The sequence below is a fragment of the Marmota flaviventris genome, chromosome 8, assembly GCF_047511675.1.
Source record: "Marmota flaviventris isolate mMarFla1 chromosome 8, mMarFla1.hap1, whole genome shotgun sequence".
NCBI lineage: Eukaryota > Metazoa > Chordata > Mammalia > Rodentia > Sciuridae > Marmota > Marmota flaviventris.
The window spans coordinates 59,338,964-59,461,653 of NC_092505.1; the positions used below are offsets into that span (position 1 = coordinate 59,338,964).

The 122,690-nt window shown below is 42.0% G+C and overlaps 1 protein-coding gene and 1 non-coding gene across 3 annotated transcripts; both read right to left on the reverse strand.

Annotated features, from left to right (window-relative positions):
* Window positions 1–662: 662 nt before the first annotated feature.
* On the reverse strand, window positions 663–106,572 carry Arhgap31 (Rho GTPase activating protein 31). 2 transcript variants are annotated; one of them, XM_071615310.1, is made up of 12 exons: window positions 105,825–106,572; window positions 38,173–38,275; window positions 35,560–35,704; window positions 24,723–24,805; window positions 23,622–23,729; window positions 22,837–22,979; window positions 19,507–19,705; window positions 18,035–18,159; window positions 16,503–16,562; window positions 13,602–14,177; window positions 7,353–7,630; window positions 663–4,304 (listed from the first exon to the last, which is right to left on the reverse strand). In XM_071615310.1, the coding sequence occupies exons 1-12, from the start codon at window positions 105,922–105,924 to the stop codon at window positions 1,890–1,892; spliced, it is 4,335 nt and encodes a 1,444-aa protein (XP_071471411.1). In that variant the 5' UTR covers window positions 105,925–106,572; the 3' UTR covers window positions 663–1,889. The 2 variants fall into 2 exon arrangements, with proteins under 2 accessions (XP_071471411.1, XP_027791929.2); XM_027936128.2 differs by having other exon boundaries at window positions 16,503–16,565; window positions 105,825–106,571.
* On the reverse strand, window positions 85,132–85,236 carry LOC114093405 (U6 spliceosomal RNA). Its single transcript, XR_003582888.1, has one exon. It is a non-coding gene; the product is annotated as a U6 spliceosomal RNA (small nuclear RNA).
* Window positions 106,573–122,690: the final 16,118 nt, after the last annotated feature.

Below are 122,690 nucleotides of genomic sequence, written 5' to 3' on the forward strand. Positions count from 1 at the left end.
CACCACCATGTTTCTTCACCTTGCTTGCCTAGAGTAAAATGCTATGTTCTAGGACTTTTCTTATAAGTTGATATCTCACTAACTATTGGTCCCAAGTCTTGCTCACCCAGTGAGAAAGCAAAAGCACTCACTGAAGCCCCCTTTGATGGCTCTCTTTTCTCACTCATCTCAGCATTCTCTGAAAGCAGAGCTTATCAGCTGACTTAAAGTTACCCTTGCCACAGACCTGGCTTAAAAGGCACAGGAAAGATTTCAAAACTCTCAGATTTGTCAGGGAGAGAAGGGGGAGAAGGAGAGGGAGAGGGAGAGGGAGAGGGTGAGGGAGGGAGGGAGGGAGGGAGGGAGAGAGAGAGAGAGAAAAGAGAGCGATTAATGGCAAGGCATCAGCTTCCAGTTTCTCATTGGAGAAGGTGAATTCAACTCAGCCCCAGCCCAGACCAACTGTAGCCTTGGCTATGGGTTCTGCCCAGAGGCACTGCTAGCCTTCAGAGAAATGTCTGCAATAACTGAACTTCTGGATAGAATTCAGTGAGGCTTGAATCTGAGAAAGGGTGCCCTGTGAAGCCTTTTTTTGGAGGGGAGAACCAAAATTCTGCCAGCATGTATATTAGTTCTCCTTCCTCCATCTGAAATGGAAAGAACCATGAAAAATTCCAAACAACTGAAAGAAAATCAGATTGGTTTATTGCTTCTGCTTGCATCCAGATAGAAGGAAGAGCAAGTTTGAGGGCCTTAGGTAGATGGTGGATGAAGAGAATTATGGAAGGGAGACACATGCCTCAAATCTGGAACAATATAGGAAGAGGGAAAAAGAAGGGACCCACTGTCTAAAATGAAATACATTTTCAAGGAGGGGAGTGAGTGGTAGTGATGTCCACTCTGCTAGGATCCCTCCTTGCCTCCCTTCCTGTACTGCTGGACCCAGCCCAGTGTGGAAGAAGAGTAAGGCTGAGCAGGAAGTGCTTCCTGCCCACCAACTTAAATACATTAAGTTCACAGTGTAGGCTTTGTGTGGGGCTTTTCTCTATGATGACATTGGGTGCTTACACCCTGATATTGTTAAGGAAGATGATACCTTCACTTCACAACTGCATACATGAAAATTTTGATTCATTTCACTAAGAAAATCCTCAGCTCAGTCCTCACTTGGCCAGCTACTGGATTTATAAATCAGAGTTCAGAACAGTGGCAAGTAGGGTCCCAAATGAAATGCACCAGAAAGTCTGTAGTTTGTGCCAGTCTCAGGGTTTGCTCCTGACTTATAGATTCTGATTTTCTATGCTGGTATATGGAGTCATCTTGGACAGATCTGCAGGGATTCCAGGGAAAGAGCATGGGTGAGTTTACCCACTTGGATATCTAAATGCACATTAGTTTGCATTTCCAAATCTGCTTCTATTTTGGATAGTTCACTTTTTCAAAGCTTATTAGAAAACTGGTTTAAGAACACATGCTTTAAAGAGCAGTAAAAAGCATGAAATAAAGAGGAGGCCTTCAAATCTCAATAGCATTTTCCAACACCTGCAAAGGATTTTTCTTTTTTGCAAAAGACAATTACTATAGCCAGCTCTCAACAGTAATAGGTAATGGTAGTAATGTAGCTTACATATGAGACCCCAAATTTCATTGGAAGCAAGAATTCCCTCATTCCTTACCTAAGCTTTCCCACTTGATCGTACAGACTTATCTAAATTTCACCTTTTGGTCCTTTCCTTGACACTCTTCTGGCAAAGGATTAATTAGTGAATAGTCAAAAGGCTGAAAAAAGAGAAGTTAGAGGCCAAAATAAGTCCAAAGTTAGATAATCTGTGCTGGAAAATGGCAAGTTGGCTCTGTAATAATTTCCAGATGAATCATGATGTTTTTTCAGACACCAGCAACTGAACTGATCATTCTATTTGCCTCCCACTTCTTCCATCCAGAATTACTGATCTCCGCTGGGGCTGGTAAAAACAGCTGGTCGAGGTCTCTAGTCTTTGGCCATTCTTAGGGATGGTCATTTTATTCCTAAGTGTAACCCCTTCTGGCGTGACCCATGTGTTTTCTGCCAACTCCCCACAAAGAAGGCCAGGGGAAACTGTCTGAGTGGGACTTCTGATAGGAGACAGCAGGACCTTGGAATCTGTAACTGTGGATGAGGGAGGCAGGTGGTCCATGATGGGGAAAGGAGGACTGAATAAGATTAGGCTCTGAGGTCTTCCTGGCCTTGACCTGTGGAAAGGCTTAGAACCCCCAGATGGTCGCTCTATTTTTGAAGAAAGAAGGTTGTCCCCAGATGGCTCTGTCTCTGATGTGCGCTTTCTGCATTGCACTACTGCGTCCTGGGTGGAGAGGAGATTAGATAAGTCTGATTCTGGAGAAAGGGTGGGTCCCTCACAAATGCAGGATGCAGTGGTATCCATCCGTGAGGATGCTATGGCTCCTGTATCTTGCTTTGGTTTCTCTTCCCTTGGGCTTTCCAGGGAGGAGGGAGAATCACCTTTGGCAGATTTCTGAGAGGTCCCACTAGTTGAGCTGGATTCCTCTTGGCTCCTCTCCAGAGGCTGAGCTACACTCTCCCCTGTGCTCTGAGATGGCAGGGGCTGTGGGATCTGTGTATACTGAATCTTGGGTGGGATGACTGGCACTGCCCTGGCTTGACACATTTTGACCATGAAGGAGGTTCTCACAGCTGACACACTCACGGGAGCCGAGTTACGGCGGCCTGTCAGGGCATGAGCAACAAGGTCCAGGTCCTGGGTATCCTGGGAGTAATCTTTCCAGGAGTCTGCTTTACAGTGAGATGAGGTCATCCAGGTGAACTTGGGGTCTCCTGATTCACAGAGCTGCATTCCAGGTGAACTAAATGAAGCCCCATTCTCAAGCCGGAAGAGGTCAGTAATGGGAATGGCAGAGTCCAAGTTGAGGGAAGAAGGCCGGTTTTTCCCTTTTGAGGGGCTACACTCAGTGCTCTTTAGCTGTAACTTTGGGAGGTCTTCTCCAGGTGAGGTGCTATCCTGAACCTTAGGTGAACTCTCCTTGCTATTTTCTAGCCCAGGAACACCAGCTTGCTTAATCTGGTTGCTCTGCCCAAGAAGCGGTCCCAGCTCCTTTCCCTCTACTGGGGTGACTGGGCTGATTGCTGCTGGCTTAGACTGAACACTACCTGGTCCCTTCTGGCTGGGAAGAACCTCTTCCCCTTTCAGGTCAGAGAACTCTCTGAAGCTCTTCAGGGCTTTCTCATCCCATCTAGTAATCTCTCTCCTGGGTGCCTGAGGATCAAAATTTCTCTCTGTTTCAAGATTAGCACAGCTGCTGGATGGGGTGACCTCAAGAGTCCACGGACTCATAATGGTAGTTTTGCTATCCAGAGAGTGGCTCTGGCGAAGGCTGGGCCTGTGAGAAAGCCTCTTCTCCAATCGGTGGCTCTGCGGGCCCTGCATCTGGGCCTCCTGCACTTCTTTCAGTGTGGGAGAGTGAAGAGGGCTTGTCACCCACTGGGGCTCCTCCCAGGGCTCCACCATCTCCAGGACGTGCTGAGCAATGTCTGTCACAGTGTCATCTTCATCACAGTCTGAAGGCTCCTGTACTGACTGGGCTACATCCCCCTCTCCATGTGGGGAGATCTCAACCTCCTTTGTTGGGCTTGGAAAACCAAGGACTTCCCCCTCCGGAGCAGCGTTCTTTGAAGTTTGTTTTTCACTTTGTCTTGGAGTGGCCTCCTCTCCCTGACAGAGACTAGAGATCCCAGGGCTATCTTTGGACCCCGGCTGCTCTATATAAGGATTTGTCCTCAAATTCCTGGATGGATCTTCTCTCTCAGCACCGCCCTTTGACAGCAGGATTCCAGGCGCCTCCTCCAGAGGAGTTGGAGGGGGAGGAGCAGGAGGAAGCGGAGGAGAGAGATTCCCGGGGCGTCCAGCCTCAGTCCTTGCCGGTGGAGATGGCTCCTCAAAAGGAATTATTTCTAGAGGAGCCAGAGTAGCACGGTCTGGACGCAGCCCAGACTCGGAGCTGTGGACTCTGGTTGACTCTGGCTTATCTCTATTGGCTGCCGTGGCAGCATCCATTGTACTCTGATTGGTTGAGACTTTAGTCCCCTCCTCCTGGGGGGCGGAGACTGGAGAGGGGGCGGAGGCACGAGAGACACTCCCTGGAGGCTCTGGGGAAGCAAAGGGCCCTGGACTTGACTCAAAACTGGGCAGAATTAGGCTTATCTTCTGAACAGATGGTGGCAATGACGCAAGTTCCTCCTCAGATTCAATGATTTTAAGCTCCTGTTGAATCTCGGGCCATATCAGGGCATTAGCCAGATCATCTTCATCCTGAAAAACATCAAGAAACTTATTATTTCCTTAGAATTAAGGACTCTGAGCATTGTCATCTGCCTTGTTTTCGGTGATAGTGAAGGACGGGACAGTTCCCTGCCTGAGCTACCCAGCACATAAGAGATGCATAATCAGTAATAACTGCGGATGCTTGATTGCTTACCGTGTGCCATAAAATACTTTTATCTTCTTGTTTAATTTTCCCAGAACCATAGGAGATAAACACTACTATATTCCCATTACATAAATGAGGAGGCCTATGTTCAAATAGATTAAGCAATTTCCCTAAATCACAGAGTAGCAGACTAGGGTTGAAATCCAGCACTGCCTACACCAGAACAGAAGTGTTTAATCCCTGTGTACCGTTGCTTTAAAGGAAACAAAACAAAATAAAAACCTTAAACCTGGTCTCATTTAACCTTAGATTTACTAGAAGATAGAATGAAATTTTTCCAATAAAGTGAAAATATTAATTCTTACCCTGACACCTGCTTTCCAAATACGTAATTCTTTTGCTTATTACTGAAGAAATACATATTACACACGAAAAGACTTTTAAATACATATTAAAACAAAGAAGAATACAAAAATAGCAAAATGTCATATTCCTACTATTCACAGACACCCACTGTTAACATGATCCGGGTATTTCCTGTGGTTGTTGGACTGCCTCCTGTGCCATCTTGTTTACTGTCCTTGTTTCCCCCTTAAGTCCAGCTTCCCTTTGTCCTTCTCAACTCCCTTTCCCTACATAAAACCCAAAGCTGCAGAAAGAAAAAGGATAGAGGGAGGGCCAGGAAAACAAACTTCAGTGTCTTTAGTTTCTTGTCTCGGGGCCTAATTGTGTCCCGGGGAGAAGGAGCATCTCCATCCGGTGGGGGTGCAGGCCTTTCTGAGAAATCTGTTCTCTGCCACCCCGCATACCTTCTCACCTGGCTCCAATCACATGCTGTTTTAGAGTCCAGTTCCTTTTATGTTTGTTTTATTTCCAATGGACTGTGAGCTCCTTGAGGTCAGGGATTGTGTTTATTGGTGTTTGATTCCTCAAGGTCAAATGGTCCTTATATACTGTGAGTGGCTGCTCAATAAAGATTGTGTTGCATTGAAATTGATTCATTGTTTTGAGTTATTTCTTTCAGATAACTCTTATTTGGGCAAAAGTAATCTGACTCTACTGTTCTATATGATTTGTGCATAGTTCTATTTTCCCTACTAAACTGCATCTCTTCAGAGCAGGGCAGGCCTTTTTCTTATCTCTTTACTTTCCTCAACACCTACATTAATTAATCTCTTACTAAGGAATCAATAAGTTTAGACTCCCCTGTACTCCACTTTCTGCTATTTCAGTACAAGGACCACAATGGAAATTTTTCCCCAGAGCAAAAACCTAGGTGATGTCTTGTCTCTTCTTCCTCCTCACTCCATATCCAATCCTTTACCAATTCCTGGTCATTCTACCTCCCAAGTAGCTTTGGACTCCTTCCACTTCTATCCCCAGATACCACCCCTCACCCCCATCACCAACACACACACACACAATCTAGCCACCTTCTAACCTTGCTTGGTTTGCCACATACATACTAGCTTCATAACTGACTTCCCTGCCTTCTCTCTTGCCTGTCTCCTCCTCACAGAATAGACTAACCCATTAAGAACAAAATTCGGAACATATCATATACTTTTCCATTGCCCTTACGCTGATCCCCAAGCCCTTCCACACAGTACTGCCCAATGTGGCTCCTGCTTCCACTTGAGCTTTACTTTCTCCAGCTATCCTGGCCTTGTTCCAATTCCATGAATGTTTCAGGCTCTCCCACCCTAGATCCACCACATATCTTGCTCTTTCTGCCTGGAAGTCTCTCCCTTCCTATTGCACTCTCTACCGTTTTCTTCTAGGTGAGGTTCTCGACCTACATATCTACTCTTCAGGGAAGCTCTCCTTCACCCTGGTGACATTCCCCCTATGACTAGCTTAGGTCTTTGTATCATATGCCCCACTTCACTTCAAACTTCCACTTCACCCTGGAAATTACCTTTCTCCACTAGGCTGTCAGCCCTAAGAAGGCAGTGACCGTTTGGTTCATGAAGTTATTCCAGTGCTCAGCAGAGCACCTGTCACAAATTGGGTGTTTAATGCATCTTTACTTGTTCCCTTGAGTTTACCCTAGTTCTTCCAGTACTAACTTTATCTGCTTCTTAAAGCAACTCACACTTGGGACCTCCTAATAAGAATTCAATCCGCATTCACCCTTCCCCTTCAACCTCTTATAGGAACCCTCACTTAGGCTTCCTGAAGCCACCACAGCACCCAGCTCTGCCCCGACTTCCAGCACATAGTCCTCTTATGCATGTCCTAGAAGCAAGTTAAAAGGCAATGAGCTTCCTTTTCTCCTTTGGCACACTGCTTTGCTCACAGAGATGCCTCCCAGATGCAGGACTCTTCCCTGGGCATTTCAGGAAGCCTTGCTCCTTCTTATGTAAGGACATCTTACAAAAACCTGCTTGGAAAATTTCACCTCTACCAAGTGAACAAGGTTCTGTCAATTCTGACATCATATTTTTACTTCTCCAGAAGCCACAGGAGGAAGGGATTGATCCTGGAAATCTCTTCAGATTTTAGAAAAAGCCTAGAGAACAGCCCATGCAGGCTGTCTGGGAGATGAGGGCTGGATCATGTAAATTATCATTCTATTTGGGTCTGGGATATGACAAGCAGGTTTTGTGCTGCTTCTGGGATTGAATGCTATTATATTTCAGTGACAGGTCACTGGTTTATGTTAATCCCAGGTCAGAGATATTTAGAATTGAGTCTGTTCTAGGAAACCTGAGCTGGATGGTTCCTTTCCATTACTCCAGAATCTCTGAAAAGTCCACTGCGAAAAAATTCCAAGCCTGATTAGAAGTGGGTCTCTTAAAGTTCCTTTGGCAAAAAAAAAAAAAAAAAAAAAAAGATTTTTTTAAAAATCTCCTTTAAATTGTACCAAGAGTCCTCAGCAAAAAGAGGACTCTACATAGAGTAGTGAGGAGGCAGTGCGCCCACTTTACCATCTCATGGAGAAACATGGCTTCTGTTCTGATCCCGGGGCACTCCTGCAGAGCATTGGTCTCCACATCCTCAGCCTCTCGCCTTTCAACGGCCTTCTCTGGATTCATCCTCTTCTCTAATTCCCTTATATGTTGAGAGCCCAGGGAGATTTCTGAGGTCTTCTTCTCCTCCGTTTGGGTACCTGGCTCCAGGGAAAGGCTTTGGTTGCATTCCACTGTCCCCAGGCCTTCAGGTCCTGGTGGGGTATCTTCCAGAGCTGCCTTCTTAGTGATAGAAGCTGCAATGAGGATGTGAGTGATTAGTTCAAGAACTTCAAGAGAGGCTCCTCCAAGCACAGCCACCGCCCTGCTTCCTGGCCTGCTTCACAAGATGGGGTAAGGGCAGGGAGAATCCACCCAGCTCACTGCCACGTACATTCTTTTTTCTCCTGACAATGTCCTGGCCTCAGGTCCCAGAGACACAGACTGTTAGGGATGGGAAGGACCCAAAAGATCATCTAGTCCAGCAGTTCTCAATCAGGAGCCATTTTATCCCCCTCCCCGCCTCTCCTTGCTGCCTTCTACGGACACTGACAACATCTGGAGACATTTTGGGTTGTTACAATGTCGGGAGAGGTGAAGCCAAAGATGCTGTTAAATAAATATCCTCTGATGTATAGCCCCCTACAACAAAGACCACCCAGAGCAAATGTCAGTGGTGCTGAAGTTGAGGAACACTGCTCGAGCCTATTCTTCTATTGCACAAATAAATACTCAAGCCCTGAGAAGTCAAGCTGGGTGCCCAAGACCACAAAAATCTGCTGTTCACTCCAAGCAGCATAGAGATCTAATAGCTCTGGTTGACAGCTATAGTAATTCGAGTTATGAAGCTCTGATCTCCTAAGACAAGGAGAAGGGAGACAGACCTCAAATTTGGCCCCTGTTGCCTTGTATGAAAGAAGGACCAATTTCACTGCAGAAGACTGTTTTTATTCCAATGATGTAGAATAAATACTAAGCAATGCACCTAGGGTGGCACTTAGCACACGGTAAGTCCTTAATAAGTGTTATTATTTACAGTAAAATTAAAGAAACCTGGTTTTAAATTCTAATTTCTCAATAAATTTTACAATCTTGGTCCAAGGGCTTTGTGATACACTCTGCTGGGCCAATGTGAGGGTTTAATAGATAATGCAGTGCAGTGTTTGACATGCAGTATCTGTAGAAAAGTTGGTCAGTTAAGAGCAAACTCTACTCATGATCATTTGTTAATATGGTGACTTAACTCCAAAGTGTGGCACCATTTTGCCATCTTTGCAGCTAAGCCAGACCTAGTGACAGCATCCATATGTGTACTAACAGTGCTTTCAATTGACCTTAGTGATGTTTTCTTTTGTGCATCATTTAGAGGCTTATTTCTTGAAATTTAGTCTAATCTCTAAGTATGTAAAACATTCAGAGTTCAAATATTAAAACTATATAAAATTTTTTTCTTTCATTCCTGTTCCTTCCATCCTGTTCCACATTCCCACTATCCCTTCTGTATGGCCATTTTTATTCCTTTTTGTTTTTTTTCTGCCATATTTATTTTTTTACATTTGCACAGATATTTGTATCCATAAATATTTTCATTTCCCACCCTTATTACATAAAATATGGTATGTACTATTTTTCCTTTGCATTTTTGCATGTAATGAATTATCTTGAAGTCCATGCCATATTAGTATACAGGGAGATTGACTGTTAGGATGTGATGTATAGCCCCTATACATCAAGGGGAGCCCTAGTTTGGGCTCCCCTTGGCCAGTGGTAGCTTACTTGGAAGGTGGTGCCAGGAAAAAGGAGTGAAGAGATGAGACAGGGATGGAGAAAAAGTCAATAAAGATGATGTCATTGAGCTGGTTACCATTATGAGCAGTTGGGACTGAATTCCTGATACCCCTGTGAGGAGCTGTTTATCCCTCCAAAGGGTGCAAGCATTGGTAATTTATCTACTGATTTCTGGCTTGTATCAGTTGAGAGCTGCCCCAGTTGATTCTCCATACTCTAGACAGTCCCAATCAAGGGCTGAGATCCTGCCTTCAGAAAAAGTCCCAAGGCAGAAAACTAGAAACACAAGGAAAACACTTGAGGGGGACACTTTTGGTGTCCAGGACCTGTCCCCCACAGATGCACAGAACATTGAAGAAATATGTTACAGGGTCCACAAACCTAGGGCCTCTCCAGAACTCAATGCAACCAGTTATTCAATCGATCTCCTCATGATGGGCATCTAGCTCATTTCAAGTCTTTTGAGAGCATGACAAATTATGCCATCACCCATACATTACTTTGTACTTGTGCAGCTATTTATTTAGGATAAACTCTTGAAAGTAAGTCTTTGGGGTAAAAGGGTAAATGCATCAGTAATTTTTTAAAAGATATTTTTAGCATTCTACTGAGGTCTATTAATTGGAAGAGTTTGTCAATATCTCTTTTTGTAAAGCTCAGTGTCTTCTGTTCATTGACTCTGACCATTTTTATGGATTTGTGTGTGAGGTGTGGAGAAAGGGCCTGTGCTAAATGTGAACTTGTTCATATCACTCTCTTCCCTGCTGACAACCCACTGACAACCCTGGGCCTCTATTAGGACATACAATGACCTCTTTACTCTGGCCCAACCACATGCCCACCCTTTTCCTATCACTGCCCCTGAGAGGCCTTGTAATCCTGTGCTCTGGTCCTCCCTGGGATTGGAACTTAAGCAATCCTTCAAGACACAGATCTAACACACCTCTTGTGAGGATTCCCAGGCAATCTCTTTTTTCTTCCACCTCCTCCAGCACTGGGTGTTTTTACCTCTGTGGTACCCAGGCATCAGGCACCATTATCTTTGCAAGTGTTCTTGGCTTTCATCCCAGGGTAAGTTTCTCAAAAAAGAGGCAGGATTTATGCCTAGAAATTGCCTACTAAGGACCTATGAGTCCAACAAATTGTTGTTGACTGACAAATTTGGCAGATATTTCAAAGTTACAAAAGACTCTTCATAGCTCAAAAGGGTTCCCAGCAGGGGACAAATTATGCACCAAATAGCAACAAGAGAGGCAGAGACTATGAACTGCTCCTTCCTCAATATCCATTCTCTTTTTTATTTAGAACTAGAACCTTCCCCACCGCCCACATGTCAGCTAGACACATGGCTATGCAGCCAGTAACAACATTCCCCAGCTTCTCCTGACTATGTTGAGTAAGTTTGGGCAGATGGGGTTGAGAGGAAGTGATGTGTGGAACTTCTGGGTTACACCCTTGAGGGGAAGTTGCTAGGCTTCCTCTTCTCCTCCCCATCCCATGCTGGGAATGTGGATGTTGCGGTGATAGTCCCATCCTGACCAATGCAGACAAGGACAACATTCTTGGGCACTGGTGGAGAGCCTGGGACTCCCGCCCCCATGATCTCCAGGAACACAGCCACCCACCTCTGGAACTGTGCATATGATAGAAACAAATTGCTTATCTTTTTGGAGCCATTGTTTCAGGTTTTCTATGTCTGGCTTCTACGTTAGCCTATCTTAACTGATAGAACCATGGGTTTATGATAGAAGCTTTCCCCTGGTTGAAAGAATACAGCAAAACCAATGTTCATAGGTAGAATCATATTTCAGATGCACCAAAATATAACTATATAAAAGATTCTATTATAAGTTCTTCAGTAAAGGAATGAGGCAACTCCTAATAGCTCTTAGGAAAATTCCGGACTTTTGTTTATCATGATTTCTTAAAGCCATATGGTTACTCTGACCTTCCACTAATGAGCATTTCTAGAAGAAGATGTAGAGAGTTTGTTGTACCTTTTAAGCCAGTCCATAGCTTCACATTTACTTCAGAAGGACAAGTTTGTTGTGGCTCCTGCCCCCAGCTGAGAATGAGGTTAACAGGACATAGCCTTGAATCATGTAAAAGTCAGATAATCAATTATTATGAAGACACTAATTAGTCCTTGAGTTTTTTCACTTGGAGTAATTAATTACTTAATTATCAACACTTTAGCTAAAGTGCAATACTTATTATATCTCTTACCTTTTGGTTTATCATTAGAATTTCACTTATTTTGGCTCAGAATAGGAGAGGTAGCTTGACAAGAAAGACTAAAATGACCTGGAAAATCATCTTTAATTTTTCTTTTCCTTTTTACCCACTGTTACTAATCAAAAGAAAGAAAAAATATTTTACTAATGAAGTTGAAATTTTTCATTGGGAATAATCATGGAAGAAGATGGAAATTTAAATTGACCTAACTCCATCACAGAGACGAGTGAGAGGATTTGTTGTCCCTGAACCTTCTAGCATCTTCCTGCAGACCTACCTGGCTGCCTCCTATAGGGTCGCTCATTCCCAACTGCCACTGGTCACAGGCAGGGAAGCAGGCTGGAGTCTACATTACTATCTCCTCCAGACCAAATCTAATGCTGATTTGATATTCTTATTTTCAGAAAGAGAGGGGGAAAAAAGATAGCAGACTGTGTCCAAAAGACCCATTGGACCCCAGTACCCTCTTTTTTGAAGACAATAACCAATTTCACAAAAGTTTTTGGAAACCCTGTCTTCCTCCCTTTCCCCCCTCATCCTGCTTGACCCACACCAGCCCATAGACCATTTTCCAGACAAGATATCACTTGATGCCTCTGAGTCTTTGCTCATCTGTGCCCCATCCTGAAGTGCAAGGGAGGAAAAGATGATTAATACTTATTGAGCATCTTCTATGAACTGCACCATGGACAGGTATTTTATGGACATACTCTCATTCAGAGCTTGCCACAACGCTTGAGATTGGAGCCACCCTGCTTTGCAGATGTACAACAGGTTCAGAGATATCAACCAACTGCCATTGTCACACTGCCCAAATGCAGTAAAGCTGGGATCTGAATCAGCCCAGTTAGGGTCCAAATCCTACACAATCCCACAGTATTCAGTTGCCTCTCAGCCCCAAATGCCCTTTCTCATCTTTTCTGCATGGATAAATTCTACCCATTTATGAACACCTAGCCCAAATGTCTCCTCTTCTACATGTCCCTGGAGCCCTCCTGAGAGGACTGCATCTCCTTCGTGCCCATGCAGTCCTTCCTGAACACTTCTTTATATTTCAAGTACCTAAGCGCTCCCTCACTTCAAGAAGCTGGAGTAGACTCTTCTGTGGCTTCTACCGGCTGATCCTTCAGTGCAGTTTGCTTCCCTTCCCAGTTTTCAGCTCATGAGGGAAAAGGGACCATGTCTCAATGATCTTTAACTCCACAACCCACAATAAATATGCATGGAGAGAGCATGGAGAGTCCCAAAGAGCATGAAGTATTTGTTTGTTTTTAAAAATCTGGATTCAAATCCTAGTTTTTCCACTTTCTTGCTATGAGTTTTTGGGAAAATCTCTTAATTCCTCTTTAAGCTATTGGGAATATTAACTCCCTGTACCTAAAATGGTTGTTGTGAGACTATGTGAGATGATACATGTGGAATACCAGAGAAAACACCTGACCACACAGTAGGTGCTAAAAAAAGTTAGCTAATGTTAACTGAAATAGAATCATTTTTAAGTCACAGAACACATGATGGATTGACTGTCTGCCATCCTTTCCTTTCTGGTTCCGTCTACTTCCATTTCAGGTGGCTCAAGTTGGGCTGTTCTTACTCCATTCAGCCTGGAGACTCAAATCTGGCCCATTTTACAACCTATTAACCTAGCAACAGTGATTGGTGCAAGGTTGGGCCCGTGACTCAACTAGACCCAATCAGAATCCTCCCTGCATTTGAGATAAGGAAATTGAGGAACAGATGCTTTTTCTCCAGGCTGGGTTTGCTGGCCATGTTTTCTATAGATATGAGGGATGGATGGATGAGGAGAGGATGAGTCTGGGAGAGCTAAATCCCCAATTCCAGTTTTGTAGCTCAGCATTCTATACTGTGATCTTTTCCTGCTGCCTTCTCACTATGAGCAAATAAAATAATAAGTAACATTTATTGGGAAGTTGCTGTTCTAAGAACTTGGCATGTATTAATGCATATTTACAACTCTTCTAGAGAAGGTACAATTATTAACATCATCATTCCCATTTTACACATTAAGAATCCAAGGCACAGAGAAATGGCAGAGCCTGGATTTGTATTTAGGCAGTCTGGCTCTAGAGCTCACAATCCCAACCACTTGACCTCATTGCCTTGCAAACTCAAAAAAAAAAAAAAAAAATCAAGACTTAATTTTTCTCTCTTGCCCAGGAAATCTCCCTCTCTCCCCTGTTTTACCTGTAGAAGTCTCGGCTCCCAGTGGTTTCTCCTCTTCTGGCCAACCTCCGCTCTCTGACCCCTGGAAAGAAAACTCTTCTAGGCTGGAGAGAGACTGCAACTCCTTTGGGGGTGTTCTGCACGGGGTGCTGTTGGTGCTGATTACCGCGGACACTCGGAGCGGCACCGACACCGCAAAGGGCTCGGAGATGTTCAGCGCCTTGCGCTGGTGACGCGGCGAGTGCTCCATCTGGAAGAGGCTGCTGGTGAATACGGACTTGCTAGGGCTGTCGCTCGAGGTATAAAACATACCCAGCATCTTTGGGGCTATTTGCTCGCTCTCTGGATCCTCGATCGGCCGGAACACCTTCAGTTGCTCCGGTGGGGGACGGATCTGAGTGCACTGAAGTTGGCTTCGGTCGCTGCTCACATCAAAGCCCCCCTCCGCGCCCGCGGGCATCCCCTCCTGGCCCCATTCACCCTCCTGCTTGCTGAGGTCACAGGAGCTGCCAGTGCTGGTGGAGTGCATTTTCGTGGCTGGAATGAAAAATCCACCCGTGGTGACTGTTCGGTTGAAATTTCCTTTGGTTTCTTTTCCTAGTGAAAAAGAACAGGCAGGTGGTCAGCAGCCTGGGTACACACACCGCTTCAGGCCTTCCGGTAAGAGCAGGCACATCACAGTTGAGTTCTGGAAAGGTGTAGCAACCTAGTAAGGGCACACTATCTGGATGAAACTGAGTACCTGACATTCAGTTGGCAAAGGGAGCAAGCACTGCTCCCCTTCCCCTCCACGTGCTGGGGATTGAACCCAGGGGCGCTTAACCACTAAGCCACATCCCCCGTCACCCCCCCCCCCCTTTTTTTTTTTTTTTTTGAGACAGGGTCTTGCTAAGTTGCTGAGGCTGGCCTTGAACTCACAGTCCTCCTGCCTCAGCCTCCCAAGCCGCTGGGATTATAGGTATGCATTTTCTCATATGCACAGAATTTTGGCACCATCCTTTGAAAGGTCCATTTGCTACTGTGCTATACTCTCTGTTCCAAACTCTGCAAGGAGAGCAGCTTCCATAAGCAGGCCATTTTTAAGACTGCTACCAAGCACTAAATGTAGAATTTTTAAGACATACTAGCTCTTTTTATTATGCCATTAAAATTTTAACAGTTTTTTCTATTTGGTTTCTGATTTTAATAAGTCCATCCCTCAGTCTCCAAAGCAGCAGTTACTTTAAATGTAGATTGTGGGGGAAAAATAGATGGGGGGGTGGGAGAATGATGTTTGCTCAAAAGGAAGAAGACAAAAAAAGGGCAAAATAACAATCTTGTTTTATTTTAAAACTTCCAAACTTATTATTGCATGTGTTCTCTGGCAGATGGACCCAGACAGGGGTTTGATTTCCCAGCAAGGAAACCAATGCTGTTCTCAGCTAGACCTTTCCCCCTTTCCCTGGGCTTCTTCCTGTTGATTCAGAGGCTGAGAAGCTAGAAATGTAAATTAACTAAATGTTAGAAAGCACAGTTGTGAGGAGCAAGTTCTTGACTGACTTAAGTAGTGAAGGCAAAGGAAAGTCCACATGGGGACTAAATAAGCTGAGATGACATGTGAGTTTCCAGGGCTCTGGGACATGATTTCTAAATTGATAACAAGCACAATGCTGAGTATCTTGCATAATTTTATGTTTAAAATTCTTATGACCACACTGTAAAGGAAATGTAATCATTCCCTTTAACATGTGAGGAGACCGACTCAAAAGATAGATGACCTGCCCAGCACCCATGTACGTCATATTGCAGCAGATGATGATATATTAAATCCTGCAAGAACTTTCCTAAGAGGTTTCAAAACCAAAGCAAATGGATGAATATAAACAAAAGAAAATGCTAAAAGTGTCAACACCATTTAAAAAGATCTCACTGAGAATTTTCAGGTTTAGATTTTTTTTTTTTTTTTAAGCTGTTTTATGGGGCTGGGTTTTGGCTCAGTGGTGGAGGGCTTGCTTGGCATGTTTGAGGCACTGGGTTTGATTCTCAGCACCACATGTAAATAAATAAATAAAAATAAAGGTCCACTGACAACTAAAAAATATATTTAAAAAAAAAAGCTGTTTTGAGTATTTCCTCATTCTCATGTTGCCTCATTTATCAAAGAGAAAAATGTCTTTCATTAAAGTCATTGGAAAGTAATGGGATAAATATACAGTAGGTTGAGCAGTCTGCTGCCAGGGAAGCCCTTTGTCTTGTAGTTTGTAATTGGGCTTGTTTGTTTCCTTTAAAAAAAAAATAGAGGAGAGGGAGAGAGGCAAATCAGTCCTTAAGACTAGAGCTGTGAGAACAGATATGGTTTCATGTCATTTTGGTGATGCTTGTCACCTCATGTGTAACTGTCCACATATCTACGCGCAAAAAGGAAATCATGTGCAAACTGCACACACCTGATGCACAGCAGGTACTTGCTCCATGTTTACTGGTAAATAATAAATGAATGAATGATTCTGCCAATTCAGAATCATGACTTGGCAAGCATTATGAAACTCATGCCTATAGAAATACTCAAATTCAAGACAACCATCTAGGCGTAAAGCCATGAGGCATGAACCAATCAATATTTGGCTCTTCTTTCTGCCTGAGCTGCTTCTGCCTTACTTTTCAGGTATTGACCCTTTATCTGATTCAGGTTTGAATGAAAAGTGCCTGTGGTCTCCCTTATGGCTAGAGGAGTCTCGAGAAAAAAGGAAAGCTCTTTAGGTCTAGCTGGGTGATAGAGTAGAGGACGTTACAGCAAGAGCCAGGTGAAGCCCTTGAGTTTGGGGGACTGAGTGCTTCGGTGCGATCACGACCACAGAGGAGCAGCCTGACAACTTAAGCCCAGGGTGAGCTCCAATCTCCCATTTGTGATCCCCAGCTTAGAAACTAAGTGTACAAACTCACCTTCCACAGGCACTGAACACAGCGAGTCCATGCTTTTAGCTGGTCGGATAGTAGCCTTCTCTACTAAAGACAAAAGAAAAAATATTCCTGAGGAATGCATATTAAGAGGAAGCATTCACAACAGTAGGTCAGGTTATGGGCACACAAGAAAAAAATTCTTTTAGAAAAATTTTTCAAGCTTTTATGTTTATCTCCTCAGAAAACATTTTCCTGGTTCACTCTAGAAGTTCCTACTTTCTTAATTAAATTGGGCTTACAAATAAGGAACATTGATAAATCAAAATTTTATTAATATTTTACAGAGAAAAGAAAATTTTGCAATTTTGTCAAGTAATTATTAGCAAATGAGGAGTCCTGAACCTAATTTAATTGTACAAATAGTATCCATGGGTCCCAGGTAACCCCTCCTAATTGGCAAGCTAGCAGCAGAATTCTTGGCTGTAGTCAAGTCTATCAGCACCCAGGAATTTGGTACAACAGGTGAGAGGGCCAGGGTGGGAAGTGGGGAACGAGCATCACTTTTCTCCCCAGGTGCAGATTTGTTCCTTGAAGTCTGTAACGTGGTTGTTTCTCCAACAAACTCACCCACCAACTCATGCTGGGACAGATTTCAACCAAACCAAACTTGCTTTGAGCACCTGTTATATACCTGGTGTGTTCTACATATCTTTGTAAGCTCCCACAGCAGGGTTTTGGAAAAGTGCGGCTTAAATGAGTAAAAACTTATTCCAGGCACAGTAATAGTAATTGCTATGGTTTGAGTGCACCCCCTGCCCCAAGTTCATATGTTAGAATCTTAATTCCTCAGTACAGCAGTGTTGTGAGGTGGGACCTAGTGGGAGGTGTCCAGGTCATGGGGACAGTGCCCTCATGAATGAATCAATGCCTTTCTCCCAGGAAGGGATTAGCAATTTCCAAGAGTTTGGCCCCCTTTTAGTTATTCTGCACTCACTTGCTTACATTCCTCTTTCCACCATGAGTAAAGCAAAATGAAGCTTTCACCAGAAGTCAAGCAGATACCAGCACCATGCTTGGACTTTCTAACCTCTAAAACAGTGAGCCAAAATAAAGAACTGTGTTCTTTATAAATCACCCAGTCTCAGGTATTTTCCTATAGCAACAGAAAACAGACTAAGCTAGACATGTTCCCAAACATCATCTCTTTTTAGAGAGCTGAGCGGGATGGAAAGTAGTTTCTCTGAGGTCAAATCTTGCTAAGACAAAAAGGTGGGGGGTCAGAAGCTGAGCAGAGCCCCAGGACTATAGCCATCGAGGTCACTCTGCATTCAGACAGATCAGGGTTTGAATCCCAATTCTGCTGCTTTTGGGCTCCTCAGACAAGCAGCTTAGTGCTTGGCTTTGATAACTGTATTACATTTATGTAAGATGTTAGTACTGGAGGAAGCTGCATGGAGGATATATAGGTTCTTTGTGTGCAATTTATTTTAAGTCAGAAAAAAAAATATATATATATTTTTAACAAAAGGTCCCCCTGATTCATTTATAAGTTTTTCTTTCAGGGCCTTTCTTACCTGAGAGCCTCTGTCCTCTCACAAATACACTCCCATTTCTACTCAGCTTTGATTTGGAGTCTGATCCAGAACGTCCCAGGTTAAATATAGATTTCCACTTCTTTGATTTACTGGAAAGCTTTCTCCTAAAAATGTCAAGCCATAAGAAGTTAATTTAACTTGTCATTTCAAGGTGACTGTCAAATTGAGAAAGATTTCAATCGTCTTAGTTGTGAATGGTTCTGATATTTTAGGAAATTCCCCTCTAAAATTCAAGTTGAGCCTGACTTTCACACAGTCTGGAGATGCCCTCGGTGACTGAGCTAAGCTTTCATGAATCAGAGCAAAGACCCTTTTTTCCAGGGCCAGAGACAAAGCCATTAGTTAGAGGCAGGGTTGGTAGAAAACAGAGGCACAGATTGGGAGACTCAGGTCATCAGTAACCACACAGTTCTGAATTCTGATAGGAACTCAGGTAAGAGTGTAGCCGTGGCTCTTCAAAGATACCAATTCCCATCCCATCCCTCCATCCCACCACCCCTGGTTCGGGGGATTGAACCCAGGAGTGCTCTAACACTGAGCTACATCCCCAACTCTTTTTATTTTGAGACCAGATCTTGCTAAATTGCTAAGGATGGCCTTGAACTAGGATTCTCCTGCCTCAACCTCCCAAGTAGGTAGAATCACAATTGTGTACCACCATACCCTTAGTATGTCTTTATAATAATCCAAGACAGGTCTGTAATGTTGATGGGTAGTTCTACACTTGGCTTATTTTTTTTTCCCCAAGCACTTGGCCTTGGGGTATATTTTAATAGGTGCCATTCTTTGGAGTTTACCCCAGCTTTGACTGAAAGACAGAGAAAATGTACTTAATGTTCCTTCCAAGGCATTCATCTTCCTGATCCCAGGGAGGGAGTCTCATTCCCCACTGATTTAGGAAGAGGTGAGTGGGCTCAGTTCCAGGAGGGCATGATCCACTCACTGAAGGAAACAGGGGTTTCTCCCCAGAAAAGCTCAGGCATGCTGTTCAGTTTACAGTGGCCCCCTTTGTCAACTTGGCCTCTGTCTTGGATTCTTCCTCTGTGCCTCCTATAATGTCATGTGGGTATGGAGACCAGGCCGAGGGGTCAAGTTTTTCTTTTCAATAAACTTCCTCTTGTAACCACAAGCCTATTTTATCTAAGGAGTAAAGGATTTAGCTTGACACATGACAAGACTCTCGTCCTACGACCCCACTTCCATCGTGGTGCTTGGGGTCTTTTTGGGTCACCCGGGATCTCAGTCATTGTCTGAGACAATGAGTGATGGACGGCATCACCACTGGGAAGAGTGCGCTGTGGAGACAGCTCCCTTCTCTTCTGCAAGTTTTCTTTACACACCCGCTAGACGGCATCCCCAACCCACACTTCCATCAAGACCCCGAGACTACCTCTCCTCCTCTCTCTCCCTCCGCTCTGCATCCCCCAGAATTTTAAAAGAATGCCACTTGCTTGTTGTCTGGTAGCTCCAGGACGGTGTGGAAGAGGGTGCCCATGGGAGGCACAATCTCAGGCAGGCTGTTCTCCCTCCTTTCCTTCCGGGCAGGATGGTCAGTAGCCAGGTTGCGGGCCTGAGCTTCCTCCAGGCTTACCAACTTCATGGGCAGGGACAGGGCTGGCAGCGTCAGGCTCTTTATGATGGGCCGATTTTCTATAAAGGAAAAAGAAGAGCTCAGTCTGGGAGGAGGCCCATGCATGTCCAGCCAGATTCACCATCCACCGCCCCTCAATTCTGACCTCACACCAAGGGGCTGAGTGCTAATTCTGGCTTCTCTTGGGCCTGATGGGACCTGGGGCTGAGGCTGCACACAGAAAACTTGCAAATCTTCTAGGCAGACTACCTACAGGGCAAACAGGGCCCTCAGGAAATAGCTTCATTTTCTGTACTATTTGGAGGGACCACTCATTCATTCATTCAACAAATATATGTTGAGTGATGACTATGATCTACAGTATAAAATGTGGGTCTTTACTCCTGAAACCTCTGCCTAGTGCTTTGGTGAGATGGATATGTCTGTCCAGCCACAGAGGTGGCTTGACTCAGCAAGGGTAAGACAGGAGCCTGCCTGCCCATCCTCCCTCGTGCTGGAGAACAACCACTCCTGGATCACCTAGGTGTTTATCTCTAAAGGAAAAGCACATTTTACACACCACACTTCTCCTGAGAGAGATGTAGCTCTTTACATACCTCCCAGTTATCTTCTAGAGTGTGTAGCTAATCCTTTCCTATTTTGTGGTATTCTTCTTAGGAATGGAATTGATGATGACAATCAATGATATATAGGGTTATCTCTTTTCTACATCAGTGGTTGTTGGGGCAGGGGGGTTGCATAACCCCAGCAAAGGGCATTAGTTAATGTCTGGAGACATTTTGATTGTCATGAATGTGTGTCGGACAGCTACTGGCATCTAGTAGGTAGATATCAGGGAAGCTACTGAACACCACAAATTGCACAGAACAGCAACCCACAACAAGAATTATCTGGCACCAGATATCAGTAAAACTGAGGTTGAGAAATCCTGATCTAAGTTTAAAAGGAGCCTAAATTTGCTTCTATTTAGCCTTTGATGACTTTGCCAGCTTTCTGTGACTTCTGAAGGTGTGAAGAGACTTGCAGACAAGTTGGATGATGACACCAATTCTCTTTGCAGAGCATGACTCACTCTAGTGGAAGGAAATGAAGACACTGAAAAGGACTGGTAGAAAATGGGAACAGTAAGTGACAGTGGGGTGTTGCCAGGAAGATAAGCACAGCAGCCATTCTGCAGGGCTGTGGTTAAATACATCCTGTGATCCTGAAAATATTTCAGAACGTTTCTGAGTTTAACCCAGTTTTCCAACTTAACCTAAAGGAGGGTAAAAATGTTTAAATTTAATTCACTTCTGGTATTTGTTGATAGATTCTAGATTATCATTTTCATTAATTATTTATTGACTTACATCACTTTGGGAGCAACTGGGACAATGGGAAGAACGTGGACTGCAGGGTGGGAGGCTGAGATTCAGTAGCCACATCTGCCTCAGTTCCTGGCCTGCTCATCATCTCTGCTGACTTCATAATTCACAGCAGAGCTTGCAATTTGTGCTCCTTCCCCTCTCTGTTCTCTGTCTTTGGAACATTTATCCCCTAGATCCTCACTTGGTTGATTTCCCCGTATCATTCAGGTTTCAGTTCAAGGATCACTTTATCAGAGGCTACGGCCAAAATAACACCCCAAAGTCACTAACCATTGCATTACTGTGATCTATTTTCCTCTTACTTGTTTTCTTTGAAGTGATAATATATTTATTTTTTATTTTTTTAAAGTGATAATATATTTATTTATAAGATATATTGCTGTCTTGCTGCTCAGATCATAGTTATGTGCAAGGAAGCTACTTTGTTATTTTGTGCACTGATATGTCCCCAGAGTCTAGGACACTGCCTGCTATATAGGTGGTACTCAGTGCACACTATTTTTTAATAAATCTTGGAGCTATCACAATCTCTCTGACCTCAGTATTCTCATCTATAAAATAAAGGTATTGGATTCTGATCCACAAAACTGGAGCATTGCATAAATTTAACTTCCTAGATGTCTCTGTTAGATGACATGTATGTATTGCCTTGTGAGGAGAATGCCCCTGTTTTTTCTTGGGATGTTATGCACATCATATTCTGTCTGCAGCCTTCGTAAGCTATTAAGTTAACAGTGAAGACTGAGGAGGAAAGGAACTAACATTTACTGATGGTTCAAAACAGGCCCTATACATACTAAAACAGGTTTTTGGAGCCAGGAAGACCTAGATTGGTACCCAAACTCTCTCAGTTGAGTCAATTGCAATAGATTATTCTGGTTTCCCTAAATATACTAACTGAATGGGAAAAATATTTTAATCAGTTAACAAATATTTTGCAGACATGGGTGTCATACACCACTGACCAGTAGTGTCAGCATCACCTGGAAACTTGTTAGAAATGTACATTATCTGTTGCACTATAGGTGATTGGACTAGAAACTCTGGTCCAGCAATCCATGTTTTAACAAGCCCATCAGGTATCTCTGATGCACACCAATGCTGGAAAACCAGTTTCATTCACAAATGAGAAATCAAGAAAACCAGGAATTCTGATCAACTGAATTTACAGTTTTTACAAATTAGGTTTGCAGGAGTTTGAGCAGCATAAGCCAATTCACTCCTAGCATTCATTGTATCATGAGATGCCCATAAGCACACATATTCAGTTTTGTATGCTTACTGCCTGGTACAAGGTAAAATGAATGAAGCACTCAGGAAATACATTCTGAATATGCATGTGGGTGTGAGCCTACTGCCTCTTAACTCATTCACTTAAGACTTCAAGGCAATGGCATATGGTTCTTCAGAAACATCACAGTGAAAGTAAATCATCAAGGAGAAAAATGTTGCCCGTGCCTTTTTTGATGACCAAGAGTTTAAGAACTCACTAAACCAATGGAACGTTTTTTCTAGTTCTAGTCCACCACACCACATTCATGGGGTAGGTTATGTGTTCAACCAATCAAAAACGTGCTAAAGCCACAGCAAATACACCATATTTTCACTGCACACCTATACATGTATATACGCAGGATCGCCAGACAATGACAGGCAGTGGCCAGTGTGTGTGTGTGTGTGTGTGCGCGCGCGCACGTGCGCACACACACACACACACACGGCTAAAACCAAGCTCACCCTCACTTATTATTGGGCCCCATAACTAAGGCAAGAAAGGATAGGCTGGTGGGATAGATGGGGTAGATGCCAGGAGGAGTCATTACCATCATTCTCCAGAGACGCAGGAGCATCGTTGCTGAAGATTTGATCCACATGATTCAATATAAACTCAATCACCACTTGCTGGACCCGGACTGCAAGGAAAGCTGCATCTCCATTGCAACCAGTGGCCTCAATTTCTTTAGACCTGAACCGTGGAAGAAACATATTTACTGACTGAGTCTGCCTTACAACCTGAAGAAGTCAGGAGAGCCAGTGGGCCTTTTACACAGGCATCATCTCCTAAATCACTTTTAGAATATTTTAACTCTTAAGACCGATCAAAGGGTCTTTCCAAAGGCTGTAAAGCCCAACCCACTGAAACTTAAAACAGTTATCTGGAATTATACGCTACAAGACTATAAACACTATCCCATAAACATATGGGATCCCTTCCCACCTCCACCCATTAGTCCCGTGGAGCAGGTCATCTTTTGCAAAGTCACATGAAGCAGTTGATTCAAGTTATAGCAAGTTGTACCCCCACCAAAGCCAAGAAAAAGCCAATGAACCTAGAGAAAACAAAGGCCTTTTCAAGAAACTGTAACATACAGATCTATAACTTTAGCCACACCTCGATCTAACAAATGCCTTTGGAACCCAGAGTTTCCAAGTTAGCAGCCAAACAGTTTAGGTGATTAAAATCACCCTTAGTTGACATGGGCTATAACAGATTACTAAGCTACCAGTTTGTTTCAAAGAGATTCAATTTTGAAGAATCCAGGTTCCATTTGCTTTGGTGGGCTCTGAGCCCACCAGGGTGGGGTGACGGTGAGGATGTGGTGTTTACCTGAGGAGGTTTGGTGCCCACACCAGGGCCAGGTTCCTGGCATGCATGTTGGTCTTGCTGCTGAAGGAGGCGATGTGGGCCAGGTGTCGAATCAGGTATTCCAAGGTCCTGTAATTTATATATATATATATATATATATATATATATATATATATATATATATATATATTATTTATTTTTTTTTTTTTGACAAAGCACAAAACCACAGGGCCTGTGTGAAACCTGAAATCTGGTGAATAATTTCTAAGTTTGGATTTAAGAGACTCTACTCCCATCTTATGAATTTTGAAGGCTTGTTGGAAGTAAATTTCTGGGCCATGGCACCTTGGCCTGGGGTAGGGACAGGGATCAGTCTTCTTAGAAGCCAGCTGAGTCCCACGGAGCACTAGTTAGAGACAGAACCAGGGAATCACAGATCTCATGGCTGAGGAGTCTTGGTGACCACTTGCTCTTCTAAGACCCTTCAGGATAGCCTCCCCACAGTCTTCAAATAGGTTCTCACTGAAGAGCCCACTCTCTTTTAAAAATTCTTCCAGGTATAGATAAGTTGGTACTTGTTAGGAAACTCATCTCATGGATGAACAACATGTGACTGCTAGGAAATTTTTTCTTACACCACATCAAAATCTGCCCCCTTGTATAAGATGGGCAGGGGTGGGGAACCCTGGGAAAGGGGGTGAAATTAGGGCTAAGCTGTGAGACTGAAACCAAAGGAGGGAGATGATGTAAGGACCAGTACTGATGAGCAGTATAGAGCTCAGTCAGCCTAGGGCTCCAGAGCCACAGTCATCCCTGCTGAAGAGCCATCTGGGTTTCCATCTTCTGGTCATGCTATAAATCTAGGTGAGAACCAAAGATGTCACTGACTTTGTGATCAGAATGACTTCCTATGGGACTCTTGATGAGTGCCCTGCTAGTGACTTGGGAGACAGGCTGCCCTTTACTACAATGACCCTGGTCTGGTACCAGCATAGTTTGATCACTCATTTCCTAATGCCCCCAGGAGAGCCATTGTCCACTGAATTTGCTCCCATTTATCATGCCACCCTACCATTATACCACACTAAGAGTCTACATATTTCTTTTTCCAAGGATTCTTACCTATAATGGGATGGGGGAAGCTCCTGGATAATATTTTGGATTCTGGCCAGTTGGCCTTCTTCTGGGCAATATGACACTGCCTCCTGTGGAGAGGAACATGAAGTCACCCAGTGAGTGCTCAGGAACATGAACACCTACTGGCCTGAGCTGTTATTACTCAATCCCCCGATTCCAGGCTCAAAACCATGCTTAGAGGGCAGATCCCCCTTCCTAAGGGCATGCTTTTCTATGAAACCAACCAACCAACTACAATTTCTGAGGGTTCCCATAATGAAGCATCTCATAGTGCATGCACTTGGCAATGGGTGGGCTGTTTGGGTCTCTGAGTGTCTTCAGATGGCTGTTGGTGTGTGGGTAAGGAAGTGTAAGGATCTGCAGGACTGGGTGTGCTCCTTGAATCCAAGCAGACTTTCAGAGATTCACTCGCATTCAGAGAGATCAGAGAGAGTGAGAAGTTGAGCCTGCTGTCTCCACAGGAGCACAGGCCTCTCCACACCTAGCCTGTCATTATTCCATGACCTTGAGTCCTCAACTGCTGTCTATCCTGGAAGCCAAGAAGCAGGAGAGATGTGCCTTCCTCAGCAGGGATAAGAGCTTTGTCCCTGAGACCTGGTGGCCTTGCCCCAACTTGCTTTCTGGTTACTTTCTGCATGGGTATTCTGCTCCTCCATCAGCCCAGGGGAGGGGAGACAGTAATAGCATGAAAACAGTGTGCTTACAGGCCGGCCCTTGCTCATCTCTTACCTGCCAGAGTTGCTGTACCAGGCAGGAAGTTCTGGCTAGACTCCCCTAATCCCAGCCCTGTGTCCCTGTCCTGAGGATCTGTCTAGTCTGTGCTCAGGCTCAAGGGTCTCTCCAGGGCAGAGTGTGAGTGCTCATGAACTGCAGGCCTGGGTGTGCTCCCTGAGTCCAAGGCAATGGCAATCACTTTTTTTTTTAACTGATGTGTAACTTATGTATATTAAAATTGTACAACTCTTCAGCTACCATTCCATGTTTTTTTTTTCCTCATATGTAAATGTCTGAGTAACCCTACCTAGACCAATATGTGCTTTAAAAGGGGCTCTTGATCTTTTATTTTCATATTTATTTTGTAGCACTGGGATTGAATCCAGGGTCTGGCTCATGCTTGGCAAGCACTGTACCACCAAACCACCCCCACCCCCACCTTGATCTTGAATTCACAGGCATCTATATGGCTGATGCAATCTAATACTTCCTTTTGGTGTCACACACTTGTTTTATGTTTGCATACTGTTGTGGTTTGGATGTGAGGTTTACCCCCAAAGCTCATGTGTGACACAATGCAAGAAGGTTCAGAGGATAAATGACTGGGTTATAAGTCTTAACCTAATCAGTGAATTAATCCCCTGAGAGGGATTAACAGTGGTCACTGAAGTAATGGGGTGTGGCTGGAGAAGGTGGGACTTGGGGGTGTGGTTTGGGGGTATATATTTTTTATCTAAAGAGTAGAAAAATCTTTCTTTACCTTCTGATCATGATGTGAGCTGCTTCCCCCCACCACACTCTCCCGCCATGATGTTCAGTCTTACTTTGAGCCTCAAAGAATGGAGCCGGCTTTCTGTGGACTAAGACCTCTGAAACTGTGAACCCCCAAATAAACTTTTTCCTCCCTTACAATTATTCTGGTCAGGTCCTTTAGTCACAGCAGTGAAAAGCTAAGACAAATATAATGCCAGGTATAATAATAAAATGCATTCTTTAATTTAATAAATAACTGTTTGCTGCAATATAACCAAAACTGAGATTCTAACAAATTATTTTCATGTATTATTTATCTCCATTCAGTCTTTGGCTATCATTTCCTGGCTGATATTCACACTCCTAACTGTAGTTTTTAGGCACTCATTTCTCATTAAGTGTGGAAGGCACTAACTTTACTTACTCTATTTGCCGTGCCCTATTCTGAGCCACACCTCTATGTTCTAGCCTGACTTAGAGGAGTCTTGTCTCAGCCAGGACACCCCCAACCCTCTCACTTTCTCCTACTAAGTCCAATGTACTTATCTAGTGGGGTTATCAGTAAGTCAGTCTCCTCTGATAGAAGGAAAGCTCTCTAAATGCAGGAATGTGGTAAGTCCCCATTTACAGAACAGTGCTTGGCACATTATAGGTGAACCTTACTTACATGGGGACATCATGTCAGGGCTTTGTCCACCAAGTTTTTTCTAGTTTACCCTTTTTATTTAATTCAAGTCACACATATATACAGAAGCCCACCATTTTAAAAGGCAGTCAGAATTCTCTACAGGGAAAACTTGAGCTCTCTTTTCCTCAGCAGAGATGGGGAGAAATGTGGGGCCAGGAGCATTAACAGTCTCAGGGGTCCCAACCTCCTGCTGGGTCTGCCAGCCCAAGAGAGATTACAGCTGCAGGTCTTGCTCTGTAAAGACCTGAAGTATGGAGGGCCAGGGGCAAGGATGGGGTCTCCAGGAAGTTCCCTTTCTCTTCCTAGGAGCTGTTTCTCAGAAAATAGGATTGTGGAGTGGACCAACTCCAGAGTTAGGGAGAACCTCACAGGCAGGGCAAAGGGGAGCAGCTTCAGGGAAGGGAGGGGCTGCCGAATGCCTGTGGACCTTCCTAGTTCTGTGGTGCCTGCAGGGAGGGCTGGGAGGCCTGCCTCCTTCCTCTGCACCGACAGGATGGAGCTCTGCAAAGCTTTGCACCACTCCCCTTTAAAAAAATGTGTCTGGGGAATAAAGGTGCAGGTCAAGTTATCAATCCTCATGGAAAGTTCCTTTAATGTTTAGGAAGCTGTTAGTCATCTTTAGTCTCCAAGATGGAGCGCAGGCTTGCCCTAATGCCTGCAGGTCTCACTTGGGATTGGTGTTTATTTCATCATTCTCAGCCTCTCCCCATTCCACCCGAATCCTATCTAGAAGCTCTCTAGATCCTTGTTTTTCTCCTGGAGGGGTCAGGTCACTGTACATTGATTTTTAGTTTCTTTACTTTCCCCTGTCAGGATGGCACAACTGTCATTGAAACTAGGGAAGAGGTGTTGAAATTCTGACCTTCTTCTTCTTCTTTTTTTTTTTTTTTTTTTTTTGCCTGTAGGAGAACTTCATTCAGGCCTGGCAAGGTGGTACTGCCCATAATCCCAGCTACTGGGGAGGCTGAGGAAGGAAGACCACAAGTTCTCCAGCCTCAGCAACTTAGTGAGACTCTGTCTCAAAATAAAAAGGGTTGGGAGGTAGCTCAGTGATAAAGCACCCCTGAGTTCAACCCCCTCAGTCTTCCAAAAGAGAGAACTTCACTCCACATTAGCCAGGCCAATCTGGCTAAAGGCTAAATCTTAACTGAATCTATTAGTTCTTTCCCAATAGGTTTTAACAAGACCAGCTTCCTGCTCTTTGAGGACTTGGGAAAAGGCTGGGATCTGGTCCTGGTGGTAGGGCCCTTACTCAGGGGTTCTCTTTCCCCAAAGCTACCACTGCTACCACAGCTCTGCTGCCTGGAGAGCCCTATTGCTATCTATGGTGACTCAACACAACCAACCAGGAGCTCTCCCTTCCTGCTGTACCTAGCTGCAACTTCAAGTTTAATTAATTATTTAAAAATTGTTATAAATCCTCTTTATTGTTTTAAATTATTAGATTTTTTTCAAAAAGGACATTCATGTGCATGATAAAAACAAAACAAAATATCCAAAAAGATAAATAGAGGAAAGTTAGTTTTCCTTCCAACTGCAGACCCTCAGTCTCCAGAGGTAACTACTGTATGTCCTTCATGGGTCTTTTGCATGTGACTTTGGCATACCCGTGGAAGCAAGCAAGTGATCTGGCCATCTGTGAGTTTCTCTTCCGAGTCTCCCATCACCTTCACTTTGCTGGCTAAGTGCTGGCCCACACTGGCCCTGCATGTTCCCTCAAGCTTGGCATGGACCAAGCCAAGGGCCTTTGCACCTGCTGATTCTTCTTGCCACCCTCTTCCCCCAGATACCTGCGCAATCTGTTCCCTTGCTTCATTGTCTCTGTTCAAATGTCACCTCATAGACAGACCTCTGATTATCCTAAAACACTGTCCTTTCCCCCACACCGTGTTATTTTTCTTCATTTTACTTATCAATAATTCTCATTATAACTCTATACCCTACATGTGTTTATCATCTTTCTTCGTCATTAAAATGTAAGTTTCACTAAAGCAAAAATAGTATCTGTCTTTCTCACCATTAAATCTCCAGCCCCTAGAACTATGCCTGCCAGTTGTATATAGTAGGTGAGCAATAAACATTTTTTGAATAAAATAAATGATTACATTAATATTTTGCATTGTGCTTGAAAGCACCAAGCAGCTACATTTGGGCCACACTTCCAGGATAGTATCATCTTAGGACCACTTTCCACCAGGATGAGTACCAGCCTTGCTGAGGTAGCTTCCCTGGACTTTGGGCTCCTGGTTGGGTGACCAATCATCCTGGTTTGCCTGTTGAAGGATTTCTGCTGATATGGAACTTTCAGTGTAAAAAGTGGCCATTGGCCCCTTTGCAATGATCTTAAGCTCAGGCACTAGTTGTTTGCCTCTTCATTTAGATGATGTGTGCAGGTCAACAGCAACCTACCAGCAAACATTTACTAAGTAATAGTTACCATGTTTTCCAGTAGCTGAAGTACAAGGAAAAGAAACACACTAACTAATAAAATAGTTTGTGTCCTCAGGAAGCTTACATTTAATGAGCGAAACTGATACATAAAGAAATTATTTCAATATAAATATGTAATTATAGTACTTTCCCTAAAAACTCCAAATCAGCAATTTTTTCTACTTTGGGTGTAAGAATTTTAGCTTAATTGATCTGAACAAAACTGATTTTTTTTTCCTAAAATGAATGGTGTATTTTTTTTCTGATAAAAATAAAGTGTAATGTGGTAGGTTGAATAATAACTACAAGGTCCTAATCCCTGGAGCATGGAAATGTTAAAGTATTTGGACAAAGAGTCCTTAAGGTGTGATTAAGGTAAGGACCTTGAGCAGGGAGATTATTCTAGACTATCTGAGTGATCCCTAAAAGCAGTTTAGGAATCCTATGAACGAGATGCAGAGGGAGATAGATACAGTGAGAAGAAAAGGCAATGTGACCCTGGAGGCAGAGATGGGAGTGATGTGGCCGCCAGCCAAGGAATGTCAACCAACAGCTACCAGAAGCTGGGAAAAGCAAGGAGTGAATTTTTCTCTGGATCCTCTGGAGGGAGCACCAGCCCTGCTCAAACTTCAGGTTCAGCCTGGTGAAATTTATTTCAGACATCTGGCCTCCAGAACTGTGAGAGAATGAATTTCTGTACAGTCAATTGATTTGTGGTACTTCATTACAGCAACCACAGGACACTAATAATGTACTAAAAACTAAAATATGAAATTTGCAAAAAATAAAAATCACCCTTTATTGCACTACTCAGAAATAACCACCATCCACCTACTTATATAGGATGCATAAAAGAAGTGGTCTGTTCCAGGCCTCTCAGCATCAAATATGAACACTGGAATCATTTCCTATTTAGTTTCACATACTGATTCCTGCCCCCATTTAACTTTCTGTTGTGACTAATAAACATTCATAAAAAATATAACTTTTCTTGGCTACACAGTTTAAAAAATAGATTTATTATTTATTATATCCAACTTCTATCTTGTAGATACAATTAAAAATTTGGATATTATATATACCATTGCAATAAAAATATTTAGAAATCAGTTATTTTTGTATACACCTGATTATTACCTTATTGTAGAGTCCTAATTGGAGACTTATTGGATTAAAGAATATGAACATTTTAGGAACTTTGACAGGAATTTCTAATGACTTTCTGGAGTGTTCATCAAGTTTATATTTCCAGTAAAAAACTGTAAAGAGTCAGTCTTATTATGAGCTTACCAGCATGAAATGATAATGTTTAAAATTTTTTAAAAATAAGCAATATATTTTCCTAATAATCAACAATTTTAAAATAATTTTCTTTTTCTCTGAATTGTTAAAGTTCTTTGCTTCTTTGTTTAGAGGAGTGTTATGTGATTTTTCTCTTTACATTGATAAGTAGGAGTTCTATATAAAGAATATTAATCTCTTTTGTCATTTTATTATAAATAGTTTTTATAGTTAGCCACTTGCTTTTTAATTTTACTAATGTATTTTTCTTAAATAATAATAATAATTATTATTATTATCATTATTATTTGCAGTACTGGGGATTGAACCCAGGGCCTCACACATGCTAGGGAAGTGATCTACCACTAAGTTACATGTCTTGATATTTACTGTGTTTTTTAATGTAGAAAAAATAACGTACAAATAGTTTAGTTGGTTAAATTTGTCTTTGGGATTTTTTCCTTTGCTTTAATTGTTATTCTTCTGTACCCAGAAATCTGCTAAATGGTAAGAATTCAATTTGATTTCCTCCTCTCCAACAGCAATTATCCTAACACTGTTTATGGAACTCTTCCTTCAGTACTTCTTTTATTATGTTATTTATGTTATAAAACATAGGCATTATGTTATTTACTACCTACTCAAGTGATCACTGCTTATAAGTGGCATGGGATTCATGAGACAATTTTAATCTTTACCCCCACTTACCACTTGTACCACCCAGACAAGTCTCACTGAGCCTCAGTTTACTCATCTATACAACAGACAATAAATCTACTTCATAGAGTTATTTTAAAGATTAAATGAAATAAAACTTATAATGAGTTTATGATATAGTAAGCACTCAACAAATAGCAGCTATTATCGTTACTATTATTCCACCAATGTTTTTTTCTAATTCTCTCATTCCATTCTCTTCTTTGATTGCAGCTGAGCAAGTAGATTTAAATAATTATTGTGAGAATGCACAACAATGTAACACAGCTATTTTCATATCCCTGAAGGTTGTTTATATTATCTTCATTACTGTGATCAAAGAAATCTATTAAATGATAAATTCTGAAACATGGTTAACTTTGCTAGGACCTACTTCTGTAGAATTCGTAACAAAACATTCCTATTTTATTTTTTAGTGTCAATACACTGCTTAAGTACAATGTCATTTTCTTCAAATTTGAAGACAAGTTGACAAAAATGTTGCTTTTGTATATTTCAATTGCTGTGAGAGAACAAAATGACCAGTCCTATCAGGGAAGGGAGCAAGAAGAGAGAAATGTCCGTTTTGTTCTTAGCCTGTAGATAAGACCTAAGAAGAAACCATATTTCTAAAGTTTCTAGATAAGAATTCCTATCAACCTCTGACTACAATAGAATAGATAGCATTTAGGAGAAATTAGACTCACTTGATTCATTTACATGATGATATTCTATCACATTCAAAGATGGTACTATTATACCGACAAGAGGATCACAAATATGTAGAAAACAATGGAGTCTTACAATTAAAATAGCAATAAGGTATTGTTTTTAGTTGATTCAGACTGGCGAACAATTTAATAAATGGAAAATATCCAGTATTGGCAAAGCTGCAAGGAAAGCACATTCCTGTTTCTCTGGAGGACAGTTTGAAAATAGGGAACAGAATTTTAAGTAAGAACTTTTTACTCAGCTAATCTGCTTCAATGATTTCCTCCCACCAAGGGTGCAAATAGACAAAAATGTAAATGTGCATAAATGTTTATTATACCAGTCTTAATAAAAGCAAGGTATTGAGAAACCAAAAACCTAAATGTCCATCAGTGGGAGACTGGTTTCAGAAGTCATGAACCATCAGAAGGATCACAAGTTCAAAGCCAGCCTCATCGACACAGAGAGGCCTAAGTAACTCAGAAAGACTCTGTCTCTAAATAAAATATAAAAAAGGGGCTCAGTGGTTAAGAAACCCTGGTTTCAAGCCCTAGTTCAAAAAAAAAAAGAAATAAATAAATAAAGAAACCATGGCCCATGTGAAAGAATTCTCTGTGACAACAGTGTCTCTTTACATTTATTAACATGAAAAGATTGTCACATTGTTGAAATGAAAATGTTCCAAAACAGGAATATATGGTATTGAAAAGAAAAAGTGTGTGTGTGTGTGTGTGTGTGTGTGTGTGTGTGTGAGAGAGAGAGAGAGAGAGAGAGAGAGAGAGAGAGAAGAGAGAGAACCTGTACTAAAGAGTGAAAGAGAAGATGGCAGATACGCTTGAGTGTGGGATTTCCACAGGTGATTTATACCTTATCCTTTATACTTCCTTTACATTACTTTTTTTTTTTGTACTGAGGATTGAACTCAGGGGCACTCAAACATTGAACCACATCCCCAGCCCTATTTTTTATTTTATTTAGAGACAGGGCCTCACTGAGTTGCTTAGTGCCCTACCATTGATGAGGCTGGCTTCGAACCCGCAATCCTCTTATCTCAGGCTCCCGAGCTGCTAGGATTATTACTTTTTTAAAACACACTTTTATTTTGATCTGGAAAAACTTAACACAACAAAAACACTATGCAAAGAACAAAAGACTGAAGGAAACACTCAGAACATGTTAACACTATAGTCTTTGGTCCTTAAGGAAAGACCAAGGGTTCCTTTTTACTTTCTTCCATTTCTCAAATTGTCTACTATGATTTCTTTTAAAGGAGGAAATGCAAATGGTGACATTGATTATAGTCTGGGAGACACAAATGATGCTCCCAACCTTTCTTCTTGGTTCCCAGGAAAATTCCCCTGTGGTTCCAAGGGCAAGAGCTGCCTTTGTTGATGACTTGGCCCTTCAGTTTGGAGACTTTTCTACCTTCTGCCTCAGACCTCGAGCAGTGGGGTCCCTAACCACAGACAACTCTACAACAGCATGTATGTGTTGACTTCTGTAGTGGTCAATGCTTATACCTAAGTTTTTTTTTTTTTGCATGTGTGAGTTGGTCTCTTTTTTTTCATCAAAACATTAATGTATTTTTAGTGGATAAAATTAGGAAAGGTAATGTGTAGAGAAGCAAGAAAAATGATGTATGATCCCATCACTAAAATAAATGTGTCAGTCTTTTAAGCATCCTTTCTTTTGATCCTTCTTAAAATTAAAGCTGTGTATCTGGGTCTGTTTGAATTTATCATCATGAATATTTCCTAGTATCAGTGAAAACTTTTAAGTACATATTTAAAGACCCAAGCCTGATTTTAAGAAATAGCATTATTCTTAAGATAAAAAGAGAATAAAATAATGGCATTTTCAGGTAAATGGATGGAGTTGGAGAATATTGTGCTAAGCAAAGTAAGTCAATCCTCCCAAACCAAAGGCCAAATGTTTTCTCTGATTATGATGGGGCAGGGGGCATGGGAAGAATGGAGAAACTTTGGATTGGGCAAAGGGGAGGATGGGGAGGGGTTATGAGGGTAGGAAAGATGGTGGAATGAGATGGTCAATTACCCTAGGTATGTGTATGATTGCGGGAATGCTGTATCTCTACACTGTGTACAACCAGAGAATTGAAATGTTGTGCTCCATTTGTGTACAATGAATTCAAATGCATTCTGCTGTCATGTACAACTAAGTAGAACAAATTTTTAAAAAAGAAGTAGCATTTGTTTATTCCTTTATCATTTAAAATGGAAGAACTTTTCATATGCTCAAAATAAGTAAACCACAGAACCTGATGGTGGCGCACGCCTGTAATCCCAGCAATTAGGGAGGCTGAGGGAGGAGGATCACAAGCTCAAGGCCAGCCTGGCCACTTGGTGAGAACCTGTCTCAAAAATAAAAATAAAAATAAAAAGATACAAAGGACTGGTGGATGGCTCAGTGGTAGAGTGCTTGCCTAGTATGTATAAGGACCTGGTTTCAATCCCCAGTACCATGAAAAAAATATTTTAAAAAGATGCTAATTACAGGGGCTATAAGCATGATCCTCTCTCACTATTAGAACCTAGATCTGGTCCTTACCAATAACTACAACTCCTCCATATTCTCAATTTCAAACTTCTCCCTGTGACTCCCCTTCTCCATCACTCCATTGACCTACTGAGATGAAGAATCCTTTGATCCACTTCTTTAGTGTTACTCATCACCTTATACTCTTGTTTCTCTTCCTGTCCAGACTAAATCCCATGGTCAGTTGTGTCAATGGTGCCCTGGTATATTCTCAAGTCTCCCTCTCCCCTCTTTTGCTAGCGGAACACCAACCTTGGGTAAATCCAATTCTGCCCACTCTATACTTCTACTCATGCAACACAATGTTCAAGCCCTATTTTTAATGATATTTCTGCAGACATCCTTTAAGCATTTATTCTCTTTTTAACTTGCCCATGGGTGTCCAATTTGGTGACCATATAGCTACTTGATAGGAGTTTTGCTCTTGTCCATTCATCCTGCCCACCAACCCAATAAACTGACCTTTCCTGTGCTTCCTCTGGACTGCTATTCTCAGTTTCTTTTCTCTTTCCAGCTTTCTGACCTATCCTCTTGAGTTTTGTTTGTTCTCGCTCCCTTCCCTACCTACTCACCTCTTTCTCCAACCCCCCAAAGAAACAGAAGGAATAGCCTGATGGAAATGAACCAGCAGTGCATGCCTAACATCAGGGGTCTCAGGTTCCTGTCCTGCCTCTGCTGAGTGACCTTGGGCCAGCCACCTCTCTTCTCTGGTTCTCAGTTTCCTCCCTATACAATGAGGCCCATCAGTTGAATAAACATGGCGATAATTTAATTCAGCTCTTAAACAACATGATTCTGAAAATTCAAGAAAGAAAAATTTAGCGGACAGTTCCACTACCTTATGTTCCTTACCATACCATCCAACTTCCATCACCATGCTAAGATAATGTCAGCCAGCTGGTGAGTACTATTATTGTTATTTTAGTGCTGAAACTCTCCTTAGCCCTTTCATGCATCCCACCCAGCAACCATGATGGAAATCCAAACACTCACCGTGAATTTCCCATAGAGCTCATAAGTCAGGAGGGGGTTGGGCAGCTCCCTGAAGTAGAGCTTGCAGAGGGAGCCCACACAGTGGATGTCCTGGAGGTACACTTCCCTTGTCAGATCTGGACATTGATCTGAGCCAAACTCTTGCCTGAAACAACACAGACGGAGACATAACAATCCCAGGGAACATGTGTTCCATGTCAGCAACTGCTTGGCAGCTGAGGGGTAAAAAGAGCCTACAATGTGATCCAACTGTATTTTTGACCTTGAATCTACTCCAGGCCCAAGGAAGTGATGGGAAGGCTTCAACTTCAGGTGTGACTCTTCCTTGCAAAATCTGCTGTGATTGGAAAGACGTAAAGCTCATTTACAAGTGGATTATCTGTGGCATTCTATCTGCAATCTCGGTTATTAGCACGGGGAAATATGAAAACAATTTGCCAAAAGGGCCTATTGAGATTTCAGTATTTTTCCAAAACATTGCTCAAATGAAATTCCCGTTCTTATAAGAGAGACCCAAACCAGGGTGGATCAGTCAGTTCATTATCACTCATCTCCATATACTGATGTCACAAACAACTTAATCAACTCTCTCGTTGATGCTCAATGGAACCTTTGAGGCTGCCTGATGGTGATTCCCATGGTATATACGAGCTTATAAATATCTTAAACACTCCACAGTGGGATGTCTGGGAACACCATCTGATTCCAGACCTGGTTTACAATCAGAAAACATTTCCTGAAAAGGTTACATGAATATACTGCCTCGAATAATATGTAGTTAGAAGTTAAAAATTGTTTGAAAAATGATGATGATTCATATAGAAGTTAGGCTTCTTGAGAGTGTTCACTTGGTCAGTAAGGGAGTGACAAGGTCAACAGGACTCTCAGAAGCAGCATTCTCAAAACAGCCCACTGCACATTCTATATTGCAGTTCTGTCCCTTGAAAAGGACAAGGGAATCTCTGATGCTGCCAGGAACTGAAAGCAAGCAATGGGGCCTTGAAAGGAAAGCTGCACCATGGCTTTATGGATTCTTAGGTGTATGTTCTAAGAAAACAGAGGGAGAATAATGTAGAGCTTATTTATTTAGCCCCCAAATTTCTCTTGTTAAAGCTAAGGCCAGTTCTTAAATGAAGAAGAATTTGTCACCACCAAAATGTCTTTCCAGAACACCAATAGTGGGTAATGCACTTCAGAGCTAAGAGTAAATCATTAAGAACTACCTGCTGGGTACAGTGGTACATGCCTGTAATCCCAGTGGCTTGGGAGGCTGAGGCAGGAGGATCTCGAGTTCAAAGCCAGCCTTATCAATCACAAGGTGTTAGGCAACTCAGTGAGACCCTGACTCTAAATAAAATACAAGATAAGGCTGGGGATGTGGTTCAGCGGTTGAGTGCCCTCTGAGTTTAATCCCTGGTACCAGAAAAAAAAAAAAGAACTACCTGCTGTTAGAAGCTGGAGGTGTGGCTTAGTGGGAGAGCACTCGCCCAGCATATGGGTGGGAATTCCTGGGTTCAATCTTTAGCACCATGAAGGAAAAGTATTTGTTTTTTAAAATAAATCTAAAAAATGGCATATGAGTGAAATGATGTAAACAGGTATATTCATTAAAATCCATGGCTGTAATCAACAAATTATTTTTCTTAAGAGTCATTGTTTCACCAGGAATAAAAAGGATGTTTTATTCATTTGATAAAATTTAATTTTAAGTGAGGTTTGGAAGGGAGGGACAGAAACCAAATAGGAGGAAGAAGAAGAGAGCTGAATTATCTTCATAACCTATTCATTTACACATTATTCTTATAATAAGAATGTTTTTATGGTTTTAAAAGTCGACATAACTAAAGAACATATTATAAGAACATAACTAAAGAACATATTATAAGTATTTAAAAATAACCACCAAATGAATTTGTTTTGGCATTAAAAATATTATGCAAAATACATAAACCTATTGCTTTAGTCATAGAAAAGTATATACTTTATATGAACTGTGTACATATGCTATATATACTCTAAACATATATCTCTGTTGTGTTAAAAGGTTTTTGCCCTCTTAATGTGATAGAAATTTCTTTTAAATGTTTAGGATATACCCATAGAATTAGAAATGGTTTATCCATTAGTAATTTTAAAAATACCAGTATCAAATAAATGAACAATCATGCAGACTTCTGATTTCTCGACCCAGTAAAATATCAAATGTGTGTTAACTGGAAAACACAGCCATCCCCAGCTCTGAACACTACCTAAGGAGATCCGATCTACCCGAGCTTCTGGGTAGGCAAGGGAATGGTAGTACATCACCATGTTTTCCTAACTTGTCATTCAGATCATTGGAGTTATCAAAACTGCCTAAGACTAAACCTTGCTCAAGACAAAGAAACAGATTAAAAATTCGAGAACCTATTGCTGAAAAGAATTTTCTCAGGCTGGGGAGCTTCTCCCTTAAGATTAAGAACACTGGGCATCTGAAAGCAGTACCATTTGATCTCTGGCCACCACCACTGTACCCACCATTCCTTCAGGTTTTTAGTACTCCCAAGACCTGCCAACAGAGATATGGACAGAGGGAGGATCATGGGAGAATTCTGGGGCTTTCTTTTTGTTTACCTTAGCCTTTGTATGTTTGAGGTGACTCCTGAAAGCCGGTAGATTCCATCTACAATGCCGTGAGTCTCTATGAACTCTGCACAGCTCTTCAACACATATGGAACTATGTAAAAGAAAAGGAAAAAACAATAAAGTATTAGATGTCAATCTGACTGTCTTTTATGGATATCCTTTTAAAAATCCTTGTCTCTTCAAAAAGGAGTAAGTATGGAACTCACATAAGCTAGTGGAAATAATAAATGGAAATAATTACTTACAAGTGGTAGGTGAGAGTCCTTTTCTCTTTCAAAAAAATCATAGAGTTTTGATAAAGCCTAGAACACTCATGCATATGAATATAAAAAATACACAATATGAATATGCATATGAATATGAAAAATACGCAATAATTTAGATATCTGATGCCAGAGGTGATTTTGGAAATTCCACAACTCAATCTCCTCATTATACTGGTTCTCTACCAGTGACCACTGATGTGGTTTCCTGGCCACCATCATCATTATCCCCTGGGCACTTGTTGGATATACAAATCTCTGGCCCCACCCCAGAACTATTGATTCAAATTCTGAGGGTGGGGCCCGCAGTATAAGTTTTAATAAGCAGAGTTACTTGTGGGTAATTCTTATGCAACCTAAAATTGGAGAACCACTCCCTTATTTTACACACAAAGGAACCAAGACAGGTAAATTTACTTAACTCACTCACCATTACTAGTTGCTTATGAAAAGCAGTTCACACTGGGAAGAAAAATGCTTATATACTTATAAAATATAAAAGACAAATAAGACACAAAATTGAATATACACTGAATTCAGTTATTTATTTATTTATTTTAAAGGAAAGAAGAAAAAACAAAAAGGAAAAATTGTGAAGGAAAAATGACTGGAAGAAAATCTGCCCTAATGGCAAATGCAATTTAAAGATTAAAGTGCTAAAATGTCCTTTTAAAGGTGAGAACCCCTGCCTCTTCCTTCTAGTCATTGACTTAAGTGGACCACATGAAAGGGACTGACATGGCCTCTTGGATTCCTGCCACTCTTGAGGTTTAGAGCCTTAACAGATGAGCCTGGCATGCAGTTCTCTCCTCAAGGCTGACCTTGGGGAACTCAGCCAGTTTGGTGATGCAGAAAGCAGACACAGTCCTTTCAGATGTACAGAGAGAGCAGCCAGTCATTTGCCACCTGGGTCCCTGGACAGGACCATCTGAGTTCCCCCTGTGAGAGAGCAGGGAATAGTGGTTTGTTGGGGAACAATCCAAGCCTCAGAGTGTCTTCAGTGCTTCCTGGAGGCCTAGAGCTGATGCAGGCCCCATAAGCTAAGGCCTGGGTAAACACTGTGCTTATATCCTCAACACATATCCAATCCATTATTTCCTTAAATTAAACTAATACTAATTCACTAATGCTTATTGCACAGGTTCACACGTACACACAATTCCAAAGTGGACTGGACCTTTGTGTGGGTAGACATCAGGTGTTCAGATTCTGCATTCTACCTGAATTCCCTATTATAGCACTTTCCAAGCTCCCCCTCCCATGTGCTTCCCAGTGCTCAGTAGTGTTCATCATACTTAAAGTATTCTGTCCATCCCTCAAAGGCTGTATGTGCCCAGAGCCATTCCCTTTGGGGGACACACCCATGTTTTGATCCTAGCCTATCCTCCATGACTGAAACTGGGGAGAAGATTCTCAGTTAACCCAGGTGCAAAGCGGTCAGGGAGTGGACCTGGGATTGGAATTATTGGAAGAGCTACGATCGGATGTGACTTAGAAAATAGGGCTCTTGATAAGATTTTTGTCTCCTACCCTCATGCAAATAAAGAAAGAGTTCCCATGCTTAAAAGAACACACACACACACACACACACACAAAAAAAAAAACCAAAAAACCCAACAACAAAAAACCCTCCTGTGCATAATAATGACGACTCTCTCCCCATTCCACCATGCTCTTCTCTAACTGGCCTCATGTGGTCTACGGCTGAGAGGGCACATTTGGGGGCCAAACTACCTTTCTAACCTTTGACAAAATGTATAATGATTCTGTTTCTTAATTCCCACATCTGCAATATGCAGATAATAGTGATACTAACTCATAGCTAGGACTGAAATGATACTTGTGAACATTTAGCATAGACCCTGGCATATAAGAAGTTAAAAATAAAGTATATTTAAAAAGCTTACAAAAATAGTAGTGACAACTACTATTTCTATGTGTAGCTTATCTAGGATACAAATTTATAATTTGGTTTTCTTGGTGAAAACAGAGCTTGCCTTCTCCATCCAGTGGGCTTATGCCAGTCAAACCTCATCTCAATTCTTTGGGATTTATCCTGGACCCAATGTTTGGTAAACATTTCTATTTGAGAACAATTTTGCTTCTTCAGGATTTCTTTTTCTGCACATTTAGGCATATCTTTGCAGCACAAAGGCAGTAGGAATCAAATATACAGATTTTAAATTGGGGTATGGGTGTCATGCTTGGCCTGAGGCATTTGAACTTACGGATTTGTTTCATTTGGGATTTTTTCCTTTTTTGTCATTGTTTTGTGGTGCTGAGAATCACACCCAGGACCTCATGTGCTGGGCAACCTCTTTGCCACTGAGCTAATCCCCAGCTTCTATACTTGTAGTTTGTATTGAGTATATAGCTGTTGTGCTGTGCAGAGCACCAGCGAACTTAAGAACTCTGAGCATTCACAAGTAGGACTCAAACAAAAGTCTTGGACTTAAAGAGTCTTTATAAAGAACATCCTAGAAAAGGGGCAGTACAGTGTCATCAACTTGTCCTAGCCTGTCCTCAGAAAGGGACCTCCTGGTATTCTACCTCTCAGCACCAGCAACTCAGGCTCTGTTTGTTTTAAAGGTGGGGAAAAACACATTCCATTTACTCTGGCTTTGGTACAGAGGCCCTAGAACCTCTTGTCTACAGCTCTGTTTGAGCAGGTGGCAGCAGCAAAACAACCCAAGGGAAGAGGCCCTGTGGAGTGCTAGCTTTCCTGGATTCTCATTTGGGCTGAGTTGGAAGGTATAGGGATTCTCCATCACGTTCGCAATGGGAAAGGATTCATTTCATCTCTGTGAAATCAACTACAGCAGTGCTTCTCAGACTGTGCTTCCTGGGTTAGGTCTTCCCAGCCCAGCCAAGGCATCCTCTAGGGATCCTGAAGCACTTGAAAGTTGAAGAATCACATCTAGACAGGAGCTTCTCATACTTCGATGTACATGCACAAGACCTAGGGGATCTTATTAACATGCATATGCCAATTCAGTAGGAAATTGGGTGGAGGGAATGTTGAATATTTGCATTTCTAACATATTCCCAGGTGATGTGGGTACTGTCAATCTGCAGCCCAGAGGAGGGTATTGCAGAGGCTACTAGAAGTTTTGTCTCAAAGACTCAGAATTCTTTAGACTGTTGTTCCCAATGTCCAACCAGATTGAGGACACCAGAGGATTCTGAAACAGGATAGAAGCTTGTTACAAAAGAGCTGAGTAGTTATAGATGGAAAGAAAGCTCCATTGTCAATTTAGGCATGGGAAGGAGTGACACTGGAGGTTGGAGTCACAGAGTTACTTCTGTGGGATTTATCCTGGACCCAAAGAACTTTAAGTCTCCTCCTACAGAGGTACGCGCAGTTGCTGATTATAATATAATATTATAATCTCTTTGAGTTGCTTCACTGATGGTTCTTTAAATACTTCCCAATTTTTGGTTTTGTTTAGTTTTTCCTGGATCAGTGATCTTAAAAGTTAAATTTTAATCTGAGCATAAAATACATCTTGAGGTGATTCCTGATGGAAAGAAAAAAATCTTACCCTTGATTTAGGCTTTACGGTTTATAAAACATTATAAAGTCCTTTGTCTCATTTGATCTAACCCCAAACGTATTAATAGTTTAGGACACTCTCCTCAATTCCCAACTTCTTCAAGGGTTTGGTGCAGAAAAGACCAACAGTCAAATCATTTCTGAGTCCCCCTCTCCCCAGAAGTTATGCTTCTGTAAGTTGTCTCAGTTCCCTGTGTGGCTGGGAGTTGGTCAGAACTGGAGACAGAGATTGGAACAAACATCATTTCATTTGGTCATTCATGTGGTCATATGGCCACATTCTTCCATACTGCATTAAACCGAATTTTTGTTTTAGGGAAATAGGCACCTTCCCCAACTGGCCTGGCCCCATTCTGGATTTTCTTCAGATTCGTCAGATTTCCTCCCTTCTCTGGGTCTTATATTCCTGACCTTCAAAGTGAAGTCTATGGTGCACATATACAATGGAATACCATTCAGCAATTATAAGGTGTATCTCGAAGACATCAGGCTGAGTGACAGAAACCAGTCCATGAAAGAACACAGGCTGTGTGATTCTGTTTATATAAAACTGGAGAAAATGCAAACTGATTTGTAGTAAGAGAAAGCAGAGAAGAGGCAAGAGCTAGGGATGAGGAAGGGGTCTGAGGGGACTTTGAAGCATGATGAATATGTTCATTAATTTGTTTGAGGTAATGGAAAGGACCAAGAGCCACTTATGGGTGAAGAATAATGATACCTAAGGGGAGAGGCCCTGGAGTGGGGAGAGGAGGCTCTTCACAGGGAAGAGATCTTTGAGAACCTATTGCAACATGTATGTGAGGCAGATGGGGATTTTAAGCAGTGTTGTTGAGTCCTCTCTTTGGCATTTTTCCAAGAGATGCAGAAAAGATTTAAAGTCCTTCTCTTTTCCCTGTCCCTCTTCCTCTGTCTCATCATCCCATGCTCCTTCCCTGCTGGCTTTTCCTGCCTCCAGGTCATGGTCCAATTTCCCCTCTGAGTCTCCTTTAACTTCTTTCTACTCTTTCCCTCTTGGCCTAATAGGGAATTAAAGAAAATCTTGAAAATTTCTGGTATTTATTTAACAAAGTACAGTATAATATTTTCTGTACAAATAACAAAAACAAAGAATCACTTTTTATTTTGTAAGGAAAAAAAATTAAATACGTTGGGGCTTTAGCCAGTCCTTCTTGGAGAAAAATTTTTCTTTAAATTGAGATGGCTGGGTGCCATGTTCCATGCCTGTAATCCCAGGGACTTGGGAGGCTGAGGCAGGAGGATTTCAAGTTTGAGGCCAGCTTGGGTAACTTAGCAGACTCTGTCTCAAAATAAAAATTTAAAAGGGGCTAGGGTATAGCTCAGTGGAAGAATGTTTCTGGGTTCAATCCAGTAATGAAAAAATTTTGAGATTTAAGTTCAATGCAATAAAATTCACCCTCTTAAAGAGTACCACTAAGTGGTTTTTAGTATATTTACAAGCTAAGCTACTGTCACACTAATTCCAGAATATTTTCTTTACCCCCAAAAGAAACCAAATACCCATTACTAGTTCCTACCGATTCTTCCTTCTCTGCAGCCCCTGATCAACTTTTTGTTTCTGTGGATTTGCCTGTTCTAGACATTTCATATAAACAGAATCTTGAATATGTGGCCTTCCTGATGGGTTTCTTTTACTTGGCATAACGTTTTCTAAGGCCGTTCATGTGTCAAGGCCGTAGCATGTGTCAGTACTTCACTCATTTTTGTAGCTGAATAATATTCCAAATAATATCCTCATTTTGGTACCCATTCATCAGTTGGTCCATTTGAGTTGTTTCCATGTTTGGACTGTTATTAATAATACTGCTATGAACCCTTCACATACAAGTGGTTGTGTGGACATATGTTTCCAATTTTCTTGGCCATATATCCAGAAGTACAATAGATGAGTCACATGATAACTCTGTATAACTTTTGAGGTCCTGCCAAATTGTTCTCTAAAGTGGCTGTGCCATTTTACATTCCCACCAGCCAATATTTGAGGGTCCCAATTTCTCCATATCCTTGTCAACACTCCTTGTCTTTTAAAAAAATTATTATTATTATAGTCATCCTGGTGGGTGTGAATTGGTATTTACTGTGGTTTTTGATTTGCATTTCTTTGATGACTAATGATGTTAAACATTTTTTCATGTGCTTATTGGCCATTTGTATATCTTCTTTGGAGAATGTCTGTTCAGATCCTTTGTCCATTTTTATTTGAGTTACTTATCTTTTTGTTGATTCATAAGAGTTCTTTATATATTCTGGATATGAGACCCTTATTAGATACATGATTGGCAAATATTTTCTCCTATGCTGTGGGTGGCTTTTATACTTTTTAAAAATTTTATTTCATTTTTCATTGACAAAAAAAACCACTTTGTACATATTTCTGGTCTTCTTTGAGACACAGAAGTTTTAAATTTTAGTGAGGGCCCATTTATCCATTTTTGTTGTTGTTGTTGCTTATGTTTTGGAATCAGGAGAAAAGTTGGTTTGTGAGGTAGATAGTCTACATCCTTTGGTTCATTATTCACATACAGAAAATGATACTATATGTAATGCAACTGTTCTTTATTTTTATTGATCAAAACATATAAATTCAAGATCATTATCCTTTGGTAATACTAAGCCATTATCCAGCTCAGAACATTTCTAGAACCACTCTGAGAATCGCTAGATAGAAGTCATCCATAAAGAGCTCAATTATAACCTTCTCCCAAGAGAAAAAGGAAGAAAGGAGTGAGGAATGTTAATATTTCCCTTATTTTCCCCATAGGGATCAAAGGAACTGGTTTACTCTTATTTCACTTTCAAATTCATTTTGGGGGGATGTTTCCTCTTGAGTTCCTACAGCAGAGACTATATTTTATCTTTTGAAAGCAGAGGTTTGGTTTTGTTGTTCTCCTGCCTAAACACCTCCCATGGTTCACCACTGAAGAGAATCAAGTCTGACTGTAGCAGGAAGCTGAGGTCTTCCACTGTCTGGCCACTCTCCATCTTGCTGCTTAGCCCTGGCCATTGAGCTCTTTCTCCCTCTCACCCCACCCAGGAGGGCTGTGCTCTAGCCACACTCAACAACTGCCACTTCCTGGGGGCTCCCACTTCCCTGGCTCCCTGGCTCCCAGGGGATTTTCCCCAGCCTGAGCCCTCTGCCTCTTCTCCGCTGGAAACCTCCTCCCACTGCTTCTCTCCAAAGCCTTCCTTCCTCCATGTGTGCATCTCTCTGGTGCCTTCTCCCTGTAGAAATGTCTACATTCAATTCGACTGCAAATTAAAGCTACACAGATATTATTTTTCACTTCTCAGACTGGCAGAAATACATAAGTTTGATAACAGAATGGGCTGACAAGCCTATGGGAAAGCAAGCACTCCCATGCATCGCTGGTAGCAGGGGAGAGGGTTACTATCTCTGGAGGGCAATTTGACAATATCTATCCAGGTGACACATTCATATAGCCTTTGACCCACTGGTTCCTCCTCTAGGAATTTATCCTACAGATGTTCTCATATATGTGTTAAGTAACATGTAAACAAGATTACTCATTGCAGCATTTATAATAGCACAAGATTGTCCATTAATAGAAAACCACTAATACAAATGATGGAACATTAGTAGAGATGATAGACATTCATAATATGGTGGAATAGTCATTAAAAAGAATGAGATAACTTTCATGTATTGACATAGAACAGTTTTCAAAATATATTGTTAAGCATAAAGATATACTACAAGATATTTGCAGAACAAATTCCTAGAAGAGAAACCACTGGACCAAAGGGTATGTATTTGTCATTTTGATAGACATTGTCAAATTGCTGTCTGGAGGTGATGCCAGTCTCCCCTGCAGACCAACACAAAGGTATGCTAACATACCTTTGAGTTCAATCCCCGTTACCCCTTCCCACTCCCCCCCAAAAAAAAAAAAAAAGTTCAACATCTCCAGCATATTTTTTTCAAAAGAGAATAAAAGAATAGGTATAAACATTTGTTTGTATATGCATTCAATATCTGTGGAAGAATATAAAAGAAAGTAATAAATTCATTTACCTCCAGGGTAATAGCCCCACTCCTCACTGTATGTTCTTTTGTACTTTTGAATTTTGACCTATAAGAATATGTTACTTTTTCTAAAAATTTTTCAATAATTCAATTTCAAAAAAATCTACTGCAAACCTACTCTGTGTTCAGTACTAGTTGCAAGATGTCACCTTTTTCTTGTTTTCTCTGTTACTGAGCTGTGAGCTCCTTGGACAGCTTTGTGTCTTACTCATCTAGAATAGCCTTGAAAACACAAACACTCAAATTGTCTTGCTGAGAAGTAAAATCAAGAATCAATAAACGGGATGGAATCAAACTAAGAAGCTTCTCCACAGCAAAGGAAACAATCAATAATGTGAAGACTGAGCCTACAGAATGGGAGAAAATCTCAACCACACACACATCAGATACAGCATTAATCTCCAGAATATATGAAGAACTCAAAAAACTGAACACCAAAAACCCCAAATAACCCAATCAATAAATGGGCTAAGGCACTGAACAGACACTTCACAGAGGAAGAAATATAATCAATCAACAAATATATGAAAAAATGCTCAATATCTTAGCCAGGCACTGTGGTGCACACCTGTAATCCCAGCGGCTCGGGAGGCGGTAGCAGGAGGATCACAAGTTCAAAGCCAGCCTCAGCACTTTAGCGAGCTGCTAAGCAACTCAATGAGATCCTGTCTCTAATAAAATACAAAATAGGGCTAGGGATGTGGCTTAGTGGTCCAGTGCCCCTGAGTTCAATCCCCATTACCTCTTCTCCCACCGCCCCCCCCCCCACAAAAATGTTCAACATCTCTAGCAATTAGAGAAATGCAATCAAAACTACACTGAGATTTCATGTCACTCCAGTCAGAATAGCAATTATCAATAATACAAGCAATAATAAATATTGGTGAGGATCTGGAGGAAAAGGGACATTTGTACATTGCTGGTGGGACTGCAAATTTGGTGCAACCACCATGGAAAGCAGTATGGAGATTCCTCAGAAAACTTGGAATGGAACCATCATTTGACCCAGCTATCCCGTTCCTAGGTTTATACCCCAAGTGATGCAGCCACATATGCACAATTCACAATAGCTAACCTATGGAACCAACTTAGGTGCTCTTCAATAGATGAATGGATAAAGAAATGGTGATATAGATACACAGTGGAATATTATTCAGTCATAAAGAAGAATGAAATTATGGCATTTGCCAGTAAATGGATGGAACTGGAGAATATCATGCTAAGTGAAATAAGTCAATCCGAAGGAACTAAAGGCCAAATGTTTTTTTTTTCTGATATGTGGATGTCAATTCACAATAAGGGGGGTGACTAGGAAAGAAAAGGGGTACTCTGGATTAGGTAGAGGGGAGTGAAGAGAAGGGAGGGGAATCTGGGGGTAAGAAGGATAGTAAAATGAATCAGACATTATTACCCTCTGTGCATAAATGATTACACAACCTGTGAGCCTCTACATCATGTACCACCAGAAGAATGAGAAGTTATACTCCATATATGTGTAGGGTGTCAAAATACATTCTGCTGTCATGAATAACTAATTAGAACACATTTTTAAAAAGATTTTTAAACAAATTGTCTTGCCTAACAGGAGACTGACCATTTTCTTCAGGCAGGTTTTCTCTGCTCCACTGATATCTGGTTTCTTCTTTGAAGAAACCACTTAGAACCATCAGGCACTGTTCAGGTGGCTCTGCTTGCTTGTTTGCTTGTTTCACGGCTCTCTCTATTCTACAGTCATAGCCAACCACGAACCAGGTGAGACCATCTGCACTTTGAAAATGGGAAAGTGGATTCTTAGAGAGTGTGGGTGAGTTGCCCCACATCACACAGCTGCCAAATGCAACCCAGCTCTGACGGACTCTGGAGCCCAGGCTTCTCCAACGATACCACAGCGCTGGGGAATTCAGCAAGCCTGCTCTACCTGCCCTGGCTCAAGCCCTCCTCCTCAGAGGGCAGCTCCTGTGAGTGGGAAGCCCACTATGGAGGTGTGATCTGAGGACAGCTGGTAGGTCCCTTGCCTGGACTCCCAAAAGGCTTGATATTCTACCACTGCAGGCCCTCCAGTAGGTGTTCAACACCTTGTGGTTAATATCCACCTTAAAGCGACTTTTGAAGAAGTTACAAAAGAATATATATGGATCAGAAATGAAGAAAGCTACACACATAAAAAGAGTACATTGTGATTATTTTAAATCATCTTTCCGCCCCCCGCTCCCCGCACATTAAATGACGAAAAGTAACATCCACTGAAAGGTTAATAGTAGTTATTGCTGGGCGATGGCAAATAAATTATTTTTACTTTTCTGTAGTTTTCATTTTGGTTTTCTGAATATTCCGTGATAGAATATCGTAAGTATTTTTTTAAAATGAGATATTTGAAAAACAGGCTTTATTAAAGAAGTCAAAGGGGTTTCTGAAATCAGTGAGGAAATTTCTAAATATTTGCATAAGTCCTTTCTAAGACCCTGTTGAGGTAATTACCCCTCACTAAACAGAAGTGTTTGCCTGACCTGTTGGCCGGGGTGGCCAGCACTAGCTCTGTTGCACTGTAAGGCCCAGCTCCAGATGGCTGATTGCACCCTGAGGGTTATTCCCCAGGCTCAGGGGCCAGGGGCAACCTGGGTCCCCTTCTCTCCTCACTTCAGGTTCAGATGCCAGGTCAAGTCTCTGTCTAGGTCCTCATTTGGTCCACACTCTGTCTCTCATCCCTTCAGGGGCCCTTGGGTCTCTGCTCTCAAGGTGGCCTCTTTCTTTTTTCTTTTATTTTGTGATACCTGAGGTTAAACCAGGGGTCACTTTAACACTAAGCTACATCCTCAGCCCTTTTTATTTTGAGATAGAGTCTTGCTAAGTTGCTGAGGCTGGCTTTGAACTTGCAATCTTCCTGCCTCAGCCTCCCAAGTCACTGGAATTACAGGTGTGCATCACCACACCCAGCCAACGTGACCTCTTTCTGATAACAATGATTTCCCTTCTGCCAAAGCAGATATAGGAAGGACAAAATGTAGAATAAGAGCTTTGTGCTCAAGGAGTGGAGCTGGGAACAGATGATTACTGGGTAGCTACTAAGTGCCCATCCCGGAGTTATCCACTTTGTATCCATTAGTTGTACCCAGTGCAATGCTCACAAGAACTTAGGAGGGAAATATTTATCCCTGTTAGGCAAATGAGAAAACTAAAGCTCAGAGGTATTAAGTAAATTGGCCAGGATGAAAATATCAAGCAAAATATGTTAAGGGCCCTAGACAGGTGAAAGAATATGAAGAAAGTTCTTTGAAAAAGATCACAGCATGGTGGGGGAAGTCAGGTGGAGTTTTTAGGAAATTGTGTGCATTTATAGAGCACTGACTGCACGAGAGGGACCCTGTAAGAGTGTGGGGACAGGACCCTCACACTTGGGGGGTTGTAATGTGGTGAGGTGATGCACAAGAACTCTGATTGTGGTGCACGGGGACAACTGGAGATGACAGGATGGGATGGGATGCAGCACACACTACAGTGCATGCAAATTGCTCCATTAAGTACTTGGCATAAAATAAGTACTAAGTGTCACTCACTTCCTCGTGGCAGGAAGAACAGAGAATGGTATAAAGAAGTCGGGACTATAAGAAATAATGTGGTGAATTCCTCTGGTGGGAGAAAAGTATAAATTGGGGGATTTTTCAAATGAAAAGATTGCATTTTATTTTGATCTCTACTGCCAGAACATCTGTCTCTAGCTTCAATGATGAGGTTCCCCTACTCTAAAATATTCAATGGCTCTCCATTGCTCAAAGAGTAACATCCAATCCAGACCTTCAGCAACCTCATCAGGGTCAACTCCAGAGTTCTTCCCTTCAAGGAACAGGCCTTTGAAAAGGGGTGCAGGGGAGTAATCAGGAGGGAAAGATTTGCCACAAACACATCTCTCCAAAAATAAGAAAGAAGATGACCCTCTAGGGCCAGTGGAGAGGACCTCTTAATGATGAAAAGGAAAGTAAGGAGGCTGCCTCTTTTCTAGCGGCTGCCTAAAATTTCTTTAGGAAAGGTAAGTGCCTTTCTGATGGGTTGAGGGTGGTGGAAGTTTCTTGGACCACACATGGTTAATAAGCCTAGGGGAACAGCAAGGGAGGGACACTCACAGGGTGCATCTGGGTGTGTGTGTTTGGGGTAGGGGTGGCTGGGGCTGTAAGGAAGGGCCATGCAAAATAGAGAGAAAGGGCAAGGTGTGATGAAGCTGCAGGCAAGGAAAACCAGTAAGGCACCTCCACCTGTTCCCCCAAGTGGCCTGGGGCACTGATCGAGCCTAATTCACCATGCACACAAACTGTGCACACAGGATTCGTGTCCTGTTGCTGAAAATGAAGGCTGCCAGGCTTTGTGTAATTTATAAAGACTTTTTTGGTCCATCCATCCTTTGTTCTCAGAGGAATTTTAGGGTGGCCATCCTTCACTCCAGGGGCATCCTTATGGAGGATGGAGAGATCTGTCAACTCCCCAGCACACTCCCAGGCTTATCCTGTGGGCAACAACAAATCATTTAAAGTCAACTGAATTCTTGATTTAGCTGCATAACATAGAGCATAGTGAGTTTAAATCACTCCATCAAGAGCTTATTTACTGAATGACAGCTTTCTTGACACCTGCTCCTTGGGATGCCACTGGGTGGGGCCCTTCAGCAGTAATGGGTAGAAAAGATGGCTACATTCACCTCCAGAAAGAGTCCCAGAGGTACAGGGGTTGTCATCCGAGTGGGTTAACAAGACTCAAGCAAGAAAAATAAACCTGGTTCTGGAGCTGTATGCTTCACCAACACCAGTCATCTTAGGAATGAGGACAATGTAAATTGTTTCTCCTCTGAGTATGTCCAGCCCACCTGTTATTTTCACATGCCTTGAGGGGATGGACTGTCTAACTGCTCTGTGGAAACCCACACTTAACCATCATTATTTTATTTAATTCTTACAACTCAAGGTGTACACATGACCATCCCTATTTTCTAGACAAGAAACCAAGATTCAGTGAGGTTAGATGATTCGCAGCTAGCGGCAGAGCTGGGGTATAATTACAAGTCTATCTGAATCCCAAGTTCATGTACTTTCCAGTGTATATTATAAGAATAACCCCCATGCGAGGGAAACCAACCAAGGATGGGGAAGACCTCAAAGCTGCAGAAAACAAAGGTAATTTCATGTCTAAAAGCAATTTGATGAGGTAGAAGGACTTAGACAAGGTATGAGGAAACCTGGGTTCCGGTCCTGCTCTACAGGTATTAGATTTTAGACCTTTGAGGAGAGTATTTCTCCTCCTCTCTGAATTACACCAGCAATCTCTCAGGAACTAGGTGCTGGGTACGCATTAGTTACAGCAATATGAAACAGCTGGGTGTCCTGAGCCAATCAGGCACTGCCAGCCTGACTTTCATCAGAGCTAGGAGCAAGTTCTGGGTCTAAGTGATTGTTAATGTCCGTTCTGGATCTAACATCCCTGGATCTCTCTGGATGAAGCTGGGAGAAGTTGGATTAGAAATGAAGAAGTCAGATTTGATTTCTACTTGCAAATGTTCAGGTCCTTACTTATACTGGTTCTGGTTTACACCTAGGTTTTTAGGACAAAACATTAGGGTGATTTTTTTTTAGCCCCCACCCCATTTGTACTATTTATGATTCCCCAACTTACACCATCCATATGAACAGACATATCAATTAAATAAAACATAACTTTCAGTCTCAGAAGGTTTTCACCTGTCTCCTTTGGTCTGGCTGGTTCCCATTAACCCCAACACTATTTTTATTTTTATGAAGGCTGGAGTCCTTCTGAGACTTAGCTGTTCTTAGTTCCTCTGAAGCTCCTCCTTCCCCTCCCTGCACTGATATGACTGTGCCCTTCTCTTGTTTGTTGTACCTGCTGTTTCCTGGGTGGTATAGCTTCCTAATGATTTCCACATGACTTCTTCTCATTTCTATATTTTCTAAAATCAATTTTGCTGATGGGAAATGGGGAGCATTAAAGAAAAAAGACTCCACGACTCCATCGTTGGCAGACTAAATCTATGTGAAGAACAGCCAGGTAGTGCTTATCAGCTCCTCGCTGCACCCCCACCCCCACTCCAGCATCCTTTATTTCCTGCCCAATATTCCCCAGCCATGGGCAGCCATTGTTTCCAGAACCGCTTTGCTTGGAAGCCTTGGTACTGAGGCCTCCCAGAGCTTCCTGTTGTTACAAGGCCTCTTTTTCCTGCTGAAAACAACGGAGCTTCCCTGCAATATGTAACCCTTTTCAGGCAACTCATTTCTTCTGCGAGATTGTTCAGGGCTCATAGAGACCGGGTGCTCATTACATTTATTTTAAAGAATTTTTGTTTAAAAATTATTATTGTAGAAGGACTGCATGTTCTTTGTAGGAAAAAAAAACTGGACCAAAAGAAAAAAATAAATCATCAAATCTCACCCCACCCCCGCCTGTTCGTGTTCAAGACTATGTATTTACAGCCACAGAATTCAGCAAGGGACGCGGAGCTTGCACAGAAGACCATTCCCAACAGTCAAAATTGCTGCCCAGAAACTAGCTCCTAGAGGATCTCCTATATGGGTGTGTAAAAGGGCCACCCAGAAGTTTACCAAAAGTGAAAATTTCAGAAGATTCCCCTGCAAATTCTCAGGAGTACCCTTGGAGGAACTCTGAGAGTGATCCTCTAAATAGTTTTTTTTTTTTTTTTTTATTGGGAGAAACTTATGGAGAATGAAGGTGAGGGGGTCAGGGAGGAGGGACAGCACCACTGTGTTGGGACTCTTCAACCCATGTCTCCACAGTAAGCTTTTGAAAATACAGATCTGGTTACATTTGATAGTAACAGGGAAGGCTGAATTCTTTATGATCTCTCTCCCCCAACACCACCCTCTCTAGTCCCATCCAGCTCCTCATAGTTTCCTGAAGACCACCCTTCACTCCTTGGCATCCTCCTTCCCCACATTGAAATGGACTCAGGAGATGTTTGTCTCCTGTTCTTCAGGATCCAGCTAAGAGAAGCCTCCTTAGGATCTCTCCTGAAACTTCAAACAGAATAATCACCAAAAGACCTGACCCCATGCTTTGCTGTACTGTCTAGGTGTCTGTGCACTCAGTTATGGTCCAAATCACTATATTCTAATTTCTAGTTTCTGTTTTGCAGCCCCAGGGAACACAATGGAGGGAGAAGGCATAGAGTACCCCGGAGACTAACACTCACCTCCTCCCTTTCTCCATGGATCTCTGACATATTCCAACAAAAAGAGTCTTCTGCAGACTACATATCATCCCTCATGTACAATCAGGCAAATGTTACTAGCTATCTGTGGTTTGTTAGAACAGCATGGGATGATGATATTCAAGCTTTCACCCTGAATTTTGCAGAGAATATTTAGTACTTTTGCAATGTCCTCTCAGATGACCTGCATTCATTCAGAGGTTGGGCACTGCAATTGCCCGAACCTGCAACCTCTGTGCCTCTTCCCCTGTTATTAAATTTGCTCTTAACACTGTCCTCAGAAGCAATTTTCATCAGATATTTTTAGAATTAAGGTCCAACTCTGAAGATTGCACAGATTGTGACTTGGAAGGGACCCAGGGTTGATCATCTTGTTGAACTTGCTTGACTCAATGCCAGAAAATAGAGGCCCCAGAAGCCTAGAGACCTCTACCAGCTTGATCTTGGCAAAGTCCTAGAGTTGGAGACAGAAAACATAGTCTGTAATTTGTGATGGAGATTTCCTTTCTGTCAAATTTGATTACTGTCTGATTTGTGGGCACTTCCTGAGAGGAGGAATGGAAAGCTTTCACAAGATGAGGCTCAGGTTCTGATCCCTTTTCTCTGTAAGGTAGCAGAAGGGTCAGGGAAGGGGTCAGAGGTGCCTCAGGGCATTCTGGAAATTCAACAGGCTGTCCTGGAAGCTGTGCAGGGAGACTGCTACAGCTTCTGCACAGGAGGCCACTGCAAAGCGTCCATGCAGGAAAGGATGGCAAGACAGTTGATTTTGAAAAGATCTGTCAGGATGGATTAGAAGCAGAGAGACCTTCTAGGAATAGGTCCCTTCCTCTGGGAAGCCTTCCTAGTGAGGCTATTTAGGGATCTGGGGAAATACCCGTTTATAGTCTTAAAGCAACTTGTACACAGTTAAGGCTTAATTGAGGGTTTAAAAAAAAAATCTGCCTTTCCGCTATCCTGTAATCTTCAACTTATAAAATACTACCCGTAACCGTTGTTTACAGTCCAGTAATTTCCCCAGGCCTTGAGCAGTCCCAGGAACCACGCAGAGAACACACTTGGATGAGTGAGTGAAAAGGAAAGGCTAGGCCTAACTGCACTGGCATCACCCACCTGAACACTGTAGGAGTGACAGTGTCATCATCTTAGCAAAGGTGGAATAAGCCTTGGGGGTGCTTATCTGGTTTTTCTTTGTCTCCAGTGCTTTTTTCCCTTCCTAAATCCATATTTATTTTCACCTTTCCAGCTACCCATCCCCACCCCCAAGCATCTACTCCATGCTTATTCCTACTTTGCATTTATTGGTCAGCCAGAATCCTGGCATGTGAGACTTGGCAAATGACCTCAGAACCATCTTTTTGAAACTGCTTGACTCAGTGCCAGAAAATTGAGGCCCCATGAAGCTCAGAGACCTACCCAAGTTCACTGCTCAACAGTAGAAAAGCCTTAGAACTGCTGAGAGACTGAAAAGAAGGAGCAGGAGTAATTTGAAAAGTGACTCAGATATCCTTTCTTTCTCAATTTCAGGATTAGGGCTTAGCTACCTGGTAGACTTCGTTTGCCCCAGACTAACTCTTTTATGTCAGAAGTAATTTAGGGTATTTAAGCTTAGACACACCCTTAGTGGTCAAAGCAAATTAATTATGTTTATTGTAACCCTACATGTAAAACACTGTGCCAGACTTTAAGGATTCAAAGAAGTATCTTATATTTACAAGACACTGCCCATGACCTCAGCTTATAGGCTAGTTAGTTCAATGACATGTAGTTAAATTGCGGGTAGAGCAAAAACATCAGGGAGAGCCTTCTCTTGTTCGCTCTGCAGCCATGGGGCAGGAGTCATCAAGTTTAATGACATCTTCTAGAGAGAGGAGCCAGAAGGAGTCGGCTGCCAGGCTCTGTTTCTCCCTTGCTATAAATTTGCTCTCTTCTTAAAGAGCAAGTAGCCGATCCTCCGCAAGGGGGAGGGGTTTGTTTATTGTTTTAAGGATCTCATGATTCCTGTTTAAAGAGGGTGTAGGCTTGCAATGGATTGTCCAGGGCTTAAATTTACTGAAGGGAGATGAAAGTAGTAGGCCGTAGGGTGTGGTCCAAGTTGGGAGGGGGTGGCCTCAAGCTAGGGGCTGTCTTGGGAACACAGAGGGAAGCAGGCCTGAGCTGGCTGAGGAGATCTGAGGGACTTCCCTGGGGATCAGCTCTATAGGGAGAATGGACCACCCCTGGTGCTACAGGGCCCAACAGGAAGGCAGTCAACTGGTCAGTCAGGCCCTAGGTGATGTGACCGTTCTCAATGTGTAGGATCTGGCACCTGAGCGTCCACGTAGAAGAGCTGGGCAAGGGCTGACAGTCCTTTGTGACTTAGTTGGCATGCAGACTTCCCCTTGTTTATGTCCCAGCATTTAGCTTGGCAAGCCCGAGCTATGTCCACTTGGTAGTGTCCTCTCACCTACCCTACCTCAGGCACCCAGGATGAGGGACAGATCAAGGGAGAAAGGGATCCTGCCCAGGTCCCCTTGTTTTAATCAAACCATGCTCATACAACCCCTCTCCTCAAAGGCTTCCCAGATTCATCTGTTTATCAGGTATTTTTGGCACCCATTGAACTGGGTGCTAGGGTACCAAGCACACAGCATCAAGCAAAACAGGAGGGCCCACCTCCACGTAGCTTTGCATCTGATGGGAGGAAGTTTATGTAAACAAATCTCCTTTACTGTTCCTGGCTAGGAGGACTAATTCTGAGTCATCATGCCCAGATTCCAAGCTCCTCCCTCCAGTCTTCTGCAAATAGAATACTATCACCCCTTACGACGCAGGTCCAGTTCACTGTGTTACTCTGTTACTGAGGACAGAGGCTCCCTTTTACTTTAAAACATTCCTTATTTGGGGTGGAAAATTAAATGGTTACTTTCCCTATTTGTAAACTGGAGTTAATAATAAAATGGACCTTATAGGATCATTGTGAGATTTTTGTAAGGTGCTTGAAATAGTGTGTCAATGAGCTCCCAATAATATAGACAATTGGCACTGTTATTTTTATTGTGATTATTGTTCCATTAACCTTGGTCCTCTATTAAGGAGGGGGTCCTTATGTCCCGGCCAGTTTTATACCTCTTTGTGTTCCTAGCACCCAGCACCATGTCCTGCACATCTGTCTCCATATCTACCCAAAGGGATTGGGCTACAGGCTCTTGTCATATAGGGGTGCACTTGTAGGACCACAGATTGGTGGACTGTCTGGAGATGCTGTGTCCCATCTAGTCTCACAAGCACAAGGCAATGGAGGATGTTCCCTTCATTCCTTGAGTAGGGCTGACCAATAAAATACAGGACACTCAGTTAAATCTGGATTTCAGATGAACAATGAATAATTTTTTTGTACAAGTATATCCCCAATATTGCATAGAACTTATGTTAAAATGGTTTGCTGTTCATCTGAAATTCAAATTTGGTTGAGCATCTTGCATCCCTATATGTTATGGGTGGCAGCCCTGTTTTTGAGTCTCTTTGCCACTCTTGACTGCAGTGTTTCCCCTAAGCCTCATTCTCACAGAATCACAACCACCTAGCTTCCCTGACTCCTATTTGCCCTACAGGCCAACTCCAGGCCTATCCATGGGACACCTCTCACAATTTTGCTCCCTCAACAGGAGGAGTAACCGAGTACGGGGTGAGACGCCCTAAGTGCAGACGTATCAGGAAGCCACACTGCTCACAGGGCCAGAGATTTCGGGATGTCCAGAGATGCCTGTGGGCTCCCCTTCTTCTGAAGATAGGGGAAACTGTTTCCCAACCCAGTGTCTAGGAGAAAAGTGAAAGCAAGAATTAAGGCAGCCTTGACATCCTAACAAGATCTCCCCTTTCCATGGGTGTCCTGGGCTTCTAAGTCTGCTCCTGCATGTCACCCACTCCTGGTGGCCCTTCTTCTTGGGCATATTTTTGATCATATGAATATGTGGATGGGTGGGGGGTATCTTTAGAGCACTCTTTTAGACAAGGGAGCACTGAGATGTCAACCTATCTGTAAGTTGCAGGATTATAAAGTTTTGGAGTACCATCTTCCCTTTTCCTTAGAATATTCATGGTGTGCCAGGTATGGGCTAAGTGTGTGTGTGTGTGTGTGTGTGTGTGTGTGTGTGTGTGCAACTTCATTAAATCCAGACAACTCTGCAAGGCAATCATAACCATCCACATTCTACAGATGGAAATCAGAGGCTGAGAGAGCTTTACCTCCTTACTGAATATTATTCAATGGTAACTGGTAGAGCATTCTTTAAACTGACTCTATCTTCCAATCCCACTCCGCCTACTCTTCTACTCCTTTTTCACAATCCACCCCAGCACCTACTAGGTGCTCAATAAATATTTCCTGAATGAATGCATGATTAACTGTGTAAATATATAAATGAATATAGCTAGACCTAAAGAGCCACATTTACTTCTGTAGACTCACTTGACAATAATCAAGAGAATAATTTATTATGATGTACCTCAATGTTTTTTAATTTGAAAATTCACCAAAGTAATTTGTGATCAAGTATTTCCTGGCTACTAATTTCATTACAACATTTTGTGCATTTGTTTTTAAATGAAAATGTTTTGGTTGTAGATTCTGAGTTCAATAGACCTTGACACTCCTAGTTATTTTCTGCATTTCTTACAGCATTTGGGGGGAATGTATTCCCTGCGTAATTCAGGATTCAGCTGGCTTTGTGAGAATCATCCTTGTGGGATTCTCAAATCACTGCCTCTGGCTGGTCCTTGCCTTTTGAAGAACTTTCCTAAGACATGCTCTGACCTCCGGTTTTATGTGAAGTAGCAGTAACCAGTGGTCTCTGCATAGCTCCCAGTATTCCATTGAGAAATTTATTTCTTCTTTTGATCTTGCTGTACATTTGGTATTAATTTTTTTTCTTGGTGTGTTTCCATTTATACATGAATGACCTCAGTCTGTTTTTAGCCGAGCATTGCTAGAACTGGATGAAGATGCAGGGCTTATTAACAGAAATCCTCAAAGCCCAGTTTACAATTACTCTTTCAAAGCCCATAGAGTCATGGCACACATTCTGTCACGCCTACACACACGCATGCACACACCGAGTCACAGGATGCCAAATGTGAAACAGAGAGAGACTTTTCTTTGAGGAATGTGACAATGAATAAAAAAAAAAAAGTAAAACAACCACTATCTTAAGAAAAAATTGGTGGGGATCAGGTTGGGCACAAGCTGTGACATCAGTTCTGGGGGTAGTTTCAGTCAACATTCTGAGGGTGTTCAGAACTCCTAGTTTCATGTCAAAAAGTGAGAGGACCTCTGGGAGACCCCTGAGAGGCAACAGGAGCATCTTGCCTACAGATTTCTGGTTGTTTCATAATATCAGTGATGGATCTTTTCCTCATGTAGCCCTACAAAATCCAGTTACTCATTGGAATATATTAAAAAGATAGGAGTCATGCTGTTCTCAAAGCAGAGTCATGTTGTTCTCAGAGAAGACAGAACTCCCTGTCTTCCTTAGAACCACATTATCAGGATTAACAATGCCAAGTTTGAGGAGATTTTCTTCTTACCAGCTGTGTGACCTTGAGCAAGTTTCTTAATCTCTTAGTGCCCTAGTATCCTTGTCTGTCAAATGGGGAGTATGTTAGTAGCCACTTCACACAGTTGCTTAGTTGATTGCATGGTAAGTGGAGCGCTAAGGACTGTGTATAAAAAGTGCTATGTACAGGTTTGCTGTTATCACCATCAGCATCAGCAACAGCAATGCAGCTTAATAAAACCATGGATGTCTTCTCCTTGCAGCTTCTGCAGGATTCTAGAGTTGGATGCTCTCTTTTCCATCTCTTATTCTGCCTTGATCTAAACTGACCCATATCCTTGCTATTTCTGTTCCTTTCCCCAGTGAATCCTTACCAGCACAGCATACTGTTCACTGTGCCTAGTATACAGGAGCTTCTTGGTTAGTAATTATCCAATTCCAGTCTCTTCAAATGCTATTTGAATGTATCCTGCTTCTCTGACTTCCTGAAACCCTTGATTCCAAATATCTTCCTGAATCATGTATATAGCCATTTTACTCAGAACTTTGTGCCCCTCTAAGTATCAAGACCCATGCCTTTTTTCATTCAACAGATATTTTTAGGCACCTGCTCTGCACAGGTTCTGCCAGGCTCTGGTGAGGAAAGAAATCCTGTGATATCTCCCATGCCAACCCATAAGGAAAGCTCATGCAGACATTTGAGCAGCTCTTCCGGCCAACTGAGCAACCAAGGAAAGAAACAGGGTATTGTAAAAGTGATCTTATGCTTTGAAAAAAAAAATTCTCCAAGAATCATTAGCATACTTATGAGAAAAGCAAGGCAAAATAATAAATCTGGGATTGTCTCAGATATTCTTGGCCATATGGTCGACAAAATTAAACTGGTCCAGGAAGAGATTCATTTCAATTCCTCCTGGAGACTGCAGCCTTGGCTTGTGTGCAGAAAGAGCATCTACAACCACATTGATCAGTAGGCTGGGTATCTCATATCCATGGTGTCTGGTCTGATCCTCACAATGCCTTGTGAGGTAAGAATTATTCTCATTTTCAGAGGAGGAAACTGAATATCAAAGAAATAGTTTCTTTGTCACGTCACACAGCTGGGAAGAGGCCCAGGCTCTGTCTACCCTGTGTAGCTGACGTGACTGCTAACAGGGTCAAACTGCACCTGTTTTCAAGATCACTAAAGTTTCTCCTGTATCTAATTAGTCACTAAATCCTACTGGAAGTAGAGGTAGTGTTTGGAAGAGATATCTCTGAAGACCTTCGTGAATCTCCAAATTTTGGAATCCCTCTAGGGCAGTTAATTTTCATAAAACAAGAAGAGAATAAGTCACTTTGAGAGAAAGCCAGTGGGGTCAGTTAGGCTCTGTTAATGGATAAAGTATTAATTTCTACACACCAGACACTCGTAAGATGAACATACAGTTTAGCCAAACCGGAAATGACTATAAGACATGTATCTCATTGTGGTTTTAATTTGCATTTCCCTAGTGGCTAATGATGGTGAACATCTTTTCATGTGCTTTCCATCTGTATACTCTCTTTGATGAAATGTCTTCTTGTGTTTTTTGCTCACTTTCTAATTGGGTTGTTTGATTTTTTTTTTAACTGCTGAGGTTTGAAAGTTCTTTATGTATTCTGTATACTAGTCCTTTGCCATATACTTGATTTGCACATATTTTCTCCCTCTCTGTCTTTTCATCTCTTATCAGAGTCTTTTGTAGAGCAAGTTTTAGTTTTATGAGGTCCACTTTATCAATGTTTCTGTTTGTAGATCATGCTTTTGATGTCAAGTCTAAAATTTCAAGATTCCAAAGATTCTCTTTAATTTTTTTTTCTAAGAGTTTTGCATTTTACATTTAAGTGTTTGACCATTTTTTGAGTTAACTTTTTAAAAAGGCATAGGGTCTATGCTAAATTTCGATTTTTTTGAACTGTGGCTTTCTAGTTGCTCCAGCACCATTTCTTAGAAAGGAGATCCTTCCTCCTTGCATTGCTTATGCACCATTGTTAAAAGTCAGCTGTCCGTACCTGAGTGGGAGCTATTTCTGGGTTTTCTATTCTATTCCATTGATTCATGTGTCCATCCTCTAATATTACACTGTTTTTATATTGAAGCTACATATGTATTAAGCTAGGCCTTAATATTAGGAAGAGTGATTTTTCCCACTTTGCTTTTCTTTCCTAAGATTGTTCTAATTAGAGGCCTGTGCCTTTCCATATAAATTTTGGAATAAGCTTATCTATGTTTTTAAAAGTAACCTTGCTGGGACTTTGACAGGAATTGAATTAAACCAGTAGGTCAATTTAGGGGAAAACTGATCTTTCCTATGTTGAGTTTGTAAGATTTTTTTGATTTGTTCCTTCATTCCTGTAACTATCACCCAGGAGGAAATATTTGTTAATGCCTAAATTTCCTGACCAATCTTATAACTAACTTACCTTTTGGAGTGTGGTCTTCTGTTGTCCCCATTCAGCCTGCCTAGGGTTGCCAAAAAAAAGGAAGCTCAAGCCCTCCTAAACCCGCTTGTTAGGCAATCTCAAATTGCTTTCTCCTCCAGACCCATGCCCAGATTTACCCTCTTGTTCAAATTCTCCAAACTTACATTTCTCATTCAGTCTTAATGTACCTAGATAATTCATGATTCTGGATCTTTCTTTCCCTAAACTTATAACCTAGCCAGGAATACCTCCCAAACTGTCCAACTATTTTGATCTTCTCCAAATTCAAGATTACTCAATGCAAGAAATAATCCCCAAATAACATAGCCATCTTGTACATGTTTATACACAGTAGCAGGCCTAGCATATCTGACATCCAGAGCAGGTCTTTTTTTTTTTTTTTTTTTTTTTTAGTTGTAAATGGATACAATACCTTTATTTTGTTTGTTTCTATTTTTATGTGGTGCTGGTGATAGAACCTAGTGCCTCATGCATGCTAGGCAAGCACTCTACCACTAAGCTACAACCCAGATCCCCTGAAGCAGGTCATTTTTAATGCTACCCTCCTCTACAGGACAGGACAGAATTTAGCCCAGTAATAAGTGCATAATATGTATAGTAAAAATTGACATTGTTTTAATTTTGTTTTTTAGTTTTAAAACAATTAATTTACAAAGAATGAAGTTATATTTAAAAGATAGGCAAATCTGGAACAATATTCAGTATTAACTAAAATTTATACTTATAAAAATAAAAACATATCTTTCATTTGCTTTGTTTCACTGTTTTAAATTTTAAAAATAAATAAAAACCTCAAGTGTTCACATAATGATATACATTCTGATTCTCCCTGATTGTGATCATTGTACTATTTTTGATAACTGTTTAAATGAAGACTATGAATACCAGAGGTTGAAAATGCACCTGACATGAAGTCAAACAATTCAAACCAGTATAAGTATGTTGTTAAGATAAATACTTATAGTTGAGTCCACATATGTTGGGAGCTGGCTTTCTAAGTAGGAATTCACCAAGTAATGTCCATATAGAAGACAATGTTTATTGAAGGATAAATAACTAGATATATACTAATTTGTTATTAAAGGACAAATAAAAATATGCCCATATACTAAGAGAGAGAGAGTGTGTGTGTGTGTGTGTGTGTGTATTACAATTCATAGTACTTCAAAATGTTAACACAGAGTCACCATATAAATCAGCAATTCTACTTCTATGTACATATATCCAAGAGAAATAAAATCATGCGTTTGGGGATGGGGATATATAGCTCAGTGGTAGAACTTGCCTAGCATGTGCGAGGCCCTGGGTTTCATCCCCAGCATTGCAAAACAAAACAAAAATCTCATACTTCTACACACAAACCCATAACCAAATATTAATAGAAGTGTTTACTCATAATATTCACAAAATAGAAACAACTCAAATGTCCATCAAATGATGAATGGATAACTATGTTCTAGTATATTCATATAGTAGAATGTTATTCAGCAATTAAAGGACTTAAGTACTGATATATCTTCAAAAAGGTATTGTATGGTTCCATTCATATGAAATGTTCAGAACAGGCAAACTACAAAGATAGAAAGTAGATTAGTGGTTGCCTAGGGCTGGGAAATAAGTGGGGATGTAGAGGAATGGGAAGCAGATTGTTAGTTAGAGCCGGGCTTCTTTATAGGATGATAAAATGTTCTCAAATGGTATTTATGGTTGTACTAGGGATTGAACCCAGGGCTTTGTGTATGCCAAGCAAGTGCTCTACCACTGAGCTACACCTTCAGCCCTTTTATTTATATTTTATTTACATTTGTACAGATTTTAAGATACCATATATTTAGGGTCACACTAAATTGCTCAGGCTAGCTTTGAATTTTCCATCCTCCTGCCACAACCCTCTCCACCACCCCCACCATCCCTCCGGAATAGCTGGGATTACAGGCCTGCATCATCAGTTTAACATTTTTTTGTTTGTTTGTTTGATTGTTTCTGTTTTTAAATAATAAGAGTAGGGGCTAGAGTTATGGCTCAGTGGTACAGCACTTGCCTAGCATGTGTGAGGCACTGGGTTCAATTCTCAGCACCACATATAAATAAGTGAACTAAATAAAGGTCTATCAACACTAAAATAAAAATATTTTAAAAAACCCAATAAGCATAGACACTACAATTGTTTAGAACTTAGACCAACAAAAGACTTTAGGGGAAGACGGGGAATGTGGCTCCACAGTAGAGCACTTTCCTAGCATGCATAAAAACCTGGGTTTGATCTCCAGCACCACACACACAAAAAAAAATCAAAATGCAAAATAAAAAAAAAATTTTTTGAGGGATGAGGAGTATTCTATCAAGGTTATTGTTAGATTACTGGTGCATGGTGATTAAGAAAACCAGACCTGCTCCTGGTTGGCTTCATCATCATTTTTAACTTCTCTGCAGGCAATGTGTCCCTTATTTCTGGTACGCAGGGTGACCCTTCCCAGAAGCTGCATCTTGGTACACAACTGTTGACACGTCCAGTGTGAGTCTACACCCCAGCTTATCTAGTTGGCTGATAGAAATTGCTTATGTGCAGAGAAAAGTCTAATTTGAGACTTATAATAAATTGTATTTATTTATATTAGAGCTTAATAGTTATACATAGTACTTGGGTTCATCCTGAGACTTGACAATAAATTTTAAATAAAAAAGAGGTGACACCCTACTATTGGGGGGCCAGGAGCCATTCAAAATGAAATAAAACTTTTTAAATGGTTAAGTGATCATTGATAGATGTTTTAGTCCAAAATCCCTCTTTTTAAACTTCATTAAGTCAGGATCGGATTTCTTGTGCTCTCGGCCAACTCCTGACGCCCACTTGCCGAGTGGCTGTCAGCAACACAGCCAGCCCTGTACTCATGAACTGGGAGCACCCCATACACAGAAATGCCTGCCATTCTTCTCAACCCCAAAGCAGTAAGAGTTCCTGTTGCTATGGCTGTGGAGACCTGGGGTTACCTCACCCTCCAGTCACAGGCCAATACCTTGCTCCTTGGAGTCCGACCCCTACTGCAACATGGCTGTCATGTTGCCCCGTCTCCTGACAGGGACCCCATCCCTGTGGAAGCCTATGAATTCTCCTCCCCAATACCCATCTCTTCCTCTCACCTGCTGGCCCAACCTGGGGAGAACACATTACCCCAAAGATTCCAACTCTGCCCTGTCCTGGTCACCCATCTTCTTATTACCCACTGAGCTTAGAGACCTGACTTGTGTCCTATCAATGACATTAATTTATACCCCATTATCCTCAGTGATAGTCCTTGTTTATTCCCAGTGTGTCAGTTCCCATAGTATGACAAGTACTATTTTTAAAGGACTTTTATGTACATTGATCATCTTCTGTGATTCTTGCCAATTTTTCAAGGCTAGATATTATCTCCATTTTGATAAGACTGAGGTTTGGAGAGGTTAAGTAACTTGTCTAAAGTCACTCAGCCAGTAAGTGAGAGAACTAAGATAGAAACCTATGGTTTCTGCTTCCCATTCTAGTCTGGTATTACACAGAGCAGTTGACCACAATGAAATTATAGTCTACAAAGACTTCTGTTGGTTGGGCTTAAAGCCTAACCACTATTTTAGACCTTTGTTTTTTGTTTTTTCCACCATGGGAAAATGAATTTCATATTCCAGGCAATCAACATACAAGTGTTCTTCTGAAGCAGAACTAATTTATAATTTGAGGGCTGTCTCTATTGTCTCCCCAAGGAGGGTTTTGTTTTCATCGGTTCCATTATCATTCTGGTCAGGGCTCAAAGAGAGGACAAAGTCTTTGGGGTTATACTTGGGCTCATTGCTTGTTAGATGTTACTTCAAGCAAATTTACATTTTCTAATCTAGATGAAAAGTTTATTCGTAGAATGAGTTCCATTATCATTTATTTGGTTCACTTCAGTGCCTGGGAATTAGAAACTTCTCAATAAATATTAATTGAATTCATTTTTTTCTTGTTTGAAATTTTTTTAATAGGCACATAGTATTTGTAAATAATTATGGGGTGTAATGTGGTGTTCCAATACATATATATTACATGAAATGATCACCTTAAGGTGCCTGGCATTATCTATCACCTCAGACATATATCATTTCTTTACGTTATGAAAATTCAAAATCCATCCTATCATGCAAATTACTTAACCTCTCTGACCCTCAGTTTTCTCCTCTGTAAGATGTAGGCCACATTATACAAATGAGGTTATTCTAAGAATTAATTGAAGAGCACATGTTTATAAAGTGCCTAATGCAGTGATGGTGAGGAGCCAGCCTGAGATATATGTGGAATGTTGTATTGTTTAAATGGGGGTGGGGGGATCAGGCTGACTACAACCTGGAAATATATGCTTATTGCCCAGGATAGTCCTTGTTTATTCCCAGTGTACAGGTGAAATTATTTGTAGCACTTCCTTCCACTTGTAAGGTGGCCCAAATGCATGATAAATTACAGGGTCATCCCACCTGGCTGGCAGGGGCCAGGAGTTGTGACTTTAAGAGGACCACTATGCTCCAAGGCTGGAGCTCCCAAATCACAGGGAAATCTGGCCTTTGTCAGTACCATGGAGCTGAGAGCTACTGTTTGGATGTTTCCAGAAGCAGCATCTGGGTTCCCATTGAGGTTCTGAAGCCAGGAAGAGAGCGTACAGGGTTGAGGGAGCCCAGCCAAAGAAACCAGCAGTCACGCAAGTGTCTGGTCATCCAGGAGCCCTGCCAAGGAGCCTGGCCACAGGGCAGGGTGGGGGCTGAGAGGGGCCCAAGACGGCAAGCCAAACAGGAGGTGAGAGGGAGCTGGGAGACGAAGTGTCAGGGACACCGGCGAAGAGGTCAGCAGGAAGGGCGATGGGCCTCACTGCACTTGGGCAGCAGTCTCCGCACAGGGCCCAGGCTCCATCCTTCCTATTCTTTAAAGGCACTGAAGCACTGTCTAGGGTATGTCCAGGTCTCACCTTCTAAGACGCTGTGCATAGGTGCCAGGATGGACCAGGGACTCTGACAAGACTGTTAGTGATAACAAGGACCAAGCAGGAGGGCAACAGCACCATTTAAATCTCCCAGGCATTGCTTCCTCCACCCAATAGTGTGGATTTGCCACGTTCAATAAAGCAGAATTGGAAGCTTATTTCAATTTTACTCCGGGTACTTGATTTCTCACAAAGTTAATACACTCGTCATGAATGACAATGGTCAAAAGTCCTCCTAAAACAAAGGCATCCTGACAGAAAGGAGGGAACAATGGGGCAGAACTAGGTTCTATCCTGCTCCTGCCTCTTCTTGCTTTGAGTCATTGGAGAAATCCCCTCATCTCCCAAACTAATTTTCTCACTTGTCAGTGCAGATGATCACATGTGAAGATAGAAGGGAGGATAGGTCGCAAGCATGACAAAGACCATGGAGTGGCCGGCAATACAAGCTAGACGTAGCTCCAATATAATAAGGAAGTAGAAGTAGTTTCTAAAGTAAATATCTGTCGTTTATATTAAGAAAACACTTAGAAAATGATATTACATTTAAAAAAGAATATGGTTGAGGTAACGGAATACACACATCCCAGTATATCAGACTCGAGATAACATGAAACATAAAGAAATACTTTTTTATACTGTGGGAGATGTGTCCACAGGAGTTGATAACTCTTCCTTCTTTCAGAAACTTCCAGCAGCTAGGAAACATAAATATCTTCCCTAAAGGTGGGGACAGATACACCGATGACAGGCTCATAGTGATATAGTAATATTAATGGAAACTCACAGTCCCCTTTAAGGAAGGATGATTAGTCTTTGTAACAAATACTCCTGGTTTGAACCAGAAAGACTGGGTTGGGCTATTTTGGTCTGGTATTTCCAACATGTGGACCAAAGAGTGCCTTTGATCAGGGCAGTGCAGTATTATAGAAAAAGCTCCGGCTCCTATCCAGGGCCCTGGCTGCTTCTATACAAATTTAGGCAAGTTAGTCTCACTGAGTCTTGGGGCTCTTACCTGGAAAGTGGAGGCAGCAGAATCTACCTAGTAGGTTGATACCTATTAGGCCACCAGATGTCAAGTACAGTGCTTAGCATGGGCGGGGGAGGGGAGGTCCTATTATTACTGTCTGTCTAGCACTGCCAGGAAGTCAGTGACAAAGACCATGGTAATTGCCTGCTACTTGTCAATGTGAGAGAGTAGTGGGGTCAAGGCTGCCAAAAAGACGGATGCAGTCACACCACATGAATAGAATAGAGGGCCTGGAAGTGTATGAGTGTGTGTGTGTTTCAGAGAGAGAGAGAGAGAGAGAGAGAGAGATCCCTGTGTGTTCTATTTCAATTAGACAAATCTGGAGCATTGCCTGCAGCTCATAGAAGCTCATCTTAAAATACAGGGACTTCAAAGGAGGATCAAGAAGAGGCCAGAGAAGCTAAAGACTATCTCATTTGGAGAAGGATTGAAGGGTGGAGGAATTTAATCTGGAAAAGAGAAAAGCTAAAGGCAAAGAGATAATTATTTTCAAATACTGAAGGGTTTCAAGCAGAAGCAGGAAGATGTATTCTCAGTGACTCCAAAGACAGCAATGACAGGGGTACTGTTTAGCTCAATAATCAAAAGCACTCTCAATCAAATACAGCTCTTCCCCCTGAAGAACAGGCTGTCTCATGAGGTGGTGAACATCTAGTCCCTGCAGTCAATGGTGCAGAAGGCGGTGGAGTCCCCAGATCTAGGATTCCTGCACTGGATGGGATTAGCTACCTTATAAGTTTCCTTCTGAATCAATTAAACCTTAATAGAACCCTGTTTTTCATAATCCTGTTAAAATTGTTTTGTCCTTATTGAATCATATTTTATAAATCTCAAATTTTTCACAATGGTTATTCAAGGTGATTATTCCTGAAGACATAAAAATCAGAAGACATAGCTAATTTAGAGCATTAAAGGAGTTTTTGTTTGTTTGTTTGCTTTTCTTTGTGAGGTACTGGGGATTGAACCCAGGTGCTCTACCACTGGGCTACATCCCCAGCTCATTTTTAAAGTTTTGAGACAGGGTCTCATTAGGTTGCCCAGGCCGGCTTTGAACTTGCCATTTACCTGCCCAGCTCTCAGAGATGCTGAGATTACAGGCATATGCCACGGGTACATGGCTAAAGTTGTTTTCCTATTGTCATTATATTCAGAATGCTTATGTATAGAATTAATGAATATTTATAAGTTCCCAGGTCAGTGAATATATACCTTCTCTGACTCTCCCTTAAAATCCAACATGGAATCAGGGTTCCATTTAATAGTTTTGTCCAAAATTTAAGGTACTTTCAAATTTAAACTCTAAAAAATGTTAATATCACCTCACCTAACCCCTTCCATTTTATTCTTTTCTCTAAAATTGTTCCACAGTTCAGAACGTATTTGCGTAAAACTGCAGTACCCTGCACTCACACAGAAGGAAACTGACTGAAGAACAGATTTTGTCCTCTTTTCCCTGCAAGCACAACCGTGTCGATTACATTAGAGATCTCATCTCAAGCATGGAGCACTACAGCAATCTGATTCAGGGCAGAAACAATGTCCAATTATTCATCCTGGTGTCCCTGGGGCTAAAGACAGATTCGCAGACCCCATGGTCCTAGCCAAACATCCTTCGACTTGTTTGACCCTGGGCAGACCATCAGAAGTGGACATTTAAAACATGTCAGCAGTTTCAGAGGGGCACCCAATGACATTTTAATCTGAAAAATTATAAACAACCTCACTCCCACCAGCAGCCATGCCACGTCCTGAGGAATGTGCAGCGTGGTGGATCTGAAGGAGCCATTGAGGAGGAGGGCAGTTTTAAAGTGCCCTGGCCAGGCCAGAGTTTGACAGTTGAAATTATTTTTAATGCTTTCAAAGGCACATATTTTATAAATATATTGCACACACAGAGCACAGAGCTATTTCTGTGCATAATATTTGTACACAAAAACCTATTTAAAGCATTTCAGAGTCCATTTAGTAATGACTTCTAAGTGTTATGGGTAAGAGACAAAAGAGAGAAAATCAAGAATCCTCCCTTCAGAACCACGGGATGCTCTTGCTGTCGGACTCCTGAAGACCATCTCCACCTTCCCCATTGTGTCCACGAGTAAGCTGGGGTTCCAAGAGGGGTGATTTGCTCAAGGATCATCATTAAATTAGGCCTAGACTCCAGTTTTCTGAATTCTGTGACTTAAGATCATATTTGATGATGAAAAAAAAAAAAATCCACACTGTCAACAACCATAAAACCACCCTAAAAAGCCATAGGGGCAGGGGTGGGGAGTCCTGGGTCTCATGCCAGCAAAGGCAGGCACATCCTGCCCTATTTTCTGGCCACTGCAACAAAGACCACTGGGTGCTCACACGGGGTCATGGGATTATCATCCACTGGCATGGAAAGTAAGAGGCATAGTCATTCCTAGTAAGGCAGCAGGCTGAGAGCATCGCCCTCTTGGCAAAGATTAGAACTAGCCATACTACCCTCCAGGGCTCTGCTGCTCTGGGTAGTCTGGAGTCCATGTCTTAATCCACTGAAGATTTGGAGAGGTACAAGGGTAAATCTGCAAATCCAACCTCCAACATTTTTCCAGTGTATACCTTCTCCCTTCTAATGTGGCTTGCTCATTCCCTGAAGGCCCTCACCACAGTACTGACAGAAGAGATGAGATCAGTTCTAACAATCAGACGACTGCATGGAAATATCTACCACACCCCTGGTTTTATGAAGCAACTGGCTCACTGAGTCCTGAATGACAGCGGAAAAGCTACTCTGTATAGACACAGCCTCCTTCTCTTCTCCTCTTTGACTCCCTCAGTGTCTTCATCTGTTTACCCAGACAGGGTCTTCATTTACCCCCTTCCTCAGCACCACCGAGGACTCACACAATGAGGCTTGGATAGTGCTCCGGTGAGGACACTATGGACGCACCACTCAATATGCTCATGGTTCAGTCACAGAACAGTCTGTCCTTTCATGGGCACAGGGGAATGAGCGCCAGCTCTGTAAGCGGGCACGCAGGGCATCCTCTGTCTGAAGGCCAAGTCCTGTTCCCAAGTTCCCCATGGTAGCCTTGGATACAGTTGGATGGGGGTGGGAAAACACTGTGAGAGGCCTTTGTCCCCAGAGACCCTGGGGAAGGAGGGTGCAGATAGCTGCTGGGTTCTGGGCCTGGACAAGGAGGGGATAGAACTGCAAAGAGACCAGAACTTCTGCAGACCTGAAAAGAAAGGACAGGCCCATTGCGATAAACATTCTTAATTTTCTAGTTTTGCTTCAGTGACTCCAGAATGTCCCCTTTTTAGGCTGCAAGGGCCCCCTATACAGGAGGTCTAGGAGGTGCCTGTGCACCTCATGCATGTGGTTCTGGTCATGCAATGGCACATCAGGTAACCCCCAGTGAGTTGATGCAGGCTGTGGTGATATGTGGCTAAACAGTGAAGAAAGACAAACTTGGCAACCATCTGTCTCCATGATCTGAAAGGCACAAAGGTAGCAAGGACCCCAGAGTTTAGGGGAGCCTCTGCAGACTGGGCATGCTGGACTTGCTTATATTCTCAGACAGACTGTCTTGCTGTAGGGTTTTTAAAATTTGTGGGTTTTTTTTTTTTTTTTGTACTGGGAACTGAACCTATGGGTGTTTAATCACTGAATCACATTTTTTATTTTGAGACAAGATCTCAGGGCCTCACTAAGTTCCTGACGCTGGCTTCGAACTTGTGACCCTCCTGCCTTAGCCTCCCGAGTTGCTAGGATTATAGGCATGCACCACCACACTCGGCTGCTGTAGCGTTTTTAAGTCCCTTCCAGAGTATATGAGGTGCCTATATGATGTCCAAACATGGATGATTTAATTGATAGGTAGTTCTGGAATCATCATAATGATGATGATTTTTCTGGGACTTATAATTTAAATTATCTACAAATATGCTAGATACCTACTTATATGATTTCATTTCTTTTCTCTAACAATCCTGGAAAATGGGTATTATTATTCCCTTCAATAAATGAAATCAAAGCTGCAGAAAGCATGGCTGCTTAACTAGAAAGGAGCAGAAATAATTTTCTCACCTAGCACTGTCTTTTCCCCAAACTTGTATCTTTATGATAATTAGTATAGATAAGAACATGCATTCAAATTTAAAATATCTTATTAATATTTTATATTTTCATTGCTATATAATGTGCATTGAGTTTTAAGTATCACTTTTTCATCTTTGAGGGTATAACTCATGCCCTAAAGCTCAGGAAGCACTCTATGCCTCAAATGTAATGTGGCTGACAAAGACATTGATGTATCTCAGGCTGCATTAACAGAAGTAAGGCATCTAGAAAGAGGAAGGCGAATACCATCCCACACTTCTTGGTCCATAATGAGCATTATGCTCATTCTTAGGGATACAGTTAAAGAGGGGCACAGAGAACCTGGCATGTCATAGGAGTCTGAAGTGATCAGGGGATCTAACTTTGAAGGTGAGTAGACCCTAAACCAATGCAGTAAAAATATGCAGAAAATTTTCCTTTGCAGAAAAACTCAGGAACAGAGGTTATTTTGCTCTAAGAAGAGTCAGAGTTTTGGGCCACGAGCTTGGATTAGGATGGGCAGGCAGGAAGGAAAAGGTATATCTTCAAAATTTGAAATGTGTGGCGGGAAATAAATAGCCCTAGGACTAGTACTAATGATATTGTTCACTGCTCAATAGAAAGAAGAGCTCTCCAATACATGAGACTGTTCTCAGATAGAATATTCTGTTTTGTGATGTAATAAGCTTCCCAACCCTGGAGCAGAGGCAGGACTGGGTGTTTGTGTGACAGAGGAGAGTCAGGCATTATGACTTCCAGCACCAAATTCCACAATTCACTAGTTAATTTACCATCATAAATTGCTGAGAGCCACGGCTGAATATTGATTGACAGGCGCCTCTACCTGTTTGCCTCTGCCGCAACTTTTGAGTTCTCGCACTATTTTGGAGTTCTCGTGGGGATTTCCGGGGATTCCCCGAGAGTTCCCATTGGTTGGGGAAGTGCAGGAGGGGGGATTTCCGGGAGATTTAGTTCCGGCTGGGGGTTCCTGGACAAGCCTCGTGGCGCGTTCGGGAGGATTTCCCCGGGAGCTGTGTGAAGTGTTTTTCTGCGTTTTAAAAATAAAGTTTGTTCCTGCTTCAGTGGCTCGTGATTTGTGCCCAGCCAGACTGCGGCAATAAATATCCTCTCAGATTTTGTTTTCTCCTTTTTATGATTTCATTTGCACCCAATCTGCTATATGGCATGGACTTTACTCTTTCCTGTCACTCCAGTCATAATTATATTTAACAATACTTCAATATTAAGCTAATCATCAATGGTTTTATGATTTTTTGGAAGTAATTTATCTTATTTTTTATTTATTTTATTTGTAGTACTAGGAATTAATCCCAGGGGCACTTTACCACTCAGCTACACCCCCAGCCCTTGTTATTTTTTATTTTGAGACAAGGTCTTTATTTTGAGACAGGGTCTTGCTAAATTGCCAAAGCTGGCCTCAAACCTGCAATTCTCCTGCCTCAGCCTCCCAAGTAGCCAGGATTATAAGTGTGTGCCATTGACGCAGGCAGCAATTTTCGATACATGACCTCTTTGATTGCTCATGTTTTTCTTGGATTTCTAACATGAGGGCATTGAAAAGTAAATCTCTGGTCCATGGCGAGAGATTTTTACAAATTTAGTTCAAATTTTTTCTACCTAATGACCAAATCCTGTTATATTTTCCACTTCTCCAATAGGACAGTAGCAAGATGGATATTTTTTTGTTTTTGTTTTTGTTTTTCTCCTGCCTCTAAATGGTGAATTCCCTTGTTCTGGCAACACCAGCTGTATATGCATTCAATTCAGTTCACTTTTTCATTCAACAAATGTTTGTGGAGTGTCTGAAATTGTTCTAGGCACTGGGAAAATAGCAATGAACAGTATAAACAAATCCTCTCTTATTATGTGGGGTGCCTTTTAATGGAGGAGACAGGCAGTAACAAGATTAAAAAAATACATATACATATGCATGTGAAAACCATACAGATAAGGGGATGGTACATGCCTATAATCCCAGCTACTGGGGAAGCTGAGGCAGGATCACAAAGTTGAGGCCAGCCTGGGCAATTTAGCAAGATCCTGTCTCAAATTCAAAAATAATAATAATAAAAAAAGATTGGGAATGTGGCTCAGTGGTAGAGCAGCTCCTGGTTTAATCAAAACCCAATACAGGGAGGGGTGGCAGGGGGAAAGCAGTCATGTGGGGTGGTAAACACCTATACAACTATAATTCCAGCAATTTGGGAGGCTAAGGAAGGAGGATCACAAGTTCCCAACTCACCTGGGCAATTTAGGAAAACCCTTCTTCAAAAGAAAATAATAATAAAGAGAAATATATACAAGATAAAAATATGAGATGGTGACGAGCTCTCAAGAGAAGATTATAGCAGGAATAAGTGTGTGGAAGACACAGGGGAAGTGAAAGAGGATGTTGCTATTTAAATAGGGAGGTGAAGTCCCTTTAAATATTAAATAGTGGGAGCTTCACTAAGAAGGTGACAGGGGCTCTAAAGTGCCAGAACATAACAGGCAGAGGGGACAGCAGATGCAAATGCAAACCCTCAGCTGTGTTCTGAATCCCTGCTGAGTGCTTAGCATCATGTCAGATGCACTAAAACACCGGCCTCTGAACATCAGGATCTTGCAGAGGAAAGAACACATCTGTACCCCAAACAATAGGCAGTTAACTGCCAAGTGCTAAATTGGGCAGATCAGATCACTGAAAAATTTCTCCCCTTTAGTTATACTGGAACAGCCATTGTCCTCTGAAACACTCCTGGCATGCCCCAACGTCCTGGGCTCTGACTGTGCCACCACCCAGGCTAGAATGCTCTTCCCACATTTTTGCATTGGATTTTATACAACCTCAGGCAGGAGTGGTGGTGCATGACTGTAATCCTAGTTACTTGGGAAGCTGAGGCAGGAATATCACAGCCTGGACAACTTAACAAGACATGTCTCAAAATAAAATAAAAAGAGCTGTGGATGTAGCTTAGTGGCAGAACTCTCCGGATTTAATCCCTCGTATTGGGGGCAAATTTTTTTATATGACCTTGAAGCCTACTCAAGCTTGTCCTCTTTCGTGAAGCTTTTCCTGACCACCCAGCATCCAGTATTTTCTTTTCCTGATTCAACAAGTTAGCAGGCTTCCTCCCAACCTAGACAACACTAGATAGAACCTGAATTTCAACAAAATCCACAGGTGATTCGACGTGAACACTGAGAGCTGAGAAACTGTTTTTTTTGTTTTTTCAAATGTGGTCATTTATCATAAAACCCAGGGGATCTTTTCAAAATTCCTTTACCTTGTTCCACTTTTGAGATTCCAATTTAATCCATGCGAGTATGAGATGGCATCAAGACTTTTTCAAAATTTCCCAGGTGATTCTAACACGATAGAACAGTTTGAAAATTACTAGTAGCTCCTCTCTCATTTCCTTCAAATCCTTCTCCCTGCCCTACCTGCCATAGCTGTCCAACAGCCTGTCTTTAAGCCAAGTCTTTTTTTCCCCTTGAGGTGGATTCTTAGGTCTGTGGCACCAGGAGAAGCTGGTCTCCCTTCCACTCCACCCTCCTCTCCTGGCTCAAGGCTCTGGGCTCAGCCTTATCAAGGCCTTCACAGAATGAAGGATGGTAGCAGGGACAGAGGGAGGAGGTGAGCTCAGAGCAGACTCCCCGCTCAGCATATGGCCTCTGGAAAGGCCTTGGGGCAAGCTTTAAATACCTTCTCTGTAAAGGGGCAACAACAGTATCTTTCCAGTCTGCCTCGTGGAGTCACAGGGTCTTGAGAAGATGAACAGAGATCACATGTGAAAGCATTCTTAAAATAGTAGAGTATTCATGGGCCTGAAGGCTGGGATGGATTCCTGTCCAGTCGTCCTAAGATACTCATTTCAAACTTAAAAATTTTAATTTCTCTTATTTTCCAAATCCAAGCAAAATTTTGTCTTAGCAACTGAAAGGAAGGACTAGAGCTTGTGTAGCATCTGTGCTGACATGTGACTCAAAAAAGTCACAACTTGCTGCACCCTCCATTACTAGATGGTAGTGATTCTGTGACTTGAGGATATTTTAATTTTACACTAACCAATGAGGCCTCATTTAAGATGAAAGTCCACACTATGCTATTACCAAAGTGAGGAGTAGTAATTATCACCTACCCACATGGCCTAATTTTCATCTTTTAAGGAAAAGTATAGCATTCTCATTTAGCCATTCTGTTGATCTGCACACTAAAAAGACTGAATAACTTATTCAAAATAAGTTCTTAATTTTACTAAAAAGAATAGTCCATTAAAAGTCATGCTCAAACTGGGCTTGGTGATACCCACCTGTAATCCCAGTGACTTGGGATGTTGAGGTAGGAGAACTGAAAGTTCCAAGCCATCCTCAGCAACTTAGTGAGGGCCTATCTCAAAATTAAAAAAGATTGGAGAAGTAGCTGAGTGGTAAAGCGCCCCTGGTTCAAACCCCAGTAACACAAAATAAATAAAGTCATGCTCAATGTTAAGTACCAAAAACTAAGAATAGATACAATTCTGTTGCCTTAATCTAGACCAAGAAATTGAGAAAATAAAGTACGTTTCCTCTGCCCAATCATTTTTTCCCTTCATCTATCCTTAAAATTTCTTTGAGGCTCTTTTCTGGCAGGTTTTTATTTATCTTTTAAGAAATAGATACAAATGTCCTTGGGAGGGGCAACAAGAACCAGATGTTGAGTGGAGCAACTGTACTCATCTTTTGGATTCCACAGATCAGGTTTAAAAGCTTTGGGGGATCCACATAGAATGGCTCATTTAATTTTTCTGAGAAAGGACATCAACCAACAGCAATGACAACTACCTTCATTTCATGAGAGAATGGACAGTTCAAAATAAATAAATCCATGAAGAACAGGGTCTCAGCATGAAGGAGTGTCCTTTTCAGGAAAGGACAATTATAACCTTATAATTGTGATAATATAACCAGATAAATATATTACATGGCCCTACCTTTCCTGTGGGTCTGCATTTGTGAGCCACTATGCTAGAGGACTGGGAGGGTTTAAAGTGAGCTGACAATGTTTGGGATCCTGGAGATCAGGCGGGGGCCAAAAATAAGAGTCTATTCTAAAAAGTGGAAAGAAAGAAGAGAGGACAGAGCTACAGTAGTAATTTTGTCTAGGATTGCAAACAGATACAGATAACTGAATGCTAGGCTTCCAGGCTTTAAGGAAATTTCATTCCTTGTCATTAAGCAGGATGGTGGGAGCCCCACTTATCATAACTGAAGAAAGAAATCTCACAGTGGTGGAGTCCTCCAGCTAACTTTTCTCTTTCAGGTGGACTGTATCCTCTGTCTCTGAAGGGACCCTCCTCCCATTTCACAGGAGAGAAAGGGAAAGAGAAGGAGAGGAAATGAGGAAACAGTGTCAACAGCTTGAGCATAAACTAGAAATACAACTTAGATTGCAAGTAGGGGAGACAGAAATCTTACTGTAGGTAAAGACTTTGACAATGAAAGGAATCCCTGCCTACTTTTTAAAGGACATGAGCCACAAAAGTGACGCAAACGTTTGTTTTTAAAGATGCTGTTCATTTTGCCTTGAGAACCTGAAGCTCAGAGGCGCTGCCCAAGGCTACTCAGCTGGTGAGTTCCAGGGCCTAGCCCCCAGCCCCAGCTCCCAGGGCCACCCACCTCGGGCGTTTCCTTTGGCCTCCCTCTCTGAGTTCACAGCTGTGTCCTGTGGAGCAATGAAAACAATTTCCTTAGGTCATGAAGTGCCCCCCCCCCCCACCCCTTTCTTTCTTTACTGTTACTTGACAGGTTTCCCCTCCTCCTGGATGGGGTAAACAGAAACGAAAGCAAAATAAAATAAAATTTAAGAACTATCACTTTTGCTGCACCTTCTTCCTTCTTGCTAAGACTGGGCCAGGCCTGTACCCAGGTCCTGGGCTTGAGAGGCGCACGCGCGCTCCTGTGTCCTTGATGTGGGCGGCAGGCACTGCCTCTGGCGGCCCCAGGGCTTCCCCACTCCCCGGACCCCTGCGCTGTGCAGCGATGCCGGCTCCGCCAGGCTCGAGCACCTCTCCACGGGCGCCCAGTGACTCACACGTCCCAGAGGGCGTGCCGGGAAGCGGCCGCGACACGCGGGGGCGCGAGGGCTTTCCCACCACCGCAGCGTGTCTGTCCCCAACGCCGAGAAGGGGATCAGAAACCGGTGGGCGGAGTGGCGCAAGAGGAAGTCGCGACGCGCGGGGCAGAAGTCAGGGTCCTTTTTCTTTGGAACGTGGCATTGACGTTGTCCAAGCTTAACGTGGCCTCCCTTGGGGACTGACGGGGCGAGCGCTCAGCTAGACCCCAGGGCAGGTTAAGGAAGGGCACTTGTTGTCCCCACCCGGGAGACAGGCCACGGGAGCGCAGCGCGGGTCTGGGAACGGGACCTGGAGGAGGTTCGGGCATCGCTGGGCGCAAGCCCCTTCTCCTCCCTCACCCCTGACTCGGAGCCTCGCAGGGCCTGACTTGAAGCCAGGTCAACAAGCAAAACGACAGGAGGAGCTGGCTCAGGACGGCCTCTGAGCAAAGAGGGCTTTTGAAGGGAATGGAGTGAAAAGAGCCTTTGGCCAAAGAACCCCCGCCCACCTCCCCTTCCCAGCCAGCCCTTTCTCCATCAGAGTTTCCTTTGTCCTCCACGTTGGCCTCTCAACACCCGCCCGGGAGGCTGGGGTGGGAGATTGCTGGGCAGAACTGTAGGAGTGGGAACAAAGACGGGGCCGTGGGTGGAGGCCTGCTGGGGGTTCCCATGGACGGCTCACACACACCCACGGGAGCACAGCTTGGCCCTCTGAGGGAAGGGCCACGAGGAGGAATGGGGCGAAAGCTCCTATCAGGCAAGGCAAGTTCATAAGCAAAATCTTGGCTCTTAAAGAGGAGATAAAGATGAAGAATCTGGTACAGCAGTTGTCTCTGTAGATTAGGCACTGTCTCTATTTTGCATTTTCTCTAGTTTCATTTGTCTCCATGATAAATGCTATTTTAGAGACAAAGAAAAGTCAAAGTTCCAGTCTCTGGTCCCAGCTCCCTAAACCCGACTCCCATCTTTGCTTTGCCAGCCTCATTATATTAATTAATAATCATCAACCCCTTTTCTTTTCAAGTTAGTTTGAGTTGCTTCAGCCCAATCAATAGAGTCCTGACTAATAATACACTTTTAATCCAGTAATTTTACTTCCCAGAAGCTACTCCAAAGAATTATTATAATAAAAGATTCATATGCCTCAAAGTATTCACTATGATCTTCCTTGTGATATTAGAGGAATTATAAATATAAATGTCTCATATCAGAGGGGTCAATAAACTGGTACATTTATATGATAAAACATTACAGGGCCTTAATGTTTTGATAAGATTTATATTTATATTTGTTATAAGATTTGATAACAAATGTAGACTTAGGTTGTAATGGGAAATAAGTGAAATACAAAATTATATATTATATTGAATATAATTACACTGTGTAGAAAATACACATAGAAAAGAAAAAAAAAAAAAACCCTGGAAGAAAATTTACCAAAACATTACATCTTTGAGTGATAGAATTACACCCAAATGTTTTCCCTCTCTATGACATATATATTCCAGTTTCTCTACACTAAGGATAAGCATGTATTATTAATTAAAATATTAAAACAAGGATTTAAAAAATTGTACATAAAAATAAATAACTGCTGGAAGTCACCAGGCCTGCATAAAAGAAGAAAGAAAATGTAACTAAGCAATTTTTCCATTAACTGGACAATTTTCTATAATAAAAAAGGGTACCTGGAAGTTAAAGGGATGCGTATATTTTTATGTTCACAAGATATTAATGAAAGGGAAGGGCATGCCAGGAGTGGGCCAGAAGAGTAAAAGATATCTGCACTCTAGAATACACAAAAAAGGAAATGATGAAATGGAAGCTGATTCCTGATTGGCAAGGACACACTGAATCATGGGTAGACATGAAGAAGATTGGAATGGAACTTTTAATGGCAAAGAACACATTAAGAAACATGAACTTAAGGAGATAAGGGTGTAAAGGGTAAGGTAACAGCATCATGAAAAAAAGTTTTTTTCTTTTTCTTTTTCTTTTTTTTTTTTTTTTTTTTTTTTTTTTGTGGTACTGGTGATAGAACCCGGGTCCTTGTACATGCTAAGCAACCATTGTGCCACTATGACACATCTTTAGTCCTTTTCATTTTATTTTGAGACATGTTCTCCTTAAATTGCCCAGGCTGGCTTCAGACTTATGATCCTCTTGCCTCAGTCTCCTAAGTTGCTAGGATTTATAGGCTTAAAAAAATCTTCACAATAAGTATATTATAATTATCAGATTATTAATCTTAAAGGTAAGTGTGGAAAATGAATTGAACATGCTCACATTTGGCCTGACATTGTTGATACTAAGATGTTTTTTGGGGGTGGGGGGTGGGGGGTTACCAGAGATTGAACCCAGGGGCGCTTTACCACTGAGCTACATCCCCAGCCCTTTTAAATATTTTATCTAGAGACAGGGTTTTGCTGAGTTGCTTAGAGCCTCACTAAATTGCTGAGGTTGGCTTTGAACTGGTGATCCTCCTGCCTCAGCCTCCTGAGCTGCTGGGATCACAGGCGTGCCCCACTGCATCTGGCTGATACTAAGATTTTTATCCCAACCCAATCAAGATGATGATTATGTTCACTGGGGGTTGGAAGAGGCCTGACAATCATGTGGCCCCCATATCTTGGGCCTGTTCTTCCTTTGCAGAAGCATGCTATGTGCCCCTGAAGATCCTTATGAGCAGTAGAGAACATATACTAATTAGCAAGGTTTTCCCCACTTGAGAATTTTCCAGTCTTGTATGAGGGTCCAGTAGAGTGGAGAATACAGCAGTATCCTCTGAGTAACCTAACACTACAACTGTACTTTGAGAAATGGATGGAGTGTGAATTCTGTTGAGGACCTGTGTTGTGTTAGAAGACAAAGATCTTGTTCTGGGAATGAAATCTAGGATTTTCTGGATGGTGGATATAAAATTTACCAAGCCATCTACAGAAAGTCCTGTCTGGGCTTATGGACATCTCTATAGTTCCGATTTCCCTCCTTCCCCCCCGCCCCCCCCGCCCCCGGCCAAGGGAGATGCCTTGCTGACTCACCTCTTTTGCTGATCTCACCATATGTGGGCTTTTTTATCACTTTCCCTCTCCCACTTATTGAAAGTTGTACCCTTTCATAGAGGATGAAATGGGAAACTTTGGACCTTCCTGGATTCATGGCCTTCTTCTATCAACACTCTAGATCTCTAACACTGTCTCCCTCCTGTCTCCTTAACCTCATAACCTCTTTTCCAGTCACTGGAAGAGATTAGAGGGGGCAGGGCCACCTATACAGGTTTTTTTTTTTTTTTTTAATTAACAATTTTTCTTATGATACTGTGGATTGAACCCAGGTTCATTTAACCACTGAGCCACATCCCCAGCCCTTTTTATATTTTATTTTGAGTCAGGGTCTCACTAAGTTGCTTAGGGCCTCACTAATTGCTGAGGCTGGCTTTGAACTTGCCATCCTCCTGCCTCAGCCTCATAAACTGCTGGGATTACAGGCGCGCACTACTGCACCTCGCCCACCCAGGGTTCTTTTCAAGCTTTTGAAAGAAAAGGCTACTACAGCCAGGAGACAGGATGTGTCAGCACTAGGAAAATGTTAGGCTTTCTCCTAATACTTATTGGTTAAATGAAGATAAAGGAGCACAATATTTAGGTGAGGTATGACTTTGTGTTGGAGCCAAGATGGAGGATGAGAACTGTCTTATTTGATATTCCACAATTCATGGGATACAGAGAAAGGTTATCTTCTTAAGATGTCTTGTGCTACAATGTGATTCCTTAATACCTTATTTCCACAATCAAATCAAAGAAGGTAGCAGACAAATCATCTTATTTAAAAATTATAATAGCAGAACAAAAAGCACAGCTATTTACTTTGCCTAAAATTATAACACCAACATAAGCATTTCTATGACACTTGGTCTCACAAAATAGAATTGTCTGACCTTGTCCTGAAAGAAAGAAAAGACACCACAACCAGCTCTTTAAAGACTACTTTTTAAAAATATGTGATGAAATCCAGAAGGGGCTTTTATCTCATAACACCCATACCAGAAGATTAATCTCTGTGGCTGGCGTCTCGTTCTGATTGGGAATATGTTTGAGCCCAGCTTTGGAATCCTCTCTCTTCAGAACATCTGCTCCACAGTTGTTAATGTTTGTTTGGTATTGCCCCAAAGAAGGCAGCAGAAGGGAAGAATTCTTAACAATGAGTCCCAAGATAGATTAGACCAGCAGCGGTGCTTATTTTGAAAAGGCATTTTTTGGGAGCAATCTGACCTGTACATGAAAAAAAATACACAGGTCGTTGGACTAAGAGATGGATGTCCATCTAATGCTGGAATGTAGTTTAGCTTGTTTTTACCACTTCTCAAAAATTTCCCAGAAATATTTAAATTATTACTGCATTCCTCACTAGCAGAACTTAGTTTTTGAATTTTTACAGATTTGAATGTCTAACTCTAAACTAAATATAAGAGAGACTTTTACAGTATTCTAATAGAAGTATGCAAAGGTAAAAAAAAAAAATTCCTAGCTGTCTTAAAGAGAAAGTCTAATGTTACTTTGGTCTATCATTTGTAAATTTCTATACCAGTCAAGAGGAGAACTGTCAATCCTTTAGTTCCATGAAACTGGGCTAAATTACTTGATAAGAAAGTAAAATATCTCCTTAGTTTCCTAAAATGAGGACAAAGTACTTCTTACTCCTGCATTTGTGGAGTAAAAAATTATACAGAAGACAAAACTCAAGTTATTGTGTGATGTTTCCAGGAGAGATCAGAGTATAACTCTTCTGTCAACAATGTCATCTTGAAGTTATTCTTACCACACATTCAAGAGTTCTAAGGGCGACAATGTATTATGACTGAATTTTCACTTAGTGAAAAACCTTTGAGACCTAGCATTTGAAACCATAGAAACAGCTGGGTTTAGGTTCAAAGCTCCAAAATTAAATTGAAAGAGGGAAAGACCCTAATCCTTCAGACCATCTGTTCAGAAAACAGTGAAGGAAATGACAACCAAGCCTTCAGCTGGGAACAGTGATGCCCTCCCAACTGAAATCCTCAAGCCCCTTTTCCCTGCCCACTTTCAACTGGTCCTCTCAATATCCCAATGAGGTTTATCAAGCTAATGTTTTTATCCTCATGTTACAGATAAAGAAACTGAGGCTTAGAGAAGAATCTTACTCCATGTCACACCAAACGTCATTACAAAGGGCAGGACTTCCACCTAGCTGACCACTTCCAAAATCCTAAAGTTATATTATATTCCTCTGTATCAGCTTCCGATCCCCATTCTTCCTTCCTAACCTCCTTCCTTTCTTTTCTTCTTTCCTTTCCTCCCGCGTTAATTAGGATGCTTCTGTAGTAGCAGATGTTGCTAGTGTTCACATAAGAAACGTTTTTATCCATGATGGCAGGAGGGCTAACTATTCATAGAAATCTACAGCAGTGGCATTCATGTCAGCTTTATAGTTCTGCCTTATTTCTTTACTGTTTCTATTGATAACAAAAACTTTATGTATCATGTAAAGCATAAAACAACACATTACAGATCAGGGCTGACCAGTTTTTGCCAGATAACTGTGTGTGTATATGCTGCAGGGTTTTTGCGAAATGTCTTACCCAAAACAAACCACATGCATTGCCCAGAGGAAGGGTTCTGTTAAGCCCAAAGGTGGCCAATCTGAGAAAGGAGGTATTGGTGAGGCCAGGCAGAGCAAAGGCATGAGGGATTGGGAGGTGCGTGGTTGGGCAGGTGTAACCCTCAGACAAAAAAGTTTTGCTGATCTGAAGACTTAAGCAGCACTGGTTTTCAAATTTATCTTTTTGAGCATAAAATTCTTTGTTCAGATTAATGTCATCCAAAGCATTAAAACCAACAGCACTGAAGAAGCAGAGCTCTCCAGAAGCAGGGGATAGAACCCTAGGCTCCAAGGCCTCTCTAAGACCCTAGCTATGGGAATAGCATAGCACAGATTTAAGGTTATTGGTACTTAAATATGCCTTAAAATAATCAGGCAAAACCAATTTCTTAGTATTAAAGTCTGGGCCCCATAGCAATCATTTTGTCAAGAGCTCCTAAATCAAGTCCACTCCAACTCAGGGATTTTAGAGAGAAGAGACAGCCAGCAGGGATTCCTCTCCTTCCTAGAAACCCGATTACTTATCTTCAGAGCTGAGTTTACCTTAAGTAGGACAGGGGCTTTGAAAATAGATTTGGCTTCCTAACCAAATTGCTGGGGCTTATTGGATTGCTGTGGGCCATGTTCAGTTTATTCTGACAAAAGATAACATTTTTAAACAGAGAAAATTATTCTCAAAAGCTTCCCTCTGTGCTGCACTGAAAAACTGATCATACTTGATATTCCTTTAACTAATCACTATTTTCAAAGCCCAGTATTTTTGTGCTCATTATCTTTTCAGAGCCCCACCCCCTGAGACGAGCTGGATAGATATCACTCTCCCATTTCAAAGATAAGGAAATGAAAGCTGAGAAATATGAAAAGACTCTCTCAAGGTCACTTATGACTAACATTAAGTTTTCTGATTCCTGTCCAGAGCTTTAAATATGCATGGTGTGTACACAGACCTTCCATCCTATGCGAAGGTAAATAAAGGTCACAGATTTAGTGTTACCAGTTCTCTATCCTTGGGGAACATCAGTGACCTCATTATATTGTAGATCTAATAATTACCTGCCTCATCTACTTCACAGGATATTGAAGAATAAATGAGATGGTCTGGTAAAGTACATGCTAAGGGTCAGGTACACGTCTTTCTCTCCTACCCCAATATTTTGGCAGGTTCCCTATCCTATTAACTTGGACCTCACTTTTCAAACCAAATGAAATTCGTTTCACACTCTCTGTTGGTATATTGCAAGTCTTACCAATGTCGGCAGCTGGCCATTGGCCAGAGCAGACAGCTGGCTATGCTTTTGCACAATCTCAAACCAAAGCTCTTTTTCTTTCCATGTCAGAGATCTGAGGATGCACTGCCAAAGGTTTCTAAGGCTTCTTTACCAAGGCTGTAAGCACTGAGGATCAGGCTGATGCTTAAGAAGGACCTCAGGGGAGAGAGCAGGAGGGAAGTGGGCTCTTTGTGGGGTCATCACAAGCCATGGTTTTGTCTTCTCCTTGGCATAATTGGAACCCAAATTTGCTACATTCACTGAGGGGGAAGCTGTTTTCTCCAGCTAAATTTAAAGGGGATGATTTTGTAGAGTCAGATGGCAATTTAATAGTTTTTTAAAAATAGGAGTTCAAAATCAGGTCTGGGCTTTTTATAGATGGAGGCCTCATTGGAGAGAGCAAGCTGCAGACGATAAAATTTGTTTGATGAGAAAAAAATCAGAGTAAAGAAAGTTGGACTAATTGAGGGAATATGCATGCTTTGATAAAATGAAAAATCCTTGTTTCTTCAAAGTATAACCATTATACATGTTCCTTATTACAAAAAGAAATTCAGACAACACAGAAACATATCAGTGCATGCAGAATAAAGAGAAATGCATCTATTCAGAGGAAGCTATGCTTATGAGTCAATCCTTCCAAGCTTCCTTCTATATGTAGTTAAAATGGAATTATACTGTACAGGCAGTTCTGTGGACTCTTTTTACTTAGTGTGTTCTTGGATATCTTTCAATGCCATTATATATATGTATTTATTTATTTTAAAATATGGAAAGCTTCACTAATTTGCATATTACCCTTGCATAGGGGCCATGCTAATCTTTTCTGTATTGTTCCAATTTTAGTATATGAGCCGTCACAGTGACCACCATGTCATGCGTGTAACTAGCTGTATAAAAAGGATATTCTTCTCAAGCTGTGAGGTAGTCTTACAAATCCTCTTCCCTCCTTCCCTCTCAGGGATCCCTGATGCTACATGGTTCTGAGAAACTCACTTACCTATTTTTTCTGGCCAACATGAACAGGCAGCCAGAAAACACCACCGGCCAGCTGCATCTTCTCAGGCAAATGACTTTACCCTCCAGGGCCTCAGGTTCACCATGGTTTAAATAAGAAGTTTGGATAGAGATTTTCTAATATTCTTTCATCTCTAAGATGTCATATCAGCTTCTAGTTCATGTATCTCTGTGTTTGCCTTGGCACTGGATAATCCTGGCCCTGTGTGAAAGGGGGCCCCGTGGGGAGCCCCAGCTGTGCACCTGGATGATGCACTTGAAGCCCAGAAGAAACTTTGCTGATAGCAGATGGTTGAAGCTGGCAGGGCTGGGGGGAGGGGGAACAAGGTTGTATAGAAGAGTTACATTAGGGAGAGCAGCTCTCCTGACTTCCTGCCAATATGGCAGGGGGTGATGTCTATACGGAGGCATCAAATTCATAGCATACTTGACAGCCTTTGGGGCCTTTAATTTGCTTTTTGTTTTAAAGCCTCTTGCACACATTATCTTATCTAATTATTGATCCTCATTTTTAGATTCAAAATCAGTGTTGATTTGCCTAGGACCACATGACAATTATTTGCAGAATGAAGCCTCAAATCAGTGGGTTTTTCCTGCACCTCCACAGTTTCCACAGTGATGCACATAAATACGTGACAGATAAACACATGTGCAAAATGTCCACATAGAACGTACTCTTCCACTCTGTGTCATCATAGACCTGAGACCATATGACCCTTCCCTGGACTCAGTCTTTCATTCAACAGATATTTATAACCATTTTTCTAGGTACTGTTACACAGTTCCTGAGCTCATGAAGCTGACCTGGATTATCTGCAGTCTAGGATAAGGTAGGGATGGAATGGAGGGGTGGGTGTTGTATCCAGTCAGTGTGATAAGAGCAGGGCTGGACAAGTGCAGAGCAAAACAGAGCACACAGAAAGGGCACTTCACCCTTCCTCAGAGGGATGAGGGAAAATAGCTTGCAGGAAGGGGAGGTATCTGAGTGTGAAGCTGTATACCCTTCACATTCACTGTAAGAATCTACCAATGTAACTGTTTTTTATTGGTACGAATAGAGTACATTTGTCTTATGCATGCTGAGAAGTCATTGAAAGGTTTAATGAGTGACACTGATGACAAGTTCTTATTAAGACATTCTCCTTTTGCTCACTGTAAGAATCTACCAATACAACTTTTTTTCTGATTCTACTTTACGGTAGATTCTAGCTGTTGTTTTTGCAAAGACAGAGATGTTCAGCTTTGTATACTTCTCTAGTTTAGGCCACTTCCATTCACTTGATTTTCCACTCTGCCCAGATCCCTGTGGTCTGTGCCAGGTTGGTCTGGATAACCACTGTGATCAAGATGCCATGAATATGCCAGCATGTGGGCCAAAAAACTTCTAACTGTACGCTGATCTCAGCCTCCACCTTAACCCAGGACCAATACCTCAGCTGACAGAATACTAATTGACCAGAAAACATCTCATCAATACTGGAACACAGGAACTGGGGTTGTGGCTCAGTGGTAGAATGCTTGCCTAGCATGTGTGAGGTACTGGGTTCAATTCTCAGCACCATATTAAAAAAAAAAAAAAGATATCCTGTCCATCTACAACTAAAAATATTTTTAAAAAATACTGGAACACAAATTTAAACTATAATTAGAAATATGTGAGTTAGCAAATTCTACTCTCATCCTAGGCAAGGGGAAGCTCTATTAATATTCAGTAAGTTATAGATAATAGAAATTACCAATGAATGATGCATGGCTCATACAACATAGTCAATAAAAGACAATTTATCAATATTTAGACAATAAGAGAAGTGCCTAGGGAAGTATGTCTATTTTCTTGCATATATCCAAAGTATCTTTGGAAAGATTTCCAAGAAAATTAGCAGTAATTTCTTCTGGGGAGAGGACCAGAAAGGCTGGTGTCAGGGAGGTGAAGGAGATTTTTAAACTATACTTTTTAGCATCTCTTATATTTTCAACTACAGGAATGTGATAGCTGATTTAAGAGAAGAAAAATAACACTTAAAAATTCATTCAGGCATGCAGTTAAAAGGAATAAGTTACAGTTATAATTACAAAAACAGCTAGTTCTTGGGGATCTATTGTTATTTGAAGAAAGTGTTGCAAAACGTGTGATATGACTTTAATTACCCACTGTGTATTTTTTAGTATATGAACAGAGGCAGGTCTATGTTATCCAATGCAGTAGCCAAATGTGACTATGTACATTCAACTTAATTAAAATGAAAAGTTCAGTTTCTCAGTGGCACTGCCACATCAAGGGCTCAAGAGTCACACGTGGCTAGTGACTGCTACCTTAGATGACACATACAGAGCACATTTCTACCACTGAAAGTTCTGCTGGACAGAACTGGTCTAGATGAATCATCCCTGACAGATAATTGACCTGTGGAGCTATAATAACGTGGACAGGACTTCACAAATCTCCATATTATTTGGTATTTATTTTACAGTTACTTTTGTACTTTTACAAGAGAAAAAGGATGGCTTGCACCTGCAGCAGGTATTTACTCCTCATTAAAGCTCCATATTTTATTATTTTTTTCTTGACTCTTGACATTCCTCTCAGTAGCCACAAAGAGTGGCCAGGAGAGCTGCATTAGTTTTGTGTCACTGATGGCGCTGAGGCAGGCTAACCTTGTAAAGAAAAAAGTGAGCTGTACACTTTTGGAGGTTCAAGGGCATGGTGTAGACACAGGCTCAGCTCTGGTGGGGACCTTACAGCATAGAGGAAGAAGCTAGACTGGGAGCAAGAGACCAAATCACATAGAGAACCAGGAAGCCAGAGCACCCAGGCAAGTCCCAGCTGATGTAAGCTGTTAGACCCCACCTCTTAAGGGACCCATCACCTCCCAATGTGATCTCCCTGGAGATCAAACCTCTGGTGGACACTTAAACTATATCCAAAGGAGTTACTCTGGTAAGGGGGGTAAGGGAGATGACCATTGTCCAGAATGGACACAAGCCTAGGAGCAGCCTGTTAGGCTATGGTTTTCTTCATACCTTGGCTTGCGCCCTTCTGGACTGTTTTTCAGTCTTATGGGGGTGAAAAATAACAGTTTAAGGGCCGGTTGGCTAGAGAAGTAAAGGCTGAATTATTTTTAGTTCTTGGCACTCTGGAATCTGGTGGAGACAGGGAAGGCACTGGATTGGAAGGCCTACCTCCAAAGGACCCTGAGGTCTCCCAAGAGACAGGGACCCGGGAGGGTGGGAAATGACACTACTCCAAGGTGGGGACAGTCATCCTGGTAGAATAGGAGGATAGAAGGCCAAGTTCAAATGCGACCTTGGAGTAGAACTGGGACTATCTGCTCTGGGGCTTCTCAGATTGGAGGAATGACAGAGATAAAGAGAAAGCTGGAAGAAAGAGATCAGATGCACTAGAAGCATGACCAGGAAGCAGGTGGAAAGGAACACGAGTTTTTCATCTCAAATAAACCTTGGATTGGAAATGTTAAACATCCTCCTGGTTGTCATCCACAAAACAGAATGAGATGAAATTTCCTAAGATTATAAATAAATGAGACATACTTTGAAGCTCTGGTTTATAGTTGCTCTGGGCATGTCAATCTCCCTCCACCTGAAGAAATTTATTCCTTGACCCAGTTTCAGTTTTTTTTCTCAACAGAAATAATTAAAAAAAGAAAAAAAAAAAAGGACACGATATTTTTAAATGTAGCTGTTTTGAGATTTCGCTTCCTTTATCAACCTGGAATTTCAATGGACACATTTGTCTTCACCCCTCTTTTCCCTGAAAGATTTTGTTTGTTTGTTTGTTGTTGTTGAGATAGCAGGGTCTCGATAAGTTGTTTAGGGCTTAGCTAAGTCGTTAATGCTGGCTTTGAACTCGCAATCCTCCTGTCTCAGCCTTCCCAGTCATTGGGGTAACAGGCATGCCACCCTGTGCCTGGCTTCCCTGAAAGATTTTAAAGGGTCATTCAACAGCCACATATTCCCATAAACATAGTCCAGGCTGGTAGGCACCTTCACCCTGTTTTCTTCTGAGAATGGCGATCCTGCCATACTGTTTTACACCTCTACACCTTTGTGTGTGCTGTTCCCTCTGTCTGGAGTATCTTCTCCTCGGGAAGAGACCACTTGCCTTCTACTCCTAAGATTCAACTCCTCTGAATCAGAACTGATGTCATCTACTTCCTATTGTGGTTGGTGTGAAAATTGGTTGAGGATGTATTCATCTCTTGCATGGAATTGTGATTCCCCCACAAGGTCAGAAAATGCTTGTTTGTCCCTGATTCCCAGTGGATCCAGTGTCTTAGTAGATGTTGGTGGCCTCTGATGTCCATCTTATGCTGCACTCCCACAATCACCATACCATTCCCTTTGCTCAAGTTAATGATATCACGAAGCCAGTCTCGTGCTACAGGAGAAAAAAATTGCGGTAGGTTGAGTAATGCTCTCCTCCCCCAAAGAGGTTTACATCCTTATTCCTGGAATCTGTGGATGCTGCCTTATATGGTAAGAGGATTTTGCAGATGTGATCAGTTAAAGATTTTGAGATGGATTATCTTGGATCATTTAAGTGGCCCTATGGAAACCACCGAGTCCTTCTCAGAGAGACAGGAGATCAGCAACCAAAGGAGAGAAAGCAATAGGAGAATAGAAGCCAAGGAAAGAAAGGTGGGTGGCCCTGAGTGGAGGCATAGGGCAACCTTTAGAAGCTGGTTCCTTCTGGAACCAGCCCTGCAGACACTTAGTGCAGTAAAAACAGAGAATGACCTCAGTCTTCAAGGAACGGATTTTCTTTCTATCAAGGGAGGAAACAACCTAGGAAACAGTAGTTAGAGGTGAGAGGTAATGAAGGTCCACATTTGGGTGGAAACACTGGGAATAGGGCTAAGTGACCAATGGAGGGGTTATACTGGCATTAAATGTACAGGAGTGTCTGGGAGCTGAAGGCAGAGGGTGGGGAGTCTAGGCTCCCTCTGAACCCTTGCATTTGATCACTTTCTGCCTTGTTAGATTCCAACATGCTACAAGCCCACCCACTTCATCTAAGTGTCTGTCTTTCCAAACTCTCTTTTCTGCTTTAAAAATCCAATTTCTTCAGTTAACTCCAATTTAGTGTTGGGAAGAAGAAGCTGATTAGACTAATTCCTTCTAAGATAAAACCAATGGAGAGTGCCTTTAATCTTCCCAAGTATGTGAGCATTTACAAGGCATTATCTAATTCAAAGGGCCTCTCTCTCTCATTGGTAGATCTCTAAACCCTGTCACCAAGACAAGAACTCCCTGTGGGGTGAATCCCTTGGTTAAGAATGTTTTCTGGGATCCAGATCTTCTTTCTTGCATACCACTGGGTGACTCTGAAGTGTTTTCACATCATCATCGATTACTCTTCTGGAAGCCCTTCAGGTTAAGTCAATCAGTCTGTTCTTTGACCACTTAGGACCAATGAGCCTGGATTCCCTGTGCAGCAGGGTACTAAGTTACCCACTGTTATGGTTTGTTCTCTGTTAGCCTCTCAAGTGAGGGCCTCCTCTGCTTGAATACAGGGCAAATTAGGAAGGGATCATGGAGTGAGGTGGAACAAGACAGGGCCTGGTGAACCTTGATTGTAAGCACAGTTATTGTGGTCTTAGGCATATCACTTTACCTCTCTAAGGCTCTATTTTCTCATCTGAAAAATAGAGGCAACAATAATACCTGCTTCCTATCATAATCCTTGACTTCAAAACATACTACCAAGCTATTATAGCCCAAACAGCATGTTTGACATAAAACAGACACATAGACCAATGGAACAGAATATTGGTCCCAGAAATAAATCCACATATTTATAGCCAACTGATTTTCAATAAAGGCACTAAGAACATACACTGAAGCAAGGACAATCTCTTTACTAAATAGTGCTGGAAAAACTGGATATCCAAATGCAAAAGAATGAAACTAGATCCCCATCTCTCACCACATACATAAACCAACTCAAAATGGATCAAAGACGCTGGGCGAAGTGGTGCACACCTGTAATCCCAGTGTCTGGGGAGGCTGAGGCAGGAGGATTGCAAGTTCAAAGCCAGCTTCAGCAATTTAGCAAGGCCCTAAGTAACTTAGAGAGGTCCTGTGTCAAAATAAAAAATTGTAAAAAGGACTGGGAATGTTGCTTGGTGGTAAAGTGCTCCTGGGTTCAATCCCTAGAACCAACAAAACAAAACAATGGATCAAAGACTTAATATAAAACCCCAAATTATGAAACAACTAGAAGAAAACATAGGGGAAGTGCTTCAGAACATTGATCTGAGTCAAGGTTTCTTGGATAGGACCCCAAAAGATAGGCAACAAAAGTAAAAATTGACAAAAGGGATTGCATCAAACTAAAAAGCTTCTGCTTAGCAAAGGAAACAATCAAGGTAGTGGATTGAGAACCTACAGAAACATTTGCAAACTATTCAGTTGACAAGGGACTAATATTCAGATTGTACAAGGTGCTCCAAAAACTCAACAGTAAAGCAAAACAAATAATCTGATTAAAACATGGGCAAGCTGGAAGTGGCAGTGCACACTTATAATCCCATCGACTCTGGAGGCTGATATAGGAGAATGGCAAGTTTACAGACAGCCTGGGCAGCTTAGCAGGACCCTATCTCAAGATAATATAATAAAATGTGCTGGTGGTGTAGCTCTCTTGGTGGTAAAGCACATCTTGGTGGGAAAAGTCAAATGATCTGAACTGACATTTCTCAAAAGAAAATGTGCAAAGAGCCAAAAGTATGTAAAAAATGTTCAATATTACTAATCATTAGGGCAATGCAAATCAAAATCACAATGAGAATATCATCTCACCCTAGTTAGAATGGCTGTTATCAAATAGACAGAATTTTTTTAAAATGCTGGTGAGAATGCAGAGAAAGGGGAACTCAAACTGTTGGTGGGAACGTAAATTAGTACAGTCATGATGGAAAACAGTACAGAGTTTCCTCAAAGAACTAGAGATAAAATTATTTTATGACCCAGTAATTCCACTACTGGGGATAAACCCAAAGAAAAGCAAATCAGTATCTCAAAGAGGTCATCTGCAGTGCCATGTGTATTGAAACACTATTCAAAATAGTTAAGATGTAGGGTTGACCTAGATGTCATCAAACAAATGAATGGATAAGAAAATGAGGTATATACATACTGGAATATCATTTACCCTTAAAAAGAAAAAAATCCTGTCATTTGTGGCAACACGGATGAGCTTGAAGGATTATATTAAGCGAAATATGTCAGGCATGGAAGACAGATGTTGTATAATCACATGTGGAAGCTGTAAAAGGTGATCTCAGAGCAGTAGAGAGTAGAACAGTGTTTACCAGAGGCTGCAAAAGGTGGGAGTTGGAGAGAGGAAGCTTAAGGATACAGGGATGCAGTTGGTGAAGAGGAATAATTTCTGATGTTCAGTAGCACAGTAGGGTAACTATGGTTGATGACAATTAATTGCATATCTCAAAAAAAAAACCTAGTAGAGAGGATTTTGAATGTTTGTAACACAAAGAAATAAATGTTTGAGTGATAATGTTTGACAAAAGGGATTTTTGCCAGTGACCCTGATGTGATTGTTACACATTGTAGGCATGTGTTGAAATGTCACACTGTACCTCAAAAATATGTAAAATTATTATGTGCCAATTAAAAAAAATAATACCTGCCTCCTAAGGCTGTTTTTAGAGACACATGAATTAACATATGCACAAGGCTTGGCAGGAGGCAGATTCTCAATAAATAAGAGCTCTTCTGTGGCTCCCTTAGTAGCCAAGGGGCTGAACACTTAATATTAATAGATGGTCCTTAACAGCTTGTAATCTATAAATTTTGCTCAGGACAATGACATGTTCTCCACAGACCTAGACTTTATAGGGCTTTTGTTTGTCTGTTTTGTTTCCAGGAGTCCAAAAGGGAATTTAAGGAACATTTCCAGCCTCCTTTTTTTGGTGAGGAGGGGCACGTAGTACTGGGGATTGAACCCAGGGCCCTGCGTATGGTAGGCAAGTGCTGTACCACTGAGCTACACTAGGAGTGTTTCTGATAGGGTACCAAATTGGATTAAAATAACATACTCACCAACTCTCTGGATTGGGGAAGACCTGAAAGATTACCAAGTACTGCAATCCACTCAGTACCATAACTTTCTGGAAGGTGGTAAGGAAAATAATGCCCTTCAAAGATGTTCATACCTTAATCCCCTGAGTCCTGTGAATTTGCAGGAAAATGTGATTTGATTAAGGACCTTGAGATGGGGCTAGTATACTGGCAGTGGGCCAAATCTAATCACATGTGTCCTTGAAAGTGGAGAGCCTTTCTCAGCTGTGCTAAGTAGGAGATGCCACTGGGGGAGAATAGTGGGAGGCATGCAGTGTTGCAGGCTTTGAAGTTAGAGGAAGGGGGCCTCCAGCCAAGGAATGCAGGTGGCTTCTAGAATTTGGGAAAGGCATGGGAATTTTTCCCTAGATCCTCTAGAAAAGAACATTCCCCTGCTGGCCCCTTAACTTTGGTGAGACCTGTGTTGAACGCCTAATTCACAGAACTGTAAGTTTGTGTTGTTTGAAGCTATGACATTTATGATGACTTGTTATGACAGCAAGAAGTAGCTAACACAATGGGCAACAAACACAAAAGCCCAGAGAGGGCAGCATGGTCAAGTCCCTACCTGCTAAACATTCTTAGTAACTGCACTTATCATCTGTAGCATTTTATAACCTGTCACGAGTTTGATCACCTTCATAAATGTATTTCTGTGTACAAACTTAAAATGTAGCACAGAGAAAAAATATAACACTCCATGTCATATATATAATAGGATCCCCATAAGAGTACAGAATGGATCCTTGATCTGTCTCCCACCCCCAGCTTCTGTTTGTACAGCCCAGGACTGAGCACGGTTTGCAGGTATTCACGCTTAGGTTTCCTCTCAAGCCAGAGTGACCTCATTCAGTCCACTTCAGTCAAAGGGCAAATAGCCAGGCATATATGAAATGGCATCTGCCTAGGCCTCACACCATTTGCCCAATGATGGAAATAGGCTCATTTTTTAGATTTATAATTTTCCTGAAATACAGATGGAAACTAGAAGGCTGGACAGCTGTCACTACAGTTATAGCCTTTTATCATGACCCCTCCTCCTTTTTATTTTAGATTCTTTCCTTTTTCTGATGACTAAAAAAAAGGTGAAATTTAGAAAGTTTGCCACAGTTCCACCCCAGACATATCTATCAACAGATAAGAATCTTGAAACTAGCTTTTTTTAAATCCATCCAATTAAAGAAAATAAATAATTTTGTGTATATAAGGGAGACGAAAGAAGAGGAAGAGGAGAAAATGGGAAAAAAGGCCCTGGGAACACAGAGAGGCCTTGGATCACTTGCTTTCAGCTCTCACAACTTCCCCATCTGCGGCCCAGTTCAGGAACTACATTCCCAGTAACGAGGCTGAAGCAGGATAAGATTTCCAGTCACCAAGGAAAACACAACCACAGTTAACACAGGAAGTTGTCGAAACCCTAGGGAGTGCAGTAGCTCCTGTGATCCTCACAATGACCCTAGGTCCTATTGACATCATAACCCCTTTACAGATGAGAAAACTGAGGCACAGAGAGGTGTGGTAACTGGTGCATGGTCACAGACCTAGCACATGGGATTTGAACCCAGGCAGTCTATCAGCAAAAAGCCATATGCTCAACCACCTTGTTAACCTGCTTCTCAGAGACAGGTTAACTAACATCACTATACTGCATGTATTAATGCAGGAAAGCAAACTCACAGACTTGTTTATTATTTCCTCCCAAATAAGGAGGGAAAGAGAAGGGCTCTATCAAAAATTCAGCAAATTAAAACATCCTAGTCCCACAATAAATACTAAAAGATTTCTTTTTCTGATTTAAAAAGTAAAAATCCATGTTAACTGTTGACATTTGGGGCAATATAAAAAGTACAATGAGGAAAAGAAAGTCATGTGGCTTTACAGAATTGCTTTTTCTATGACCTAGGACCAGGTATCTCCCTGTGAGATCAGTAGCCCAAGGATGCCATTATTGAGCCTGGAGCATTATCTTTGAAAAATGTGGCCTTTCACCCAGACTTACGAAAGCTGAATCTTTGAGGGACTAGACGTCAGAATCCTGAAAGGTAGCTGCACTTCACAGCTAACAGCCTCATAAACTCTAGCCCACTCAGTAGAGTCACATGTTCCCCATGGACCCAGACGCTGCAGCACCTATGCAAACGCCCTTTGAAAAATTCTATTAGATGTTCATTTGGTTTTAAGGAGTCCAAAATGGAATTTAAGAAGTATTTCTAAGAGTGTAATAAATTTGACTAATATTTAATTTTAAAATTTAAATTTAAAAGTAAGAATTATATTGTAATTGTCAACCCTGGTTTTTGAAAGGAAAAGTTTGAGAATAATTGCCCAAAAGCTTAAGCGTGGTCTAGAATTCTTGGGTCCAGAATTCAAACCCACACTGTCCTCAGAGATTCCCCTCCCTTCCATTTTGAAACCAAATTGTCTTTAAGGACAGCAATGACAAGGGATTGTGGAAACCAGGCCCCATTTGAAAGTCAAAGTTCAGATGGGGAAATACAGGCCTCTTGCAGATTACACCATGGGTGTATTTTCCTGACCTCCAGGCACAGGCTCTATTCCCAGGCCACCTATAGCATTCAGGGCTCCCCAGTAGGGATTACGTCCACAGCTCTGAGTGTGATTCAGAGACTTGTGTTTCACTTTGCTTTTCCATAAAGCAAAATGGTTGCTCTCCATCAACCCCAGGCCCATGCTCTAGCTATTAGCCAAATGACAAAGGATTTCCCAAATATGGACCCAAAGAAGCATGTGCACTTTGAAGTCTACAGTGAAGCTTAAATAGCTAAAACTTATTAAAAAGAAAGCCAACTATTGACGCCAAAAGCGTGCATCCCTAACAGAACAGCAAGACAAAAGCTAGAAAGAGGAACAAAAATATGCATTGTAGGGGAGGGGCCGGCAGGGAGGTGTAGATTTATATGGAAGAGTTGACATCATTGTTTCCCAATAATACTCAGCATGCAGGAAACAGATGGGAAAGAAGTGGTGGAAGGGGCTACTTATGGTAATAGTGCATGCTCTCTGTTTCGAATGCTGCCATTTGGAACCTAAATGTTTTCCTTTCAAAAACCAGGGTTGAGAATGCTATTGCCAGAGGTTTTATATTAAAGTTTACTAAATCCTACTGAACTTATCACCCTGGCAACTCACAACAAAATGGAGCTCTGCATATCAGACCTTGTTTTACGGGATGCATAGCCATGGCTACTTTGGTCCAGAGCAGCCATGGAAAGGGAATAGACATTTGAGTCCTGCTTCTCCCACTTCCTGGCTGGGAGACATTTGGTAAGTTACTTAACCTTTCTGAGTTGGTCCTCATTTATAAAATAGAGGAAAAGAACAGAACTTTCCACATATGCAAAGAGAAGAGGTTGGGTTTGGACATTTATTCCATACAGCTTGATATAATTAAGAAACAAAATGAGGGTGATCAGTTAGCTTATTTAAAAAGTTTTGCCTTTTAAGTGAATTTCTTATTCTTCTGTGCTGGGGCAGGACACAGACACTGACACAACCAGCCAAACCAGTGGCCATTCTTGTTATTATCAGCTGCTCTGCCCTCTCTCCTGAGGGTAGTTTTACTCCCTTCACTGAAAACAGACTTTTTTCATTCCAGCCATGGTCTTCTGCACTCCCAGTCTGGCCACAGTCAATCACCCTCAGCAATCTTCCCATTTAAGGGTCCTCCCCAGGATGCAAGAAGGAGTGGCCAATTCCAAGTGTCAGGCAGAACCATGTGGCTTCTGGAAACCAACCACCTCTCTCCTCACACCTGTCACTCCTCAAGGCAGATGATGCTGGTTTTATCATTTTACTGATTTCCCCTACTACCATCAACCTGTTCTGATGGTTCTCTTTCACTCAACAACCTCACATCAGCATTCCCTCCTTATACCTCCGCCAGAACCCTTGTTTCATTCTTCTGGGTACTTTTTAAGTTATTTTCTCATCTCATGAAACTTCTAGGCCAAGAGCAACTTCAGGACATCTCTAACCAAACAGGGTCTAATGCATTAGAGTCCATTACATGCCTGCTGCCTTGAATTGAAGGTCTCATACCAGATAGTTTCTGATTAAGCCAGGGAAAGAAAGATACACAATCACACACTGTATTTCAATGGCCTTTCACCAAAGCTATGAATTTTATTATGGTTTGCCAGAATCCTAGCTTACATGTTAAAATATTTTTTAGCATCTGTAACAGAACTGTGCTCTACTTTTTAGGGGAAGGGAGACATTCAACCCTCTCCCTTTGGGAGGTGGTGGGGAAGGGGACCGCCAAAGTCGTTCTGGGCCAGCATCAGATCATGGGCGTGGTACCAGGGTCTGGCATGCATCAGTCAAGCTTGAACTAGAACAAAGAGTGCCTGAGACTTGATCCCAAAGACTCAGTTGGTTCTGGGGACCAGCCAAGAATGTGGTTCATACCAAGGAGTGACTGTTGAGGCACTAGGAGAAAGCAATGATTCTGGGGAGTTCCGGGCAGGTCCTGGGTTGATTTCTATTCAGGAGTAGCTGTCAACCCATGGGACCACTAAATCTTGTATTCCTGATAACATGGCACATTGGCAAGGTCCCTGTCCTGAGTTTCCTAGAAGGGCTCTGACACTGGTTTCCTGAAGGAGGAAAGAGGGTCAATCAATCAACTGCTAAGTGTCTGCCACGGGCTCACCCTGAAGGTACAATGAGCAACCAAATAGGTGGGAGCTGCCTAGTGCCATCTGCTTTCCATGGAGCTTGCCATCTACTCACGTACTCACATTGTCTATCAGCAAGAGAACAGCAATTAGAATGGAGATCAAACTGGGTGTTGCTAACCCTCAGGCCATGGGTGTTCCCAGAAGGAAGGAGGACTGTGCTGCAGTGGACAGAGAGGGACCTGGGAGGAAGAGGAGATCCAGACAGATTGGAAGGCTTGTGGCACCCATAGGTGTATATGTGCACAAAGCACCTTACAGAGGACAAAGTGCTATGCAAATGTCAATTGTCATTATGACTATGTCCTTGGCCTAAGCTAGGGAAAAACAAAGCAAAGAGAGAAAAACGTCTTATAGGTTTTTTTTTTTTTTGGGTGGGGGGGGGGAGCCAAAACAGTAAGTTCCAAATTAAGAAATATGCTATTCTTGGAGATATAATTTCTGCCTACAACGGTAGCCTTGGGAATCTGACATATCTAGGTTGAAATCCTGCCTCTCGTATCTCCATCATCTTGGTAAATTATTTAATTTCTTGGACTTCAGTTTTCTCCTCTTTAAAAAGAGGATTAAAATCACTAATGATTAAAGATGTCAGAAATATTACTAAGTATGAAAAGGACTGGCACATGGAACACAACACAGATAGTCACTCTTACTACCAATGAAAATACCCCCAAGGTCTGATGTAGGTCTCAGCCTTCACTTTTGGTTCCCTTCTGTCCTCCAGGAGACCACCCCTTTCTCTCTTTCCCTTCAACCATTCAGAAGTCTGATGGTCTCATCTTTCTCTATCAAAACTTGCTCAGAGGGGGAAAAAAAAATCTAGCACCAGTATTTATTTTCCTCTAATTACAGGCAGCCTTTTTCCTCCTAGGTTGTTTTTTTTCAATTTTAAGCCTTAGCTAAAATTGCAGCCTGGAGGGAAGATTAGAGGGACAGGGGGTGTAGTGCCAGCAGGCTGTGACCCTAGCTCCACCGGTACCTGAGGTTAGCCCTTTGGGGGAGAAACACCCAGACCAGTTCAATCCAAGCATAGCACTTGCACTAGGGCATGGGGAGAAACAGTTTAGAGAGCTGGGTGGGATTACAATTCTTATTACACATACATACCACAATTTTTCATATCTTTGTATATATAAAGTATGTTGACACCCAATTCGAGTCTTCATACATGTACGTTGGATAATGATGTCCATCACATTCCACAAAGTACGTGTACAAAGGCGTGAATTGGCGTGAACACACTTTATATACAAAGATATGAAAAATTGTCCTCTATATGTGTAATAAGAATTGTAATGCATTCTGCTGTCATGTATTTTTAAAAATAAAATCAATAAAACCAGAGAGAGAGAGAGAAAGAGAACTGGGTGGGATATGTACCTTTAAGCAAAAAGACAATTAATTTGAAGGATGGGGATAATTGAGGAACTGCTGCGTTTGGCTTAAATACATGACAAGCAATATATGGTGGTGTTGGGGGCGGGGGCAGCTCCGTGTTCTTGGGCATCAAGTTTGGTCTGAAGGAAAGTGTTCTGGGAAGAACTGGAGTCCTGAGATTCAGAGGCCAGGCTGGGTAGGCAGCTCAGACTGAGTAGTCTCTTCTGGAAGGAGTGAGCAATCAGAAGTCCCAACCAGATGGTCGTATCACTATTTTGTTCCAGAAATATTTAGCTACCATATCTAGAGGCAAAGTGTGTGTTGGTTAACGGTTCTCATGCCCACACTGAATTTTGGAACTTTCAGCCCCACCCACTGCTGCAAAGCCACACACACAGCCGGAAAATCCCAGGAAATCTTTCTGTAGTGAGGGGATTCCTGAGAAGCGTCCCCAGCAAGTGCTTCAGAACTGTCTGGATCAATCAAATTCTGGAATTCAGAATGTTTTCCTTTCCCAACAGAAAATGTTCCCAGGCTAGCCTACAGATGAATTAAGGGGGGCATCATAAGAAGAATGCATCAACAACTACAGCTCTGATGACACTGGAGAGTTTGTCTGCCACTTCCAGCATCATCTATGGGGAAGGAACTTCTGTTTTCATCACATTTCCCTTTCTCTGCCCCAGTTTAAAAGCAGTGCTCCCTACCCCCGACTCTCCGCTGCCCAGTGCATGGCTCTCTTGGATTTAAGGCAGGGCTGTGTGACAGGGGATTGAGCTTCTTTAGCAACACCTATGCTGGGGCCTCTGGAAGGTGGAAGGCGGCTGGGTGGCTGCCAGGGTGGGTGGGTCGGGGAGGAGGAAGGGCGAGGCTGTCCCTGTGGTCAAGGGCTCTTGGCAGAGGTCTAAAGAGTGGGCAGGAGGGAGGCATGTGGGTAGGTGGAAGTAGCCGTTTCTATTCTCTGTGTGGGCTGTTTGTCATATCCAGACTTACACAGCCAGCTGCAGCCCGCCCTCAGGGTGGGTGATCCAGTTTGCTCCAGGCTGAAAGCCTTACCCTTCTCTCCTGGAAATTCCTATGCCACTCTGGGAGTCCAAAGGGAAGCTCAAGCCTCCTAAGTTGCTGCTCTGTCTTCTCAGCTTCCCACCCAGGACTTGACTTCTCCTTTAGTCCCCGCTGGCTGCAACTCTCAGGTTTCTGAGGGCGCTTTTGTTTCGGGTTGACGTTCTGCTTCTCCATTACCGTATACTGATGGTCCACCTTGCAGTTAGTTACTCTGGGAAATCCCTGCAGGAACTGGCCTCTGCATTCAGTGGGGCAAGTAATCCTCCTTCCCTTCCCTCTTAGGGGATCTAACCAATTCCTTTCCTTCTGTCAGTGAGCTTCAGTTATGGTGAATGTGCTGGAGCAAGTCCAGGTGTTATGATAATAGCTTATCATGAAGATGCCCTCTGATAAGTGCTTTTCCTACACTGACTCATTTATTTTCACATCCATGCTGTTATTGCCATTGCACAAGAGAGGAAACTGAGGCCAGAGGGGTAAGTCACTTGCCCCAGGGTGACTCAGCCGGGAACAAGGAAAGTTGGAATTCTATTCCAGGTTGTAAGGTTCTAGCAGTCGTAATAGGAGCCTCCAGCAAGGGTGGATCAGGGAAGGTTTCCAGAATCTTCTGAAGCTGAGACCCAAAGGATGTGGAATTAGCCAGAGAAGGTGTGATAATGATGTGCCAGCCAAGAAGCTGGGAAGGAAGCAACTAAGCCAAAGAGAATACCCTTGCCCTTGCTCTCTATTTAGCTTTAAATCTTATCTTGAACAGAAAAAATATTTACCTCCTGTGCTGAGACTTAGCTTCTGTTTATGTTTGAGTATCTCATTTATTTAATCAGAGATCAAAGCTTTCCCATTTTCTCCTCCAGGTTCCCCTTCAGTCAGTTAACTTCAAAGTTAACTGGGACATTAGTTTCTGAAGATTTGTTCACATCCCTGAAACTAAATTTCTTAAATCTGCAGCCCATCTTTCTTTCTTTCCTGATGAATCTAGCACAGTGTCTTCATAAATATTTGCAAAATAAAGGAATAAACAAAGTGAGGGATTCGTTTACCATCAGAAATGGAGTACGGCTACATCTTAAAAAGTTCCCACTGGCTTTTAGCCTTGTTCTTTAAAATACTAGAGCTTACTTTCATCAAATTTAAGATTACAATTGTACTGGTTATTTATTTACTTGTTATGGACCTTCTATCATCCCTCAAATCAAATACATGTGTACCCTATATAAATATATATATTTATATACATTTTTTCTTCAACCTGGTAAGAATGAGAAAGAAAATCCTTAGAAATAAAAAGGTTCACAATTCTCATTAAATTCAGAGGGAGCATTTAAATGGCCAAGGCTACTTCTCCCAGAGAAAATGGTCTGTAAACCCACATACCGCAGGCAGCAGTACTCTACCCTGGCTACATATCAAAATTATGTGGGAGAGATTCTGATTTAATTGGTCTGAGAGGAAACCTGGGAATCAACATTTTTTTTTAAAGTCCTCCAGGTGACTGTAATCACAGAGATCCACTAGGCCAGAATGGAGAGCCACTAAGCCAGAACGATATCACTTTCTACCTGAGTAAGATGAACAAAGATGGTGCAGAAGAGTGAGAAAGTCCTCAGCCTTTAAAGTGGAGCCAGCAAGGGGAAGAAGATACTTTTCCCTCTAATCTTCCCTTACTTGTCCCCTGGCTCTTGGCCCTTCATTTCTAAGCTCTGTTGGAAGACCCAGAACCTTGGGCTCATCAGGGAGAGGTAGGGAATGATTATGGACACACCGTGGCCTCTCCCACAACTTCTGGACCACAGGTGACAGCATGATGGGTTTTTATTATACAGCTGCAAGCAAAGGTCTTCATAGTCAGTGGTCAAAAAGAAGAAAAAGAAAGCTGTCCTCTTTTCAGCAACAGCAGCAAAGAGTGATCTCCCTCTATCCCAGACAGGAAGAGAAAGTTGTTAGCTGGTTCCCAGGGGAGAGCTGGGGGCCAGGGGCAGCAGCCACTGTGCTGGAGGGGAAGTGAAAGAGGCTCTGGCCCAGTCCATCAGGAACCACTGCATGCCATGCTAGAGGGTTTTTACTAGGCTGGAGAAAAGTAGTCAAAAGGGGAAACTGGACTGGGCTGGGGATGTGGTTCAGTGGTAGAGCACTTAGCTAGCACGTGCAAGGTGCTGGGTTTGATCCTTGGAACTGTTAAAAAAAAAAAAAAAAAAGAAGGGGGCTATTGTCCCTTCACACAAGGCCTATAAGCTGCTGGAGATGATCAGAGTAGGGACGAAAACTGGCATCTCTGTGGATGCCTGCAAAAATTGTATACATGATATGGATGTGTGTGTGCGTGCACCTCTAATGGAAGGAGTTTCTGTTCTTCATCAGTTTCACAAAGATTAAGGGTGACAACTGGCCCTGAGTAGCATCCATTCTAAGCTGAACACCTATTTGTCACCCATATACCCTGTTCTGTCAGATCTGTCCAATTGCAAGTAGCAGGGCAGGGCCTTGAGAAGTTACAGGAGTGACTGACATTCATCTTTGTGCTCAGCCTATGTCTTCCTGGAGTTCCCACTCAGGGGTGCAGCTTCCTCACATCGAGATGACCTGTGCACAGCTAATTGTCACCAGCTTCATCCTCCACTCCAGTGTGACGCTTTCCTTCCTATGCAAGCACAGGGGCTATTTCCTCATCTCTCTGTTCTTCCCGTCTGCCTTTGTGATCCCAAACTTGAATCCATTTTTCTCTGCCTCTAACCAGGTCTCTTGCTCTGCCCTTGACCTCCAAAGTTCAATGACAGTGATGTCAATCTTAAAGGTCCTCTGCAGCTTCCTAAGTTTCGGAACATTCTGAGATGCTCTTCTTCTCTGGTGGGGAGAGGGGCAGTGCTTAGCTCAGCTTTTCCTCCTGGGGAGCAGAGTTTTGGGGAACTCCATGAGGAGGCTACATTATTTTAGAGAAAATAACTAGAACTGACTTTCTTGATGCTACACAATAGCCAAAAATAAAACTATCCAACTAGTGTTAACTGTGGGGTAGAGGAAATACTAATTACTCTCATTTATATAAACTGCTTTTATGCATGCTTAATTTCCATCTAGCACAATAATGTGGATCATTAAGTGGGTCAGTTGCCTTTCATTTCAAAGATGAACTGTGTTCAGGTATGTTCAGTCTTGAAAGTTTGCTGATCCTGTGGCAGAGCTGTCTGGTTTCAATTTAGGGGGAAAAAAATCATTAGAAGAGAATGTTGGCTTAGACATAGAAGGCAGGGAGGGGAAAGGCGCCTAACAGGTCAGGACCCTTTGCATCCTTCATGATTAACTGTGTGACCTTACCTCTCCAGGCTTCCTTTCCTCCCCACCATGGTGGGAAGCACTGGGTACTGACTTTGACTCCCCCGCCCACCACCACCATTAAGCAGTAGCTTGCTTGCTTGCTTTCCTTTCCTTTTTTTTTTTTTCCTAAACGAAACATGCAGAAGCAGAAATGTTTCCCAAAATATAAAGCAGGTGAAAGAAAAAAAAAAAAAAAGAAAGCCACGTAAGAGTATCTCCGAGGTATCTGCACAGAACACTGGGGTTCAGGGTCATCTGATGATCAATGACTTTGTAAGAAGTGGCCATTCTGGCAAGGCACCTTATGAACTCTTACAGCTTTGGAGGAAGGGTCAGAATAACACCCATATGATGGAAGGTGCTCCTAGCATAGCTGGAAATTAACCTGAGGCCACTGCAAAAACAGGTGGAGGGAAACACTTCATTCTAAGCTTCTGACCGTAGTGGTTAAGATGCATGCTTGGCATTCCCTCACACTCAAAAAAAGCTCAACCCAAGTGATTGCTATTTCAAATTGACCTTTCCAAATTGTTGGTGAGAATTAAATGAATTGACTCAGATATGCCTCAATTTCAAAAGAGGCAGTTTTGAAACCTATGGTTCCCTGTGCTCTAAAATACTAAGCCATTTGTCCTAATGACACAGCAGACTCTGAACTCTGGAATACCACAGGAATATCACACCACTGCAAATTACTAGGGGTGCTGAGTCTTCAAAAAAAGGGGAAGTGAAACAAAAGCTCGGCTCTGTTTTTGAGATGCATATTTGATATGGACAAATTGAATAGTTTCTGAGATTATTTTCCTGGAGGCATTTATTCTGCACAGCTACACAGCCCTTAATTTTTTCCTTTGTTATATCTATCTATGTATAAACACATCGCCTCTATAGTGGGCTATAATCTCTCTCACTGAAGCTTCCAAAGACAAGGCCTTTTTGTCATGGGTAAGTGCAGGGCCAGTCAACCTTACAACCTTACAAAAGGAGTCATTTAATGCTTAATTTCCCCAACTTTCCTATGATTAAAAAAAAAAAAAAGGTCTAACTTCAAATGCTGTAATTGTATTACATCTAGATTGTTTTCTTTCTCCATCCCCCAACAAATGTTTAAATTGTCTCTAGTGGCAGGGACGCTCTCCCCTACCCCACACACTTTTTATCAAGCTAACCTTGAAAAATGAAACACTCTCCTTTTCTCTGGCTTACCCTGTTTTAAAATTGAGGCCCTTTGACCTTTTCAACAACACACTTCTTGCCTGACACACCAAATGCTAATTTGAAAGCCAGAGGAGGTAAAGGGTCTGGGTAGCTGGGCAAAGGATGCGGGGAGGTTCTATATATTTGGCATCAGCTCAGAAATTCAGAAAATGTTTGTGCAACCACTCCCCCAGCCAGGATCCCAACCCCCACCCTCATCACAGGGCCTTCTAGCACATTAATCAAAAAGGACGTGAGAGGATGAAATCGGAGAGCCCAGGAGGACAGTTAAGGGAGTCACGATTGTGCACCCAGGAAAGCCCACTGTTCACTGGCACATGTCTACGCCTCATCCCTCCTTTCCCGCATCCAAAGTTTTGGATCAGGACCTCTTCGGCTCCCACCCCCACCCCCACCCCCAGAGGTGGCCAGCTAAACTTTGAAGCAGCGCCGCCCATGAACGGCTTGTATGAGACAAACTGACACTGCTTCTGCACGTCGAGGTGGCAGCGCTGTGCACCTTAAGAATCATGTATGTTCTTATTTTAAAAGGAAAAAAAAAGTTCAGCGAACGCACAAGCCTGGAACACATTAACTTGTAAACTGAATCAAACACACCTCAAGAGAATCCATCCCCCTCTCAAACAAAAAGAAGGGGTGGGGGGGGGGGGGAAAGGCGAAGGCACTTTACCATCTTGTCCTGAGCTTTCCAGATACTCCGTCAGGTCACAGCCAAATGCACTGGCGGCCCCCTTTCGTTTCAGCTTCTGCTTGGCACCCTTGTTCTTCATGAGTTAGTCCCAAAGAGGCTGCCCCTCCGTCTCTCCCTCTCTCTGCTAGGCACCGCGCCGACGATGGTCTCCGGGGTTAGATCACTGGCTGCAGCGCGGCGCTGGGGGTCCGCATGGGCGAACCTAAGGACGTGGGCCGCGGGCTCTGGGCATGGACCCCGAGGGGTTGCGAGCCCGGGTGCCGGCGCGCGCGGGCCGGGGCGCGGCGGGGAGCGCGGCCGAGCCAGCAGAGCCTGAAATCCACCCCGCGCGCCTCCAGGGCCGCGGTGCCGGAGGCCGTGCAGAGCTGGCAGCTGCGGGCCGGCTCGCTTGGGAGTGTCACTTCCTCACTTGGAGTCGCAGGGACTTTCACAGGCGCCTGCGATGTCTTCGGCTGCTTTTCCTTGGCTTCAGAGGGAAGGCGAGCTCTCCTCTTCGCCTTCCTAAGTGCCCAGGAGAGATCGCGAGCGCGGTGAAGGCGGCTTTGGCGAGGGGCGAGGAGACCGCCCCGGAGCTGCTGTGTGTCTCTGCCCTGGGCCCGCTGTCTTGCCTTCAGACGGCTTCGGTAAAGCGAAAAACAAGCATCCTGTCTCCCTCGCCCGCCCTCACGCCTTCCTTTTTTTCCTGTCTTACAAATCCTAGGATCATCCAGCTCAGGAAACGCTGGAAGGAAGTTAGCTAGGGAGGGGGGCGGAGGGTGGAAATTTTTGGCAGCTCCGTGCTCGTGTGTGTATGGAGCTGGAGGAAGTAGGTGGGTGGGTTGAGGAGTACCGGTTGGGGGAGAGAATGCGCTCTCCTGCGGGCCGTTCTGCGACTTTAGAGATAGCTCTGGGCGGCCCAGAGGAAATCACCGCTCTCCTACGAGGACCCGCAGCCCGGCCGCCGCTTCCTGCCCCTCCAACACAGCTCTTTGAAGAGGACAGGAGGAGGTGCCCTGGCCTTCTGCAAGGAGGGTGCGCGATGGGGCTCTCAGAAAGTTCTGCTTTAGTGTACTCCTCACCGTCATCGTATCTCTGACACTTTCTATTTCGGTGCCTGCCTTTCTCCGCCTCAAACACCTAAAGAGCAATGACAGAAACAAAGACCAGGACTCCAGCAGAGAGACCTACCTGACAGCCAGCTGGTCTGCGCTGGCCAGTTCCATCCCTCCCGGTACCCCAAGCCTAGCTGACTCCCCAATCCACGCTGAAGTAAGGATACCCTTGGGCTAGAGTAGCTTCAGCTTTGCTACCACTGCCCCAGAAATCCGATTTCTGGTTACAGATTCACACACATACACACCCCACACGTGCAGGAGCAAATTTATTGCAAAGTGTGCTAAATGGAAGTGCTTTTGGGGGAAAGAATCTGGGATTTAAGGGGCCTCTGACATTTTAGCAAATTGTAGAGAGAGCATTCTCCCAGATTGTTTCATAATTTGTCCCAAGTTGTTTTAGGAGGACATGTTTTTCCTTCTCCAGTTGGACTTGAAATTCCTTGACTTCTGTGTACTCAGCACACACTAAGCACTCAAATTCTTGTGATTTAACTATTTGAGGATTAGATTAAACTTCCTGTATAAATACAAATCCATATATAGGCTTGAAGGGTAGAGACAATCTCACAGCTCAGATTGCTGGCAAAAGCTTTATGTATAGTATTTTAGTTACTGAATCCCTTTACAGTCACTTATATATCACCATGACAGTTTGTGAACTTTAACCCCTGACCTTTTCTCTATGTCAGCTCACAACCTGATAGTTACCTACCAAATCTGGCTTACAGATGTGTTTGTCTTGGTGCAGTCCATGTTTTAATTAAAAAAAAAATTGTCAGCACTAAAGAGTTAAGAGATTTTTGCATAAGTGATCTGGATTTTTGCTTTCTCTTCCAAAAATGGAAGATATGGTTACACCACAAGTGCATTTCTATATGGCAAGGATTGGTGATGCCAGGTTGTTACAGGTCCCTTAGGGCTACCCTCTTTAGAGAGATGAGCCTTCCAGTTTTGCAGCCTCTGCTGCCTGTCTTCCCCTGTTTACACCTGCCTGGCCTCTGCAGTCACTTGAGTTTGTGCCCCTCTGTATGGTCTCTTCTTCCTTCCATTTTTCTGTCTCAGTGATACCAGCATCATCCCAGTAATCATGGTGAGACATCTCCACGTAATCACTGACTCATTGCTTTCCTTCTGCCCCACCACCAAGTTAGTCCTGCCTAGGCCATGAGTCCTTCAAGATGCCTCTCAATTGAGGTTCTTCTTTTCCAGGCCCACTCAGTGATGATCATTCACTCCTCAGTTACTAGAATAATTCCTAGTGGGTTTTGCTGAGCACTTCATCTGTCCTCTATATTGAAGGCCTGACACATCCTCCTGGAGCACTGCTATTATATGACTGCTCACTGAAATCCTTCCATCCTCTTTCCTATTGCCAAGGCAGCAATGTTTAAGCATTTTGTGAGCTGCTTGGAGAATATCCAGTAGGGCATTTGATATAATGGCTTGTTCCTCCTTTTATTTATAGCGAATCATTTTGTAATGAGACTATAATTATCACTATTAACATTTGTTTAGGAGTTTACTTTAGCATGTATTACTTCAGCTGACCCACAATGGATTTCATCACTTTGTCAGCAAGAGAGAGGCAGAATGGCACTTTTTTCCTGGGTCTAGACCCCCAGGGCACAAAGTATGGATAAATTGTTAAGGCCTGTGAATTTCATTTTAAATCTTTAAAAATATTCTTTTACCTTTTCATTTTGAAATAATTTTAGTTTATAATTCTTTTTTTTTCCAAAAAATCGTCAAAGAATTCTCATCTACCCTTCACCCAGCTTCCTCAAATATTAATCTTACATAAGAAGTACAGTTACCAAAATTAGGAGGTTTACACTGAGAGAATAATACTAACAAATCAACAGATGCTATGAAATGTGAACCAACTTTTAATTCCATAAAGTTTGTATTAAATATGGCCTTTCTCATAGCAAAGTCAATTAGCTAAATATGGGAATAATGACTTATAAGTAATTATCAAAATACTTCACAGTGTAACTTTAGCTATTTATAAGGTTCCCTTAACCACCATTGAATCGAGCAGATGTAGTTTGTGGGGAAATGGGGCTCCCTGTGTGAACTAATAAGGCTAGTTAGCAACCTTATCAGCCGTCAGATTCTTCCATGCTTTATTTAGAATTTCCCCAAAGGACTCCATCATCATAGGCTTTTTAAACTTGGAACACCCCCAGAGATCTTTTGGTCCCTGCTTCACAATAAGTTGGTTCAAGTTGTTAAGGGTTCAGGGTGGAGATAACGTTGAGTCCCTGGCAAGGTGTTCATTGTGCCGATTCTGATTGAACAAATTTTATTAGAAATGTGCACTGGTGGGTTTTGTTTAAATCTCTGTTTGTTAACCCTTGATCATTATGATGTGATGAATTCACAGCCTATCAATTCAGATAATAAAATCACACAGTGACAACCTCACTTAGGGATCTGGAAAGTGTGCTCCTTCCCATTTGTTCCCCGTCCCCTCTCAATGTTGAGCATGACCTGTGACAGATGCCAAATTTGAATTTCACCTTTCTCCTAGAAACCTTTTTTCTACTTTTCTTTCTCTTTCCTTCTCCCTCTTATTTTTTGCTTTTCTCATTTCTCTTTTTCCTTTCTTACTCTAAGGAGATTCTTCTATGGGACTGTGGAAAAAATTCAGATTTGGGTTCCAAAGGGGTTTTCCACCAGGCTGCAGATTTCCTAGGGCTCAAGGTTATATGGAGATAGTGTAAGAATGTTAACTTAAGGAAAAATAAGCTATTTGGTGATACTGTAAATTATGCCCTCAGCCGATTGTCATGGTGCCGACTTGCTAGGAAAGCACTTTCTCACAGGGAGAAACCACCGAAGAATTCTGTGGTTGCTTACAATCCCTCTTATTTTTACCTGTTGAGGACAGATGCCTATTGAAGTGCACCATCTGCTCCCTTCATCACCCAGAATGCTAGCTAGCAATCACCTTTGCTATAAATAAACAGATATAGAAGATACAAAGCAGATATTGGGACGTTTAATGTTACTCATGATCTTAACTTTTCTTTTACCCTGTTTGCCCATAAAAATAGACTTGACTATCAACAATTTTAGCATTCTCCCCCATCTCCTAGTAATTTGTTTAAATGTTCATATATGATTCCTTGGCCATGTGCTGCCATGAGTGTGTTCTGAATATCAAGTTCTAGGATGCTGGAGTGTTACCTCATTTTCTTGCTGAATACATTTCTTCCCCCACTTCCTCTCCATTCCTACCTCCACAGCTACCCCTGTTTTAAAGGTGCTTGTGTGGTATCTACTTTGATGTGGTGTGCCAGTGGTGTATCTTTCAGACAGGCCTTGAGCCTGACCTCAGCCCAGGTATCAATACCCTGAGGTTCTGAAGCCAGTAGAGGATGAGGGTAACTAAAACAAAAAGGCTTCCAGAAAGTTTTGTATCCCAGACTCTGTTGTTGCATTTCCCTATATGTGGGTTTCTAAGTCAGGTTATACTGCAAATTTTTGCTTCTAAATGTCCAAATGAGGTTGAACACTCTTCCTTAGACAGTATGGGGAATGTGGAGCTCCACATTACCAATCCCTAATCAGATGTCAGAGAGATTGTAAGTCCAAGTGGAGGAGAGGCCAACTTGATGGAAGAGAAGGATGGGAACTGTAATCAGTCTCCCACCCTGACCAACTGACTGACCTCCCATCTCTCCACCATCTCGGTGACTATGAAAGCCAGCATTGCTTCTAAAAGAGCTTCCAAGGGCAGAGCAGTGCTGTGATAAGAATGGAGGAGAGGGGACTTTAAATGGCCACTCCCAGCCTGAATGTTGAAGAACAGACCAAGTCATTATTGCAATATCTATTCATCTTTTCCTCCCTGCTCTCTCCCTCACATTGTGTATTTCAGTTCATTTCAGTTCCTGGAAGCTACAAAACTGCGCTAGTCAGGGGGAAAAAAAAACTGGAGGCACTGCTTCACTCCCTGAGAACATAAATTAGTTACCAGTCAGTCATTTGGGGGTAACAGGGGTGGAGGGTAAGAGCATAGTTAGAAAGGAAAGACTTGGTTACAAATGAAGTCTTCCTTTCTATAACAAACATCAACTGATTGATCTGCCACCTCCTAATTTAAAAGCTCAGACTTTCATTTGAAAGTCTAGATGTCAGAGAGATTGTAAGTCCAAGTCACCTCCAGCTTTATAAGTTTGGGAGCTGGTAAGGGTAAAAACTATCTTTTGGAGAAAGATAAAACATAGTTCTCTACACATCAAGGACCATATCAGACCTTCAGAAGGAAATGTCCTTTCATGGTATAAAATACAGGGCCAAGTAGAAATTGAGAGGGTAGGACTAGAGATGAAACGAGACATCTGCACATAGTATTTGAAATTGAGAAATAAAAATTTCCCCACCAATATTTTAACTATACTCTAGTTTTTGTGTGTGTCGAATACTGTATTGTTCAAAAATAAGAGGTTTTTTTTAAACACCGTGTTCTATAGAACACGGTGTTTAAAAACAAACAAATACCATAAAGACATTTGATCCATATGCACAGTTGTGGCATTAAATGAGACTTTAGTGTTTCAGAAATGATGAACACACCAGGCTGCACAAGACCCCCTTGTCCCACTCCACCATGGGCTCTGGACACTGCCAAACAGCAGCAGGATCCTTCCTTTTTCCGAGTCACAAGGCCAGAGGGAGAAACGTGTCCTGGGTTAGATTACTATTATACCCACATTTGAATCTCCACAGGGTCTAGCCTTTAGCTCTAAGTCTGAATTTGGCTTGAGGCCTCTATTTTTGTGGCCCAGAAGGAAAGATGTAGGGGCTGATCTCCTGGGCAGCAGCCTCAAGCAATTTGGCAGGGTCTGTTCTGAGGACCCAGCAATAGGTTCTGAGGTCCTTGTCAGCAGCTGGGTTTGAGACAAACACCCCCCACCCCCATGTATCTTTAAGTTCCCAAACTGGATAGAGCCTTTGGGTAAAAAAATCCTTCATTCCTTATAGAACACGGGAACCCCCAGGGTAGAAAATGACTTATTTCAATAATCTTAGGCCTCACTCCACCTCTGTTTCCCTTTTTATTCTGTTCTGCTCCGATTTGGGCCCATTGCCCTTTTTCTGGCTTGGGGAAGACAGGCATGGAAGGAGCAGAACTGGGTTCCGAGCTCCATCTGTCTCCCTCCAGGGTCTCTGAAAGCTGTAGCAACCGATGTTCTTAGGTGGGTGGGGATCTGTCCCCGCCCCGTTCATTGTGTTCCATAGTTTCCTGTACACTGCCTGTAACCCTTTACCAATCTGCCAGGCGCCTTTTAACACAAAAGGGAGGAGATGGGGGGAGGGAGTGCTGAGGAAAAACATCCCTATAAATAGCCCTCTTGAGCAAAATTGTTTTCCCAATACACAGTTGTTGTTAGGCTTGATGCCCCTTAATCTGCCTCAGCATGCTCCTCCCCTTACATTCTGGTCTTCCCCTGCATACCTGGTTTTCCTATTCAGTCCTTTCGGTGACACTCAGGTGCTATAGAGGTACTTGTTGTAAACTTGTGCATCCCCACCTGCTCCTCCTGGCTCTAGGCACGTGGGCTGTGGGCTCAGACTGCCCTGGGTTCCAGTCGGGATCAGCCTATTATTTGCTCCATGACCTTGGTCAGGCAAATTACTTAACCTCTCTGAACTTCAGTTTCACCACCATCTGGGGAGGGGTGATAATATCTACCTCATAACATTGCTGTGAGGATTAAATAAGCTAATGAAAATGCCCAGTACTTGGCCTACACCTAGGTAAGTGCTGGATACGTAAACAAGAGTGATTTTTATTACTTTCTCACAGAGCAAACCTTCTGTTTCTTCCTGTCTTTATCCAACTTTCTGGTGTCTCTTTTCCCCATCCTGGTTCCTTGTCCCACATAAAACACATTTACAGGACTTTAAGTTTATTTAATTTTCTTTTATTTATTTATAACTTTCCCAGTTCCAACATGGCTTGAGATGATTTGTTTTAACATTTAAGTGCTTGGAATCTGGAGAGAGGGTAAGACTGCCTCTTCTTAATCAGTTTCCTGACATGAAAGGTACATTTCTTTCTGTATTTCTTTGGGAACTAGTTTTAATCATGGCTCACACTCTTCTTACATCTCTGCAATCCCAGGATCTGCTTTCATTCCTACCTTGGACACATAGTATACAGAAATTAATATGGGGATAAGAGTTATAACAGGTTATAGATAAAAGTTACCATTAATATTTGAATTTATCCCTAAAATTATGAACATTTGTTAGTGGGATAATGTAGTTTTGTTTTTCATTATACTTCTGGGATGTATATTTACAAGGTTGAGGGGTTTGGGAATAGTGGGGAAGGGATCCTAGTTTGTAATCAAAAATCACACTTGAAAAATCCCATATATATTTTAGGGAACATACTACTTTCTGCAATACTCAATACATAAATATTTAATTCTTCATATTGATTCTAAAAGAAGCTCATTAAATGCACAAAAAAGCTGATTTATGTGTATGCCTTTTCAAAGTAAGGTGTGTGTGTGTGTGTGTTTGTGTAGTGTATATACATATATATGTATGTCTCTATATCTATGTTGTTTGTCTATGTCCATATTTATATCCATATGTTGCACATTAATTTGATTTCATGGGAGGTTCTCTCTGATTTCATGGAACTTGATAAGTTATAGTAGCCACAGGTTTTAGTTCTAATTCTATGTATTCAGCAGAACTTCTTCAATTGTTATCTACCTTGGGATGGTTTAAAACATTCTAGAAAACAGGAGCAAGCTTGTGTTATAGTTTGGATGTGAGGCGTCCATCAAAAGCTCATGTGTGAGACAATGCAAGAAGGTTCAGAGGGGAAATGATTGGGTTGTAAGAGCCTTAACCCAATCAGTGAATTAATTAGCTGATGGGATTAGTTGAGTGGTAACTGAAGACAGCTGGGGTGTGGCTGGAGGAGGTGGGGCATTGGGGCATGGCTTTGGGGTATATATATATATATATATATATTATCTGGGAAGTAGAGATCTTTCTCTCAGTTTTTTGATCATCATGTGAGTTACTTCCCTCCGCCACACTCTTCCGCCATGATTTTCAGCCTCACCTTGAGCCACAGAGAATGGAGCCAACTGTCAATGGACTGAAACCTCTGAAACCATGAGCCCCTAATAAACTTTTTCTCCTCTATAATTGCTCTGGTTGGGTCCTTTAGCCACAGCAGCCTAAAAGTTGACCTAAACACCTGTATTTACTCTTAAAATGATTTCCCACATAACCCAGACAGTTCTAATGCAAACATTCTGCTCCATCTTCAAAACATATGCCAAAGAATAGCCACCCCCCCCCCCCCATTTTTTCTTTGGAAAAAATGGCCAATGTTATGGGTTAGGTTGTATTGCCCAAAAATTCATATGCTGTAGACCTAACCTCTATGTGTTAGTCAAAAAGAAAGAAATGCTAATACATGCTAATATATGATGGCACAGAATAAGCATTCCAATTCCAAAAGAGAGAAATAGGAGCAAAGAAAGAAGGGATGAAACAAAAGCAAGACTGATACCCAGCCAGGCAAACATTAGGTCCCATAACTCCATGCCCAGTCTCTGGGGCACATGGTGATGAGATGTGAGCTCCAAAGGGCTTGTGCAGCCCTGCCCCGTGGCTTAGCCAGTTGCAGTCCACATGACTTCTCTCTCATGTAGGCTTCTGAACCATGAAGCTTCTGAATCAACAGCTTTCCTCAGCAGATGCTCCATGTTATTGACATCTCTTAATCTGGGGGGGGGGTAGTCCTCCATTCCAGCTTTGGCTTCACCTTTACAGCCTTATGCAGCACCCTCTTAGGGGCTGCATGCAAGGATTCTGACCCTGCCACACTTTTCCTGTATTCTCAGGCCTGTGAATTTTCAGTGGAGGCCTCCAACACAGCCCAACTTCAGCATCCTTCATTCCTACAGAACTGACACCATGGTATGATGCCAAGGTCTGCCACCTGCTCAAGCAGTAGCCAGACTCCATTGGAACACAGATGTAGCAACCTCTGAGTGCTGGAGTGGCTGAGCACAGTGAATTGAATCCTTGGGGAAATAACTTCCCAGACACCCCTGTGTGATCAGGGTACCCACATAGTCTCAGAAATGAGTTTTCACTTTTACACCATTGAGCCTGCCACAGGTGTGGTCTTGCCAATTCCTGAGATACCCTGCCATTGTCTTGTACAAAGTGTTTAACTTCTGTAGTGGAATTAATCTCTTCAGCAAACATGCTTTCCTTGGTCCCAATTTCACATGTGCTTATTCTTTGGTGAAACTGCAAGTTTCCCCAAATCTTTCCTTTCCACTCTTTGTTCCTGGTTATCACAGTAAAACTAGCGAGAAGCTGCTAAAGGCTGCCATGCCAATTCTTGAACACTGTGCTGCCTTGAAATCTCCTTTGCCAAATTAATTAGTACATCACCTTTAAATTCAGCCTCAGAAAACGTAAACAAGTTCTTTGCCAGAATGTAACATGAATGGCTTGTAGACCAATATCCAATAGAGTGTCTGTTCCCTTCTGAAACCTCATGAGCACAGCCTTTACTGTCTACATTCCTCTCAGCACTCTGGTTATCTGAACTCCCACCAGAATTGCTCATTAAGCTCTATTTAAAACATTCTAAGTTTTCTCCAGCCTGCGTCTTCAAACTTTTCCAAATTCCTCCTGCAAACTAGTCCCAAAAGTTTCTGAATCCTGTAATCAGGTTAGTCACAGCAATGACCTCACTCCTGGTACCAATTTCTGTGTTAGTAAGCTTTGCTTTACTGTGACCAAACTATCAGCAAGAACAATTTAGAGGAGGAAAAGTTTACTTTAGGCTCACAGTTTCAGAGGTTCAATCCATAGTCTGCTGACTCCATTGCTCTGGGCCTGAGGTGAGGCAGAACAGTATGGATGAAAGGCATGGTTGAGGAAAGTTACTCAGCTCATGACAAATGGGAAGCAGAGAGGAAATACAAGGAACCAGGGACAAAATGTATAATCCTGAAGGCATACCTCCAGTAATCCACTTCCTCCAGTTACCACGTGCCTACAGTTACCACCCAGTAATCCATTCAAATTATTAATCCATCAAATGTATCAATCCACTGATTAGATGGCTTGATAATCATTAATGATAATCTAATCATTTTGCCTCCTACATCAACACAGGAGGTTTTAGGGAATGCCTCATATCCAAACCACAACACCCTAATTCCTCAGAAAGTAGCCTTATTTGGGAACTAGAATGGTTGTGATGTAATTAGTTAAGATGCTGTCAAACCAGAATAGAAAAGGCCTCAAATATAATATGAATAGGCTTCTAATGTCATATAATGTGGAGTATTATGTACAGACACTTATACATGGAGAATATCATGTAAAGAGGAGGCAATTGGAGTGATTCTTCTACATGGTAAGAGCCACCAAAGATTACCAGCAGCCCTCAGAATCTTGGGGAAGAGGCATGGAACAGATTTTTCTCACAGCGCCCCCTGTGGACACCTTGACTTTGAACTTCAAAAATCTAGAACTGTGAGACAATAAATTGTCATTGTTTAAACCATCCAGTTTGTGGTGTTTTGTTATGGCAGCCCTACCAAGTTAGTACAACCAACATAATTAAGGAAAAGAACCACCCCTGGTCCTGCACTGGAACTTACTTTTTTAATGATAAAATTGGAAACAGCCTAAGTTTTCTCAGAAGTCTCTTGGTATCTCCTTCCCCAAGGAAATACTTATATCTCCAGCTGGTATGGATGTTAAGCAATTTTGTACAAAACATTGCTCATTTTAGCATGGAGTTCCAATGGAGGTCAAGGAGAATTGCTACATAAACAGCCAGGGACTCACCTGATTGTAGAGAATGGTGAGATGTGGGAGGTCAAGGATTTCTTCCCACAGACAGTAGCCCCCCACCCTTATCCACAGGAGATATATATCAAGCCCCCCAGTTGTTGCCTGAAATTGTGGAAAATGTCAAACCTTATATAAACCATGATTTTTCTTATGCACACATACCTATATGATGAAGTTTAATATATAAATTAAGAATAATAACAGATTAACAGTATAAAATAGGCCAACTATATAACAATACACAAAATTACTTAAACTTACAAATTGTTTATTTCTGGGATTTCCCACTTAATATTTTAATACTGTAATTGACCATAGGTAACTGGATAAGTAAGGACTACTGTACTTTACCTTTTGAAGGACATCAAAACCTTTTTGGGGGGACACCAGAGAAAGAAAGTTCTGTGAAGCCACTGTAAGCCCTGAAGTCTCCCTGAATAGGCCTCTCTGGCTCTGGCCCCTATTCCTCCATCTCCTCCTACGAGAAAATAGAATTGTTGTGATGTAATTACTTAAGGTGCAGTCAAACCAGAAATTTGGTTAGTTATCTCCCTTATCTTCCTTAAATATCCCAAGGCCTGAACACTGAGACTTTTGAGTCTATGAAGTCTATTTACGCGGGATTTTTTTTCATTGGCTTGGCCAATAAATTTACAGAGCATCCTCTGTGTGTCAGGCACACAGAGGTTTGGTGCCTTGGGGAAACAAAGTTGGAAAGACACCGTCCATGTCCTCATGGAGCACTTGCTCTAGTGGCAAGAAAGCCAAGCACATTGTGAGATAAGGAGCATGATGCATGTGTTCGAGTTAGAGTATCCTGTTGCTGGAAGAGTCAGGGAGGGCCTCTCAGAGGAAGTGATCCTCATGGAGACTTCAGTGGATCTTCTCCTACAGATCTAGGGGAGAAGGTTTTCCTCTAGAGACTCAGAGGAATGTGAGACCCGGACTTGCTCAGGGAAAGGAACGCAAGTTAGTGTGGCTGGGTGTGGGAGAGAGTGGTGTCGTATTTAGCTGGTGCTGAGAGAGGAGCCAGATACATGTGTGCTAGAGAGTTAAGTGCATGATGGGTCTTGTAGTGGGGATCCACAGAGAATTTTCAGCATCTCAGTATCAGCTAAATCTGTCAGTGATGTTGGTGGCAGGAAGGAAGGTGGGAAGCTTCAGGGAAGAACACGACATTCTTCCTTGGCTCCTTCCCTCTCACCTTGCTGAGAAATAGAAAACATCCTGGTTGGATGCCCAGCTTCGGGGGTGACTTGGAGTCAGATCCTGGCCTATTCACTCACTTTAGTCCTATGATTAGTTTTGAATCCAAGACATGAAATCAAAATAATATAGTAAGGGAATTTAACTTATCTGCATAAACTGCTATTTTACATGAAAAATACATCATGCCAGAGTCTAGAAATGGAGCTATAAGTGTAGCTTCTATTCCTATAAGTTGTTTGTAAGACCATCATCATAAAGTTAATTTGCATACTCCCTAAACTGTATACCTTGGCCTTTCAGGAATTTGGTTTGTGTTATTGAAGTGTCCCAGACTTCCAGAAGAGGGATCTCACTGACATTTGAGATGTGGGTTTGCCATCTAGTGGGCATTTTTTTAAATGTGCATGCATTATAAATACATATGTGAAAGAGAGGGGAATCTCTTGAAAACAGAAGGGAGACCAATAGAGCAGGGAAAAGGAAGAGGGAAATGAGAGAGGTGAAGAGGGAAGGCGGAAATACTGGGGGGAGATATAGGACAAGTTAGGTTGTTACATTGTGTGCATGAACAAATATGTAACAATGAATCCTATCATTATGTATAATTGTAATACACTAATAAAATATGGAAAAAAACAAATACACATAGGTACTACACATACCTCCCCCCACAGTTTTTATCAATTATTCTTAATCATTCTCCTTCATCATAACACTTCCCTCTTGGTAAAAGCATCTTAGTTTATACGTGTCAGGTGTATAAGAATGTTTTATGTTATGTGTGTTTGCACATACAATAGAGAATAATAATATCACATGGCAGCCTTTTCAAATTTTATGTACTCTTCCACGTGTACCTTTCTTGCTTTATTTAAGAATTATTGATAGAGAAAAGAAGGTTCAGTGATATATCATCACAGTACAGGCACAATGCCTGTTCCATAGTAGAAACTCGAAGTCAACATTCATTTCCTTCCTCTTTTCTCCACATCCTCTCTCATAAAAACTGCGTTCAAAATGACAATTTCAATGTGCATGTGGTGTGTGAAGCATCACTATATGTGTGAGCTTTGTTAGCTCAGTGAATGAGAAGACGAATAAAGTCCAGTGCCTATCTTTAAGATGCTTAGAGTAGAACATTTCTGGTTTTGCAACTAGATTCCAGCAGATAATGTCTTACCTATTTGGGAAAGACTTTCTTAAAATTCAAATTTGGCTTCTCTTTAGAAATACTATTACACTGATGCTAAATTTCCCAGAGTAAGAAGAAGGATCTTTGTAGTAAGGGATGGAATGGGCACCAGGAGCAGTTTGATTTATATTTAAAGGGGCAAAAAGTGAAGAGAGTGAAGAAAATAGGCAGGGCGGGGGATGGGGGGTGGCGGGGGAAAGTAGAGGAGTAGAGACTGTGTGGGATATGTTTTGTAAAATTTTGGAGAAAGGGGGGAAAGATATTTGGGCCCAGCTACCATATGGTGTGAGATATTGAAAGAGGGTCAGAGAAAGAAGGTTTGAAGAGGTTTTGTTATGTATTATGAATGGAATCCCCTTTTGATGTTTTCATGACACTGCAGAGAAGATTTAAATTGCCTTTTTGTTATTTTTGGATGTGGGTTAGTATTTCTTTGGAAAATAGCACCATGCGGAGACAGGCTGTGAAGTGGTTTAGCTTTATCTGGAAAACATAAATGTTCAGACCATAATACTTTAAAAATAGACACATTATACTTTCCTCATGTGTCTCAAACCTAAAATTAAACAAAACTAAAATGATAAAATTAAAAAAGGAATATTTATTTTAAAAGTAATATATGTGTTTGGCTTAAAAATTTTTAAAGTACAAAATAGCCTTAAATGGAAAAAGAAAAAAGGTAGATTCCTGCTTCAGACTCTTTGTTTTTAATTCTTTTGATGGTTAGCACTAAAATTTTAATTCCTATGCTTACACCACTGTTTCTTGGATTTATCTATATAGTGTCTACTAACTCCATGCTATGAATGATGAGAAATATAGCTCATTTACACTACCTTTCCAGTTCCTTCCCCCTTTATGTGTTTGGTAAATTATATTTTTTCTCTACTTTCCTTTTGGTTATAATTATAAATTTAAATGCTGTGCTTAAACTTTGAATTCCTGCTCTATCAATACAGAGAGTGTCGTAGTCAACTTTCTGTTGCTATAATACCATACCTGAGTCTGGGTATAAAAAGAAGAGATTTATTTGGCTCTTAGTTCTGGAAGCTGAGAAGTCCAAGATGGGGTAGATGCATTCAGTGAGGGCCCCATGCTGCTTCAAATCCTGGCAGAAAAAAGAAAAGGCAAGGGAATTCCTGAGAAAGAAGTAAAATGGGGGAGATGCAGCCTCCCTTTCTAACAATCCACTCTCTGGGTAACTACTTCAGTCGCATGAGAATTAACCCAGTCCTGTGAGAATGAGAACTCACTCAGAAAGGCATCAATCCATTCATGAGGACTCTGTCTCCCATGACCCAAACTCCTCCCATTAGGCTACACCTTCCAACACTGTTGCACTGGGGACCAAGCCACAGTGTGAGATTTGGCAGGGACACACTATACTCAAGCTATAACAGATAGTAACCCTTGATTCCCTACAAGGCAGTATGAGAAAACAGCACACCCAAACTACTCTTCACCTTTTCCAGCCTGCTGACTTCCACCCCAGTCTCCCAATCAACCCACCAATTTCTCTTGTTTCTATATTTATGTTAGGGTTTATGACATTTGCATTTTTCCCCTGTATGTATAATTAGTTTTGTGCATTTTATCTGTTGATTGATTTGACAATTAAAATAAATTAGTTTATGACTTATAGTTCATGCTTATGCAAATATTATTTGCTACAGAATAGAGGGTGTTTGGCTCAGAAGATAGGATACCAATCCAATATCCTTAAATACGATATATGCTCTGATACACTCTATATATGTTCTATACATGCTCCTATACAAAGGAGCATGAAAGAAGCAAATGCATTTAACAAAATCCAGTATCTATTCCTGCTAAAAATTCTCAGCAAAACTAAGAATGTGAAAGAGTTTCTTCAATCTGATAAAAAGCATCTATGAAAAATCTCCAACTAACTTCATGCTCATGATGAAAATCTGAATGCTTTCCCACTAAGACAAGAACAAGACAAGGATGCCTTTGGCACTGCTTCTATCCAATATCCAATATTGTACATAGATGCAAATTTTCTAAATGCAATTTTAACAAATTAAAAGGGAAATTACATTATGACCAAGCAGGATTCATTCCAAAAATGAGAGTTTTAACATTTAAAAATCAATCAGCGTAATGCATCATAATGTCAAACTAAAAAAAAATATTTTTTAAAAGGATAGAAGGAATCCAGATTGAGAAGAAAAAACTGTCTTTATTAGTTTATTGTCTCTGTAGAAATTCCAATCAAATAAAGATAAAAAGCTATCAAAATAAATGAGTTTGGCAATATTATAAGGCACAAGATCATTATATAAAAATGAATTGAATTTCTACATACTAGTAATAAACAATTTGGAATTTAAATTTTAAAATGCCACTTATAATACCATGAATCCCATTAGGGAGACAGATAAACCAATAGTAGAGTGGGCAAAATATAAGAAGGAATAATGATAGATAAGGAAATGCAAAGACATCTTTATTTTATGAAAATGCGTTCATCATTCTCACTGCTACTAAATGAAATTCAAATGACAATTCGAAATACGCTGAGTCACACAGAATTTTAAAAATTGTATGAACAAGATAATAATCCCCAAGGGCTGACCCTCAGTGACATGCTTCCTCCAGCCATACCCTGCCTGTCAACAGTTACCACCCAGTAATTCATACAAATTTATTAATACATCAAATGGGTAGGTCCACTGATCAGGTTACAACTTTCATAATCTGATCATTTCATCTTTGGACATTCCTGTATTGTCTATCAAATGAGTTTATTGGGGAGACCTCACATCCAATCTGTAATATTGACTATAATCATGGATTTGCCCATTTCTTTTCACAGTTCTAACAATTTTTACTTCACATATATTGAGGCTTTCTTATTATTAGGTTCATAAATGTTTGAATTATTTTCTATTTTTTTTAAGAGAGAGTGAGAGAGAGAGAGGGAGAGAGAGAATTTTAATATTTATTTATTTATTTTTTTAGTTTTCGGTAGACACAACATCTTTGTTTGTATGTGGTGCTGAGGATCGAACCCGGGCCGCACACATGCCAGGTGAGTGCGCTACTGCTTGAGCCACATCCTCAGCCCCGAATTATTTTCTCTTAATATATGATCCCTTCTTTTATTATTATAAAATGACCTTCTTTATGCCTTTTTCTTTACTCTGAAATTTATTTTGTCGATTTTGAAGTCTCTAATCTAGTTTCTTTTGTTGTCGTTGTTTTTGTTTGTTTGTTTTTTGGGAACCAGGGATTGAACTCAGAGGCACTCAACCACTGAGCCACATCCCCAGCCCTATTTTGTATTTTATTTAAAGACAGTGTTTCTCTGAGTTGCTTAGTACCTCACTTTTGCTGAGGCTGGCTTTGAACTTGCCATCCTCTTGCCTCAGCTCCTGAGCTATGTTTGTTTGTTTTTGATGCTAGGGATTGAACTCAGGGCCTTGCAGATGCTAAACATGTACCTTACCATTCAGT

Coding starts and splice junctions, on each gene's coding strand:
- Arhgap31 (XM_027936128.2), bottom strand. CDS start 105,924: ATGAAGAACAAGGGTGCCAAGCAGAAGCTGAAACGAAAGGGGGCCGCC. Junction 38,276..105,824: donor GGAAAGCTCAGGACAAGATG/GTAAAGTGCCTT, acceptor TCTTTTACATAG/TTCCATATGTGTTGAAGAGC. Junction 16,566..18,034: donor GAGAGGACAGAGGCTCTCAG/GTAAGAAAGGCC, acceptor TTTTGTCTTTAG/TAGAGAAGGCTACTATCCGA.